We start from the raw sequence: 144,179 nt of genomic DNA on the forward strand, positions 1-144,179 counted from the left end.
CTTCCTTCAGTGGTGAAGAGCAATGTGGAAGTGTAAGCCAAATTAACCCTTTCCTCTCCAACTTGGCCTTTGGTCATGGTGTTTTGTCACAGCAATAGAAACCCTAACTAAGACAGACACTGTCAGGTTGGTCCTTGGTATGCATGGGACTCACCCAGCTTTCCTTCATGGAGTCATGTGGCAGCACCAAGAATCTGTTGTACTTTACAAGTTTCACTGTTACAATCTCACACTGACCCCAGGGCCTTTGCTTGCTGCTCCCTCCTTGAGAGACTTTCACAGCTCTCACCTAGGCTCGTGCCTCCATGTCTCTGCACAGCCGTCCCCTCCTCCCACTTCATTCTGTTACTGTGACAACAACAACAAAAAACCCTAAGAAGCCTTTAGCAGGCAGATCTCTGTGAGTTCAAGTCCAGCCTGGTCAACATAGAAAGTTCCAGGACAGTCAGGGAGACCCTATCTCAAAACAAAAAACCAAAACTTAGCCGGGCGGTGGTGGCGCACGCCTTTAATCCCAGCACTCGGGAGGCAGAGCCAGGCGGATCTCTGTGAGTTCGAGGCCAGTCTGGGCTACCAAGTGAGTCCCAGGAAAGGCGCAAAGCTACACAGAGAAACCCTGTCTCGAAAAACCAAAAAAACAAAAAACCAAAAAAACAAACAAACAAAAAAAAAAAAAAAAAAAAAAACCCAAAACTTAGCCTGAAAAAAGTCAGTCAGAGAGAAGGGGTCTCTTTCAGCTCACAACTCTATTTTTTTTTTTTTTTTTGAGACAGGGTTTCTTTGTGTAGCTTTGCGCCTTTCCTGGAACTCACTCTGTAGCCCAGGCTGGCCTCGAACTCACAGAGATTCGACGGCCTCTGCCTCCCGAGTGCTGGGATTAAAGGCGTGCGCCACCACCCGCCCGGCTAGCTCACAACTCTATTACAGCAGGAAGTCAAGACAAGAGCCTGAAGCTGCCGGTGGCTTCCCATCCACAGTCACAAGCAGAGAGAAGTGAATGCACACACACACGCACACGCGCATGCACGCTCGCACGCTCGCTGCTCATCTTCCTCTACTCATACAGTCCGAGCCCCCATGGGTGGGGAATGCTGCCTCCTACTTCCAAGGTGGCTCTTCCTGCATCGCTTAAGGCCATCAAGGCACACCCCCACCCCACCCCCGCAGGCACAGGCCAGCCTGATCTAGACAATCCCTCACTGAGACTTTCTTCCCAGCTGATTCTAGACTGTGTCAAGTTGACATTTAAAAGCAACTGTCACAGCGACGTTAATCTGACACTGTCACTGAGCACTTCCGTGTGGCTACTTCTGGGGCCCTGTTTCCCAAACTCTGTCATATTAGGGACTCATTTGCCTGCCTGCTTCATGTTGGCCTTCAAGACAGCCACATGGATCTTGAGTGAACTCAAAAGATTCTGAACAGCAAGAGAAGTTTCCAGAACCTCTTCTTTATATATGCCGCCTGTTAGCTGGTGAAGCCAAGAGTCCCCACAATGCTCCTCGGGACTCAACAACGGCCACAGGGTTCACAGCCTGCTCAGCAGCAGTTTCCAGTCGCCCTGCATGCTCAAGCTGGGGAGAATGGAGAGAGACCTTCATGAGGCTGCAGTTGAAACAAAGACACCCAGAGTCCCTGACACAGAGCCAGCATCCATGCCAGCCAACTGTGGTTTCCGCTTATTCCAGCTGAGCCACCCAGGGTCTGATCAGGGTTTCAGTTTTCTCATCTGAGCAATGGGACGTGCCTGTCCTTCCTCCCAGATCTCTGTGGACTAGAGGACAGAGGATGCAATCCACCAGCCCAAGGCTAGGTTCACTGTCTGTACTCAGTAAATGTTATTTCTTCTTCCATCAGGGACTCAACCTGAATCCCTCCCAAGAGCCTTCTTCCCTCTCACCTCAGAAGAAGAGCCCCTGCTCACACACCATGGGTGTGGGTGCAGTGGTTCCAGTGAAAATGGGCCCCATAGGCTCACATATTTGAATGTTTAGTCCTCCGTTGGTGGAACTGTTTGGGAAGGTTTAGGAGGTGTGGCCTTGTTGGAGGAGGTGTGTCACTTGCATAGAGGGGCTTTGAGCTTTAAAAGCTTAATTCCATTCTCAATCTCTCTCTCTCTCTGTCTCTCTGTCTCTCTGTCTGTCTCTCTCTGTCTCTGTCTGTCTCTCTCTCTCTCTCTCTCTGTCTCTCTGTCTCTGTCTCTCTCCCTCCCTCCCTCCCTCCCTCCCTCCCTCCTCTCTCCCCCGCCTCCTGCTCATGAATCACTGAATCCCGTGAAAGCTCTCAGTCACTTCTCCGGTGCCATGCCTGCCTGCTCTCATGTTCCTTACGTGATGGCCATGGACTCTAACCCTCTGGAAACATGAGCCCCCAAAATTAAATGCTTCCTTTTACAGGTTGCCTTGGTCATGGCGTTTTGTCATGACAGTAGAAAAGTAAGGAAGAGAGAGGGTATGTGTTTACTTCTGGCTCCCCTCCCTCGGTGGCACTGTGTGAACTGGGGCCCTGTTTGAGCCTTCCCAGGAAGTACGGGAACCCCTCATTACGGGAGCTTAGTCCAGAGGTTGGATCCTTCTGGGTGCCTGTTGGGGCTTCTGGGAATGAAGTTGTCTTCCATCTTCTCTGCCTCCTCGTCTTTCAGCTCAGCGCAGTAAGCTGCTGCTAGCGAAAAGACACCAGGTCATTCTGTCCACACTGCAGGCATGCATGTCTGAGAAACCTCTCCCTGACAACAGGGAGGGCTCACTGAGGCATGAGAAACCACTCAGGGTGCTCACCCGGGAGAGCTCGGAGCCAGACAGGGTTTCTCTGTGTAGCCCCCGCCTGTCCTGGAACTCACTCTGTAGACCAGGCTGGCCTTGAACTCACAGAGATCCACCTGCCTCTGCCTCCCCAGTGCTGGGATTAAAGGAGTGCGCCACCACCCATCTAGCTGGTTACCTCATTTTTGCCACAGCAGGACTGTGGTGCATCACCTGATGAGAGGGTGTGGAAACTCCTCGGACTCCAGTTGGGGAAACTTGGAAGAGTATCCAGGCATGCACGGTAGCACATGTCTGTAATCCCAGCACTTCAGAGGACAGGGGTTCTGAAGCCATCCTCAGCTACTTTGTGGGTTTGAGGCTAGCCTGAACTACTTAAGAGTCTGTCTCAGGGCTAAAGAGATGACTCATCAGTTAAAGGCCTTCGTTGTTCTTGAAGAAGACCTGGGTTCCATTCCCCACACCCATTACTGCTCACAGTCATCTATAACTCCAGTGCCTGGGGATCCAGTACCCTCTTCTGGCCTCCATTGGCACCAGGAATGCATTGGTACACATGTGTGTGTGCGGGTACAACACCTACCACACGTAAAATAAAGTACATGAGACAAAAGAAAAGAAAATTTTAAAACACTCAGAAAAACAAATTCTCCCTGCCTCTCAAAATTCCTATCCCTCACCCTTACACCCTCAAAACCCACACCCCTACCCCCAAGTCCCTCACCCCACACCCCTCACCCCACACCCCTCACCCCCACACCCCATCTCCTCACCCCACACCCCACACCCTCACCCCACACCCTCACCCCACACCCTCACCCCACACCCCTCATCCCCACACCCCATCACCCCATACCCCATCTCCTCACCCCACACCCCACATCCCTCACCCCACACCCTCACCCCACACCCCTCACCCCTCACCCCATCTCCTCACCCCACACCCCACACCCCCTCACCCCACACCCCTCACCCCCACACCCCTCACCCCACACCCCTCACCCCATCCTCTCACCCCCATCCCCTCACCCCACACCCCTCACCCCATCCCCTCACCCCACACCCCTCACCCCTCACCCCACACCCCTCACCCCATCCCCTCACCCCACACCCCTCACCCCTCACCCCCACACCCCTCACCCCATCCCCTCACCCCACACCCCTCACCCCCATCCCCTCACCCCACCCCACACCCCTCACCCCACACCCCACACCCCTCACCCCACACCCCTCACCCCACACCCCTCACCCCACACCCCTCACCCCTCACCCCACACCCCACACCCCTCACCCCTCACCCCCACACCCCTCACCCCATCCCCTCACCCCACACCCCACACCCATCCCCTCACTCCATCCCCTCACCCCCACACCCCTCACCCCTCACCCCCCACCCCACACCCCTCACCCCACACCCATCCCCTCACCCCACACCCCTCACCCCACACCCCACACCCCACACCCCACACCCATCCCCTCACCCCATCCCCTCACCCCACACCCCACACCCCTCACCCCACACCCTCACCCCACACCCCCTTACCCCACACCCCTCACCCCATCTCCTCACCCCACACCCCTCACCCCTCACCCCACACCCCTCACCCCACACCCCTCACCCCACACCCCTCACCCCACACCCCTCACCCATCCCCTCACCCCATCCTCTCACCCCATCCCCTCACCCCACACCCCCTCACCCCATCCCCTCACCCCATCCCCTCACCCCACACCCCTCACCCCCATCCCCTCACCCCATCCCCTCACCCCACACCCCTCACCCCACACCCCTCACCCCACACCCCTCACCCATCCCCTCACCCCACACCCCACACCCATCCCCTCACCCCATCCCCTCACCCCATCCCCTCACCCCACACCCCTCACCCCATCCCCTCACCCCACACCCCTCACCCCTCACCCCTCACCCCACACCCCTCACCCCACACCCCTCACCCCATCCCGTCACCCCACACCCCTCACCCCTCACCCCTCACCCCACACCCCTCACCCCCACACCCCTCACCCCATCCCGTCACCCCACACCCCTCACCCCACACCCCTCACCCCACACCCCTCACCCCACACCCCTCACCCCACACCCCTCACCCCACACCCCACCCCCTCACCCCACACCCCACACTGACAGCCCTCACTCCCCAGCCTCTTACCCTGCTGAGGATTAGTTAAAAGGAGTCTGCTGAGGACCCGAGGGACGGGCTGGTATTTCCTCAAACAGGAGGAAGAGCGAGATCTGCCCAGAAGGTGACCTCAGGCCTGTGGTATCAGGGTGGCCAGGGTGGAATGTAAGACTCTGAGAGCCAGGTCCAGTGACCCCTGACCTCAGCTGCCCTGACCAGGTGTGTGGCTGGGACTGGGGAACAGAAGGAAATGTCAGCAAAGTTCTAACCCCGGCGTGGGGCAAGTGGGGCTGCAGAACTCACGGTGGAAGGCGAGGACTGGCTCCCACATGTTTCCTGGCGGTGACCAAGGGGTGTGTACCCACAAACACCAACACATGATAAATAAACGAAATACAGTAATTTAAAAAATAAAGCCTGCTGCCCAGCATGGGAGCCTCCCTCTGCAGGCACCCCGTGGTGGTTAACAGTCCCCGCTCTGGAGGAGCCTCTGCATCCAGATGTCCCCTGTCTGCGGCAGGCTGACAGCTGGGCGAACCTCCACTCAGCCTCTGCTCTCCTTCCTGAGGCCACACGGTCAGAGGACAGTGTCAGGACACAGCCTCGGAACAGGGGGCTCTGCCCGGGAACACACAGCCCTGGCTCCTCACTGATCCTGTCTGCTTTGTGTCTGTGGCCAAAAGACTTCAAACTGTCCAGGAAAGGAAACACCATGCATAGCTCTCTTCAACACTGAAAACTGGCCCATCAGAGAAGCCCTGGCTTCAGCTGGTAACTTAGGGCATCTGGATCTTTTTCATAGCTCATTTAATTCCCACTCGGACCCTGTAAAATGGGTACTGTCATTATCCCCAATCTTTAGACGGTGTACTCAAAACTCAGAGAGGGTCAGCAACTTGCCCAAGGCCACACAGCACTTTCCTGTGCTAGGCTGGAGTATGGAAGTGTGTTGTCCTCTTGGAGTGTACATGCCTTTGGCTTTGCTAAGAACACAGAGGCCTCCGACCTGCATCCCTGGTTTGTGCTGTTGGCCGCCTGGATGCCTTCTCTTCCATTTTTTGTGGGTAATGTACACCAGCTGTGGGGCAGGTGTTTGATCAGGCAGAACAGGAAGAGGGTGCCGTGCCCCGAGGACATACTAAGACAGTGTGCTTCCAGCTTCTCACGGCTGCGACCAAAACCCTTGAGCCACTGGCAGGAAGGGTTCTTGCTGCCTCAGAGTTAGCTTTTGTGACGACGGGTCTGTGGCGAGCAGAACACTGTGGTGGGGGCTTATGACAGAAGGGGTCTGCTCACGGCACCCAAGAAGCAGAGGGGTGGGAGGCTAGGGTAGCAGAGGGTAGGGAGGCCCACCTCCTCCCACCAGACCCCGCTTTCCAGTTCCCACCCCTTGCAAGAGGTCCACTGACTGATGAGTCCATCAGTGGATGAATCCATTGATGAGCTCTGTGACCCGGCTCCCTTCCCAAAGCCCACCTCCGAACCCCGCGTGGGGGACCACGCCTTCAGGGCAAAAGCCTTGGCGGCACACTTCACCTCCAAACTAGAATGGAGTGCACTTGAGAGGAAGCCAGAGGAGACTGGGAGAAGGGGGAGAGAGTGGAGAAAGAGGGAAGGAAGGGGAGGGGAGGGGAGGGGAGGGCAGAATGGCAAGGAAGGAGGAGAAGGGTGGGGGGCTGCAGGGAGTTCCAAGAAGCCAGAGGACTCCCTCCTCCCTCACTGAGCACCAGGAAACGTGACTAACACGCAGTGCGAAGAAGAACCATGTCTCTGTGCATAAGGCCCCAACCAGGGAGCCCTGAGAAGCCCTTGGGAGCCGCGCCCGGTGCCCTCTCATCTCCTCTGCGCAAAGGTGGCACCCCCCACTCACAAGGCTAAACAATGAAGAGAAAAAATGGAGACCCCCGACTGCAGATCTCTGCTGTTTCATATTCCTGAAGAGAAATGGGCAGCTCTGTCTCCCAGCAAATGTCGCTAATGAATGTGCAAGTCTGCACGCCAGGGGAGGTACAGGGGAGAGTGGGGACCATGGAAAACTGGATGGTGATGTCCCATCCCAAATGACCCAGCCTCTCAGTTCCAGCCAGTACAGCTGGGTAGAGAGACAGGCCCTCATGGCCAGGGCTCCTGAGCCAGAAATAGAAGTTCAAATTATTTCAAAACACAGGACAGCCAACAACATATATCTGTCTCCTAGTTTGATCCCCGGAGGCTAGCCGTGCCAAGGGCCTGTGCTTTGAAACAATCTGTAGTTGCCTGTGTGAGCACCAGCCCCACGGTTCTATAAGACCAGAGAGAGAGGCAATCAGACCCAGGAAGGCAAGGTGAGACCCACAGGACCTCAGTTAGGGACACTTAGCAACAGCAACCCAGTGACCCGCACAGGACAGAGGAGTGCTGTGGGATGGTCTGTATGGCAAATGTGTTGCTGATTGGTCAATGAATAAATCACTGATTGGTCAGTGGCTAGGCAGGAAGTGTAGGCGGGACTAACAGAGAGGAGAATTGAGAGAACAGGAAGCTGGGTGAGAGAGACACTGCCAGCCGCCACAATGACAAACAGCATGTGAAGATGCTGGTAAGCCACGAGCCATGTGGCAAGGTATAGATTAATAGAAATGGATTAATTTAAGCTGTAAGAACAGTTAGCAAGAAGCCTGCCACGGCCATACAGTTTGTAACCAATATAAGTGTCTGTGTTTACTTGGTCGGGTCTGAGCGGCTGTGGGACTGGCAGGTGAGAGAGATTTGTCCTGACTGTGGGCCAGGCAGGAAAACTCAAGCTACAGGTGAGGACAAAAGAGACTTCATCCCGCTCTCGCTCTCTGCCTCTCTGGCTTTTCCTTGCAATTTGCTGAGAAATTACAAAAGGCAGCAAGGGTCACTCAGGCTCAGTCACAGAGGTCAGGACTCGGGTGGCAATGACCCCAGGATTTAGTCAAGCTTCTGCTTGCTGGTCAGGGGCTTGCTCGGCAGGTTAAAGGCTGTGTGTACCAGCCCGGCAGCCTGAGTTCAAGCCCTGAATCTCATGGTGGAAGGAGAAAACTGACTCTCAAAGTTGTCTTCTGATCCCTACGTGGCCATGTGGGGGGCTCGCGCGCGCACGCGCACACACACGCGCACACACACACACACACACACACACACACACACACACACACACGCTCTCCAAATAAAATAGAAAAGACAAAGTATAATAATTCATAAGTACCCATGTCAGGTACTTAATTCTCTAGCACCGTGCCAGCCTCTCTGTTGGGACTTTTAAAGGAGAAAGTCGAAGCCACCTCACTTCAAGTTTCTGTGCAGTAGATGAAGTGTGTCTGGTTCAGGAGCCAAAGCAAGAAATGGCTCTCCCCCAAAGCCAGGCCTTTCCGTTCCCAGCTGCAGCAGACTCCCCAGGGAGAGCCGGGAATAGGTGGAGAATGTAGTCAGAACAGATTCGGGGCCCAGGGCAGCCTAGATGAACACAGGGCTGGCTGGTGGCCTCTGTTCTTTGCCAGGCTAATCCCACCTGGGCCTCAGCTGGGGCTGGGAGCTGGCATTCACTCTGTCACCTCTCTCTCACACAGGTTGTCTTCCACCTTTGAGTGCCCAGGCCTGGGGTACAGGCAGCTGCGTGGCTCCTGACCAGCCACTTGGGCTATCTGGAGTAGAAACATAAAGCAGTCAGCCCTCAACCTCCTTAACTCCTGCTGTGCTGCCCAAGGGCCAGCCTGGCAGGGAGGACAGAGAAGAGGCGCCATTGCTCCATCACTCTGTTCCCCACACACCCCAGAGCTGGCTCACTCTCCTGCCACTTTGAAGGCCTCCCCGGCCCCAGCCTGGGACCCTGCCTTTCTCTGTGGAAAATGGGGACCAGTCATGGCTGTTCTGCCTGTGTCTAGAGTTGCTAGAGGGACCAAATAAAATGGTGGGGTACAGGGACTGGGCTGCCCAGCAACACTCTCCCTTCTTCTATACCAACGCATCTTGAAGAGTAGAGAAGCAAGCAAACAAAACCAGCAGAGAATGGAGTCCACGGGCCTCAGTGTGCGGGTGACATTTCCCTAAAGCAGCTGAGAGAGGAGGAGTCACATGAGGAGTGGGGAGTCAGCGGTGACACCCTGGGAAGCTTTAGCAAAACATTTGCTAGGGGCAGATGCACGCCTTTATTCCCAGCACTCAGGAGGCAGAGGCAGCTGGGTCTCTGTGAATCTGAGCTCAGCCTGGTCTACACAGCAAGTTCCAGGCCAGCCTGGTCTCCATAGTGACAGCCTGTCTCAAAACAAAATAAAACACTTCCTGGGAAGTTGCATTCCCTACTGCTACAGATGGAGGGGAGTTAAGAATAGTGGTGAGTGCCTATCATTCTGGTACTGGGGAGGCTGAGGCAGGAGGATTGTGAGTATAAGGTCAACTTGTGTTACATGGCAAGCAAGACCATGTCTCAAACAAACAAAACGGAACAGTTTCCAAATCACATTGCCGTGAAATGTGGTGTGTGTGTTGTTGTTGTCGTATGGAAACAGGATATTTCTATGTATTCTAGGTTGGCCTCAACTTTGGAGAAGTAGAGGGGGATCCTCTTGCCTCAGTCTCCCCAGTGCTGGAACCACCATGCCTAGCTAGGAAACAAAATTCAAAGGTTTAAAAACATTTAAGAAGAATCAAATGACAGCTGTGTCTGTGAAGGACCACTATAAAGCAGAAGTTCATGAGCTCGGAAGGAACTTGATAATGGAAAGGTCAAATGGCCACGAGGACGGGAGGGATGGAGGGTGCGCTCGTGGGTCCTGCATTTCAGAGACACACTCCAGATTGAGGAAAGGAGACAGACAGCATGGGTGTAACTGCAGCTCAGCATGTGCTCACTGGCCTGACGGCCCGGAGGGGTTGATATGGCAGAAACTAACTAGATTCAGTGTTTAGGAAGTGCCTGAGAGGCTGGAGAGATGGCTCAGAGGTTCAGAGCCTGGACTGCTCCTGCAGAAGACCCAGGGTCCCTTCCCAGGACCCACATAGGGTGGCTCACAACTACCTGGAACCCCAGCTCCAAGGCATCTGATGCCCTTTTCTGGCATCTTCAGGCATCTGCATGCATGTGGTACATAGACATACACACAGGCACACACATACACATAAAAAAAAAGTTATATCTTTTGTTGTTGTATTTTGAGACAGGATTTCTCCAAGTATCTCTGGTTATCCTGGTCACTCTGTAGACCAGGCCAGCCTCGAGCTATGAAATCCAACTGCCTCTGCATCCCGAGCGTGGCCCGACATTATTTTAAAAAAAAAAAAAAAAAAAAAGTCTGAATCCAGACATCCAGAGAACGGGACAGAGTGCACAGAGATGGTCGAGAGAGGCACAGACAGATGTCACAAGTCTCCGCCACGAGGCTGGTCACGTGACCAGAGAGACAAGCCTGAGCACAGGAATGACTGACCGCCTCTGTCCTTCCTTCCTCCATAGAGCCAGCTGGCTGGAGATGAGACGGGGTGCTGCCTTCTCAGAGGGCTGGCTCTGTGAGTCAGAACGGCTTGAAGACTCAATCCACGCCGCTGCTCATCGGCCTCTGAGTTGACAGGCAGTGAGGGCCCTGGATACAATCACAGGCTGGAAAGGACAGGGCGGGGAACTGGAGAGGAATTAAGACAAACTGGAGTGTGGTGGCTCATGCTGCAAACACAGCAGTCAGGAGTTGATGCAGGAGGATTGCTGTGAGTTTGAGGCTAACCTGAGGTACATGATGAGTTCCTGACCACCCTGGGCTATAGAGTGAGACCTTGTCTCAAACAAACAAAAGACTAACTTGGAAGGAGCATAAATTGATGGAAATAGACATGGGAATGAGAAAAGGAAGTAAGTAGTTAGAGGTAAGAGAGCATTGGCGAGACCAGAAGAATGGCAAGAACCGGAACGCGGCAGATGAGGCAACAGATGCACAGCTGGAGTCCTGAGAGCAAATGTGCAGGGCACAGGGTGAGCACACCTGCAGTCCCAGCACTCTGTCTAAATAAGATGAAGAGCCAACCAAGCTGGGCAGTGGGGCGCATGCCTTTATCCCAGCGGGGGGGGGGGGGGGTGGCAGGCGATGTGGATCTCTGTGAGTTCGAGGCCAGCCTGGTCTACAAAGGAAGTTCCAGTAGCCAGGGCTACACAGAGAAACCCTGACTCAAAAAACCAACCAAACAACCAAACAAAAAGATCAGGGTTTGGGAGAGAGCTGGTGGGTACAAGGTCTGCTGAGCAAACATGAAGACCTACGGTCCCAGCTTCGGTGTAAAAAGCCAGCTGTGGGGGTCCGGTCCAGTAGACCCCTCCCCCCACTCTCCCCCACACCCTCAGGGCAGAGACAGGCCTATCCCAGGGGTTCAGTTAGCACTTAGACTCAGTAAGAGACTCGTCCCCAGACCGGTCCCGAGGGAGATTAGGAAGGCACCTGGCTGGGTGTGGTGGCTCATGCCTTTAATGCAGGGGGATCCCTGTGAGTTTGAGGCCAGTCGGAGCTATATAGTGAGTTCCAGGACAGCCAGGGCTGCACAGAGATAGCTGTCTCAAAAAAGAAAGGAAGACAGAGAGAGAGGAGGGACGAAGGGACGGAAGGATGGAGGGACGGAAGAAAAGGTACCTGCCATGGACATCAAGTCTCCAAGGCAGCTCCCTGTATAGCTGAGTTGGAACATTCCATCTTGGAGGGAGGCTTGCCTGGCTCACAGCCCCTCCCCCAGGGGTGGATGAAGCCCTGAAGGAGATGCTCCCTATGGAGCTGTGAGGCCAGGGTTGTAATTTCTGTGAACTGTCACCTGTGTTGAGATGGGCTTTTCGGCGACGCAGTGGCCTTTGAATTGTCCCCGTAACAGTAACCCCTCATCCACACTCCTGGAAGTAAGCCCAATAAGCTCATTGGTTCAAGTTGGACTTTGGGAGGCAGGTATATCACAGGATGCAACACAACTGCCCCCCCCAAAAAAATTTAGATTAATTCTCTAGGGACAAGAGATGTAACAGACTTGCCTGGAGAGAATTTGACCTGACCCCTGAGGGACACTGGAAGAGATGGAGAGGGTATACATGATCATGGACAGGAAGGCTCATAGTTACACAATGTCCATCACTCCCAGGGTGATTCAGAAGGTCACGTTGCTAACAGTATAGTCCTTTAAATCTAATTTTAAAAGTAATAATGAAAACTTCATGAGCAGAAATATCCAGAAAATTCCCCAGAACGAGGAGAACAAGAGTCCCAGTGAGCTCCATGGGCTCCATCAGGAATTGTAAAGTTGATCATTTAATGCTTTTACACTGGTGAATTAACAGGTCAGTGAAGGAGGGGATATCCTAGGAATAAAACCCAATCCATTCAGAAATTAGTATACAGTAAAAAAATCAATGTGGCAGATGATTGTGTTTGTGTTTTTAAGATTTACTTTATTTTAATTACATGTATATGTTGGAGGGGTAGGTATGTGCAGGTGATGTAATAGAACAGTTAACATCGAAAACCCCTGGTGAAAAGATGTGCTATTCTATAAGTGGTGTTGGGGCAGCTGAGAGATTGTCTAAAACAATTACGCATGTTTCACACTTGTGTTGGAAACACACATTCTCGGAGTCCCACAAAGAAACATAGGAACAAAGCAGAAATAACCCAGCAAGGCAATTTCTTTTTTGCAAAAAGGGTACAACTCCATGACCCAAACCAGGCTAGCAGGCAAGCTGGGGCAGGACAGCTTCTATTCTAGCATGGGTGGCAACTGTCTTTTCCCCATTGGCTGGGTCCAACCCACAGTCCTTCACAATTGATGTGATAGAGTCTGAACAAAGGAGAAGTGGTAAAGCGTGGGAGGGGTCGGCTGATCTGGGAACGCAGCAGGGCCTCTGTGTAAGCAAGTTTCTCCAGGTGAGGAGACTGAAAGAATGGCATAAAGCCAGCGGTGGTGGCGCACACCTTTAATCCCAGCACTCAGGAGGCAGTGGCTGGCAGATCTCTGAGTTCAAGGCCAGCCTGATCTACGGAGTCAGTTCCAGATCAGCCAGGGCTACACAGAGAAACCCTGGCTAGTTTAAAAAAAACTGACATAAGCCGGGCGGTGGTGGCGCACGCCTTTAATCCCAGCACTCGGGAGGCAGAGCCAGGCGGATCTCTGTGAGTTCGAGGCCAGCCTGGTCTACAGAGTGAGATCCAGGAAAGGCGCAAAGCTACACAGAGAAACCCTGTCTCGAAAAACCAAAAAAAAAAAAAAATAAAAAAAAAAAAAAACTGACATAAAAGTTTCCAGGATGGTGAGATTTAGGGACTACTGACTCTTGAGGTCAGGGACTAGGTAAATGGGAACTAGGGCAGCTGGGGTGTGGCCATGCCTATGAGCACAGCCTTTATGAGGTTGAGGCAAGTAGATTGCTACTTACCTTGAGGCTAGCCTGGACTACATAACAAGACCTTATCTCAATAAATAAATTAAATTGGATTATATTAGACTAGATTAATGTCAGAGTAAGAAGAAAAGTGCCAGGCATGGTGGCAGACACCTTTAATCCCAGCACTTGGGAGGCAGAGGCAGGTGGATCTCTGTGGGTTTAGGGCCAGCCTGGTCTACGTAGAGAGTTCTAGGACAGCCAGGGCTACATAATAAAAATCTGTCTCAAAGAAACAAAACAATAAACAATAGCAAATAATAACAAAAGCCTTCCTAGGGCTGGAGAGATGACTCAGTGATTAAGAGCACTGACTGCTTCCAGAGGACCCAGGTTCAATTCCCAGCACCCACATGGCAGCTCACAGCTGTCTGTGTAATTCCAGTTCCAGGGACCCAACACCCATGGCAAAACACCAATGCACATAAAATAAAAATAAATAAAAAAACAAAAGCCTTCGGGGTTGGGGATTTAGCTCAGTGGTAGAGCGCTTGCCTAGCAAGCACAAGGCCCTGGGTTCAGTCCTCAGCTCTGGAAAAAAAAAAAAAAAAGCCTTCCAGAGCCATGTACAATGGCATGCGCCAGTCACCACAGGACCCAGGAGGCAGAGGCAGGAGGCCAGGAGTTCAAGGTCAACTTCAGCTGCTAGCAGGTTTGATGTGGGGCTACATCAGAACCTGCTTCACAAAGATCAAATCAATACAACAGCCGTCCTAACAGAAGGGAGGCCTTCTTCACAACCTTGGAAAGGAGCCCCACAAACCACCACTAATCCTGAGCCAAGCTGTCATACTCCACCTTCCAGCTGAGCAAACTGGGCCAGCGCCTGGGTGACCCTGACATCGTCACCGTCTACACAGCCCAGGCCATTTGACACTCACACCAGCTTTAACCAGACTGTCACCCTGGTGGCAGGACGGCACACGGGCTTGGACAAGCAGCAGACACCAACATTGACTCACTGGAAGGAAAAGCCAACCAGAGAACTTAGAAAACACAGGAACTGCCACTCCAGGGCAGGGAGGAACAGAGCAAGACACCTCCTCACCCCCCGCAACTCCCGCCCTGCTCCCCAAACTCTTCTAGCTCAACTGTTTGCTTTGTTCCCATCGGCTCTCCCGGAGGACTAAGTCTCCCAAGAGAATCTGGTTGACTGATCTTGGATTGTACGACACACCCACCCATTAACCCTGATGGACCGCCAAACAAGGAAGAGGATCAGCAGAGTGCGTGCCCATTTCACAGATGAGGAACACGGAGCCCAGAGAAGCACAGGCCTTGACAAGGTGGCCAGAGAGCTGGGATGTGGGATCTGTGGTGTGAGCAGAGGCGTGGTCGTCCTTCGCGGCAATGGATGGTGGAATAGGACACCTCAGCCTCCCCGCAGGATCCTGTCTGCCCAGAAGAGGCCTCCGGGCAGGGCACAGGAAACTGCCTCAGAGTGGCCTCATCCCAGCTGGGGCCTCAGTAGTAAACTGACTCCCTTAAAGCCCTCAGCCCAGCCCTACAGTTTTCTAAAGAAACTGTGGCCAGGGGCAATGCCTGTATTCCAAAGTGCATTTTTCCAACACGTACGCACAGTGCTAACCAAACTAAATATTCCCAGACCTGGAGGCGGCCCAGGCATTGCTGGTTCATGAGCCCTGGAATGCTTCTTTCTGCACACAAAAATGAAGGCCCTCTTTACACAGTTTTGCTGAGGGGGGCGGGCTTGGGTAGCAGAGTCCCCAAGTTCAGTCAGTCCCGCCACCAAAGACCCCCTGCAGAAACTAGCATAGGAACTGGTCGGAGCCCGAGGACCTGGGTTCACATCTCAGCTCTGGCACTAACTGTGCAACCTCATGTGAGTGACCCGACCTCTCTGGGCCTGGAGGAAGTGGGATGGGAGCAGATGGATGACAGCCTAGTCTAGAGGAAATTTCACAGAAGGTGCTGCTGCCGCTCTGTCCAATCCGGCCCGAACCCTCACCTAGAAGGAGTCACACGCTCTGGCCAAGCTTTCTCCCCCAGGGTCAGCATCACCGGGGTGTTGGGGAGGCAGGCCACTGTTGGCCTCCCTTCTCTTCGGGGATCCGAAATGGTGTCTGCCTGGCCCCACCTTGGTGGCAGGGAAACTGAGCCCCAGGAGGAAGATGAAGGTGAGGACCGGCCCTTGAGCCTCAGGGTACACTGGAAACTCACTGGGGTCGACAGCCATGCTCAAGGCAGGAATCTGACTGCAGAGCTAGACTTTCCCTGTCCTGTGCTCCCATAAGAGGCAGAGGCTTCTGCATGCCTCTTGACACAAGTCACTTGGTCAGTAAAGGCCAAACACTCTCTGCCTCATTGGCCAACAGAACAGTAACTTGTCAGTTCATGCAGGGAAAACCCCGGGGGTGGGGTGGGGTGGTAGAATCTCGGCTTCAGGAATAGCAGATCCAGGGCGCCAAGGACATTGTCCAAATTCATCTCCACTGCTTCCTGTAGACTGACCCCCTGCTGCCCCCGAGACAGCCTCTGCCACTGTTTTCCCCGTGTCTGTGACCTAGTTCTCAGTGAGTTTATTTCCACATGTCTGCCACCGAAGCAAGCCTTCCAGTGACTTCGGCGGGTAGCATGGAAGGCAAGGGCCTCTCCCAGCCCGAACCTCCGTGAAGTGCCTTCTCTTTGTCCATGGGAGAGTTACAGTGACTGTCAAGTGAGGAATCTCATAAGGGCCTTGGAACAAGGACAGTACCTTTGACCCCCGCTGTCGGCAGCAACCTACGTGTATGGGGGTGTCCGTGTGAGTGCGCACCCATAGATGTGCGCATGAGTATAGAGGACAGTCTCTGGCATTGGTCCTCAGGTGCCTCTCACCTTTTGTTTATCATTGTTCTTTTTTAAAAGTGTATTTCTTGATGTATATTATGTATATGGGTGTCTTGTCCGTGTGTACATCTACACATCATAAGAGGGCATTGGATCCCATGGGACTACAGTTATAGATAGTTGTGAGTCACCCTGCGGGTGCTGGGGATTAAACTCAGGACCTGTGGAAGATCAGCCACTGCTCTTAAGCCCTGGGCCATCTCTCCAGAGTTATTATTATTATTTTTTAAGAGGGTGTCTCCTCAGCTTGAAGCTCAGCCGGTAGGCAAGGGCTGGCTGGCTGGTGAGTCTCAGGAATCCTTGGACCACCATGTTGGCTGGGGACTCAATCTCCATCCTCATGCTTTTCCTACAAACACTTCGCCCAGAGCCCTCTCCCCAGCCCTTTGGCGTGTTCACCTGCCTCCTGGCCCCTGCTGTGGGACCTGCACATAGTAGGAACTCAGAACCTCGATGGTGATCGCAAGTGCTATTCTTCTTTGGCATTTCTGTCTCCTCCAGGAAGAGGTGATGGTGGGACCTTCTCTGCTCTCTCTGGAAGGGTGTGGTGAGAGCTCAGGGCTCAGAGCATCACTGAAGTGTTCTGAGTCATGACACTTCCCAGGCAGGGGCTGGATGTCTGACTATTAGGAGGGAGCTGGGTCCAGATAAGGTGCGTGGGGAGGACTGGGAAGCCTCAGCGGCTAAGACACTCACTTGCCGGGAACTTCTCAGCAGGATGGTTAGATTTCAGTGCCTGCCGGGCGGGCGTGCAGCCGCTGACCTAAAGCCAAGCGAGTGACCCAGTTTCAAGGGGAGTGGCCCAGACACCTGACTCAGTCAGGCACCAGCTGCAGTGGCCAGCCCTGCTCCGGGAGCCTGGGGCTAGCCAAATCCTCATGGACCAGGAGGAAAACAGTGGGTTGTGGTGGCACACGACACCCTGATATCCCGAAGAGCCCACACTCAAGGCCAAGGCTGAGCTATGCCTGTGAGGACAGCATGACGGTCTGAGTTTCGTCCCGGGCCCCACATGATGAAAGGAGAGAGCTGACTCCCTCAAGTTGTCCTCTGACCTCTACACACAGGTGCTCATCCGCCCACACTAAAATAAATCAACTGCAAAATAAATAAAAAGATTAAGTTCTTGGTTTAAAAACAAAGTGAGGGAGTGGGGTGTGGGTGGCATGAACCTTTAATCCCCAAACTTGGGAGGCAGAACCAGACAGATCCCTGTGACATGAGGCCAGCCTGGGCTACACAGGGAGTCCCACTCCAGGCAGGACTCAAAAAAAAAAAAATAAAAAAAAAAAAACCAGAAGAAACAGAGGCCGGATTGGAGCAAGGTTATGCCATGCGTCTGCTGTCCACAGCCACAGCCCGATGCTAGCCCCCAGCCTGGCGCCTGCAGGACCAAGGAACACAATGGGGAAGGCCCAAAGGCGTTACACAGAAGGAGGGCAGAGAGCAAACACAAGGGTGATAGAAACCCGGCCCTCTCCACACGAGAGAGATCCAGGCTCTGGCTCATTGGAGAGGGAGGCTTTAGAGAGAGCAATGGGGACCCTGGAGTCTGTTTCCAAGTCTGATCCACACATCACCAGCATCAGGAACCACAGCAGGGCTAGCAGGGCTCATAGTACACATTTCTGGGACCTGCTGTTTGCCCTGCACCCTCTCAAGGGATTCTGAAGCACCCACCAACTTTATCAACTTGGGGGTGCTGCTGACATCCCGGTTAAAAAGTCTGGTCTCCGAGAAGCCTGGCTTCAAGTCTCAGCTCTGCTGCTTTCTTGCTGTGTGACTTTAGGTCAGTTTCTGTACCTCTCTGAGTCTCGTTTTCTCCTCCTTTAAAATGGAGACAATCTTAGTGTTCATCCCATGATCGTGTTCTAAGGAAAGTTGAGAGCGGCATTTGTAAAGCGTTCAGCATCAGTGCCAGACATTGAGTGTGGTGGCTGTAATGGGGGTAACAAGCCAGAGGCAGGGAGGCAGGAGATGAGGAGGCTGCAGAACCCAGAGGCAAAGCCTGTGGCTGGCTGAGGAGCCCTGTGTCCCCTAGCTGTTCTGAGGTGGCAGATCTACCTTAACGTCCACTTCAGCCACCACGACCAGACACTTGACGGCCTGTGTCTTCTGCCTGGTGACTTCTGCCCTTCCACATACCCGGGAGCTGGACAACGCCTAGGGGACTTCTTCCCTCAGCTGAAACAACTGACTGACTATCCCTGACCAAATGTTTCCAGCAGGCGAAGTGGGCCATTGTTCAGACCACTGCTGTGTTCTCAGGACACAGGGGAGCAGCCGGGAGCCCAGAGACCCCCAGCTCTGTGTCCACTATCACCCACCAACACAACTGTAAGATTGGAAAGAAGCCAGATACAGGGTCCTGGATGTTAACCTCAGCTATGACGAGGTCTCTGTGGTGACAGACCCCTGGTCTGTGTGGGAGGTACTGGGGGAACAGTGTCTGGTCCCAAGAGGTGACTGTCAATGCCTGCTAAGCAGGTACGTGATGAGGGACATGGACTCACTGAGGGCAGCTTTGGGTGGTGGAGATCACTGGGAGCCAAACTCACACAATACCATCAGGCCTCCTCCAGGGGCCATCACTCATTGCTCCCCGACTGGTGTGACCAAGAGGATGGGATGCTGATGGAGGCCAGGGGACCAAGGTGGCTCCTTCTGGAGAAGCTGGGTGAAGGTTCTGTGCCAGGACACCCCCTCCCAGGCCCCCAGGAACAGCAAGCTAAATATTTACAGGGGATTCCCCTTTCCTGCCTGTGTGGGCAGCCAGAGGCTTAGAGACAGGAGGCAGAATCCAGGAGGAGGAGAAAGGTCCAAGGACAAAGGTCAAAAGTCAGTAGAAAGAACTCCCAACTCCCAGAACAGTCTGTTCCCTCACTTGGTATCCAGCGCCACAGAGTGGTCCCACTGCCATTTCAGTCAGCTCCTGGCGGGGAGTGGAATCCAAAGTATGTTTTGGTTTCCTTAAAGATACTTGGGAACAAAATTATGTGTTTCTTTCTCCCAGTTTTGATTTTATTTTTCAAGAAGGGGAGTTGGAAGAGAGGGCACAACTAATTCAAAAAATCTTACCCTGAGGAGACTGTTCTCCTAGACCCCAAAACTGTGTTTATACAGATGGCTGGTAAAGGCCTACCGGAGGCCTGAAGAAAGTGGATGTGATGGGGATAGCCACCATCTCCACACCCCCCTCTTTACCGCCCCCCCCATCTCCTCCCGCCTCAGTCCTACCGGAGTCAGCCAGCTCTCTCTCCATGGACAGACGGGCGCCTCCTCTAAGCAGGCGCTGCTCCAGGTGATGGATGCAGAGAATGTACCCTCTGGCTGCCATTTCCTGTCACCTTTGACCTCTAGGCTCTGATGGCACCAGCAGATCTCAGTGGACCGCTAAAGGAAATAGTCTGTCAAGAAAATAAAAGGGGGCTGAGGAGGCTGGGTGAGTGGGTAAAAGTGTTTGCCCTTTGAGCGTGACCCAGAACCCACGCAAAAGCTGGGCGGGGTCAGGTAAAAACCTGGCGCAAGGGAATCTCCCAGGAGTCTAGAGGAGGAGCCCAGCTTAGACTCCTAGCGATAGTGAGTAAGTAGCCCGATCCGGGCGTCTCCTGTGACCAGATGGTGCCTGGCCCATTGTCATGAGAGAGACTTCATCCAGCAACTGAGGGAGACAGGTTCAGATCCACAGCCAAACATTAGGTGGAGTTCGGGGAATCCTGCAGAAGAGGGGGAGAGGGGATTGTGGGAGTCAGGGGTCAAGGACACCACAGGAAAACTCATGGGGTCAACTAGCCTGGGCTCCTGGGGGCTCGCAGACACTGAGGTGACAGCTGGGAGCGCGCATGGAACTGACCGAGGCTCTCTGCATATATGTTACCGTTGTGCGGCTTGGTCCTCTTGTGGGACTCCTAACAGTGAGAACAGGGGCTGTCTCTGACTCTTTTCCAGGCTTTTGGGACCCTACTCCTCATACTGGGTCGCCTTGTCCAGCCTTGATGCATGGGGGCAGGGATGCTTAGTCTTGCTGCGGCTTGATATGTCATGCTTTGTTGATACTCATGGGAGACCTGCCCTTTCCTAAGCAGAAATGGAGGAAGAGTGGATTGGGGAGTGGGAACAGAGCAGGGATGGGGGGGTCTGGGGTGGGGGAAGCTGCGGCAGGGATGTAAAATAATAAAATAATAAAATGAATAAATAAAATTTTTTTAAAAGCTGGGTATGGCACCACACATCTATAACACCGTGAAGGGGAGGAAAGCCCTTCCTGGGGCTCACTGGCCAGCCAGTCTAGCCAATACTGCAAGTCCCTGGATGAGTGACAGACCCTATCTGGCACATATAAGGTGGAGGGTAAGAAAGACATGCGTATCAACCTCTGGACTCTACACATGTACACACAAGTGCACCTACACACACAACCCCTCAACACATACACAACACACTCAAAAATGTCAGTGAAGTTACTAAAAACAGAAACCCAACAACCTTACTTTATAAATAGTGGGGAAACTAGATAAATAAAGTCCCCGGCACAGTGATGTTATCTACCAAATACTGCTACTGATGGAGCCTTTTAAGCCCAGAAATCACGCAGGGTCTCACTATGTAGCCCAGGCTAGCTTGGAACCCACAGTCCCCCTGCATCAGTCTCCCAGCTGCTGGAGTGATAGGTAGGCTCCCCATGGCCAGACTCGATCTTTCTTATAAAGGACTCGGCAGATGTCGGAGAGGCTCGGGCAGGCTAGCTCCATGCTGAGGCTCCCTCTCCTGTTGCTGTGACCTTTCATACCCTAAACCTTCTGCGAAGAGGCAGGCAGTGGCCTTCCTTGGGCTCCCCTGACATCCAAGCACAACCGAAGCTGTGAGTGGCCCAAGACTCGTTTGTCCTGCCAGCAACAGCAATCTTCCTCCCCAGTCAGTTTTCTCCAGACTCAGTTTCTCAGAATTAGGCCCTGACCGTGCATCCATCCATTTCCTTTCTACCATCCATCCATTCAGTCACTGACTCATCCCCTCATCCATCCATCCATCCATCCATCCATCCCCTCATCCATCCATCCATCCATCCATCCATCCATCCATCCATCCATCCATCCATCCATATACCCATCCATATATCCATCCATCCATCCATCCATATACCCACTCATTCATACACCCATCTAGCCACACCGCCATCCCCTCATCCATCCATCCATCCATCCATCCATCCATATATCCATCCATATATCCATCTATCCATCCATCCATCTATCCATCCATCCATCCATCCATCCATCCCTCCATATACCCACTCATTCATACACCCATCTAGCCACACCACCATCCACTCGTCTATCCATCCATCTACTCATCTATCTACCCCTCTCCTTTTTCATCCACTCACACTCATCCATCCATTGTCTCATCTATCCATCCATCCATTCATTTCCCACCTATGTATCTATAATTCACCCACTCACCTATCCACCATATGTCCATCTACTCACCTCTCATCTACCAATCCACCATTTAGTCATTTATAATCCTATCCATCTACATCCATCTATCTGTCCATTTACTCATCCATTCTTCCATCTGCCATCAACCTATCCATCCATCCACCCATCCATCCATTTGCCCATCTGTCTATCCTCACATCCACACATCTACCCACCCACCCAAATGAGTGGGGAGCATCCATCCCTCTGTCTACCTATCCCTCTATCTAGTTATTTTAGCACACTCAGCCAGCCAGCAGACATTTATTACAGGCCTACAATATCCCTACATTGCACAGTCAGGGGACAGAGTGGGGACTGAATGGGCCTTTCTGAGCCCTACTCATTCTGCAACTGGGGTTTCAGGCCAAAGAGTTCCAACATGTCACGTTTGATGACACCCCTCAGTTATAGACATCTCAGAGAAGCAAAAGGAAGGAAATTTAACCAAAATGGACATTCCAGAGTGTCTTAGTTAGGATTTCTATTGCTGTGAAGAGACACTGTGACCATGACAACTCTTATTTAAAAAAAAACAAAACATTTAATTGGGGCTGGCTTACAGTTTCAGAGGTTCAGTCCATTATCATCATGGCAGGACATGGCAGCATGCAGGCAGACATGGTGCTGGAGAAGGAGCTGAGAGTTCTACATCTTGATCCACAGGCAACAGGAAGTGAACTGTTTCACTGGCTGTGGCTTGAGCATAGACCTCAAAGCCCACTCCCATGGTGACATACTTCCTCCAACAGGGCCATACCTACTCCAGCAAAGCCATGTCTCCTAATAGTGCCACTCCCTTTGGCGACCATTTTCTTTCAAACCACCACACCGAGGGTGGAAAGCAGGAGCCTTGCCCATCCCCAGGGCACTGAGGGGGCTTTCCATTTAAACGGAGAGAGAATGGGGTAGAGGGGCACTTGATGAGACAGACTTAATGAAGTGGGTTTGGTTGCTCATTATCACTACCCTGCTTCTGCAAGATCCCCGAGAGATCGCCTGAGGGGACAAGGCTCTCCCCATCAGATTATTGCTCCTGCTTGGAGGGGATCTCATCATGGGGTTATCTGTCTGTCAGCCTTCGCATTCCTGGACTTGACCACAGGTTTAAGACAAGACTGGAGACCCCAAGTGTCCCTCGGGTCTGGAGCAGGACACAAAACCCGACCATAGGGAGCTTTGGAAATGCTTATCTTTGCCTCTTCTTCTCAAAGGGGATGAGATAGGTCAGCTGCCAGTATTTTCTAGACAGACAGTCCACACTGACTCACAGTTCTTCAGCAATGTGCCTGAGCGGAAAGGCGATGGACAGTGGAGAGCCCCGCTTCATCGTGTTCCTAGTTCCCTCGGGGCCCAGCAGCTTCCAGCTCCTCTGGGGGCTGATGCCTCTCCCACCTCTTGGAAGAAAGTCTCCTGGGAGGCAGGGCTGGCTGGGGGAGGGGCAGGGAGACTAGGGCCCATGCTGTTTGGAAAAAGTGAGAACCTGAGGCTGGGACTGAGGTGGGGCCAAGTTGAGGCCAAGCTGGGCTGGGTTGTTTGGAAGTGGTTGTGGCTTCAACTTTCCTCTGGGAGGTTCCTGCCAGTGCTCTGTCTGTCCCGGGGTTGGAGCAGGTGAGGGTGGGGTCAGGAGGTTGGGGGGTTTGCACAGAGCACTTCTGGGAAGACAGATAACACTGTCTGGGTCCTGGCCTGAAGCCTGACTCCCCAGGGCTGGGCTCCAAGCCCTGCCGTCTCCATCCCTCCTCTCACACTCACCAGGTATCCCAGTTTACCACGGTCAGCCAGGGGACAGAGGACTTATCGCCCACCCTGGAGTCTGCCAGAACCTTCTGCTGCCATAAGAAATAGTCACTACTACCAACATGACCACGTGGTCACAGCAGGGGCCACATCAGCTCTGACCTCAACCTGGTGGCTTCCCTGGTTCCAGCCCGCTCTCACCATGTCCTGTCTGCTCCTCGTCAGCCAGCCCAGGTTTCATGCACATTCTGTAAGGGTCACGTGGCTCCGGGAGCCACCACCACAGAGCTTTGTCTATCTTTTTAGGAGCCGTGGTCTGGCCAGAGCCAGTACTCCAGAAATCAGGGTCAAAGAACCATGGGCAGCTTGGGTCAGATGCAGTCCCCACCCTGGCTGTGTGGCCCCAACTACCACATGCTCTCTCTGAGCTTCTGCTTGTCACCTGAGAAGCAACCAGGCCAGGCTTGTCACTTGGTCCCATGTTTACTTAACATTCAAAGGAGCATGGTGGTACACACCTGGATCCCAATATTTGGAAGCCTGAGACAAGAGGATTATTTCGAGTTCAAAGCCAGCCTGGATAACACAGAAAAACCCTACCTCAAAAAAAGGAAGGAATGTGCCAGGTGTAGTGGCGCACGCCTTTGATCCCAGCAGAGGCAGAGGCAGGCAGACCTCTGTGAGTTCGAGGCCAGCCTGTTCTACACAGCAGTTCCAGAATGGCCAGGGTTACATAATGAGACTGTGTCCCAAAAACAAAAGCAATAAAAGTAACAAGATGAAAGAGCTAGAGGGAGAAAGGAAGAAAAAAGAGACAAGATGGCTTGGTGGGTGGGGCCTGGTGACCTGAGTTCAAAAAAAACAGAACCAACTCCCAAGGGCTGTCCTCCGAGTGACAGCCACATGTGGAATGCGCGGTGTGCCCGCACACAGGGGTTGTAGGCCCGGGAAATAAAAGAGGAAGAAACGAACTCAGCTGGAGGGAACCTCCAAGTCCAGAGCTGAAAACTCCGCTCGCAAGAGCCCAGGCAGGAACCAGCAAGGACCACACGAGCTGGGTGGAGACTTGGCAGTGGCTCCCTCAGCCTGGTCACCCACAAGGCCAGATCTTCCCATTGCTCAGGAGAAGCCGGGAGTCTTGAGTTTCCAGATTTCTCCGGTTTTGAGTGTAGACGACTAATTTAGAGCAAACACGTAAACACAGCTATGAGCAGGATGCAGTAGCTATCAACTGTCCATGGAGGCCCCTGATTAACCTAAGCACTCGGGGCAGAGCGGAACCAGAGCCCAAGATGGTGAGCCACCAGCCCCAGGCCATGGAGCACAGGAAGGGAGGAGACACTGGGACCTTTCTTCTTGGGCCACAGACAGCTGCCCAGGCTTGGAATGGCTATCCTCTGACCCTCAAGAAGGCCTCAGCCTCACCCTCCAGGCCTGGCAGCTGGTGCTAAGGGCCATGCTATTCTGATGAGGGTGTTGCTACCTCCTCTTCTCTGGCCTGCTCAGCCTTGTCAGATACCAAGTGTTGTGTGGTATCCATCGGAGAAGACTACTCTGGTTTAAGCCAATACAAAGTCTTTATTAGCCGGCCGGAGACCACACTGGGGGTTTAAAAGGATCCCGGTGGAGCCCCAAGCCTTTCTCAGGGTGAACTTTTAAGACAAACATCATGTTCTGTGTTGACAAAAGGAAAAGTTAGACAAAAGCAGATCTGTAGAAGTCAAAAAGCAAGGTGCATTTAGAGACTTTCCCGTAACCATGGACTTTGGTGGATTGGGCCTTTGTTTTAGTTTTGGCAGGTGTTTTACGTGTTGAGTTTTACAGCCAGGACGGCACTTCCATCACGGAGTCAGATGTTCTAAGGTCTGGGGTCTGTTTCACTGAGATCAAGAGAATGGTTCCGAACCGGAAGCACCCTGGGAGCCACGAACCGGAAGAGGCAGTGAGGAAGGGGCTTGCTCCTTCCGGGTTTCGGTAACCTGGAAACCACTCTGGCAGGCTTGGGCGGAGCTGGGGAGGTGGGGAGTGGGCCGTGAAGGTCCTGAAGCCAGGGAAACGGGACCGTTGGTAAAACATATGCCACCCGAGCATGAGGACCTGAGTTCAACTCCCAGCAGCACGTAAAAGCAGGTAGAGTGGCACGCACCTGTCACCGCGGGACTGAGGTAGTCACGGGAGGCTCCCTGAGGCTTCCTGGCCCGCAGGGTAGTCAGATCAGCAAGCTCCAGACTCAGGAAGAAATTCTACCTCAAAAGTAAAGCAAAGGGAGTATGAAAAGGCTATCTGGCAGCCACCCCTGTCTTACACACACACACACACACACACACACACACACGCACACACGCACACACACACACACGCACACGCACGCACACGCACATGCATGCACACCGCTCCCTGGCTACCTTCACATACCCTTTGCCTTCTCTGCTCAGCCTTCGATGCTGCCTGTACTTAGGAGGCACCAGACACACTCCTACCTCAGGGCCTTGGCACTTACTGCTCACCCAGCCTGATTTACCTCCCACATTAAACACGTAACTTGTGACTCATATTCTCACGTCTTTTATGCCTCTGCTTCCGTGTCACCCTGTCAGCCAGGCCCTGGGGTACCATCCACGGGGTGTTCCTTTCCCCTTGCTTGCACTAACCAATCATCACAGACTCGGTAACAGAAAGTCACGTGGAGTTATTCTCTTACGATTCTGAAGATCAGAAGAGCAATTTGGATCTCCAGAGGCTAAACCCAAGGTGAGGGCAGGGCAGGGTCCCCTCTGGAGCAGACCTTGCCCTTTGCAGCTTCTAGAAGCTGCTGCATGTTGGCCGGCAGTTGGCTGCCTCTACAGTCTTCCAGGCCAGCACCCGTCTACCCAGTCCTGTGTTGTGTCCTTCTCGTCCTGGCTCTGACCCCGGGGCTTCCTGCCTGCACCCCTGTATGACACTGGAATCCCCTGGCTAATGGGGACAATAACCCAGCCTGGGGCCAGCTGCTCAGCCACCTAAGTTCCATCTGTGACTTTTGACTTCTTTCCCTTAACCGAGCACAGTCAGAGGCCCATGGAGAAGACCCTGGGGAGTGTGACGTCATCCTGCGACCATGCAAGAGTGAGCAGCTGGGCGCCAAGTGCCATCTTTAGGAAGGCACGCTGCCACTACTGATGCCTGGCATGGTGGGTGGCTTTGTGGCTGAGCTCGTGGGTGACAGAGAAGAATGTGGTGGCTGAAGGAGGCAAGAAAAATGACTCAGCGGACCAAAGAAGAAACGTGGAGGCTCTCAGGGGCCTCCACGCCGAGGGCCAGGAACCAGAGCTGACAGCTTCTTTCTCGTCGCTCAGGACACACCTTGGAGGGCTGGGAGTCAGTCCCAGGAGCAGGCTGGAGGGGAGGGCCGTCAGCCTTGGTGGGGGTAGGGCTTTGACCAGGCTAGGCCAGGTTGGTGGGTAGCCCTCAGTGCAGCCCCGGGCAGGACTAGGTTAGTTGATGACAGACAGCGTGAGGCTGCTCCCTCCTGCCCTGCATGTCTTCCCAGCTGTGGCGTCACAGCAGACGGGCTCCAGCCCAGGTTTCCTCACGGCTGAAAAATGTTCTGGCTGGAAGGATATGAGCAGGAGGCCTCAGAAAGGAAACAGAACTAAAGGGCTTTCAGCCTCGGGGCAGGCGCTGGCCGCAGAGGTGAGGGAACAGGAGGGCTCCAAACACTCGAGATCATTGTGGCATACAGACAGAGCCAGGGCCTGGGTACCAAGGACGAAGGAGAAAACAAAATGAAATATCAAAAAAACAGGGCCAGCTAGATGGCACTGCAGTAAGGGAGTTTGCTGCCAAGCCTGATGACCTGAGTTCAACTCCTGGGACTCACAGGGTAGAAGGAGAAATCCATTTCCTGTGAGCTGTCCTCTGACCTCTACACACTCATAAACACACACACACACACACACACACACACACACACACACACACACACACACAAAACATAGGTGCACACATATATACACACAGATACACAAAATACAGACACACACAACAAACACAGACAGATACAGAACACATACAATACACACACACACACACACACACACACAGAACACAGAATACACACAACACACATACAAACATGTACAACACAGGCATATGCATACATACACACAGACACATAAAACACAAACACACACTCATACACACACACACTCAGAACACACACACAGCATACACAGCAAGCATATGCATACATATACACAGACACACACTCACACACACACAGAACACAGACACACGGCACACATATACACACAGAGACACAAAGAGCGCACACACACAAACACACACAGCTTCCTGACAAGGGAGATGCTCACGGACAAGGCTCTGCTTCTGAAAAACGTCATTTGGACTTTTTTCTTGTTGCCATGTAGGGGTCAAAGCCAGGTCCTGCACACGCTAGGTGAGTGCTCTATCACTGACCCTCCCCTGCTCCCTCTACCTCCCCTGTTCCTACAGTGTGTCCCCTCTCCTCCAGCCTCTTTGCTCTGCCTTCATTGCCCTCCCAGCCACACAGGTGGGTCTGATCCACCCTTAGCCTGCTCTGAGGCAAGCAGAGATGGAGTGAGAGGGGTACTTGAGGCACTGGTGTCTAAGAGATCCCCTCAGTGAGGCCTCGTTCCTACCAGCACTCTCCCTGGCCCACGGCCTGGGGTTCTGTCCCCTCAGTGGCCACCTTGGCCTTCCAGACATTTCCAGAGCCCAGAGCAGGCCTTGGGACCCCAACTTCACCCAAACCTCAACTCCATCTGCCAAGCCAGTGTCCCCAGGTCACCTCTGCACCTTGCCCAATCTGTTCCCACGGTCCCACTCCTCTGCGCACATCACACTGGCCTCCATCCACTTCCACACTTGGAATTAGCTTTTCCTTCCAACATTCTCCCAGCTCTTGGCTGCCTGGAGCCCAGAGGCTGGATGTCACCTGGGACCAGTCCCTAGCATGGAGCCCACATCCATTGCACCCTCTCTGCTTGCCTCACGCCCAGTACAATGGGCCTAGAACAAGTCCAGTGCTCACAGCAGGCTCTCACACCCTCTCCGGGCAAGAGGCCATTCAGGACAGATGGGTTCTGCAACCCAGATGAAGGTAGTGTTGTGATTTGAAAGCATAATTCCCACCGTGTGCCCATGTATCTGAATGCTTGGTCTCTAGCTGGTGGCACAGTCTTGAGAGGGTGTGGAACTTTGGGAAGCTGTAGCCCGGCTGGTAGCTGCTAAAGGTCAGAGCCCTGCCCTGCTTCCAGTCCTGATCCACCAACATGTGAGCATCCACACCACAGGTGCCACCAGCACAGACCCAGCTGCCCTGCAGCCATGTCTTCCACCAGGATGGGTTGTGGTTCCTATGCAAACAGGCCGGTCCTCCATTAAGTTCCAACCTAATACAGGTGGGGACCTGGGAGCCCCTAGGGCAGGAAAAGCACACGGAGCATGTGCATGCGGCAAGCCGTTGATGGCAGAAGGAGAAAAGCCGAGGTCTGATGGGCATCGAGCCTGAGGCAAAGCTGGGGAGAAGGGCCGTGGAGAGAAATGAAGCAAAATGTAGGGGATGGGGGCTGTGGAAACTTTAGACTTTTCTTTTTGAAGATTTTTAAATTTTATTTTATGTGAATGATTGTTTTGCCAGCACATGTCTCTGTGTACCATGTGTGTGCCTGATGCCACGGATGTTAGGATCCTGCCCTCACTCCAGCACGTGCGCAGCTTGGGGTTTTGCATCTTACATCATCAGTGGGTGCAGGCAACTACGTACCTGCCTTAAAAAGCCAGACACGGACCCCCACTCTCTCTCTGTTCCCTCTCTGCTCTGCTCCAGCCGTCTTTCTTTCTCTCCTCCCTCTTATCCCCTCCTTCTTTCTAATAAAGCTCTTTGTAACTCTGGTAGTCTCAGCCATGGCCGTGGCCCGTGACTTTTCCGCCGGTAACCAGCTCCGCCACTAGCACCGTTTGTCATAACCATCAACGGAGATCAGAAGAGGACATCGGAACCCATGGAACTGGTGCTAAGGACAGCTGTGAGCCACCAAGAGAGTGCTTGGATTAGAACCCAGGTCCTCTGAAAGAGGAGCCAGTGCTCTTAACAACTGAGCCGTCTCTCCAGCCAGTCTTAGACCTTTCTTACTCTCTTTCTCTCTTTCTCTCTCTCTCTCTCTCTCTCTCTCTCTCTCTCTCTCTCTCTCTCTCTCTCTCTTCCTCCTCCTCCTCCTCCTCCTCCTTATTTTTTTGTTTGAGACAGGGTTTCTCTGTGTAGCTCTGGCTGACCTGGAACTTGCTCTGTAAACCAGACTGGCTTCAAACTCAGAGATCCACCTGCTTCTGCCTTTTGACTGCTGGGATTAAAGGTGTGTGTCACGTTGCCCAGCTAGACTTTTCTTTTGTTTTTGTTTTTTGTTTTTCGAGACAGGGTTTCTCTGTAAAACATTTCTGGCTGTTCTGGAACTCTCTGTGTAGACCAGGCTGGCCTAGAACTCACAGAGATCTGCCTGCCTCTGCCTCCCAAGTGTGGGGATTAAAGGCATGCGCCACTGATGCCCACCTAGATTTTTCTTATAACTTAAAATTTTTTTTTATTTCCCGATCCACCAACATGTGAGGTGCCGATAAGCAATTCCTACGTTTTATTTATTTATTTAGTGTGTGAACACACTTACACTCCTGCAGACCACAGCACACTTGTGGAGATCAAAAACAACCTTCAAAGAGTTGAGCCTGGGGATCAAACTTAGGTCCTTTGTCTTGGTGATAAATGCCTTTACCTGCTGAGCCATCCCACCAGCCCTCTTATAACTTTGATTCATTTCCAATTAAAAGTCTTCCAAGGGGCCAGGCATGTGGCTCACAGTAAAGCGCAGGTGGGTGTGGGCCCAAGTTCCAACCCCAACACCACAAAACAGAAGACCCTGCCTCATGATTAAAAAAACACAGTGGTGGACGAGCCCCCGAAAGTTCCCTACCACCAACTCACACAGCATCCTGGATCGGTGTCCAAGTCACTCAGGCAGGAGAGTGTCCCAGCAAGTGTTTCCTCTGCACCACCCTGGCTGTTTACTCAGCCTCTGGGCTCCACAATGATCCCAGGTGTTTGCTCCTCACTGTATCACACTCACAAATATTTGTCAAGTGGGCACAGGGGGTGTGATGGGTTGAGGGGGCAGTAGCAGCTTGCTCCCTCTGGGAGTAATGACCCTCAGTGCCCATGTGTAGCTGGAGTTTTCCTGTCTGGCCCACAGTCAGGACAAATCTCTCTCACCCGCCAGTCCCACAGCTGCTCAGACCCGACCAAGTAAACACAGAGACTTATTTTGCTTACAAACTGTATGGCCGTGGCAGGCTTCTTGCTAACTGTTCTTACAGCTTAAATTAATCCATTTCTATTAATCTATACCTTGCCACTTGGCTCGTGGCTTACCGGCATCTTCACATGCTGTTTGTCATTGTGGAGGCTGGCAGTGTCTCTCTGACTCAGCCTTCCACTTCCCAGCTTTATTCTCCTCCTTGTCCCGCCTACACTTCCTGCCTAGCCAATGGTCAATCAGTGTTTTATTTATTGACCAATCAGCAACACATTTGCCATACAGAACATCCCACAGCACCCATGTCTCCCTTTCTCCTCTGTGTGGGGAATGCTTTTTAAACTCTCTCTTAAAACAAATACTGTCAGCCACATGGTGGTGGTGCATGCCTTTGATCCCAGCACTTGGGAAGCTGAGGCAGGTGGATCTCTGAGTTCGAGGCCAGCCTGGTCTACAGAGTGAGTTTCAGGACAGCCAAAGCTACATGGTGAAACCTTGTCTCAAAAAAACAAAACAAGAAAACCACTGTCCCCTCCTCTGCTGTCCCTTTCCAATTGTACATCCACTGTTGCCCTGGGGTCAAGTCACAATTTTGGGGTGCTATCTCTGGAACATCTGACTGGGGGCCTCTGCAGGATGATTCTGAGTCCAGGTAGTAGAGAGTTGATTGGGTGGGTCATCACCCTTTGAGGCTGCAGACACCGTTCAGGGCCCATATATCCACGTCCTAAACACACTCGGTGGCACAGAAATCATCCCACAGTTTCGGGAAAGTCCTGAGCTGGCCCGGCGCCTTGTCCCAGTGGGAGAGCGTGACAGAATGGCCTGTAATTTCAGCCCTTCCCATGTGACATGGGTTTTCAGCCCTGCCCAGGAAAGAGTTGGTGGTACAGGAAATGGTTTGCTATACAAAAGAAACACAAATAAAGAAAAGAAATCGAGCCTCCTAACAGACACACCAAGCTCTAGAGGCCAGCATCAGCTGAATACTCTGCCCCAAGAGGTCTCTATCTGGGCCAGAGCATCCCTGTAATCCGAGCACCCGGAGGCAAACGGATCTCTGTGAGCTCATGGACAGCCTGGTACATAGTGAGTTCCGGGACAGCCAAGGCTATGTAGAGAGACCCTTTAAAAAAAGAGAGAGAGAGGTCTTTGTCTGGAAGAGAAGTAAGAGCAGAGCTCTAACTAGGATTCCCATCCCACCCTGAGCCTGCACAAGGGTTTAGTGGACACCAGGTCTGGAGGCCTCAGACAAGCCAAGGAGACGATCTGGCCTGTCTCTGGGTCACGCAAGCCAGGGAGTTATCCACTGGGTGCCGTTTCATCCAGACCCTTCGCAGTGACTCTCAGCCTGTACAGGACACAGGACACAGCATTGTACCACTGGGTGGTACCCTGGACTCCCTTCCTCTCATCCTCTGGCAGGGCTCTGTCGTGGGACAGACCAGCAGCTAGAGCCTATAGGAATATTCTTCAACTCCTAGGGCATTCATCTCCTGATTGTGCCGCGAAGCTGGTCACCTAGGCACATGATTAAGCTCTACAACAGCGCCCTCTTTTGGTCGCAGATGGTACTTCTCTTCCTTTGCTGGGCAGGCACACTCACCTTCCCTGCAGGATCCAATACAAATGTTTAAGACAGTCACACGCTTGTCCCGAAGCATGAGACCTGCCTCCACGTCCCTACCAGGAAGTAGTGGGATAATGCTGCCTCTGGCTAGTTACTATCATTGTCCGGCCTTGGTCATCGCCTTTGGCCACGAGGTCATCTCTTTTAGCACACAGTGCCGGCTACAGGGGGAAGTATTTGTGGGGAGCACTCTGTGCAGGGAAGAGGACCACTAGAGCCCCCCAGGTCAGGTGACCCTGGGGTGGGACAAGGAGAGAACTTGGGCCCAGGAGGCAGGAAGTAGGCAGATGCTCGATGGGAGCTGTGGTTCCCTGCAGTCACTGAGGAACCCCTAGGCTTCAGACTCCCCCTGCTGGCCACCATGCAGAATGACAGTCTGGGCCTGGGCCCCTCTGAGAGTTTGGCAGCACATCCTCAACGGGAGCACTTACTGAGCACCTACTGTGTTCATGGGAGGAGCGACCAGGCTGAGCACAGCTCTCCCCTGCAGGGACAGAGAAGGAGCCTGGGCGTGGTGACTGAAGTAAGGTACTGGCCTTATTAAGCACCTATTGTTTGTCCTAGAGTAGTAGGAAATACTGTTCTGGTGCCTGGTGCACTGCACACATTTGCTGAGAACATGTGTTGAGCCTGGGCTTAGCTGGGCGTACACACGGGTTACTATATACTTAGGACCCTCAGAACATGAGAGGGGAACAATTCGTGTGTGTGTGTGTGTGTGTGTGTGTGTGTGTGTGTGTGTGTGTGTGCCACATGCATGAAGGTACCCTTGGAAATAAGAAGAAAGCGTTGGATCCCCTAGAGCTACTGAGCTCAATGTGGGTGCTGGGAATCAAACTCAGGTCCTCTGGAAGAGCAGCAAGTGCTTCCCCCCCACCCCATTTTTTAAGACAGGGTTTCTCTGTGTAGCCCTGGCTGTCCTGGAACTCACTCTGTAGACCAGACTGGCCTCGAACTCACAGACCTCTGCCTGCCTCTATCTGCCAAGCTCTGGGATCAAAGGCGTGCTCCATCACCTCCTGGTTCAGCAAGTGCTCTTTAACCACTGAGACACCTCTCCAGCCACAATGGGGACTATGCTTACAGTTGAGGCTCAGGGAGATTCGAACCTGTAGGTGGTGGTGGGGTGGGACTGGGAACCACAGTGTAAGGGTGGGCTCTGCCCTCTCGCACCCCTGCACTGAACCTGCACATTCATCCACCCATGTGCAGATCAAACATTTGCTGGGCTCCTACCGTGTGGCAGGCACTATTCTGTGTGCTGCCCGAGGAGACATCTGATAACAGGGACAGCAGTGTCCCCAGGAGCTGTTCACAAAGAGGAGATGGTGAGGGAGTGTGTGGCATAGCAGGGTAGAGGCCAGGTGTGGCACGCACCTGGGATCCCAGCACTCAGGAGGCAGAGGCAGGAGGGTCAGGGACTCAAATCCAGCCTTAACTGCACAAGGAGCTGGAGGTGCCCTCGGGTACTAAAGTGCATTGGAGACAGGTGTCCCTGTCTCCAAAGACAGGGGGCTGGGGAGACGGCTCAGTACTGCACCTGGCACATAAGCACAAAGGCCTGAATTCAATTCCCGGCACACGTAAAAATCTGAGCATGGTGGTGCACACCCCAGTACTACAAGAGGCTCCCAGGAGCGCGATGGCCGCACAGGCCAGCCTGACCTGAGTTCCAGGTCCAGGTGAGAAGTTTTTGTCTCAAAACAAGGTTGGGTTGGTGAGATGGCTCAGCAGATCAAAGTGTTCACCGTGCTAGCCTGACAATCTGAGTGTGATCCCAGAACACGTGTAAAAAGGTAGGATGCAGCGACTCGGCTGTGAATCCCGGAGCGTCTGTAGTGGTGAGGTGGGAGGCAGACAGAAGGACACCCAGAAGCCTGTGAGCCAGCTAGCATGGAGTTAAGAAGCATGCTGCAGGCCTGAACTAAGAGGCCAAGGCTGCCCTAAAATCCTGCCATGAATGGCAGAGCCCCTCATGAACCCTCAGACACTGACAATTGCCCAGGCTAGGCTGTGGCCAGTCCTGCAGTTGTGGCTGGCGCCACCTGGTGTCTTCAGGAGACATTGCTGCACCTGGAGGGCCCTCCTGGGCCCGCGGGTCCCATTCCACTAGCTTCTTCTGGTACTATGTGTGTCACCAGGATCCCAGCAGAAGTGGCCATGGTCACCCGATGGCCCTGACCCAAGGTGTCAAGGACCGTACAAACATTCCCTCGGTGGACGGGCCTGTGAGGCCTGGCTGCCAGGTCTAGAATATAGCTCTGTGCACCACAGGTCTGTGCTCCGGGGAGAGCTAAGCTCACCCTGTCCTGACTGGGTTTTGTCAACCTGGCATGAGCTAGAGTCATCTGAGAAGAGGAAACCTCACTTGAGAAATCGCTCCGATCAGATTGGCCTGTGGGCAAACCTGTGGTACATTTTCTTGACTGATGACTGACACAGGAAGCCCAGCCCACTGTGGTGCCAACCCTGGTCTGGAGTTCCTGGGTTCTCGAAGAAAGCAGGCTGAGAACTGGGCAGTGGTAGTGCACACCTTTAATCCCAGCACTCGGGAGGCAGAGCCAGGCTTATCTCTGTGAGTTCGAGGCTAGCCTGGTCTACAGAGCGAGATCCAGGACAGGCACCAAAACTACACAGAGAAACCCTGTCTCAAAAAAACCAAAAAAAAAAAAAAAAAAAAAAAATTAAAAGAAAATAAAAAAGAAGAAAAGGAAAGAAAGAAAGCAGGCTGAGCAAGCCAGTAAGCAGCACCCCTCCACGGTTTCTGCTTCAGTTCCTGCCTTGAGTTCCTGCCCTGACTTCCTTTCATGTGGACTATAAACTATCAGCTGAAATAAACCCTTTCCTCTCCAAGTTGCTTTTTGTCATAGTGTTAATCACAGAAACAGAAAGTAAACTAAGACACACCTCTGTGTGTGTGTGTGTGTGTGTGTGTGTGTGTGTGTGTGCATGTTCATGTGTGGTGCGGGTGCCTGTGCATGTGGAGGCCAGAGATCTCCCTCAGGTATGGTTCCTCACAAGTTATCGGCTTTTTTTTATCATTAAAAAATATTTTAAGCGATAGAGGAGCTGGAGAGATGACTCAGTGGTCAGGAGCACTGGGTGCTCCGGCAGAGGACCAGGTTCAATTCCCAGCACATACCTGGTGACTCACAGCTGCCTGTAACTCCTGTCCTAGGGGCTCTGACACCTTCTTCTGAGCTCCACAGGTACCAGGCACACACATGATGCGACATACATTCAGGCAAACACCCATAAACATAAAATAAGATAAACACATCTTTAAAAGGATCATGACTGTGTGTGTGTGAGTGTGGGCACTGTGTGCCATGGAGCATGTCTAGAGGTCAGAGGACAACTTTGGGAGTATTCTTACTTTACCACCCTTGCTGTGATCCTGGCGACACACACAGTACTTGAACTAGAAGCTAGAGTAACTCAGGCCCAGGAGGGGCCTCCAGGTGCAGCAATATCTCCTCCAGCCACCAGGTGGCGCCAGCCCCAACTGTAGGACTGGCCTCAGTTCAGCCTGGGCAACTGTCAAGAGTTGGAGAGTTCATGGGTGGGGGCTCTGCCATTAATGGCAGGATGTTAGGGCAGCCTTGGTCTGTTAATTCGGGCCTGTGGCATGCCTCTTTTCTCACACAGAGCCCATCATAACTGTCTTCTGACTTTGTTAAGAGAAAATGATGCCCCCAAAGGATCAAGTGTGGTACACACTTTGGCAGGGCAGAGAGCAGGTGGATCTCTGAGTTCAAGGCCAGCCTGGTCTACACAGCAAGTTCCAGGCCAAACAGAGCTACATATAGAGATCTTATTTAAAAAAAAAAAAAAAAAAAGATGTTCCCAGAGAGGTGAGTCGCTGCCAGGCACGTGCCCCACTTCATTTATTCACTCAGCATCCGTTATTGGACCTGGGCTGGGGTCTACCGAAGTGGGCAGGAGGGGTGCATCACGAGCCCCATGGGGCTCACATGCAGAACACCCACCAACTGCAGGAATCTCAGCCAGACAAGCAGGCCCCGGGTGCCTGCAGCAGCCACTCAGCAAGGCGTGGCACAGAGAATCAAGTCAGCACATGGCAGCTTCCATTTTACCCTACACTGGGCACACTCTGGGATCTCTGCACCCCTGTAGGAGTTCCATCCCATCTCCTAGGCCGCCACCCCTCCCCTGGCCCTGAGCCAGATGCTCCAATCTCCTTGCAGCCCCTCATGTGTGCTGGCACAGAACCTGCCTCAGGACCTTTGCTGCTTTTGTTAGGAACTTTCCTGCTAGGCAAGATTCCTCTCCTCAGGTGACTCTCTCCAGCCCCGATGGGTTTTTGTTTGTCTGTTTGTATTTGTTTGTTTGTTTATTTGTTTTTCAAGACAGGGTTTCTCTTGTAGCCCTGACTGTCCTGGAGCTCGCTCTGTAGACCAGGCTGGACTCGAACTCACAGAGATCCACCTGCCTCTGCCTCCCAAGTGCTGGGATTAAAGGCATGAGCCACTGCCACCTGACATTTTTTTTTTTTTCTGGCAGCACCGATGGGTTTCTCAGCATGTCGTGGTGAGCAGCCCTCACCTGTGTTATGAATCCTTCTTACCCCTGTGTCTCTGTCAGCTCCCCAGAGATTCAGCTGCTCAAGAGGTTATGAGGGAAACTGAGGACAGGTTTTTCCTGGCAGAGGGAATGGTAAATGCAAGGGTCCCACTAGTTGGCCTGCTTTGGGAGACTGGCTCCCACACCACACACGGCTGCTGGTCAAGAACCTGAGTAGTCAGCAAGCTGAGCAGTTTGAATACAGAGGCCCATTACAGGCTGCATTCCCCTGCCTCAGCCAGCAGGACAGTTGGTGGGAAAGAGAAAATGGTGAGGATTCTCAGAGCATCAAGTTTCCTCAGATTGGGGAGGACAGGCAGGGACCTGGTCACCTGGACAAGGGCAGCTGTGAGGGCCACGTCACATTGGCTACACGACCGAGCCATGCCATGGTCTCTGGAGCCTCAGTGCCCTCCCCTAACATGGTGTGAGAATAGACCAGCTATCCTGGGAGGAATGGGGCCCTGGCCTGGTGGTCATATGTAGAGGTCAGGTGTTGTGGAATGATCTTTTTGTACACTGTGAAGATGTGTCACTCAGGTTGGTTTAATAAAAAGCTGAGCAGCAAACAGCTAGGCAGGACTTCCGGGGCAGAGAGGACACTGGGAAGAAGAAGGGCAGAGTCCCATAGAGACACAGAGGAAGCAGGATGGACAGTACATAGATGAATAGAAATGCATTCATTTAAGTTATAAGAGCTAGCTAAAAACAAGCCTAAGCTATTGACTGAGCTTTCATAATTAATAATAAGTCTCTGTGTTGTGATTTGGGAGCTGGCAGGCTGGAGAGAACAAAAAAATCCACTTAGAAATGGCGTCCAACATGGGGGCACTTATTTCCACATAAGACCTGAGTAAGCTTAAAAAAAGGTTCCAAGCACACAAAAATGGAGCCAAACATGGCTTCCTAATCCTGCAGTCTCTCATGCAGGTCACAGTAAAGAGAGGCATCTCCTGGCTGCTGCCTGAGGGCTTGCATGAGCCAAGCTGCTTGGCAGTTAAAGGTTTCACTCATGCAGTCAGAAAAGGTTACAGATACACAGCAAAGCAGGTTCAGATGGAAAAAACCCTCTGAACAGGTTACAGTGTGTTTTAAAATGTGCGTAGGCTAGAGAGATGGCTCAGAGGTTAAGAGCCCTGGCTGCTCTTCCAGAGAACAAGGGTTCAATTCCCAGCAACCACATGATGGCTTACAACCATCTCTAATGAGATCTGGTGCTCTCTTCTGACATGCAGGCATGCATGCAGGTATACATGCAGGCAGAATACTATAAACATAATAAATAAATACATCTTAAGAAAAGAATAAAAAATAAAAATGTGCATAGGCTTAAGAAAGAAAAGAAAATGGGTATAGATAGTCATAGACAAAGTAAATCATTTATAAATAATTTAAAAAATAATAAGCTACATAGAGATGCGAAATACACAGGGAGACTGGATCTTGTATGGTGTTGTATTGACTTTAAAGGTTTTGATTGCTAGCCGGGCGGTGGTGGCGCACGCCTTTAATCCCAGCACTCGGGAGGCAGAGCCAGGCGGATCTCTGTGAGTTCGAGGCCAGCCTGGGCTACCAAGTGAGTTCCAGGAAAGGCACAAAGCTACACAGAGAAACCCTGTCTCAAAAAACCAAAAAAAAAAAAAAAAAAAAAAAAAAAGGTTTTGATTGCTGATGAGCAAACAACAGTTGCTGAGAGACATGGATAATAAAAACTACTAAATTAAACCAACCTACATGTTTTTAAAATGCCTTAACTTGGAAATTAAAAAAATATGTTACATTGGGGAAGAAGTTATGTTTTTGTTTCCACAGAAAATGAAAGGCTGTGGATTCATTCAAGGTTGATAGAAATCAGATTTGATCGGGGGAGACCCCTGAAAATCCTGGCTACATACATAAAGAAATAAACCTAAAAAAACTACAAGACAGGTGATGCATATTTTACCTGCTCAAGCATAAAAAATCATCTTTAAGGGCTGGAGAGATGGCTCAGTGGTTAAGAGTACTGTCTGCTCTTCCAGAGGACCCAAGTTCAATTCCTAGCACCCACGTGGCAGCTCACGGCTGTCTGTAACTCTAGTTCTGGGAGACCCAGCGCCCTCATATGGACATACATGCAAGCAAAACACCAATACACATAAAATAAAAATAAATAAATCATTAAAAAAATCATCTTTAACTGACTTGTGCACACTGCACATCCCATACTTGTGTTAATGTGGATTATATGTTACCTTTAAAAGTTTGTGTGTTTTCAGACAAAAAGGGACCACATACCAATAAAGACAAGTAGCCCAGGTGATCTGGCCTCTCAGAATGCCTATGTTGTAATTTTCTCAGAGTTCTGCATCCAGAACAGCTTCAAGGCTGATAGCTGAGATGGTCCAGCCTCACAGACTATACCAGTCAGGACTTCAGATAAGCCCTGCATTATCCCATCACACTGAGACTGGACAACAGCTAGTTCCTCTAGGACTTGACCATTATCTTAATTTTCTCAGGGTCCCCTAAAGATTCCAGTACCACCAGACAACATGAAGCAGTCTACAGAACACAATGCCAACATTCCCAAGAGATGGGATGGGTGATTTTTGGTCATTTGGTGGTTTATGGATGTTTGTCATTGTTTAGGGGTGTTAGTTAACAAATTTTTATTGAACATGGTCAGAAAAAAAAGGTTGAACAAAGGAGATTAGATTCAGGGATCTCTTTCTGAAGGGAAAAAGGGGGGAATATAGTATAGAAATTATAGGATAAAAAAGTAGATTGTTAGCCGGGCGGTGGTGGCGCACGCCTTTAATCCCAGCACTCGGGAGGCAGAGCCAGGCGGATCTCTGTGAGTTCAAGGCCAGCCTGGTCTCCAAAGCGAGTTCCAGGAAAGGAAAGGCGCAAAGCTACACAGAGAAACCCTGTCTTGAAAAACCAAAAAAAAAAAAAAAAAAAAAAAAAGTAGATTGTTGAGTCTACTTTTGAATAACCACTAGTCTCAAATATGTTACATTGGTATGGATTTTGATATATTGATACAAATTGAAAGTTATTTTTGTTATACTGAATGTATGTTTCTACTCGTTTGGGGTATTGTGCTTCTGCAGCTCATTTAAAAAAATGTATGATTTTGGCCAGGCGGTGGTGGCGCATGCCTTTAATCCCAGCACTTGGGAGACAGAACCAGGTGGATCTCTGTGAGTTCAAGGCCAGCCTGGTCTACAGAGTGAGATCCAGGACAGGCACCAAAACTACACAGAGAAACCCTGTCTCAAAAAACAAACAACAACAAAAAAAAAAAAAAAACCCCAAAGAAACAAAAAGTATGATTAAGAATGCAGGTTAATAGTCATTTATAATAATCAAACTTTTTAGTCATATTAGGTATGTTTTCAAGGTTAAACAGATATAATTTAGAAAGGTAGATCTTCAAACACTTCAAAGACCTATAGAATATGGCATTTAAGATGTTTAATAACCTAAGACTTTTCATGACAGTGAGACACATCTGCTCCTGGCAGCACCAATCTACTTCAGAGAAGATGATGGGCATCAAAGAAACTCCATATGGAGTTTGCTTTCTTTGTGGCAAAAGCTAGCCACTGGGCAAAGAAACTGCCCTTGCTTCAACTGCTGACAGTATGCTGTCCAAGTTGGACAAACAGGATACAAAGGAAAGTGACTGCTGAACTTTGCCAAGACAAGGCAGGACAGTCCTTCAAAATTTCTGCTTCACAAAAAAGTCTGTCAGATATTTTAGGCTCATATGCTGAAGATGGATGCCCCAATGTTAGGGAGGAACCTTGGGGTGACTGTCCAGGCAGCCAGATGTCTCTGTCATCTCTTACTTTTGAAAGTGGCTTTCTCTGTACTTCCTATTTACTCAAGTAAATTTTATCCTTCTTAGGTCTCTGATGGAGATTGAAAACTAGATAGGTATAGTTTTACAGTTTTCCTTATTATCAAATTCAGGAAAGAAACTTACAGAAGAGATGTAACATTTATAAGGTTAAAAACATAAAAGCTTAAGTTATTTATCTAAAATGATATTTTTAGGATGGTAATACAAGTTATAATAAAAAATGGTAGCTGGGCGGTGGTGGCACACACCTTTAATCCCAGCACTCAGGAGGCAGAGGCAGGTGGATCTCTGTGAGTTCGAGGCCAGCCTGGTCTCCAAAGCAAGTTCCAGGAAAGGCACAAAGCTACACAGAGAAACCCTGTCTCAAAAAACCAAAAACCAAAAACAAAAAAAAAAAATGGGGGCTGGAGAGATGGCTCAGAGGTTAAGAGCATTGGCTGCTCTTCCAGAGGTCCTGAGTTCAATTCCCAGCACCCACATGGTGGCTCACAACCATCTATAATGAGACTGGTGCCCTCTTCTGGTGAGCAGGCATGCATGCAGACAGAATACTGTATACATAATAAATAAATAAATCTTTAAAAAAAATGATTTAGGCATGAAACTTTGAATTCATCAAGATAGGATAGATAATGGAGTATTTTCTCCAAATTTGCCAAATGCAAATGGACTGGACATTGTGAATGTAATTCTTACTTGATAATTGTTCTTTTTTTTTTTTTTAGATTATTTATTTATGTACACAGAAGAGGGCACCAGATCTCATTACAGATGGTTGTGAGCCACCATGTGGGTGCTGGGAATTGAACTCAGGACCTCTGGAAGAGCAGTCATTGCTCTTAACCTCTGAGCCATCTCTCTAGCCCTGATAATTGTTCTTATTGTATGTAGTTTTACTATGTTAGAGTTAAAAACCTTTCCTTTTTTATTTAAACAAAAAGGGGGAAATGTTGTGGAACAATATTTTTGTGCACTATAAAGATGTGTCACTTGGATTGGTTTAATAAAAAGCTGAACAGCCAATAGCTAGGCAGGATTTTCAAGGGCAGAGAGGACTCTAGGAAGAAGAAGGGCAGAGTTCCATAGAGATACAGAGGAAATAGGAAAGCAGAATGGACAGTATGTAGATGAGGTAAATGAGCCTCAGGGTAGCACATAGATTAATAGAAATGGGTTAATTTAAGTTATAAAAGCTAGCTAAAAACAAGCCTAAGCTAAGGGTGAGATTTCATAATTAATAATAAGTCTCCATGTCATGATTTAGGAGGTGACTGGCGGGATAGAGAAAAACCCACTTACAGTCAGGTGAGGTATTCACAGTGATGGTCACTGTAATAGTCAGCCCTAATGGACTCCTGCAGTGAGGTGGTGACTACTGTGATCAGCTATAATGGTCAGCTGTAGCAGACACTATGAAGGTCAGTTGTAATGATCATTACAACTGTGATGGCCAGCCAAAGGTGTTCAATGTGATGGTCAGTGGTGGACAGACATAGTGACATTGTCCTGGTCAGCTATGGTGGTCACTATTACAGTCGTCAGCTGTAGTAGTCACTTAGATTGTCAGCTGTAGCGGTCATCATGGTGGTCAGCTGTCATTGTTAGTATTGTGGCCAGATGCAGCAGTCATTTTGGAGGTCATTGTTGGGGTCACTTTGGTGGCCAGTTATAGTATTCATTGCAATGGTCAGCTGTGGGCATCAGTTGTAGTGGTCAATTGTAGTGGTCATTTTGATAGTCAAATGTGGTAGGCAGTTGTGCTGGGCAGTTGTAGCAGCCACTCTGGAGGTCGGTTTTCTTGGTCTCTGTGGTGGTCAGCCATAGTGGACATGTGTAATCAGTTGTAATGATCAGCTATAGTGGGTACTTCGGTGGTAAGCTCAACGGTCACTACTGTGGTCTGTTGTAACAGTCAGCTGTGGTAGTCACCTGAAGTGGCCACTGTTGTGATCAGTGGTCAGTTGTAGTGGTTGGTCACTATGGATGTCAGTTGCATTGGTCAATGTGATGGTCAGTCACAGTGGTCACTATGATGGCCACTGTAATGATTACTATGATAGTGAGCAATAGTGTTTACTACTGTTGTCTGTATTGAACACTACAACTAGTGACATCAGTGACCACAGTGACCACTGCAATTGACTACCACAGTGGCCATTATGACCGATCATCACAGTGACCACTATGGCTGATCATCACAGTGGGCACTAAATCTCACCTCCATAGTGACCATTATAGCTTACCAATGTAACTGAACATAATAGTGACAACCTGGACTGACTAGTGCAGTTGACCATTACAATGGACCACCACAGTGACCACGATGGCTGCCCAACAGAGTGAAAACCACAACTGCCATATCAATGACCACCAAAGTGACCACTATTACTGTCCATCACAGTGACCACTACAACTGACTACATCAGTGACCACCATATGGTCACTGGGATTGTCAGCCATAGTGGCCAGTTGTAATGGTCAGCTACAGTGTGTGGTGGTTTGAATGAGAATGGCCTCCATAGGCTCAGATATATGAATGCTTGGTCCCCAGCTGGTGGAACTGTTTAGGAAGGATTAGGAGGTGTGGCCTTGTCAGGGAAGCTATGTCATTGGAGGTCAGCTTTGAGTTTCCAAAAGCCCAGGCCAGGTCCAGTGTCTCACTTTCTGCCTCATGCTTGTGGGTCAGATGTGAGCTCCCAGCTACTGCCCCAGCACCATGCCTGCCTGCTTCCTCCACGCTCTCTGCCATGGATTCATTCTCTGAAACTAAGCAAGGCCCCAGTTAAATGCTTTCCTTCCTTCCTTCCTTCCTTCCTTCCTTCCTTCCTTCCTTCCTTTCTTTTCTTTCTTTCTTGCTTTTGTTTTTCTCCTGTAAGGGACAGCTGCTTTTGTTATTGCTCTGTTGGTTTTTGTTTTCTTTTGTTTGCTTTTGTTACCAGGGTGGAACCCAGGGCGTCACGCAGCCTAGGCAAGGGCTCTGCTGTAGTCACACCCTTAGCTCTCTCTCCCTGTGCTTACACAGCCGCTGCTATCCAGGCTGACCTTGAACTTTCGGTTCTCCCTATTTCCACCTCTGGAGTAGCTGGGATGACAGGACCACACCATCCACCAACACCATCAGGTCACAACCTCCTGAGCCACGCCAGCTTAGGGTGCCCTGCCTATGGTCAGCCACAAAGGACATGGCTGACTCCTCAACCCCACCACCTCCTCCAACCTCCTGGAAAGAGCATTGGGTCCTGAGGGTGGACTCTCCCACAGCCCAGCTCCCTCCAAGCTTTAAAGAGCTGTTAATATGCTTTGCTTGCTGGGCGATAATGCAAGATCCTGTCTCAAAAACAAACAAGAAAAAAAAAACTGCAACAAGTCCTGCCCCAGGACCTTTGCACTCACCATTTTTTATGTTTATGACTCTTAAAGCTCCCATCACAGTCTCTCTGTATAAACCCCAACTCCATCACTGCCTCTTCAGTCATTTCCCTGACCACCTCTGCAGCCCCACCCCACCCCTCCACCCCCCTGGCTACTGTAAACTCCATCACTTCACTTCTTCATAACTTTAGCCCTGTCTGGTACTCACTTCCTTGTTGGCCTGTGTCTTGTCTCTCCACCCTCCTCCCCAGAACACTGGGCCCACAGTAGGGATTTATGTCAGCTTTGTTCACTGCTGGAGATTGAAGCCAGGCATACAGCAGAGAGCCTGGATAAAGTAGATGCTCAATAAAGCATCTGGACAAATGGACATGTGAGCCTCGGTTACAGCTTTAATAATCCAACTCAACTCACTCCCTCAAGAACCTTCTTTGGCTCCCACTGATCTACAGAATAGACAGCAAACTCCTTTTGGGGGCATTCAAAGCTTTCTGTTTTAAATGAACCCGACTGTTCCCAAGCTGGATGCTCACTGTACTCCCAGAAGATAAGCAAGTAATTTCTACAGAAGTATTAGGAAAGGGGCCACAGGCGGTGAGATGGCCGCGTGGGCGTCTTGGTTTGCTTTGTATTATTCATCAAGCACTGTGGCCAAAAGCAGATAGGAGGAAAGGGTTTATTTCACTTTGCAGGTCAGTCCATCATCACAGGAAGTCAGGGCAGGAACTCAAGCAGAAAGCTGGAGGCAGGAGCTGAGGCAGAGCCATCGAGCATGCTGATTCCTGGCTTGTTACTCAAGGCTCACTCAGTCAGCTTACACACCTCAGGACCACCTGCCCAAGGGTGGCACTGTCCACAGTGGGCTATTAGTCATTAATCAAGAAAATGCCCCCAGGCTTCCCCACAGGCCAATCTGATGGAGGCATTTTACCAAGTAAGGTTCCTCCTCACAAGTGACTCTAGCTTGTGTCAAGTTGACATAAAAATTAACCAACACAGTGGGTCAAGGCACCAAGCTCAAAGACCTGAGTTCAATGTCTCAGAACACCACGATGGAAGGAAGGAACCAACTCAGGTAAAGAAAGGGGCCAGGCCGCCATCTGCCTCCCAGCGGGACGGTGAGCATCTTCGTCTGACTCAGCATTTGACCCTTACTCAGTCACATCAGTGATGACTGATGGAGAGAGAGAGAGAGAGAGAGAGAGAGAGAGAGAGAGAGAGAGAGAGGGAGAGAGAGAGAGACAGAGACAGAGAGAGAGTACTGAGTGTGGGTGGATAAATTCAGGTCTGTGAGTTGAGCGACAGACACAACTCTGATGAAGAGTGGAAAAGCACGGCAGGGGCAGGGGTAGGAGGCAGGGGCAGGGGCAGGGGGAGGAGGCAGAGGCAGGGGCAGGGGTAGGGGCAGGGGCAGGGGTAGGAGGCAGAGGCAGAGGTGCGGGTCGTAATAAAGACCGGAAGCTGAGCTTTTATCCGCTGAGGAGTTGGTGAGAACATGGAGATTAAGACTTGGAGCAGGGAGGCCTTTAATCCCAGCACTTGGGGAAGGAGCCGTCTCCGTGGGACACGACCAGAACGGACCTGAACATTCTGCCATTCTGCCTGAGGCCAACCCAGGGCCCAGCTGCCGATCCTGCAAAACCCAACAGCTTGGAGGTGCTGGTGAGACTGCCCTACTGAACAACCTGCTCAGCTGAGATCCACTCAGGAGAGGTTCAGAAGCCTACAGCCTACAGTCTGAGGAAACAAGATCAGCTGAGGAGTTGACAAGCGAGCAAAACGCGACTTGAGAACTCCCAGCCACCAAACCAGATTACCAGAATCATAAGCCCACCCTACACCGACTGGGAACAGGTAAGGCCCCATCTCCGGTCCGGCAGACCAGGTCTCTAGCCCCTAGGCCCTAGCCATCGGAGTCTCAGGGACCAGACAGATACCTTTCCCTGCTCCCTCACCAATAAAACAACAACAACAACAAAACCAGGCCCTGTGAATCCAACAACCACCGGAGTCATAAGCCCACCCTGCACCAACTGGGAACAACTGCTCCCTGAGACAGAACCCACTAACACTGATAGGGCTAAGATGCTCCTGGAGAACACAGCCCAACAGCACCGATTGACCAAGAACTCCTAGTGGATCAAGACTATCAATTAGAACAAGAGAGGCACCTCCAGACACAGACACTGCCTGCACCGAGCAGAGGAAGAGATGAGTAGACGCCAGTGCAAAAATACAGGCAACAACATAAAGACCTGTATGACACCATCAGAACCTAGTGATTCAATGCCTGCAAGACCTGAACATACCAACGCAGAAGAAATCAATCCTAAAAATGACTTTAAGAAGATGATGGAGACCCTTAAAGAGGAAATAAAAAATTCCCTTAAAGAAATAGAAGAAAAAACAAACAAAAAATCAGAAGAAATCAAAGAAAGCCAAGAAAAAGTAATTAAACAGACGAAGGAAACGGTTCAAGATTTGAAAATTGAAATTGAGACAATAAAGAAGATACAAACTGAGGGAATGCTGGAAATAGAAATTCTGACTAAACGATCAGGAACTACAGACGCAAGCATAACCAACCGAATGCAAGAGATTGAAGAGAGAATCTCTGACGTTGAAGACACAATAGAGAAAATAGATTCGTCAGTCAAAGGAAACACTAAAGCCGGAAAAAGTGGAAAAGCACATCAGGGGTAGCACGGCACCCCGTGAATGGCATTTCTGCCACTGTTACTGCACAGGTAGGGGAGCTGTGGTGACAGCGAGGTCCGACGTCCCCAGTGACCAGTGGAGCATGTCTACAGGAGGATGGTCTGAGTGAACCCCAGGGCCACACCAGGGCTCAGTTTGCGGAAGTTTTGGACCTTTGTCCCAATGCCCTGCCACAGAGTTGCCCTTGGCCCTTCTATGGCTGGAGATCTTTGTGAGCAGTGAGTTATGGCTGGGGACACAGGGTCACCAAAGCTGTCATCAGTGTGGCTCTGCTACCCTTCGGCATCTGGGTACACCAGGGGACACAAGACATGCAGGGGCCCCTGGCAAATGTGAAGAGCAGAAAACCAAAACACAGTGAGTGTGCAAGGGCATTGAGTGGCCCTCTGAGCCGTCCCATGCAGAAGGGGATGTCCTCTAGAGACCTCAAGTCAGAGGTGGAGTGACTGCCCCGGTCTCAGACAGGGCCATATTCTCAGGCTGACAGCAGCTTCCCTCCCTGGCAGCTCCAGGAGTCTCTGTCCCGAAGAAATGCCCACAGAGCACTGGGGTTCCTCTATGTGGCTGCCCTTCACCCCCGGAAGCCTCCATCACCCATCATCTCTCATCCAGACAGGGCTACGGGTTTCCAGGGTCCAGGTCCACACTGGCTCCTTTCCCACGGCCCCATTAGCGCCTCAGGGGCTGTTCTAGGGCTCGAGCTGTGTGTTACTCATTCCTCTCCACTGCTCATTGCCTCCCCAGACAAGACATGCATCAAGGTCCAACTTCTCACATGGCTGGTGTGGCCTGCAGGACCCCCTTCCTCTAAGTGCTGTCTCCTTCTCTCTCTTTCCCTCCCTCTCTGCAGTTGATCTCCCTCTGTTCCTCAGCAGTGCTTTGCTGTCCTTACCATCCATTTCTTGCAGACCTTGTTTTATTTTATTTACGGATGTGCATTGAACCTAGTGCCTCACACTTGCCTGGCAAAATCTTGACCACTGAGCTAAATCCCCAGACTTCTTTTGAACTCATTCAGTGATATATTCAAGGCTTGAACTATCAATCCTCCAGCCTCAGTCTCCCAAGTGTCTGGGAGATGGGCCTGTGCATATTGGGAACTTCCCACAGCTGCTTCTGCCCCCTTCAAGCCTCCCACAGCGGGTGACCTCCTCGGAGGCATCGGCCGGTCTGACCACACGACTTTTCTATCCCACCACCCAGCACTTGGAAACCACGTCCCACTTCGTCTTCTCCTTGGAGAAGGAACCCAGGAGGGCAGGCATCCTGGCATTTGTTCCTGCTCCTTACAGCCCTTAAACAAGCGCTCACTGTGGGTTTCGTGCATCCAGAGAAGGGCCTGGGACTGCCTCTTCACTCACCCCAGTCCTGCTCCTCCTGGCTTTTGCCTTAACCAGGGTTGTTGAGATTTCTCTCATATCCTTCCTCCCTTCTTCCTTGTCTTCAGTGCTCGATGGAACTTTATGCAAATGAGGCAAAGGCTCAAACTCTGGGTTTCCCCCGTCCAGTTCCTTCCCCTCCCCTCCCCTCCCTCCTCCCCTCCTTCTCTCCTTCTCTCCTTCTCGCTCATTTTGTTTTTTGAGACAGGGGCTCACAAAGCCCAAGCTGACCTTGAATTTGCTACATAGCTGAGGATGATCTGAACTTCTCTCCAGTTTGTTTCTTTGTTTGGGTTTTTGCTTTTGGAGAGAGGGTTTCTCTTTGTACCCTGGGTGTCTAGGAACTCTCTCTGTAGACCTGGCTGGCCTTGCACTCAGAGATCTGTCTGCCTCTGCCTCCCGGATGCTGGGTGCTTTGGTTGTTGTTGCTTTTTTTTTTTTTTTTTTTTTTTTTTATCAAGACAGGGTTTCTCTGTGTAGCTCTGGCTATACTGGAACTCACTCTGTAGACCAGGCTGGCCTCAAAGCCTCAAACTCACAGAGATCTGCCTGCCTCTGCCTCTGCGATTAAAGACATGAGCCACCGACCAGCTAAATAAGCATTTTATAAGTCACTACTTGCCTCGTTGCTTGGACAAAGTGCCTAATACAATCAGTTTAAGGATTTGTTTTTGCCCAGTCTGAGGGTGCCGTCGGTCAAGGAGGGCATGGCAGCACGGGCTTGAGGTGGCTGGTCACACTGTCTCCACAGTCAGGAAGAAAGATAGGAACGCTGGTGCTCAGCTCACGTTCTCCTTTTTATTCTGTCCTGGGCCGCAGCCTATGATAGTGCAGCTCACACACAGGGTGAGGCTTCCTTCCTCAATTAACCTAATCTACAAGCTTGCTCACGAACCATGTTTCCATGGCGATGCTCCAGCCTGTCAAGTGGACGGCTGGTAGTAATCCTCACATGAGGAACTTGGAGTCCTTCTAGCTATATAAGTGCGACTGGCTTGGTGAACCTGTGGTTGTCATTTTCCCACTAAGCCACACTGTTCCTTTGCCTCTCAGAATCTGTTTCCTGTCAGTAAGGCAGGCTGAGAGAAGAGTGAGTCTCCAGAAGGAGGGTCTTGGGTCATTTGATCAAAGGTAGGGAACACAGGTTTGTCTAGAGGCCACCCAAAAACATACTGTCTTTCTGCAGCAGTATGTTTACCCAGGGTGGCTGGGGAGTTATTAAAGTTATAGCAAGCAAGGGGACCAAAGGCCCCTCCTCTAGCCTGTCAAGACGTCACTGCCATAAGCCAGGCCTGAGACTGCTGGCTCCTGCACACCCTGGCCCCTCAACACTGCAGTACAGCACAAAGATGTTCTGCTTCATACGTTTTCTGCCCCCCCCCCTTAATAAGTTTCTCCGCCAACACAGGGAGCCAGATCGAGCCAAATTGAAAAAGTTTAACAGCAGGTTTATTGAGCACAAAGCAACTCCCAGGTGGGTTCACTGGTCTCAGAGGAGGAGGCCAGAGAAGTCATACACCGAAGCTAAGGCAGGGAGGTTTCCACCACAAGCTGAGTTTGTGCCCAAGTATGATCAAAAGCTGAGTGCTAAGCAGGGCGGTGGTGGTGCACGCCTTTAATCCCACCACTCAAGAGGCAGAGGCAGGCAGAGCTCTGTGAGTTCGAGGCCAGCCTGGTCTACAGAATGAGATCCAGGACAGGCTCCAAAGTTACACAGAGAAACCCTGTCTCAAAAAACAAAAACAAACAAAAAAAAAAACCACACACACAAAAAAGCTGAGTGCTTAGGCGGGGACTTGACTGCTGGCCACATTGGGGAGGAAGCTGCAGCAGCCGCCAAGGATGGGGACTGGGCTTTTGGTGCTTTTCCTTTGTTCTGAGACTCTGAGCAGGCAGAGTTTGGAGAAAGAGAGAGACAGGAGTGGGGCTTTCCAGACTGCACAGGGGTGAGCCTGAGGCTCCAACTGAACACTACTGACCCCTGAAACTGTAAGCAAGACAATTAAACACTTTCTTTCATAAGAGTTGCCATGGTCATGGTGTCTTCACATCAATAGACAGCGACAGAAAGCTAGTAGGAACATTTCATTCATTCATTTCCCTGTAAACTGATGTCTTCTGTCCCAACTGCCTGTTCCCAAATACCCCGCAGCCACTTCCCAAATTACCACACAGAGGTTTACATTAATTATAAATGCTCGGCCAATACCTCAGGCTTGTTACTAACTAGCTCTTACAATTTAACCCATTTCTATTAATCCATGTACTGCTCCAAGGGTCATGGCCTTTACCTCTAGCAAATTTTGTGTGTCTGACTCTGGCTGGCAACTCCTTGACTCTACCCTCCTTCTTCCCATCATTCTCAGTTTGGCTTTCCCACCTAACTTCCTGCCCAGCTACTGGACTGTCAGCTTTTTATTAACCAATGAGAGTAATACATATTCATAGTGTAGAAAAGGATTGTTCCACAGCATTTGCCACATCATTCAGTAGCATCTCCCATCAGACCCTGCTCTAGACAACAGTGAGAACCAATGACCCTTCCCCCATGAGTTATCACTAGTGGAAGAAGACAGATCAATAAGCCAGAAAACAAACAAAACATCAACTATCATTTGGGGGTCGTTGGCAGGAAGACTTTTTTCCCTCTGAGATAGGGTCTCACTATGTAGCTCCAACTGGCCTGGAATTGAAAATGTAGACCATGCTAGCTGCAAACTCAGCAATCCTCCTGCCTCTGCCTGACCACTATGCCACCACCACACCCAGGAGGAGTTATTGACTGGCCATCCAGCAGGGAAAAAGGGCTCCTCCCTTCGGGTGACACATTTCAGTTGCAATGCTCCCCATCCCACTGAAAGCAATACAAATGTTGTGTGTGGATGAAAAAAATAAATAAATAAAAGGAGGACATGACTGCTCCTAGGTATGGTGGAGGAGAAGGTTTAATGTAGATATACTGGAGAGCATAGCCAGAGGCAGAGACATCTGGAAGAAGAGTCCAGAGTGAACATGACCTGGCTCAGGGTCATGTGAGGAGAAGGGGTAGGGAGGGCCAGGAGACCCAAGAGGAAAAGGGTCTGTAACCAAGATGGCTGGGTTACATAGGAATCAGAGAAGCTGGGGGCTGGAAAGCCAGCCCAGTCCCTGGATGGAGAAGTTGAGGGTAGGGGCTGGCATGCCAGCCATGAGGACCCTGTATCAAGTAGGGACTGAGGGATGCTGGGAGAATCTGGCAGCCAGAGTCCACTTTGATATGTTAATAGGCATTTCAACAGTTTGTCCCAGGTTTGAGACCTAACAGTGTGATGAAGAGGGGAGTCTGGAAGAGGCCAGAGAAGCAGAATGGAAGAGAGTGGGAGGGAATAGTGCCTTAGCCTGGGTGTTCACACAGAGCTCTCGGGGGAGGTGACACTTGTGAAACTATAAGGTAATGGATCAATCACAGGGCCTTTTACAAATCATGTCCTTATCCCCCACACATGTAAATATGCAGGCAAACTATTAAAGAGGGGACTCAACACTCCCCCACCCCCAAACATAAACTCATTTATTGCTTTTAAAATAAATTACGTGTAGGCTATGCCTGGAAAAGCTTTTAAAAGCCCATAACGAAAAGCAGCAGTGTGATGCTAGGGCCTCAGGGCTTTCCCTAGGGCGATGCTCTGCAGCTCACTTTCTGACCTCAAGTGTTCTTGGCTTCCATTTCCCTAAAGCAATCGCCTCCTGAGTCATTTGAAGTCTGGTGACTTTTTTTTTTTTTTTGGTTGGCACTTAGTGGCAGAGGCTGCTGGATACCCTATAATGAAGCACAGCCCACTGCCCCACCCTCAGACCCACAGGAGAGTCAGGTGAAGGTCAAGTGTGAAATTGAGACGGGATGCATTTCTCCAGAGGAAGGGGATGTGGACATCTTCACAGCATGTTCTGCACAAACAGGGACCTCAGGACACGTTCCTCATGGCAGGACACTGGCAGGTAGAGGCCATTCTGCCAGGAGTGGTGGGAATGCATTCCGACAAATTCAGTTCTGCTCACTGGATGGAGCCTGTCCCATGATGTCGTATCTGCCAGTAAAATGGCTCCCTCCTGCTGGTGTTGAGACCTTCCCTGCAGCATTCAGCCAGCTCCTCGGGGCCAGCACCCCTGGGTCTTCCTGCCACCTTCCCTGGAGCACAGTACCCGGCTTCCCCACCACCAATTTGCAGTTTTCTATCCTTCCTCCTTTGTCCCTTTTGGACTGAGTTCAATGCTTCTTGAAATGCCTGATTTTCTCCATGCTTCCCGTTGACAGCCCCACAACCTCCCAGACCCAGATCCACGCTTCTTGTTCTCTGTGACACCCGACCCCATGAATCCGGTTCTCCAGCCCCTCTGCCCCAACTCTCCATTCCTGTACCCTCACTCCTCTGAGGGACTGACCCACTGGGCCTGAATGGTCTCTCCCCTGATGCCCTCCCCAGAGCACACAGCTGCCCACTTGCTGGTTTGACTTTGTGGTCTCCAACCCCTTAAACGTAATACCGAAAATGGTGCCGTGCAAGCGAGAAGCTGGCAGCTCCCAAGGGCTCCTCCCTTCTCCAGCCCTGGCCAGTCCCGGGGTCCCACCCCAGCCTCTTCCCGCCATCACACCTGCACCAGCCCTCCGTCTCTGCTTCTCTCTGGCCCTCAGCTGCTAACATCCTAGATCCTGCTGTGGAATCCTACCACATACAGCCCTACCTGCTGAATACTCCAACTCCATTCCCCCAGGATGTGCCAATCCTCCTTCCCGGACCCACAGACCCTGCCCGGCTTCAATGCTTTCTGTTGTTGTGGGCATGTAGATGACCTCACCCAGCTCCACCTCACTAGGCTTCCTCCCAGGCCTTATTCCCAGCACATACTGTGGACTGGGCCGCCTCAGACAGCTTGCTTATTTTACCTATCTTGTTCCCAGTGTCTAGGTGCACGGCTGTGCCCTCTATTATAAAGAAAAGAAATACTGGGGGGTAGAGGGCTGGACAGATGGCTCAACGGTTAAGAGCACACACTACTCTTGCAGAGGACCTGAGTTCAATTCCCACCACCTACATGGTGGCTCATAACCATCTATAACTCCAGTTCCAGGTGAGCCAATGTCCACTTCTGGCTTCTGTAGGCACCAAACACACACACTGGGCACAGACATTCAGGCAAACATCTACGCTCATAAAATAAAACAGTAAGAAAGACTGGACTGGTGCTCCACTGGTGGAGAGCTGGGCGACCATGCATCAAGTCTGAGTTCTATCCCCCAGAACCACACACACTTGGTGGTGCACACCTATCAGAAGCTCAAGGTCATCTTCAAGTACAAATATATAACAGGTTTGTGGTCAGCCTGGGCTACAGGAGACTGGAAAACAAGGCAAAACCACACACACACACACACACACACACACACACACACAATGGTAAACTCCCAATTCATAAAAATCTGTGATTACAATCTGTGAGTAGAATCAGGTAGAAAGCAACCCAGGACTGGCCATAGATAATGTTCTAGAACCAAACTGTCACCTATGTGTGGTGTTCTACAGAGGAGGAGGAACCTCCCTGAAAGGCAATTAGACAGAGACAACCACCAAAGTTTGGTTCTTGAATATGTATTTTTTACTGAAAAAATCATTCATAAATTAACATACAAAAATGTACAAACACATGAGTGAATAATGTAATGACAAAGGACTTTTTCTGTGAAAAGTGTTTTTAAAACATCTTTAGATTTCAGTGCAAAAATGTACCCCTGGCACCTTTTAAAACAGAGAGCAAGCTCAAAACAAACAGGAGTAATGATGGAATAAGCGAGCTGCGTTCACTGCCTCACCAGTGGTGTGTGGTACAGCAGAACACGTGCCGCTGCTCTGCCACTGTCCTCTGAGGAAGGGAAGCGTTGACAGGAGTCCCTGTTTTAGCAAAATCAAAGTTCTACAAAACCCCTCTCCCCCCAAACGCAGCCCTGTGTGAAGAGGAACCTTCCAGACACAAGGCAGTCCAGGGCAAGGCCGGTTTAAGGGTCACTCATCTGTAGCATTGAATAATCTCAGCTGCCAGACTACACCAAGGTCACACTCGCTTCTCGCTGTCATTATCTTTAAGCATCCTGTGGCCTAGCGTGTGGCCTGGCGGTATGGTTCTGACTGTGACATTTCCCACTCAGCATGTGACTTGGTGGACAATGATCGACAGTGCCCACTGAGAGTCCACACTAAAAACAAACTTGGACATGATTGCAAAAGAACAGAAGTGACCCCACTTTGAGCAGTAAAAAGACCTTTTCTTTTGTCCCCAAATCGGCGTTTTCTTTCTTAAATCAAGTATCAGCCTTTGGCCCAAAGCAGTACCCTGTGGCAAGTGTGAGGATGCAGAGCTTCAACCGGGACACATGCTGCGTGCGCCTCTGTCCCTCCCTGGAAGCCCCCCCAAAGGACCATGGCTCTGCCACACTGAAAGCAGCTCCTGGCCCTCAGTGCACAAACAGGGGAATGAGGGAGTGAGGGCTGGGCCCACGGCTCGGTGGCAGAGCTCTTGCCTGGCACGCTGAGGCCATGAGTTTCATGCCCAGCACTGCAGAACTGATGAGAGAAGGGCAGAGGGTCGGGATGGGGACCAACACAGTCTGTATTGCTGTGTGTACCGTAAGACAAAGGCAAGTCAACGCAGCCGTGCAGCTCCTTGCCAGTGCAAACAGATGACGCAGCTCACCAGCGCTCTCAAGGGCAGGCACCTGCTCTCTCATACGAGCGGGAAGCATTCTGCAATGCCATCTGTTCCCTAGATACCACTCTAGTCTACAAAAAGAACAAAAACAAGGAAAAAAAAACAAGGCCTGGCCAATCACTCCCACAGTCTGGGGGGATCATATGTCCACAGAACCAACTTGTGCAGTGCAAAAACCCCAACCCCACATATTTACACACCCCACACCCACCTATGTAAACCATGAACATCAAGGGCTGAAGGCAAAAAGGCAAAGAACAGAAGCTGGAGGCCTCAAGAAAGCACTCCTCACCACACAGAGCCCTGCTGTAGGGAGAGGGCTGCAGCAGAGGCAGACACAGGAAAGGGCTTTGGCTCAGGAAGGAGGAACCCTTCTGAGTGCAGCTTAGGAACGGCCATCAGGAAGCAGGGGGCCCTCTGCTGGCTGCCTGGCAAAGCTCTGGTGAGACCTCACCTGGACCTTGGCTGACACACAGCACCCCAGTGCCACCTGCTCCTTGGCCCTAGCCCATCCCAATCGACTGCTTGTTAGCACAACACAGCATCTTCCCAGAAACCAAAAAGGGAAACAGAAACCACTGAAGCCAGCTGGTCACGCAGGCACACTCTGAGAAACAAGGCCAGTTCCAAAGAAAGGGGAACGTCACCCAACAGCGACTCTGGGATGTTGAAGGACAAAACAAGGTCCGGAGAGCTGGGGTATGCACAGTGTCACCCCTCCTGGGGGAGGGGGACCCTGCTACACAGCACAGGTTGGCCTGGAACTTGCTATGTAGCCCACACTGGCCTCAAACTTCCTGTTCTCCAGCCCCTGCCCCCCCACACCCCCCACACACCCCGGCACTGAGGGATCTGTAAGAGGGGAGAGCACTGTGGCACTAAGAGCAGTCCCTGCTTAGCTGTTAGGTCTCTGAGGAAGACCCTACAGGAGGGGGAGGGGAGGGGAGGAGCTGCAGTGACAGGTTCTTTGCTCTGCCCTGTGTCCACTCCCTTCTGAAATGACAGGAATTTGGGAGATGATGTTCTTCAACTGTGTGGTAACTCAGTTATGTTTGCCCCCCAAGGTCATCTAATATATGAAGCCCTCACTTTCAAGTGGAGCCAACTATAAAATTAAACTTTAAAAAGGCATTTTACATGGCTTATTTACAATTACACTTCTTCAAGAAGTGACTGTTAATGTGTCTACCATCCCAGGTCCCTCCCCTCCACCCTTAGTCCCCACCAAAGCAGGTAATTTTCTTAAAAAAAAAAGAAAAGAAAGGAAAGAAAAAAGAAAGAAAGGAAGGAAGGAAGAAAGGAAGAAGGAAAGAAAGAAAAGAAGAAAAAGACCCAAAACTAAAGAAAATGAAAACCAAAGAAGACACCGGAGATGCGGAGAACGAACGGTGTGGTGGTCCTCCTACTTCAAGCCAGGGGTGGCTGGCCATGGTGGCCTCTGGGCTCGGCCATCCATCTATCTGAGGGGCACCTAGCCTGGCCCTGGGGTGGGGACAGAAGAGAGCAGCAGGGCAGACGTCTGTCTTGTAGAATGAAGCCAGTGCTGATGAGAGGTGTCCCCAAGCCGCCTGTCCCTGTTTGAGCCTACAGCGAAGGCCTTTGTGCGTGTACTCTGTGACAGTTTTCTGGAACCCTATGGTCCAGCACTCCACTCTCTTTCTGTCCTTGTCCTGTGTTGACCCCCAGGATGGCGCATCACAGCGCTTCTGAGGGGGTGGTGGGTAGGCGGATGCGGCTTCTCTCCACATCTCAGTACTCAGTCACCTGAGCCAGCTCGGGTGTCAAGTTGACAGTTATGTTTTTATACAAGGCGTCGTACGTGACGTTTGCAAAGTAGTTCAGGTTGTTGAGGCCGTCTAGCCCTTGCCGCTCCTTTGACTTCCTCAGCAGAGCGTACCTGGGAAGCCGAGGACAGAGAGGGACTCAGAGCCAGCTTCCCAGCATCTCATCTAACGCCCCTCGGGCCACAGGAAATGGAGGCTCAGGAGACAGGCCCAAGGTCAGAGTGGAGAAGCCCCGAAAGATTAGAGGAGGGGACAAAAAGCAGCCAAGCTTAGAGCCCTGCCACTCCCTTGGAGACACCTTCATAGTGCAGGGGCTGGCAGAAGGTGATCCCAACTGTCTCAGGCTGCATAGAAGACCCAGGCATCTAAATCTCACCAATGGTCACCCAAAATGTCTACCTTGGTTAATCAGAACAGACACCCGTGACACCTGGCCACATCACAGGGGCAGATGGGCGATACAGCCAGATAAATGATACCAACCTTCCAAGAAACTGGACTTCTCCTCGATGGTGGTGAGGAATGGACTTGTATTTTCCCGTGTCCCCTTCTGGCCGGCTCACAGAATAGCCTGCATTTTGTACCCTGTCCAAAACCAAAGGGACATCAGTGAGATGCTGAAGACCCAGAGACTAGTAAACCCTAAGACACCTTACAGTCTCTCCAACAATGTCCAAGCATCTTCTCACTCATCTAACTGATTTGATGTTTAACTAGCTAACATTTCCTCTGTGTGTGTGTGTGTGTGTGTGTGTGTGTGTGTACAGCATGCATGTGCTTAGAGAGATGGTCAGATGACAATCTTGCATGTCATTCCACAGGCACTATGAAACTTGTCTTTTTGGAAACAAGGTCCCCCATTGGCCTGGCGCTTACCACAAAAGCTAGGCTGTGGCTGGCTAGCCCAGGGGATCTGCCGGCTCCACTTTCCCACTGCTGGGGGGTATAGACATGTGCTATTGAGACCAATGACTTTTTTTGAGACAAGGTCTCACTGTGTGGTTCTGACTAGCCTAAAACTCCCTATATAGACCTGCTTGACCTGGAACTCACAGAGATCCTCCTGCCTCTACCTCCCCAGGGCTGGGATGAAAGGCATATGCTTGTATGGTGGTCTGAATGAGAAATGTCCCCCATAGGCTTCAGTATTTGAACACCTGGTCCCCAGTTGGTAGTGCTGTTTGGGGAAGCTTAGGAGATGTGGCCTTTCTGGAAGAAGTCAGTCACTGGAAGCCAGCTTTGAGTTTAAACCCATTTTCAGTTTGCTCTCTCTGCTTCATGCTTGAGGTTGAGATGTGTGCTCTCAGCAGCCTGCTCCAGCCATCATGCCTGCTTCCATGATGGACACTCACCCTCTGGAACCATAAGCCCAAATAAACCCTTCCTTCTAGATGTTGCCTTGGTCATGGTGTTTTATCACAGCATTTTAATAGAGCCACCAGTCCTAGCTTTTAAAAAAACAAAAATCATAGTTTCAGAGATCAAACTTAGCACTTTCACAACTGAGCCATCTCCCCGCTGGGTGTGTGTGTGTGTGTGTGTGTGTGTGTGTGTGTGTGTGTGGTCAGCTAGTGCACGTTAGGAAAGTCCTCCATCCCTGAGCCACACCCCAGGAGCTGTCACAATGTGCTTCTTGACTATGTAGTCACACTAGGCATTTAATTAACTGGAGAGACGCCTGCATATGTGAACAAAGGATGGCACACTCCCATCGAATGCCCACCAGCAGATTAACTAGCATTTCTGTCTGTGGCAAGACCATGGAACCGCTATTGAAAACGGTGGCTATGGGAAGACAGCTCAATGGATGAGTGCCAACCTGCAAGCATGAGGACTTCAGCTGGGGTCTTCGAGAACCCACGTAAAAGCTGAGCACAGTGTTGTTTGTCTAGAACCCCAGCACTGGGCAGGGGAGAGGGATGGACAGCTGACCCTGGAGTTCAGTGCTAGCCAGCCTAGCTGAATCGATGAGCTCCAGCTTCAGTGACAGACCCTGTCAGAAAAAACAAAGTGGAGAGCCACTGAGAACAAGCCCAACACCCACCTCAGGTCTCCACCTGCAGGCAGCTACAGACGGCAAGGACAGATCTGTGAGCAGGCTACCAGGTGCTCCACCCCTCAGCTTGGGGAGGTTCCATTGCCGTGGGGCATAGTACACAGAGAGCCACAGGGAACATGTTATAACATGGCTCAAGCCAGGGGTGGGGGGGGTCAGGCCTTTAATCCCAGCACTTGGGAGACAGAGGCAGGTGGTCTCTGTGAGTTGGAGGCCAGCCTGATCTACAGAGTAAGTTCCAGGACAGCCAGGACTGTTACACAGAGAACTTTGTCTCGAAAACAAACAAACAATAAATAAATAAAACACTATGGCTCCAGAACCCTAACACATCACATTCTGACCAAATTTATTTCTAAGACCTTCTCCTAAGTACCAGTGGGAATGAGGCGATCTACTAAGTAACTACCGGTGTGCACGGGAACACTGAAGGCTAGACGTGCCAGCAGGAAGCTGGGTAAGTTTCAGACAGCATCCCACACACGACACCATGTGTTTCTAACACTGACATCACTCAGCCCCAAGCAGGGACACTTACCCTGGGACTGAGGCAAGTGCCACGTATGGTCTGATAAACCCACACAGGTCTGACGTGGTTCACTCCTCTGCTTTAAGACACTGAAATGTAACCATCTTGTTTTGGGCTGTGTAGACTGAGGCAACTTATTTTTATTCTCATATGAATTTTACAGTGAGCATACTTCTTCCCTCCCCTGGTCTATGAAGGAAGAGTCTTACTAGGTAGCTTAGGCTGGCTTTGAATTCCAAGAACTCTTCTCCACAGCTTCCCAAACTGAAATCATAGGTCTGAGGAGATACCACACCAGCTACTATTTTCTTTCTTTCTAACATTTAAGTATTGAAAAAAATTTTTTAACTTTATGCATATGTATAAGCATCTTGTGCAAGTCTGGTGGTGTCCTTGGAGGTCAGAAGAGGGCATCAGATCCCTTGGAATTGGAGTTATAATAGACAATTGTGAGCTGCCATGTGGGTGCTGGGAATTGAACCCAGGTCCTCAGCAAGAGCACCAAGTATTCTAAACCAGCAAGCCATCTCTCCAGCCCCAAATTAATCTTTACATTTTTAATTATGTGTGTATGTTTGTATGTACACATGAGTACAGGTGCCTACAGAGGGCACTGGATCCTCTGGAGCTAGAGTTACAGACATCTGTGAGCTGCCCAATGTGTGTGCTGGGAACCAAACTCAGGTCCTCTGGAAGAGCAATAGGTGCTCTTAACTGCTATCTCTCCAGCCCCCATACTTGTGATTTATAAAAAAATTGTTAAGCTGTCATGTAAGTTTATTTTTATATGTCAAAGGAGAAAATGAGAATAGTTGCCTTAGTAGGAAGTAGAAATTCTTTTCAGTTTAGTTAGAAGGTTTTTTGTTGTTATTTAATGTTGTAACTGTATAATTTTAAAAACAAACTCCAAATAGTCATGACTCCCAATATTCATCTCCATCATGAAAGAAAATAAGGCAGCTGCTCCCAGATTCAGTCAGAAAGGATGGGTGGAGCTGCTGTGCAATGTGGATGCTCACAAGGGACAAAAGCTGGGCACAAGTGTGCAAAAGTGGAGGAGTGGGGTGGCGGTGCACGGGAAACACCCTACCAGGCTCCCACTGACAGCTGCAAGGGTACTGGGTGACACGTGCAGCTCCTGGTCTCTGAGACATGGTGATGGGGTTGGGGGGCAGGGTGGGGGTGTGTACCTGTTCCACAGATCGTCATCTTCTCCACCCCAGCCCCAGAAGGCGTTAGGAAAGCCATTGATTTTCCGAAACTGTTCTACAGTCAAGCCGCTTACTCCACCAAAAAACTCTGCGTAGGGAAGCCTAAAGGAAAGACAGCAGCCGAGTTAGAAGATGGAGAGTTGAATTTCCTGGTGAATTTGTCTTTGTTTTCCGGCACTGCATGGATGGAACCTAGAGGCTCACAGGCAGGCAAGGGAACTGAGCAGCCCTCCAGGCACCTAACTGGTTCACACAACTACTGTGCAGTGAGTGACAGAGCACAGAACTACGGAGTGTGTACTGACTGAGTTGTGCAACCATGGTCACAATCAGTGCTCAGTTACTCCTCCACCACCACCGGCCGTCATCACTCCAACATTTCACCCCCACCCAGTCCCACTACTGACCCACTTTCTAGCCCCAGGGCCCCGCCTACTTTGGACACTCTCCATAGCGAACAAGATGGGGACACTTGGCCCCTGCCAGCTCACTGCTGAACTCCTGTACACAGTCCTACACGCTGCAAGCCACCCACCAGCTGACACAGCGGGTCACAGCCAGCTACACCTCACTTCTGCAACTGGCCTTCTGGGAGGAAGAGACACTCACAGGTACATGTATTTGTCCAGTTTGGTCGCAAAGTGCCTGGGCATCTGTCCACAGCCATAGTAATTCCGGTCGCTCTCGGGTATATGATCCACATCATGAAAGATCAGGCAGTCCCAATCCAAGTCCTTCATGGCTTCTTGAAAGCCAACATTGAAAAGCATGGCTCGGTTAAAGGGCTGGGTGCCAACCTGAAAGAACAAAGGATCTTGAAACAAAGACTTTAATGCCATCTCTGTACACCAAAAGAGATCCTAGGAGCCAAAGGGACAGACCACTGGGCCCACAGGGTCTGCAGCACTGCTCAGCCCACAGTCACCCAGGGAGTCCACTGCATTCTGTCTTGTTTCTTCAGAGAGCACCTCACCGACACATGCCGCAGCTGAAGACAGAGGCCCACAGCCACAGGACACCCAGGGAACAGGCCGGACTCTACCAAGTCTCAAGTCTGTGCTACACACACATCTATTTCACACATCTAGTCCAAGAGTGTGCTCATCTCAGCTTGTTTACTCTAAAGGTCCCACTACAACAGACACTGAGCTCTCTAAAGACTAATGTCTGAGGATTACAAACTCTGTGGCAGGTAGAGACCAGTTCACACTAGTTATGGCCTACTTGAACTACATGTGAACCTTCACTGACCCCAGCCAGTACCAAACATACACTCAGGACAGGCGCAAGGAAAGTGCTGATTGGTTTTGAAATTTGTCAATTTGACACAAACCTAGACATATCTAAGAAGAAAGACTTTTTTGATTTTGTTTTTCGAGACAGGGTAGGATTTCTCTGTGTAACAGCCCAGGCTATCCTGGAACTCGCTCTGTAGACCAGGCTGGCCTCTAACTCAGAGATCCACCTGCCTCTGCCTCCCGAGTGCTGGGATTTAAGGCGTGCACCACCATGGCAGGAGGAAAAGGGACTCTTAATTGAGAAAATACCTCCTTAAGAATGGCCTGTAGACAAGTCTATGGAGCATTTTCTTAATTAATGATTTATGTGGGAGGGCCAAGCTCATGGGGACAGTGCCATCCTGGGCTCTTTACACCGAAGACAATTGTCACTTACAGCGTTCCAGATTGTGGGCTTAGAAGGGAGAGAAGGAAACTAAAGGTCACTCACTTGCTCGACCACATAGAAGGCGAATTGCAGGCGCTGGCGCTGAAGCATGGGGAGCAGGTGTCGCAGGAGGACTGGGAGGTGCTCATGGCGGTTCCTGAAGGGGATGAGGATGGCCACCTGCAGTGATCACAGGACAGGAATCCACCAGTGAGCTGCTGGCCCTAGCTGCCCAGTTCGTTCTCTGTGTTGCTACACAGTTGGGTACCCTGGGTGAGCAACCCTTAGAGAGAGCTGAGGCCCCCTGACATCCTCTAATGCTGACCTGTGCGAGCAAGGACACCATGGAACCAAAGGGATCCTGTCTAGACTGCAGCTCTAGGAGGCACACATACCCAAGGTGACTCCGCACAAAGGTCCTTCTAGAGGTGTGCAAACACAAAGGGAGCTAAGCACCTCAATGCTGCACACAGCTCATTCCACACTGGACATCTGTGGACACCTGCTACTGTGCACTAAGCTTATCCTGGGGCTCATGTTGTGGCCCACCTCTCCAGGGCCAGCAGCACCCAAGCACTTTATTTGACACTTGGTCAAAGAACGGCCTTAAGTTTCTGTCTCCTCTCCTGACTACAGTCTTCCTACAAAGGCCTGAAGGTCCAGCTGGATCTTTATACTGCAGTCTACTTATCTATCTTCCAGGAACTTGGGAGACCAGACAGGAAGCACGGCTCTGCAGAGACACAGTCCACAAATATGTCAGCTGATCTACCGATCCTTTCTCCTGCAAATAATCCTGCCTGGGAACAAAAGGGTTCGATGTCGCCACACACCAACAAGGTGCTGCCAATCTCTATGGCTACAGGAGAGTCCTTGGGGAAACCCATTTCTCGAAAATGAGAGGCAGAGTGCAAGTTCCTGGATGTTACAGCTCTTGAATCCCAGCAATCCCAGATGTGTTTCTAACACCTGGGGTCTGACTCATAGCCCACCTTCCATCGAGGCACACAGTCTGAAGGCTTCCAGTGGCCTCCGAGCTTGATGGCTGGGTCTCTGGAGAAGAGCTCGTGAATATCGTCCATTCTGATTTCACTCATGTTTATGTCTATTGGGCCCTCTGGACAGAGAGGGAGGAAAAACAATGAAGAGTTTCCCAGGCTGAGCCCTGGCCCTATTGCTTTCCATCTCTGCCCTTTAGTGTGCCACTGCCATCTGACAAAGAAGTGTACCAAAGGGACAAGACCTTAGAGGCCAGCTCCTGCCAAAGTGGGCAAAGAAAAGAAGACCTTGAAACTGAGGCGAGGCAGCTCTTTTTCAAGACCCCTCCCTGCTACAGGGAGCTCCTGTTTCTCAATAAACTGCTTGCCCTTCAAAAAAGCCTCTGAGGGGCAGCTGGATTCATCGGAGGAGGGGCAGGAGAGTGGTGCACTTTGGCCTGGCATCATTCAGAAGCAAGGCCAGCTGCCTGTCTCACCCCAGCCACCAGTGAGGAGGGGCTCTGACTAGTGGTGCCCAAACACAGAGCACTCATCTTTGACAAAGCCCCCAAACTGAAACCATGACAATCACTAAGTGCTAGGGAAGCCAGCATGGGCACGCCTTTGATTCCAGCACTCAGGAGGCAGAGGCAGGAGGATCTATCTCTGTGAGTTTCAGAGCAGCCTAGTCTACAGATCGAGTTCCAGGACAGCTAGAGTACTAGTGTTGGGATTAAAGGCATGGCCACAATGCATGGCTTGAATTTTCTTTAAACCAGCATTTTGTTAAGAAAATAACTTTTGCTGGGTCGTGGTGGTGCACGCCTTTAATCCCAGCACTCAGGAGGCAGAGGCAGGCAGATCTCTGTGAGTTTGAAACCAGCCTAGTCTACAAAGGGAGTTCCAGGACACTATCTCAAAAAACAAAAATAAAAACAACAACAAAAAGAAAATAACCTCTAGCAACTAGCCAGAATGGGATGGGAAAGAAATGTGGGGTGAAGTGGGGGTACAAATGAGAACCAAGTATGACACAGAAGAAGGAAGGTGGGTAGAGAGGTCTATTAAATATGTCAAACCAGTTAGAACCAGTGGGCAATTTATACTAAAATGACAAAGCCATGGCCAGATCTTCCTGCAGGACACCTTAAGAAGGTCATCACAAAGAGCAGAACACAGCACCATTGAGAATGTGGGTCACCAGCAGCAGGTTTGGCTGAAGAGGAGCTGGGGCACAAGGAGTCACACTCTCCCTTCCATGTTAACCAAAGACTGCCCTGAAGCACGAGGCAAGCTGATCTACTCACTCATGGAAGGGAGCCTCTCTGGGCAAGGGTGATTGGCGAAGTAGGTGAAATCTTCAGGAAGAAATGTCGTGGTTGGGGGGAAGGCTTCACTGTGGTTCAAGTCCAGAGGATAATCTAGGAAGGGAAGAGAAAGACAGCTCAGCCAGGCACTAGCATGCTGATTCCTTCAGCTCCTCACAAGTGTTTATAGCTTAGTGGGAGCAGGTGGTTCAGTGCTGGAGCTAAAACTATAAAGCCATCACAGGAAGAAAAGAGGGCCTGCTGCAATGGCTCCCTTCCCATCTGCACTGGCACCGTGGGCTTCTGGTACTCAGTTTACAGGCAGTGGGAATCAGAACGAAGTCTAAACAGCACAGACACCCCCCCCACACACACACCTCTTATTTTACCAGCACTTCTGACCTCTGACCTGGGCATCTGCACTTGTTCACAGCCAAGCGGCACATCCCAGTACCCCGTTTCTGGTTACCTCTTCTATGAAGTCCCTTAGATGAGGAAGGCCAGAGCACTTCCTTTCCACTGCCTCCAAGCCTTACCCTTCCGGTCCTACAGTCTCCCAATTACTTGCCATAACTGGACTTAGGGCAATGTTTGGTGCTGATATGGAGATGCCATAAACATCGGTCAGAGCTGAGGAGTGGGGAAGGTGATGCTGTTTTTTAGAGCCGTCCTCATCTTCCGGACCTCAATTTTATATGGAATTGTTCCTGGTTCTGCACTGTGCCCTCCCTTTGCGCTGCCTCTCAGAGAAGGGAAGGCACCTTCTTACTGTGACAGCGCCACCCCCCAGACCCTTCACCAGAGCCGCTAGATGACCTTCACCCTGTATGCAGGCCTGAACCTCACTTTTGAAAGCTCTAATTTCCTTGTCTCACTCACTATCCAGCAGGTTCTCCAATGGCTTCCTTAAAGGGGGGGGGGGGGGCAGAGAGATGGCTCAGTGGTTAGAGCACTGGCTGCTCTTGCAGGGGACTCAAATTCAGTTTCCAGACCCACAGCTCATAACAATCTGTAACTCCAGTCTCATAGACCCAATGTCCTCTTCTAGCCTCTGTGGACACCAGGCACATATGTGGCACACAGACACACACACAAGCAAAACACTCAAATATACAAAATAAACATTAAAAATACTTTAAAAAAGATGTGGTGGAGCTGGGCAGTGGTGGCGCACACCTTTAACACCAGCACTTGGGAGGCAGAGGCAGGAGGATCTCTGTGAGTTCGAGGCTAGCAAGTTCCAGGACAGCCAGGGCTACACAGAGAAAGCCTGTCTGGAAAAGCAACAGCAACAGAGGCAAGTATATGATTTTGAAACCTAGTGTATTTGATGGTTTTTCTCTCACTTCGTTCACAGTGGCTGAGCTACAGCAGTGTAGGCAACTTCCCATTTAGAGCTCTCCACTGCCTTCTAGACTGTGGTGCTGAGGTGGCTGGAGCCATTCACACACCTAGGCTTTGTGGGTGGCCAGTAACTTCTTTTTGAAAGTAGAAGAGCTTGCTCTTTGTTCAGGAATTGCAAACGGCTTTGCCTTGCTGGGGATCTACTTCCAACCCTGTGTCGGCTGTTCAGTGGGCCTTTCAAGCCTGTAAACTCATCTTCTCTGGTCCTGGACACTCAGGGTGAGGTGTCACCTGGTGACAAGTCCTCCCTTCTCCCTTGGCTGTCTGCTTCCCCTTGTTTCCGTATCTATTTCAGTAGTAGTGTTGCTAAGCACTGCAGTGGGAAGTCAGGCAGCTGTTAGGGCGTGGACACCAAGTCCCACGGCAGGCACCTGGCTGAGCACTGTGGTTCGGAGCCCCACTGTCCTTACCTTCAGGTGACTCCCCAGAGAACTCTGTCCTAGTCCTCAGCCGTCACAGTAGTCCTGAACTAAGCACCCTGGCACAGAGGACAGAAGTACACACACCCCACCAAGGGAATTGCTTTACATGTGTGAGTTTCTCAGGGCTCCAGTTCCTTGTCAGGCTGGGGACAAGGCTCTGGGCATCAGGCTGCGGAGCCGCTTTTGGCCTTCCTGTGTAGTGGGTAGCTGCTCTATGACCTTGAAGCACCACCGCTAGAGATGCAGCAGGTAACTAACTGGTCCACCTGCCTAGGGCCTTGAAGTACGTGTCCCTGGGATGTGGCCTCACGAACCCTTAAGACCTGGGATGCACTTAGGCAGTAATCTCTCTCTCTCTGTTTTGGATGCTGAGACAGACCAGGCGGAAGAACAGTGTGGACCATAGCTCAGCTTTCCAGGACCGTACAGTAAATCTCTCTCGCTGTAGTGAGTTTTTATCCCCTAATAAATTCCCTCCTCTTTAAGCAGACTCTGTGGATTTCTCACTGTATTTCTGAATCTTGGTCCCCGCCTTTACTCCTTTTTGATTTTTTGAGACAAGAGTCTCAAGTATACCAGGCTGGTCCTCAAACTCACTGTGTGACCAAGGATGACTTTGAACTCCTGATCCCCAGCTCACCTTTATTCTGATTCCCAAAGGTTTGGGACATTGACCATTACAGCTCTGAGAAACTCTGGGGACACTGGGCGGTAAGGATCCCCTGTTGTAGCATTATCAGTTACTGGTTGGCTTCCATGGTCTGTGAAGTCCTTGTCCTTTATCTTTGCTTCCCAACTGAATTTCCCCCCACTGTGGTCTTATTGTTAAGGTTTTGTACCATTAAATACACAAAATACACACCATACACACACACCACCACCACATACACACACATACCACATAAACATGCGTGCACATACCATTACATACCACACACACACACACACACACACACACACTCTTTCCCACCATTTGAGTGGGATCTAAGAGTGTGAAAGCAGATGCCTCTTTTCCCGGGTACTGTTACCACCACACAGGGCAAAGGTCGTGACATCATTCCCCCATAAGGTTCAACAGAAGCACCATGCAGAGAACCCCCTCCAGGAAAGGGCCAGCAGGGCTGTGGTGGCTGCCCCACAGTTCTGCACCGACTGTCTCTTCTCCCAGCCCTTTAGAGTCACACAGTGTGACAAACACTAAAGCTGGCTCGCACCCACTCCTGGGGCTGGAGCTGCAGACTTTTCAACTCAGGCTGGTTTTCGTTGTTGCTGTTTTTTCCTTAAAGAACACCGAGAGGGCATCCAAGAGCCAAATGGCCACCACATCCAGGCCTTTATCCAGGGACGGCTTGAAGAGTGCTGGTCCTGTCTTGGGAGGAGCAGGTAGGAAACAGAATGCTGTCCTTTGTTTGGAGAGTTTTTAAACGGCATGATTATACTTTTTAAAAAGCTTTTTAAATTTTAGATTTATTTTACGTGTATAAGTGCTTTGCCTGCATGTGTTTCTGTGCACTACTTATGTGCCTGGTGTCTGCAGAAGTTGGTTGTAAACTGGAGTTACAGGGGGTGGTGAACTGCCATGTGGGTGCTATGAACTGAATCCTGGTTCTACAAGAGCAGCCAGTGGTTTTATCCACTGGGCCAGCTCTGAGGCATATCCAGCCGGAGATTCTATCTTTGCATCCCAATCTTCACACTCAACAGGAGAGCAGCATTTCTCCCCTGGAGCTGGGAATGGACTCAGGGCTTTGCACACATGAGACAAGCATTCTCCATTCATTCAGCCACAGATTAGCCCTGATTTTATTTATTTATCTGTTTATTTATTTATTTTGACAAGGCCTCATTGTATAGCCTATGCTTCTAAGTGTTAGAATTTCAGGTTAGTACTTCAGTAACAGGTATTATTTTAGATGATTCTGAGAGCTATATTATTTCTCTTTAAGAAAAAAAAATGAGGGGCTAGAGAGAGATAGCTCAGTGGTTAAGTTAAGACCACTTCCAGGGGGCTCAGGTTCAATTCCCAGTACCCACATGGCAACTCACAACTGTCTGTAACTCCAGTTCCAGGAGATCTGACACCGTCACACCAATGCACATAAAATAAAGTTAAATACATTTAAAAAAGAAAAGAAAAAGGGAAAAAATGAAGCAGGAGAGATGGCTCAGCAGTTAAGAATGCTTGATACTCTTGCAGAAGACCCAAGTTCAGTTCCCAGCACTGCTGTGGGATGTTCTGTATGGCAAATGTGTTGCTGATTAGTCAATAAATAAAACACTGATTGGCCATTGGCTAGGCAGGAAGTGTAGGCGGGACAAGGAGGAGAATAAAGCTGGGAAGTGGAAGGCTGAGTCAGAGAGACACTGCCAGCCGCCACGATGACAAACAGCATGTGAAGATGCCAGTAAGCCACGAGCCATGTGGCAAGGTATAGATTAATGGAAATGATTAATTTAAGCTGTCAGAACAGTTAGCAAGAAGCCTGCCACGGCCATACAGTTTGTAACCAATATAAGTCTCTGTGTTTACTTGGTCGGGTCTGAGCGGCTGTGGGACTGGCAGGTGAGAGAAATATGCCCTGACCCTGGGCCAGGCAAGAAAACTCTAGCTACACAGCACCCCTACTGGCTGGCTCACACACACTTGTAACTTCAGTTTAAAGGGATCCAACACTCTCTTCTGGCCTTTGTGGGCACCTACACACATGTACTCAAGTGCTCTCTCTCTCTCTGTGTCACACACACACACACACACACACACACACACACACACACACACTTAAATAAATCTTGAAAAAAGGTAAGAAATTGAGATAAGTGAGATTGTTTAGTGGGTAAATGCAGTTGCCACCAAGCCTGATGATCTGAGTTCAACTCCTGGGACCCACTTGGTGGAAGGAGAGAACTAACTTCCATACTCACTCCATGGTATATTCATGCTCCAACACAAATAAATTAAAAAAAGAAATTAAGGCGGGGTGTAATGATGTACACCTTTAATCCCAGCACTTGAGAAGCAGAGGCAGGTGGATCTCTGAATTTGAGGCCAACTACGGTTACATAGGGAGACACTGTCTCAAAAGCAAAACAAAAAGCCATGTTCTGAACAACAAGCTTGAGTTCAGAATGAGACTGCAGCCTTCTTGTTGCCTTAACACCCCCTGAGCAGGAGGGACGACTCCCGACCAGCCCTTCTCTCAACACTCTCTTTTGGAGATAATTACTCAGCCTCCCTGCCTCTCCTGGGAGCAGAAATTCCATTGGGCCCTCTTCACTAGAGCTTACCTGAATCGTTCAGGCTGCTGTTCCTCTTGGCATAGGCGCTGCGGACTACCTGCTCATACACCTGGGCACCGATGGTCCTCACATTGTCCCGAAGCAGGATGCCTTGAGCCTGCACCATGAAGAGGTAGGTATTCACTGTGGAAAAGAGGGCGGAGGAGAGCTGAGTAAGAAGCAGGGGTCAAAGTATCCATCACACAACTTGGGGCGCTTTTGATCCTTTAAAACCTCCTTCAGCTCTAAAGGCTTCCACAGTCTTACCTCTATTTTCCACCCTGGACTCAGGACACTCATAGTTCTTGGGTGGCTAGTAGTGCTCAAGGGAATTTCAGCCAATCCCAACTCGGTGTAGAAAAGCATAACCTTCAGTTACAACCCACCTGATGTGCAAGCCTTCACAGTGTCCTCTAGCACAGTGACAATCAGAAAGACCTTCACAGACCAATGGTAACACTTGGTGAAGATCTCTGCTCTTAGCACATCCACTTTACACTTGATGTCACTAAGAATGAAGCTACAGGCCACTCTGCTCCCCAGGCACTGAAAGCTCTGTGTCCCAACACCTTCGCATAACGATGGACTAAGCTGCCCGCCCAGTCTGCCAACACCCAAGGCAGTAAGGCAAGCACAGCTGAGTGCTCTTCAGGTAATGTGAGTAAACTAAAATGTACCGGTGAGCAAGCGAGTAGTGGATGGGCTAGCCACTGTCACCTGAAGCTGGTGTGGCTGCTCCAGAGGGAGTCACACCCCACAAGTCATAATACCCTCCTTCCTGGCCAGTCTCTCCATGCCTCACTCCCTTTCACAGGGAAAGGACTGCCTTACAAGGGTGGCTTAGTTACAAGAGGTGGAATCTTTAATGTATGGCTGGCTTCCAACATGGCCTCAGGCTGCAATTCTGGCTCAACAAGCTGTGGTGACATGCACTGTTATTATCACTGGGTCCCATACATAATGAGCAGTAACAACTGCAGGGATAATGCCAATTCACTCCACTCCAGCCTCGGAGTCTGATGCTACACTAGAGTGGGGACAAAGCGGCTGGACAGCTCAGTGTGGAGCGTGGAGACCCGTCCATATTGAGAACACCTTCAGAATGGAGTCCACGGTAGCCAACAGAGCTCTGTGCTGGAAGACACATGCACTCACCGCACCCTCCAAGAACAGAACAGACGTAGGGCTCGTTCTCCAGGAGAACTTCAGAATCTTTTTTTTTTTTTTTTTAAAGTTTTAGTTTTTCAAGACTGGGTCTCCCTGTGTAGCCCTGACTGTCCTGGACTTGCTCTGTGGACTGGCCTCCTGGGCTGGCCTCGAATTTACAGAGTTCCACCTGCCTCTGCCTCTCAAGTGCTAGGATTAAAGGTGAGCGGCACCAGCACCGGCTTGAACTTCAGAATCTTTAGATGTAGCCTCTGAGAAGTTTGTGCACAAGACATTTTCTATTTCCAACCTGCAGTGCAGTGCAGGGTCACAGCGGGAGGGCAGCCCACAGTTCATCTATTAAAAATGAGACGTTCAGCCGGGCGGTGGTGGCGCACGCCTTTAATCCCAGCACTCGGGAGGCAGAGCCAGGCGGATCTCTGTGAGTTCGAGGCCAGCCTGGGCTACCAAGTGAGTTCCAGGACAGGCGCAAAGCTACACAGAGAAACCCTGTCTTGAAAAACCAAAAAAAAAAAAAAAAAAGAAAGAAAAAAAAAATGAGACGTTCCCATAACCTGGTCTTCCTTCATTTCCACAGCTGTCAGAAATCACCTTAAAAACAAGCTGCTCTTTCAGTGGGCTAGTGGTGTATGGTACATGTGTGTGAAGGCTAGAGGGCAACCTTGGGTGTTATCCTCAGGAATGCCACCCGCCTCCTTTGAAACAGGCCTTCTTTGTGGCCTGAAAAGCTTACCAACTAAGCGAGACTGGCTGGCCAGTGAGTACCAGGGACTTCAAGTCTCCACTGCCCTGATGCTGGGATCACAGCACAAGGCACAGGCCTGGCATTTTCACGAGGGTACCTTCCATGTGGGTGCTATGGATGGAACTCAGGCCCTTTGGAAACACTTTACCAACTGAGCCATTTGTCCCCAGACAAATGTTTATGGAAGCATTCAGAGTACTAGGGTACTACAGCCAAATACTCTCCCCCACCCCCACCAGTTTCCTGCATCTGCCCCCAGGCACTGGAACTAGGACAGCCAGGGTTGAGCCTGTAATTGTAACAAATTCACAGGTGACACCAGTGCTGCTAGCCCAAGGGTACACTTGGAGACAGCTACAAGGAACTGCAGCCGTACATTTACAGTGTGTGCATTAATTCTTTATCTCTCTTAATTCCCCTAAAGAACCAAAAAGGAGAGAAATCCATCAACACTGCGGTGACCTCTGAGCACCTGCAACAGTCATCGGTGAGGCAGGATGAAAAGTAATCTGTGGAGCCCAGAGATCAGCATCACGTGTTCATCTACCATGTCTCTCCACCTTATTTTTAAAGATAGGGTCTCTCACTGAACCTGGTGCTCATCAATTGTGGAGGCTGTCCAGCCTGTGAGCTCTGGGGAATTGATCCCTGTCTCTGCTTGCTCAGTGCTGGGATTGCAGGTGCACACCGACCACACCCAGCCTTTTGTTTTGTTTTTTCAAGATAGGGTTTCTCTGTGTAGCCCTGGCTGTCCTCGAACTCACAGATCCACCTACTTCTGCCTCCCCCTGGGATTAGGGTGTGTGCCACCACAGCCATCATCACACCCAGCCTTGATGTGGGTGCTGAACTCAAGGTTCTCATGCTTACACACAGAGTACTTCACCCAGGGAGACATCTCCCCAACCCTGCTTTGGTTCTTTTAAGACAGGGTCTCCCTATAAAATCCAGGCCGACCATAAACTGGCTGTGTAGTTCAGGCTGGCCTTGAACTCACAACCCTCCTGTCCTCAGCCCAAGTGCTGGGATTATAGGTATGTGCCACCCTCCCCGCTACAATTATTTATTTTTCTCTTACAACTAAGTTTTTAGCATCCTGCTCCATTGTGCTGTCACAAAGGAGCCATGTGCTTAAATAAAACGGTTACTAGGATGGAGCTAGACTAGACCGTCGGTGTTCTCTTGCACAAAACTGTCAGATAGATCTTGCTAGACTTAATCACACACATCTCCTGCTTTGCTGGGGCTGCTACTGCTACACAGATTTTGACATACAATCCCAAGAAACCTTCAAACCTGGGTCAACAGAGTTCTGGAGGGACTGTCCCTTTCTATCCCAGTTGTTTCTGATGACCTGATAAAAACACTCTGACAAAAAAACAAGCCAAGGCAGAAGGATTTTGCTCGGCTTACAATTCCATCTTGTAGTCCATCACTTGGAGGAAGTCCAAGTGTGAAGAAGCATCTAGAACAGAGACGTAACAGTGTACATACTTGTTAGTACTCAGCTTGCTTTTGACTTTTTTTTTTAAAGATTTATTTATTTATTATGTACAGTGTTCTGTCTGCATATACACCTGCAGGCCAGAAGAGGGCACCAGATCTCATTACGGATGGTTGTGAGCCACCATGTGGTTGCTGGGAATTGAACTCAGGACCTCTGGAAGATCAGTCAGTGCTCGTGCTTTTGACTCTTCTGCATGCAGTTCAGGGTCCACTTTTAAGCTTGGCTTTGGGATCAAGATGACTCACTGGATGAGTCCAAACTGTCCCCCAGTGATGTTCAACACTCTTTCTTATTTCACTTTCCCCCAAACCCCCAATTCCATGTGCGTCCCTCCTACGGTGTCTCAGCCTCCACCTGGGTGTGCTACAGACAGACAGCTGTTCACAGGGATAGCACTGGTACTCACTCACAGAGAGGCCTGGGTGCAGTTGCTCATCTGCTCCCCCAAAACTGCCAACTTGAGCCCCCTTCAGAGGGCTTCACAACAGATAGCTCAAGGCCCCTGCTACTCTCCAAACCAGCACCTGGCCCTGACAGGTCACCAGCAATATCAACAGGTTCTCTGCAGAACTGGTCATGGGAAATTCTGTTTGAGGGTATTTCTGGTAATAAAACTACTATCACTTGGGTAGAGTCACTGGATATCTGCTGAATGTTGGTAAATAGCAACCACAGCGTGTTATTAACTCTTACTAAGCTTGCTGGAGGCAAAATACTCTTAATCTTATGTTGTGGATATCATTCTGCATAAATGAAACACTGATTGGCCAGTGGCCAGGCAGGAAGTATAGGCAGGACAAGGAGAGAGAAGTCTGGGAAGTAGAAGGCTGGGTAGGGGAGACACTGATAGCCACCGCCATGACAAGCAACATGTGAAGATGCCGGTAAGCCACGAGCCATGTGGCAAGGTATAGATTTATAGAAATGGATTAATTTAAGATATAAGAACAGTTAGCAAGAAGCCTGCCATGGCCATACAGTCTGTAAGCAATATAAGTCTCTGTGTTTACTTGGTTGGGTCTGAGTGGCTGTGGGACTGGCGGGTGACAGAGATTTGTCCTGACTGTGGGCCAGGCAGGAAAACTCTAGCTACAATCTTATTGTAAGTGCCCTTCTACTCCAAGCACAAGTGACCAACAGTGCAGACTCTACAGGACCTTACAACTGTCCCTCCCACCCTTTGGTCACAGAGATGAAGTGCACACAGGAACTTAGGAACATCCCTAGAAAGTTATTACTAAACTCAGCCGCACATGACACATGAGCTAGTGTCTGAGCAGACACAGGACTTCCAGTCTAAATACTCACTCTGAACTGCATCTTATGAGGTAGATGCCACCTTGACCCTTTTTCCATGTGAGTGTCAACACTTTTTGTTTCCAATTGCCACTGGCCCACGGTCATGTGGTTAATGAAGTAAAAAAAAATCCCTTACATACAAAGCCCAGGTGTTGTGGAACACTGTAATGAGCCTTACTTTGACAAGCAGTACTTTCCAGCACCATGGTCCTGATGAACACTGGTTGAACTGCAGTGAAAAGTCCATTTTAGCTTAACATCCAGCTGAGAAGTGCTCCATGGTGTCAGTAAGTGCCTCTGCAGACTTTAGACTTAACTTTAGACTTAGCCCCTGGGTGAGGGGTGAGGGAGGCTAAGACAATATAGAACAGGCACCAGCTCAGAAATGCTACCACAATGTACCCGCTGCTAAAGTGACACTTAGCACAAATCAGCCTTGCTGATAACACTGTAATTATTACCCAGCCCCATGTCTAGATTGAGGAATCTCTTATAACCATGACACAGATAAGATAAATAAGCTTTTCCTTGCAGCCATGGCTTCCCCAGAGGGCTTCCAGGCACAGAGCTGGAATCTCTTCTCTGGGTTCTAATCAACCTGCAGTTTTCTCTTGAATATACACTAGTAAAACTAAGAGACAGACAAACCCCTCAAAAAACTACCAGACTGGAAGTAGAATACTGTGATGTAATGAGCCCACAAGGAAAAAAAAGAGAGTTGAAGTATCTGTTGTAGACCTGCACGCTTGTCAGTGTGCCTAGCAAGCCAGTGTCTGGGAAGCAGAGCACAGCAGAGTAAGGAGCTGGAGAAGGAGCCCAATCATAGGAGCTTCTCTGCCACGCTGAGGCTGTGAGCGACACTTTGAAAGTCAAGGTATTGAGGAAAGGGTCCAGGACTAGACTTCAAGAGAGCCAGCTAATGGGAAATGCTCAAAACAAGTAAACCCCTCACCCAAACACCAAGGTTCCAGAGCCAAGCCTGGGGACTTGTTCCTGTAAAGCTTTACTTGGAAGGCTGAGGCAGGAAGAAGCCAGCCTGGTCTACACAGTGAGTTTTGGGCCACCCTTGGCAATAAAGTGAGATTCTGTCTCTAAATAAAGTACATTAACTGCAGAAGCACAGGCCTGTAATGTCTGCATGTGGGAGGCAGAAGCAGGAAGACGGTCCCCAGTTCAAGGCCAGCCTGGTCTGCACAGCAGTAAGACTCAGTCTTGGTCTGTGAGTTGGGGAAATGGGTAAAAGCCAAATCTGACAACTTGAATTTGATCTCCAAGACCTACACTGTGGAAGGCACCAGAGGTGCTGTCTCTGCCATAGGGGTGAACAGGGAGATTCAAAGCACATGTGTCAGAAGAAGAGTAGTGTTCTGGTCCCAGCTCTCATAAAGGTTCTCAGTGCAGAATGACCCACTGATTCTACGTCTGCATGGCTTCCTATGGAGTCAGTGTACTCCTGCATCCTCCTGCACAGTGTGTTTCCTAAAGCCTGTGTGTGTGTGACCCCGAGGTCACTGACATGCAGGTTGTTGCCTGAGTCACAGAGCAGGAACAGAGGTCTGTCTAAGTCATCTAACCCCGTGAAGTCAGATTTCACAACAGGGCTTGTTCTCTGGAGTCCAGGTCTCGCAAGTGCCTGAAGCCATCCTCATTTCTTCCTTTGATGTGATCTTTTACTGTCAGGGTCATATGCACAACCGATTCCCAGTATTTTCAGTGCTAGGCACCAACACAACATGCCAGGAGGCATCCTGAACACCTTCAGAGATTTATAAAGTTTTAAAAATTTGATGCAGAAATGAGAGTCACCAGCTTACTGCATTTCAAATCTACTCACTGCACATGCTGGGAGACAGTCAAGAGAGAGGTTATGGCACACAGCGACACACCAATTTTCTTTAAAAAAAAAAAAAAAAAAAAAAAGGAAAAAACGCTAGAAAGATGGCTCAGCAGTTAGGAACACTTACTGAGGGGGCTGGAGAGATAGTTCAGCAGTTAAGAGCACTGGCTGCTCTTCCAGAGGACCGGGGTTCAATTCCCAGCAACCACATGACAGCTCACAACTGTCTGTAACTCCAAGATCTGACACACTCACACAGACACACATACAGGCAAAACACCAAAGCACATAAAAATAAAAATAAATAAATTATTTTAAAAATGCTGACTGAACAATCAAGAGAACCAGAATTCGGATCCCAGTGCCCATGTAATGAACCTGGCATTCCAGCTCCAAGGTGGAGGGGCAGAGACAGAGACAGGGATCTCTGGGGCCTGCTGGCTTCGAGTCTAACAGAGGAAACTCAGGTCCCTGGGGGGGAAAAAAAACTTGCTTCAAAGGCATAGGGAGAAAGTGATAGATGGGGACACTTGGTGCCATCTGACACACATGCACATATGTCTGCATACACATGGGCACATGCATTCAATCCTAGCACTCAGGAGGCAGGGGCAGGAGGATCTACAGAGCGAGTTCCAGGACAGCCAGGGTATGTAGTGAGACCCTGTCTCGTGGGGGAAGGGTTGTTCTCAAACACACACAGATATTTACACACAAATAAATCTTTAAAAAAATTCTTTTCTCTAAAATGCAGGAAGAATTTTTTTGACTGCAAAATTTGCATGCATGCATTGTCACATCCTTTTAAATGCTTTGAGCAGCAGAAACTAAGGAAACTGGAAGTGGAATCACACAGGACAAAGGGCAAAGGTTTCATTTCAGGCTGACTCCGGGAAGAAACTGCCGTGCTCTCAAGGGCCGTCCCAACCTTGTACAAAAGCCATTCAGTCCACCACAGGTTGTTTCCAGTCAACTTATTTCCAAGTATTTTTTTAAACAAAGTGGTAAAATCAACAGTCATGCAGTGTCTGAAAAACAATCCTACAAACCTGCCAGTCTTTTTAAAGTCTGGATTATTAAATGGCACACCATAAGATATAAGTACATATCTAAACGAAGCTCGCTGGGCAGCTCGTGACAGGCAGGTAAGCACACCTTCCACTCTGTCTGTTTATGAGAATGGAGTTCTTTACGTATTTATACAGGCAGGAATATAAATTCTCACTGCAACTAAGAAATTTTAATTCTGAATAGTATGACACTGACCAACCCTTACAAGTGCCTACACCGGGCACATGTCCCACAGAGAGCTCAGCCAAGATGTCCAAATCTTATACCGTATGCCCAAAGGGAACCCTGGACCAGAAGAAACTACACACAAGCCTTCAAACACTGTCAGCATCACACATATGTTGGCCAGCACCCCCTGTGCACTGGACTGGGTGATGTGGAAGAAAAGATACTGTGAGAGGTGTAGCCACCTGCAAGGCTCTGTCTGTCTGGCCCCTTGTCACGGCCTCCCTCTCTCCAATTGCAGCCTTGGTCTGTCCTGTGGTATCAGGTTGCTTGTTGCTGCTGGCACCTACTTATGAGTTCTTACCTTTCCTGATGCCCCTCTATCCCACGACTGGAACTGCTCACTCCTATCTACCCTGGCCATGCCTGCTTCATGAAGAGGCAGGCACCTTACCCTTGAGTGAGGTGCAGGCTGGAACACTGCTATGGCCACTTGCGGCTGCCGTATTTGAATGACCTCTGCTTTACAAAGGCCAACAAGGGACAACACATTCTCAAACTTTCCTTGTCTTGAAGCTGAGAAGCGCTTCCCAGAACCTGAACTATCTATAGAAACTAAGAACTTTGGTACTGACAAAGGCTCCAGCATTCCTCTCCTGAGAGTTACATTTATACCACACAAATGGCAGACATGATAGGGGTAAGAAGCTTCCTTTGGCTTCATGTGGTGGCTTGAGCATACCTATAACCTTGGCACTTGGGACATACAGACAGGAGGACCAGAAAGTCAAGGCTACATACCAATCTGAGGCTAGCCTGGACTACATGAGACCCTGTCTCAAAAGACAACTAAACAAAACTTTATTTTCTCTTCTTTGTTTCAATAAACCATTTCCCCAACCCTATGGAAAAGCTGTTGTATAATAAAGGGGTGCTGTGTCAAACTGTACTAATTTTCTCTTCTCTTGCACACAGTCCAGATCAAATATCTTCTTTTTCTTAGGTGATAATCTCACTGCAACCCAGGCTGGCCTTGAGCTTGCATCCTTTTGCCTCTGTCTCCCACCAAGGTTCCAGACATCATCTTCGATGCAACCTCTTCACTAACCCTCTTTGGAAAGGCCGCCTCTCTTGTGTCTAGTGAGGATGACACTGTAATCGAATTACTGTTAGCCTGGAAGATCCTAGCAGATCACTGGAGGTTATCCATTCTTTGCAAATTTCCATTTCTAAGAAGGCATCATTCCAATTCATATTAACACCCACCTTGCCAAACATTTGAGGTAAGAGCCAAGCTTTCATCAAAATAGTCAGAGATCCAGAGAACTAGAAACTGCCCAGCCTGAGGCATACACAGCAAGTAAGCAAGGCTTCCCAGAGCAGCCTGAGGGCAGAGGCCTCCCGCCAGTCCCAACACCAGGCTGCAGTTATGGCCTGCCAGTAGCCCCAGACAGCAGTGCATGCAGAAGATGGAGGCCACAGAAGGCAGACAGAGGCTACAGAAGATGGCTCGCACTCTTTCTCCTCAGCTGTGTTGTTCTTCTTTACTTGACCCAGAATGTTCAGCCATTAACTTCCCCTTTGGCCTTGTGATGTATGAGTAGTAAAGCCAGTTAGTTCTGATGAACCAACTCCACAGAAGCAGAGGAGCCAATTACTCTATGACAGAAGAATGACTAACGAAGCTGAGAGTAGCTGGGTATAGTGGTACACGCTTTTAATCCCATCACTCGGAGGCAGAGCCAGGTGGATCTCTGTGAGTTCGAGGCCAGCCAGGGCTGCGTAGTAAGACCATGTGTCAAAACAAAGTTGCAGAAGTTTGATTTTAGATATATCTAAATTGCCAACTAAACCTAAGTCAAAATATATTAAAAAGCTAAGAATTCTGTAAACGAATCAAGGATCATAACTCAAGAATAGAGACCCCAGTTGACTGTGTATGAAGTTAAATTACTCAGTGGCTATCCTGTGTCCACCAAGCCATTATTTGGTTTACAGGATCAAGAATACCATTTATTAGGCTGGAGAGATGGTTCAGGGGTTCAGAGTGTGTATTACTCTTCCAGAAGAACCTGAGCTCAATTCCCAGCACTCACTTCAGGCGGCTCTCAAATGCCTGTAACTCTAGCTCCAGAGAATCCCACACCACTGGCCTCAGGAGTACCCATATACACATGGCATACACACACATATACACAACATGATTAAAAGTAGAATTAATCTTAGGTCCAAATTTTTCGTGTTTGGCATGACTTAGAAGAGAGCCCATGAAGCCTGTAGGTACTATGGTGGTGCCTGTGAGTCTGGAGTTCAGCAAGTGAAGGCAGGAAGACTGAGGGCTCAAGACCATCCGTGGCTTTGCAGCAAGATCTTTAAGCCCTTGAGACCTTGTCTCAAAACACAGACACCACACACACACCTGGCAGGGTGGGGTGGAGGTGGGGAGTGGGCTTGGTCATTTTCATTCTTACCACTCTAACACCTGTCAAAACAGACTATGAGTAGCTCTGTAGGGCCAGACATGAACCCAGACAATGCCCCTGCTACTATCTTAGACTCAAAGACCCCAAACCAAGATTTCAGAAATCAACACTTCAGCACAGAAAAGCATGTACTCTGGAAGAAAAGACAGGGAGCAGGAAGAGGGACATCCAAAGTCACATTCGTAGGTGCACCTGAACACAAGTCACTCATTCTCAAGTTACTGCTCTGTTACTGTTACTCTCACTCAAGGCATAACATACAACAATTAAAAATAAATAAATAAGTAAATAGGTTAGCAGTTAAAACTCAGTTCACACTGATACCATGCTGGCAACCATAGAGCTCTGAAATGCAGCAAAAATTCAATTACAGTGGCTGTAATAGATTTGGCGTTTTATTTTTAAATATTAACAGGACTGCCAGGGAGAGGACATTTATCAAGGGATGGAGCTCAGCAGCAGCCGTGCTCACTTGGAGGCCAATTAGCTTCCCCATCTTGCCTAACAACAGCCTTTCTGGGTGCTCAGAGCCTCTTGGGATTCTGGATTTTCAGCTCGGCCTCTCCCAGAGCCTCTATGGATCAGCGCACCAGGGGCTCGGCATGCAGGCTAACCCAGCAATCCTATCTTGCTTTGTTTAGTTTCTTTTGCTGTTTGAAGATTAAGGAGTTCGTGGTGAGCCTCAAGGCCAGCCTGGGCTACATGAAACTCTTTATCAAAACACCAAAGAGGCTGGCAAGATGACTCAGCAGGTAAAGTAACTTGCTACCAAGCCTAATAACCTGAGTTTGAGTCCCAGAATCTGTACAGTAGGAGAGAATCAATTCCTGTAAGTTGTTCTCTGACCTCCACAAGTACATCATGGTGCACACACACACACACACACACACACACACACACACACACACACACACCACACACTCACATAAATAAATTAAGTAATGTAAAAACTCCCCAGAAATTAAAACAATAGAAGACAAGGGGCCAAGGAAACACAAAAACTGACTTCAGTGCCCAGTACCCACATTAAAAAGCTGGGTGTATTGGGGTACACCTGTAATCTAGAGCTGGGGAGGCAGAGACAGCAGATCCCTGGCTTAATAGGCAGCCGACTTAGCCTATATGGGAAGCTCCAGGCCAATGAGAGACCCGGTCTCGAAAAATAAAACAAGGTGTGTGGTAACTGAGGAACCAAAGCTGACCTCTGACATCCATATATATTTGAGCACATGTATACATGCATACATACATACATACATACATGCACACACACGCACAGATTACTTGATGTTTAGTTTCTCCTTTTGCCTTGTCCTTCCCTCCTGACTCATCTTTAAAGTTAGCCAAAGAAAGATCTGGAGAGATGGGTCAGCAGTTAAGAGCATCTGCTACTCTTCATAGGTCTGGGTTTGGTTACTAGCACCACAAGGAGGCTCACAACTGTCTGTAACTCCAGTTCAAGGGGATCCAACATCCTCTTCTGGTGTTTGGGTACCAGATGCCCATGTGTACAGACATGTACATGCATACAAAATACCCATACAGAAGGAAGAAAGAAGGAAGGAGGCAGGTGTGGGGGGGGGGGCGCAGAACAGCTTGACCAAAGGGGTGCTTGGAGGCCCAGACACAGCTTCTGTAGCAGGCTTGCTGGCAGGCAGCACCGGGATCCAGGAGGGTCCACGGACTGACCCCACACAGGGAGGACCTGTGTCTTGGGGGGGGGGGGGGGGTACTTGACATTCCAAACATTCCCTGTACTCCTGGACAAATGTCAGCTAAACAGCGTCCTGGGCCCTGGAGGTCCCCTGACCCCAACCTCTGCTATGATAAAAACTCCACCCTGCCTGGGCTCGGGGCTCTCTGCTCTCACCACTGCATCGAATGAAGAGTCTAAGCACCGAGCTTGAAATAAAGGCTCTTTGCTTTTACATATGGGATTCAGTCTCCATTGGGGTCTTTTGGGGGTCCCCATGACCTGGGCATAACAGCAGGCAGACAATACAGGAAGGCCAGCTGAACCCCAACATTCAGAATCCCTAGGGCAACTGAGCATCTTAGTTCATGGTCAGGAGTTTGCAGCCTTGGGCTTCACTCTATGGTCTGGAAGATAATTGAAGACTGGGTAACCTCATTTTTTAGAGAGGGGGGGGCTGTGTTCTGGGGCTACCCCGGGAGTCATTCCTGAATTCAAACACCTACGGGCCCTACCAGAGAGTCTTTAAGAGTCAATGTTTACTATGCTCTAGCTTCTGGAGCCCTCCCATAAAATGGCTCTGTCTACTAAATAAAGGGCAAAAGACAAGTCCCTTAGAGACTATAAAACAACCCGGTGTGACAGTACATGCCTTAATCCCAGCACTCAAGGGCTGATGCACAAGGATTGCAAGCTAAAGATCAGCCCAGGCTACACAGTAGAACCTCCATCTCAACAAAAACAACAGTAATTTGTGCTTGTGTTTCAACTCAACATCCTACCCCAACACACCCCTCTAATCAGGCTTTCCGGAAATGTCTTGCTAATTTGCAGTTAGAACAAACACACTCAAGAAAAAGATGTTCCCAGCAGGACACCAATGCTCCATGTGGGGATGAGAATGTGCCTGCATTTTGGCCCAATAACCGATGCTGGAAGCAGCAATACAAGCAGAGATGAAGTCAGGTTATTGACTGAGGACTGTGCTAACCCTGCCCCCAAACACAGGACAAATGGTCCAGCTCCAGACAGTCTTGTCAATCCATTTCACCCTTCCTAGCATACCCAGCAGTTACAGAGCAGGATCATGGCTAACTTAAAGCCAGAGCTGGGAGTGTAGCTCAGTGGCAAAGTGCCTGTTTCTCATGTCTAAAGCCCTGTGTTTAATTCCAGCACCACAAAAAGGAAGAGATGAAGGTCAGCTTAGTGATGACTGTCCAGGGCCAGCATAGGACAAGCCAAGAAGCAGACAGAGAAAACGAGCCCTGGGCTCAGAGCAGAGATGCAATGTCTCAGATCAGAGAACATAAGAACAGTCTGGGTGGCGAAAAGTGGAGGCCCATCCCTTTGTTCCTCTACTGTCCTAGATGCACAGGAACCAACCAACTGTAGCTGCAAAACAAGTGCTCACCACGGCTTAAGTGAAGACCTGTCTGAAGGACAAGCCTTGTAACGAGCTAAGAGATTTAAGAAGCGACCAGGCCTGTGCTCATTGACATCCAGCATCACTGGGCCCAGGAGCCAGCTAGGGGCGCAGCAGGGCCCTGGGAGCACCAGATGACATGGTCTTCCCAGACTTCCCTCCTACACACACCTTAGTAAAGAAGAAACTTGAGTAAGACTTCAGAATCTTTGATAAAAGAGGCTTTACTATAATCCCTGTTTTACAGAAAGTGGCCAAGAGCCAGCTTTTTATCTGGCCAAGAGGCACTATTACAGGGGTTGCTAAGACTTGGAAAGCCCTGACTACCTACCTGTCCACCTTACTGTGAGCACTGTTAATGCTGTGACGCTGGTGGCCAAAGGAGTTCTGGAAACCCAAAACAGAGTCCCTACAACCTCCTGGACAGACTAATCTCATTCCACACCTACTATGCAAAGAACAAGCTAAAGGTAGAGACAACAGTAGAACAAAGGACACCTCATCTTCCTTGCCCCTTCCTATAGCTGCCTGCTCAGAAACTGCTGGGATGACTAAATGGATTATGGGAAATGATCAGAATGGTCTCTTGGACAGTAGCCTAAACTCAGCTCCATGGGGGGGGGGGCAGTGACAGTGAGACAGGGTCTCTCTATGTAGTCTCAGTTGTCCTAGAACTATGTAGCCTCAAATTCAGAGATCTGCCTGCCTCTGCCTCCCCACTGCTGGAATTAAAGGCATATGGCTTAATCCAGCTTCATTTTAAAAATACCCATCTTGCCTCTTTCTTTTCCACCTTTAAAAAACTAAACAGAACTTTTCTGAAACTGGTAGTCCTGACATAAAACTAAATTAACCTTTATCTGTCCTTCTATTAACACTGCTAGGTCTTGATGACAAGCTGAATATTGGCTAAATACACAAGTATCCTGTTTCTGGTCAACCAAGCATTTCTTCAGTAGACTGGACTCCTGAAGCCCAGAGTCAGGTTTCCCATGGCACATATCATAGCCAGAATGCTGCTGCCAGCAGGCAGGGCAAACAGGAGACTAAGGAGATGTGGCAGAACACTCCAGGCTGAGAGGGAGCACAGCAGAGAGCTTACCAGCACCTAGGAGGTCCTGGGTTCAAACCCAAGCACAATCACCAAAACCCAAACAAATAAGAAACCCTGTGAACTAAATAAATAAATGGGGTTGGAGAGATGGCTCAGTGGTTAGGAGCACTGACTGCTCTTCCAGAGGACCTGAGTTTAATTCTCAGAACTCATGTGGCAATCCATCTGCTTGAGTACTCACTGGGTTACAGGTATGAGCCACCACACTTGGTTTGGGCTGGCTATCCTAATGATTTTGTTTACCCTACAACGGTTTGGCATTAGTGCCAGGATAAGCAGTTGGGCAAATGGCAGTAATGTCAAACTGGACCCCCACATACAATTTCACAAATACTAAGTCCATGCTCAGCTCAGAAGTTGCAAACTGCACACCATCGCTGTATCTGTCTACCAGCAGTCTCTGGGGTTCATTATCTCTTGAAACTGAATTAATTAACCTCAAGGTAAATAGCCCAGTGGTTCAAACTGTCAGCTTTGGAAGAGAATCCTGTTAAGTCCTAAACTGTCAAGTGATTCTGAGCAAAGTAACCTTCTGAATTTGTTTCCTCAGCCATAAAATGGGGATAAGGACACGTTTCTCTCACTGAAAATTAAATGAGTTAAATTTATATTTACATAGAAACTGGAGCTGGAGGGATGACTCAGTAGGGAAGAGTGCTTGCTGCACAAGCAGAGGCCTTGACTTTGGATTCCAGCACCCACTTTAAAAACTGAGGTCGGCTGAATGTGGTGGGGCACACCTTTAACCCCAGTACTCGGGAGGCAGGGGCAGGGGGATCTCTGAATTTGAGGTCAGCCTGGTCTACAGGGCGAGTTTCAGAACAGCCAGGGCTACACAAAGAAACCATGTCTTGAAAAACAAAAGAAGAAAGAAGGGGGGGGGGGGGCAAGAGAAAGAGAGAGACAGAGACAGAGAGAGACGGGGGGGGGGGGGGGGGGGGGGATTTCTTTAAACAGAGTGACTCCCAGGCAGCCTCCTTTCCAGGAGGAATCTTAAGCAGCTCCTGCTGTGGCTCTGAACTCTATCTTGTGGGGGGCTCTCCCCAGGTCCTCCTCATTGGGTCTAAAGACTTGTAGAAAGCAGCTTCTGCTTTATTGATGACTGCTAACCTGTGACAGATCAGAGACCCTCAGAGAGCAAGAAAAAACAGGAAAAAAAAAACAAAAACAAAAAAAACTGCAAGACTTTGGAGAGCTGCCAAGGCCAACAAAGCTCCAGGAGATGAAATTCCGAAGGAGAATCCCAGGGGTGAGACATCACACTGCAGCTGCTCTGCCCCTTGGGGCTTTGGCCAATTCCAGGTGCCAGGAAGAAGGCTTAAGAAGTGCCACACAGCCTGGCACAGGACCGGAACCACTAATGACAACAGAGAGCCGTGTAGACCTTGTGATAGCATCTCAGATCTGAAGAAACAAAGAGACAAAAGGGGACAGGAGGCTCAGCAGACGAAAGGGGCACAGCCTGAGTACCAGGGGAAACGCCAAGAAAGCACCCAGGACCTCTGCTGGCACTTGTAGGGCCACCTAGAAGGGTGCCAGCAAAGTGGCACAGAAGAAACTCGACAAAACCTCACCCTGGGTCAGCTCGGCTGCTGTCAGTCAGCTTCCCTCCTCCTCCTCCTCCTCCTCCTCCTCCTCCTCCTCCTCCTCCTCCTCCTCCTTCTTCTTTTTATAATTTATTTAACTTTATTTTACGTGCATTGGTGTGAAGGTGGTCAGATCCCCTGGAACTGGAGTTACAGATAGTTGTGAGCTGCCATGTGGGTGCTGGGAATTGAGTGGGTTCTCTGAAAGAGCAGTCAGTGCTCTTAACCACTGAGCCATCTCTCCAGTCCCCCGCCCTGCCCCCCCGCAGCTTTCCATTCTTGTAACAAAATACTTTAGATGATTAGTTGATAGAAAAGAAAAATGGTTAACCTATAGGAGAGCTGAATGTTCTAGACCAGCCTGGCTGTATGTAAGACCTTACCTCAAACAAACAAACAATGCCAGTGAGATGAATGGGCTGGTAAAGAAAAGACCCTTGCTACCAAGGCATCATAATGACCTGAGTTCAATCCCTGGGACTCATACAATGGAAACGTCCTCTGACCTCTTCACTTGTGGCACGGCATGTCTGTGCCTGTACACACAAACTAATTAAAAATTAATGTTAGGGCAGCGTGACACTAGGGATATACCTTAGCTGGCAGAGTGCCTGACTAGCATGCTTATGAGGCCCTGGATTCTATCTACAGAACTGAAGAAACCGGGCTTGGTGGCGACACAGGGGAGGTGGAGGCAGGACTAGGAGTTAAAGGTCCTCCTGGAGTAATGGCTCAGTACTCAGGAGCAACTGCTGCTCTTACAGAGGACCTGAGTTTGGTTCCCAGCACCTACATCAGGAGACTCAAAACCACCTGTAACTTCAGCTCCAAAGAACACCCTCTTCTGACCTCTGTGGGTACCCATGCACACATGACACTCACTTGGCTACACATACATAATCAAATAAAAGGCTATCCTTGGCTACATAGTGAGATTTAGGCCAGTCTGGGATATATGAGATCCTCTCTCTCTCTCTCTCTCTCTCTCTCTCTCTCTCTCACACACACACACACACACACACACACACACACACACACACACACACACACACACATTGAAAATAATCTAGACTTCAAACTGAAATTAGAAGTAGATAGATTTACTTTAATATTAGATTATATGGGGAAAGATGAATTATGGAACTAGAAGACAAATTCACAGAAAATATGCAGACTGAATTTTGGAGGAAAACAGAAAACTGACCTTAGCAAGCTAGTGTCTTAGTAAACAGCTTTTCCTCACCTCTTGATACACAGAGATGAACATAAGTACTTTACAGTCCCAAAGACTTGTGCTCCTTGGTCATCAGCACAGCATATCAGAGAAATGAGCCTTGTGACTCAGTCCTGTGAGATGAACAGAGTCCTTACTTACTTCCCCTCTGTGCCCCAAAGCTGACATGGCAATGGCCTTGACCAGGTCCACCCACCTTCCCCCTCCCCATGAAGACTACAGTCTTGAAGGCACCAATCGCTAACACTGGAACCAACACTCAGCAAGGTTGAAAGAATCTAGTTTTCTCTAAATGGCCAATGGAACCCTTGGGTGGAGAACATGGAACACTATCTCTGCTGTGCCCGTCACTGCAGTCAGTTCATTTAACATAAATCTGCAGACTGGGCCTGTGGACTTTGACTCTTACGTAATAGACAGCAGATGAGAGCTGGAAAAGATCTGTATGATTTGCTGTCCTGGCAGGAATTCCTTGAAGATTGGGTAATTTATTCTGATTTTCTCTCTTGAGACAATCTATACGTAGGAAACATGAGTCATTCCGATAAAAACAATGGTCACAGAGAGGAGATATTACCATGCTGTCACATGTATGTGTATGTATGTATGTATGTGTATATATATATATATATATATATATATATATATATATATGTTGACCTCTATGGGATCCTCTAAATGTGAAATGGAAATGGAGAGCTGGACAGGACAGCTGACAAGCCAGAGGGGAAAATAACTTTGTAGCAGTACAGTCAACATGGGACAAAAGCTTAATTACAGCTCTAGAAAATTATACACATACATTGTGTAGTAACTATGTATGCAACAATGGCAGACAACAGTTAATTATCTCAAAATACAGATGATTTTTAATGTTTCCAACATAAATTCATAGATGATAGAGGCAACAGACCAATTATATGCCAGCCATAGACTGTACACATGCATTGAGGAGCCATCCTGGTGCCAGGCTTGTGATGCACACCTGTAATCCCATCAACCAAGGAGCAGACAGGATGATCATCAGTTTGAGGCTAATCTGGGCTGCATAATGAATTCTGGACCAGCCTAAGTTACAAAGTGGAATCCTATTATAAAACAAAACAGTAACTATAGGGGCTGGAGGGATGGCTCAGTGGTTAAGAACACTTACTGTTCTTGCAATGAGCCAAAGTTCGATTGCCAGCACCAACACTGAGCATCTATCTCATAACCACCTGAACTCCAGCTCCATGGAAACCAGACACCTCTGGCCTCCATGAGCACCAGCACACACACAGATACATACACATACTTAGAAAACAAAATACATCTTATAACCAAAGACTAAAAAGAGCTGGGCAGTGGTGGTGCATGCCTTTAATCCCACCACTCAGGAAGCAGAGGCAGGAGGATATCTGAGTTGAGGCCAGCCTGGTCTACAGAGGAGTTCCAGGACAGCCAGGACTACATAGAGAAATCCTGTCTCAAAAAACAAAACAAGCCAGGTGGTGGTGGTACACACCTTTAATCCCAGCACTTGTGAGGCAGAGGCAGGTGGATCTTAGTGAATTCGAGGCCAGCCTGGTCTACAAAGCAAGTTCCAAAATGGCCAGGACTGTTATGTAGCTTGAGTTTTCCTGCCTGGCCCACAGTCAGGACAAATCTCTCTCACCTGCCAGCCCCACAGCTGCTCAGACCCGACCAAGTAAACACAGAGACTTATATTGGTTACAAACTGTATGGCCGTGGCAGGCTTCTTGCTAACTGTTCTTACAGCTTAAATTAATCCATTTCTATTAATCTACACCTTGCCACATGGCTCGTGGCTTACCGGCATCTTCACATTCTGTTTGTCATCACGGCGGCTGGCAGTGTCTCTCTGACTCAGCCTTCCACTTCCCAGCTTTATTCTCCTCCTTGTCCCGCCTACACTTCCTGCCTAGCCAATGGCCAATCAGTGTTTTATTTATTGACTAATCAGCAACACATTTGCCATACAGAACATCCCACAGCACTTCCCCCTTTTTTTTCAAAAAGGAAGGTTTTAACCTTAACAAAGTAAAATTACATATAATTTGGGCGTAGCTTCTCTTACTACTTCCTGCTGGAGGGGGGCGCTGTATCTTATGGGGACACAAATAAAATTTAAGGATCATGGAGTAGTCCGTGAGGCTGTATCATCTGAGCCAGTTGCCTTGAAAGGATTCTGGATGTTGGATCATCTGGGCCATGGTGTCATCAGAGACCTTTCAGGGGGTCTTGGCTGGTCAAATCTGATGTATCTTAATCTGGAACAAATCCATAGCCTCTGGCTTTCTATGGGAACAAAAGAGACTCTTTTCCAAAGCAACATATCCTTATATCCAAATTTTGAAGTCAAGGTATCTTCAAAGTATACATATTGGTTTAACTCAGCTTCCTTTACAATCAAATATCTCTCTGCAGTTAAGAATCCCAAAGACAACACAATCCAGATTCTCTGTGTAATATTCATCTTTACATGGCTTATTTTTTATATTAACTTTACTGTCTCTTTAAAGACTTTATTTTTTTTAAACTATGTATTTGTTTATATAACTGTATATATCACCTTTTTTGTCTCTTTCAAGCCTACGTATATTTTACACACATTTTAAACTATTACATCTGAATCTGTCTTATTGTGAATCTATTGCTTTAAGCTGCAGCAGCTGTGGCTGCTGGCTCCGCCCACCTCAGCTTCCCAACATGGCTACATTTACCACGAGTTCTGGGAGCTATCATGGGTCTATACTTTTATCCAAGCAGTGTGTAGCCCAGAAACCTCTTTTTTTGTTTTGTACTAGCAAAGGCTAAATCCACCACGCAGCTTAATGTGCTACTTGTAGAGGCCTCATTCCCGCCACAGGGCATATGCTAGGAACCCACAAGTAGCTCAAACCAGTAGCTGCCGCTCATTTGAGAGAGACAATTAGGAACTGTTTTTAGCTCCGCTTTAGAATCTTTTTTCTCAGTTTTTAGGTGGAAACTCTTGCCCCACGTTGGGCGCCATTTGTAGCTTGAGTTTTCCTGCCTGGCCCACAGTCAGGACAAATCTCTCTCACCTGCCTGTAGATGTAACCATTGCCACATGGCTCGTGGCTTACCGGCATCTTCACATGCTGTTTGTCATCATGGCGGCTGGCAGTGTCTCTCTGACTCAGCCTTCCACTTCCCAGCTTTATTCTCCTCCTTGTCCCGCCTACACTTCCTGCCTAGCCAATGGTCAATCAGTGTTTTATTTATTGACTAATCAGCAACACATTTGCCATACAGAACATCCCACAGCACTGTTACACAGAGAAACCCTATCTCAAAAAACAAAACAAAACAAACAAACAAAAACCCTAAAAAGAAATGCTGTCACTCCTGTAGCAGGCTTTCTTGGACTGCCAGTCCCCAAATCATGACATGGAGACTTATTATTAATTATGAATGCTCAACTTTAGCTTAGACTTGTTTCTTAAATTAACCCATTTCTATTAATCTATGTGCTGCCCCAAAGCTCGTTTACCTCATCTATGTACTGTCCATCCTGTTTTCCTGCTTCCTCTGTGTCTATCTGGCTGTCTACTACCTGGCTGGACCCTGGCCACTCACTGGTTGTCTGGCTGTCTGGCTAGCTAGCTGGCTCCCCTTTTCTCTCTGCCAACCAGCCCCACCTATCTTTCTGCCTAGCTATTGGCAATTCAGCCTTTTATTAGACCAATCAGGTGTCTTAGGCAGGCAAGATGAAACAGTAACACATCTTTACATAGTTAAACAAATGCAGCATAAACAAAAGCAACACATTTTTATATAGTTAAACAAATGCAGCATAAACAAATGCCACACATTTTTATATAGTTAAACAAATATTCTATTCCACAACACAGAGCTGCTCTTCATGGTTTAGAGCACAGCCAGTCTGGCAATCTCTGCCCCCAACTACACTTTGACTCTCCACTCAGTACACAGAACTGTGTATATAATGTAACAACTATGGTTTGGAAGAAATCTGCATAAGGGGCTAAAGAGACGGTTAAGAGGAGTACTGCTCTTGCAGAGAACTGGAGCACCCACAAGCAGCTCACAAACACCTCCAAATGCTCCAGGAGACCTGATGCCCTCTCTGGCCTCCTTAGGCACCACACACACATATACAACCTTCCCCCAACACACAATTTTAAGCAAAAATAAACCTTTTTTTAAAATTTGCACACCCAAATAAAAGGCCAAAAAGAGTATCAAAATGTTAATGTGTGTTATCTCAGGGTCAGAATTTAGGCTGAGTTTTATTTAAGCTTTGCTTTGTACCAAAATTTTACAGCAGATATATTGTTTCTTATTTAGAAATTATCTTTATTTGTTGTACATATTGGGGGACACATGTGTATCACAGTCAGCGTATGAAGGTCAAAGGACAATTTGGGGAGTCATTTTTCTATGTACTACATGCTTGGGTCCCAGGACCAAACGCAGATTGTCAAGATTGATGGCAAGTACCTTTGAGCCATCATGCTAGTCTTGACTATATTGTTTTTTAATCCAAAATAACTAACAGCTACTGAAGGGGAGGGGGAAGTTGTAGTCACAGTTGACCTGAAATAAGTCCTATGTGAATGGTCTTAGTACCCTTATCTTACAGGCACATTCATGTCCTTCCTGCCCAATTTATCTTCGTACAACCAGGCTCTCCCAGCAACGAACTCCTAGACGCTGCACCTGATCCATGAGCTGGACCCTACAGTTTCACTTTCTGTCTTCAGTGTTCTCACCTGCCAAGCTTTCTTATACTTATTTACTAAAGTCTGAATTCTATAATTAACAGCTATGTCCAGTGTGCTGTCTCTATTCTATGACTGCAAGGTTACAGAAAGTACTGCTTTTATGTAGCACTGTTTGGGAAGATAGGTAAATCTATGACTATCTCTAACATTGCACTTCCCTGTTTTCCCAAAAATATACAAGGTGGCCCAGTACTCTTGAATGAGCTATCCACTTCAGACCATCATGACTTCAGATCCACTGGCTTACTTTCTGTATGAAACCCACCAGAGACTGCGTCTAAAGTCATAACTGCCCACCAGGCAGAATCTAGGTGGCAGTGGCAGCTAGCACTTACTGGAAACACTCACCATTGAGGACCTCACTAAGCACTGCACTGTTGGTAAGAGTGGATACCTCTTCTCATAAGGCAACAGGAGAGATTCAATTTGCCCAAAACCACAAAGCCAGTCAATCACATGGCTACGACAGGAACACAGAGGGTGGCTGGCTCTCGGGTCAGGGCAGAGATGAGTAGGTTTCTCTTTGTCTGTCCCATGGCACAACACAGTTGTAGAGCTTACTAAGTATCCTACGGCCTGGAAGCTGTAGGGATAGAACGCTTTTGGTAACTCGGCCATTAGGAACCTGGGAACTGAATGAGAATGTGCTTAGATTAAACATTAGATGATGGCTTCCTTTCCTCACCTGAAAGCCTGGTGGTAGTGGTGCACGCCTTTAATCCCAGAACTTGGGAGGCAGAAGCATGTGCCCTAAATTCAAGGCTAGCCTGGTACAGAGTATACAGAGTGAGTTCCAGGACAGCCAGGGCTACACAGAGAAACCCTGTCTCAAAAAACTTAAAATAAATAAATTAATTAATTAATTTAAAAAAAAAAAAAAGCCCGGTTTGGGGTATAGCTCTGAGGGGAGCTACCTAGTGTTTGCCAGGCCCAGCACACACGTAAGCAAATGCCTGGGTGGCTGGTGGTGGTGCCATGCTTAAGCTCCTGCGCCATGAGTAGGCACTTACAGTTAGAGGGTACTGTGAATAGGGTAGCAGGGCCAGGGTGAAGCAGTGCAGGCAGCAGCTTTACAAGCAGACATCACTCTACTTAAGAGGAGCCCCAACCTCTGGACAGTCACCTCCCATGGACTGCCAAAAGGGGGATCCCTGAAAGGGACGAAGGTACAAAAGTAATCAATCCTTGCCCTGGAGAATACCTCACTACCACTCAGTGGTTCTAAGGCAGTGACAGAGTGGAGCTGGAGACAGCATGTGGGCCCTCCAGCTACCAGGGCTCTTAAAGAGCAAGCCAGGGAAGTACGCTGTAAGACTCACTTTCAGCCGTTTCCAGCGAAGCTAGGAAGTTCTGCTCCTCACTTCAAAGCCCCTTTCTGTGCACAGGAAATGGGCTTGGACAGCACGGGGTCTAGATGGGCCCCTAATGCAACTAGGGCTTATTAGAGGGCACAGCAGGCCAGTGCCAGAGCTCCCACACACTGCAGCATCTGCTTTTGTTTCTCCAACTACAACTTTCTAATTCAAAAAGCTCAAACCCAGTGACGAAAGCACTACACTGGGTTAACATCCAGCTCAGTCTCATCCAGGGAGACTTCAGCAGGGGACCGACCTATAGGGTTCTGTGGAGCTCTACTCAACGTAAAACTGTGATAGGGAAAATTCTCTAACCTCTGGGAGCCTGGACCACTAGGTTTGAGGCCCCTGCATCTCCCAGGCTGACAGAAGCAAATACTCAGGGAAGGCCCTTATACCAAGCAGGCACTGGGAGGCAGACTAACAAGGAACAGAGAGAGGCTACAATGCAGCCTATGGACAAACAAGAAGGGCTTCTCACACCACAGGAGACTCAGTGAAATGACATGGACTAAATGGTTGACTCTGCTACCTCGGGGTAACTAAAAATGTGCAGTCCACAAGTCAGTGAGAGACACAGAAAAGAGAATACCAGAATCTTGAGTATGGTCACAGTGGCATGTACCTCTCACACTCACAGAGGAGGCTGAGACAGAAGCATTTGGGCTCAGGAACTGAAGAGGTCTTGGGGAAATACAGAGGCCCTGTCACCAAAACAGAATGCCAATTTCAAGCAAGACCATTTATGGTGACACACACCTGTAATCCCAGCTGTCAGGAGGTGGACACAGATATACTGCATTGAGTTTGAGGCCAGCTTGAGCTACACAGCCAACCTGTACTACCATACATACTAAGAAATGGTCTCAAAAAATAAAAACAAAGGGGGAAAAAAGCACTCTAGAAGCAGAGACAGGTGAACCTCTGTGAATTCAAGGTCAGCCTGGTCTACAGCGTGAATTCCAGGACAGCCAGGGCTACACAGTGAAACCCTGTCTTGAAAGTCAAAAACAAAGATAGATATATAGACACACACACACACACACACACACACACACACACATCTGTTGGTGAAGTGCCTGCTTGGCACGCACCTCCACACTGAGAAGAGAAATGAATGTGGACAGGTGAAAAGGGCACCCAAGAAGGCAGCCAGCTTCCTGGGGTGCTGGAGCATGAACAGGGTGAAGAGACCAGCAGGGAAATGAATATACTTGGGGGAAGGGTGTCTAAAGAGGGGGCAGGGTACAACAGCCTGGACACACTCAAGAGAGTGACCCCAACAGTGTCAGGGAAGAGAGAGTTAGCTAGGTTGCTCCTTGGTAGACAAGCGAGCCACAAAAAGGGAGAAAGAAGCCTGAGTGCTACATTAAAAACCAGGGGTGCTAGTGTGAATGGGAGACAGGGCAATGTGCATGTGCCATGGTTAATTACATCCCAACCTGTACACTGAAAAAGCCTAGGAACCAGCTCCCCCAGAGCAATGTGCACACCAACAAGAAATTCTTTCCTCAAACCCACCCCCTACTAGGAAGATTCAGTTCTGTAGAGAAATAGCTGGCTTCTGTCTAGGGCAGGGAAACACAAAATATGTGTGAAACATCTTGTCATAAGAAAGAAAAGTGTTCAGGAAGGACGGGGACAGATGGATGTCAAGGTGAAAAGGGGTGCCATTAGCCCAATAAACACAATGGAGCATGCAAACAACTAAATAACAGATTAAAATTGGCAGGGTTATGCTGATACACACACACACACACACACACACACAGAGGCATGCACACAAGTTACATCCACCAAGATGGCTCATCAGCTCAAGCCTGATTTCTGGAACTCACATGGAAGAAAGAATTGCCTCTCACAAGCTGTCTTCTGACCTCTACATGCAAGCCCACACACAATAAATAAATAAATGTAATATAAAAAATAATGAGGGCTGGGGATACAGCTCAGTGGTAGGCCACTTGCCTAGCAGGCACAGGGCCCTGGGTTCCATCTGCTGCACCTTGGACGAATAGGCAGACAGCCGTAAGACAGAACCCTAAGTCCACACTGGCATGAAGGTAAACAGACGACAGACAGCACCGCATCTTTAACTCCACAGAGTCTTGACTCAGCTGAAACAGGGAAAGGATCACGGGGCAGGCTGTGACCTCTTGAACCTCCTTAACAAAGGGACAGGCCAGAGTTCTACATCACCACACAGGATGCATCGAGACAGGCCATCACACATGGAATCTCGCTGCCAAAGACACAGACCGAATCTAACTATGAGGAACATCAGACAAACTCAATGTGAGAGACCTATACGGAGCACATGGCCTTTCATCAAAGATCAACAATGTCATGGTCATGAAAATTGAGAACTGGGGAACTTTTCCAGGGGGCCAAAGAAACAGGACAAGTAAACATAATGACTGTGACCTAGATCCTGTGATAGCAAAGGGACATTGTTCAGGTAACTGTTAAACTTTAATAGAGTGGTCTAGGGGTACAAGTCAGTGGTAGAGCATTTGCCTAGCAAGCATGAAAGCACTGGGTTTGATCCCAAGAACTCTCCCCCACACCCTTACGGATCTGAGGACTAGATGTCAGTCAAGATTACTACCTTCTTAATGATAATGGTTAAGTCTCCTTTTGGGTATCTGCTTGTTTATTTGTTTGTTTGAAAAACATACTATGGAAGAATCTGCAGGAAGAGAGAGCCTGTGTCACTAGATAGAAAGAACTGCTGGGTGCTGCAGCAGTAGCTCAGCGCTTAGGAGCACTTACTTACTAACCCACAACTCACAGACATCTGTAACTCCAGCCTAGAGGTCTGACAGCCTCTTCTGGTCTCTGCATGCACACAGTGCACATAAACTCACACAGGCACATACACATACGCATACAATAAATAGTTTAAATTATTTTCACATACTATTCAGATAGATCACATTTTGTCTTACGGTCCACCTAGAATGTTGGTTTTGAAAATGCAAGTTTATTCTAAAACAACTGAAATTTCTGGGAATAATGTAAGCAGAACTCCGTCCATCCGAACAGACTGACATGCACACACTCACACAACCATGATGCCAGTCCAAGTGTACCCACTTGCTGCTTCTGAGAACTCTCGCCACAGTACAACCAGGCACATCCCTTTGCATGCTACTTCCATGAGCAAACTTCAAGATGTTTTCATGAGCCATGTTCATTGTGTTTCCTAACCATTTCACATTTCAAACTTTTTTGGGTTCGTGTGAGTCCTGGTGATTGAACTGCAGTCACCAGGCTTGGTGGCAGGTACTTTTACCCCATAAGTCACCTCACTCAGCATTAGGGTTCTCTTTTTAACTTATGTCATTAGTGAAACTTGTGTCTACCCCTCGCTCCCCTGGTAAATGCTATGGTTTTTTTTTTATTATTATTAAACAACTTTACATGATATCATGAATTCTAAAACACTTTACTGTAGCAGGAATCTTAAAAGTTCTTATTAATAAAATCAAACCTGAGGCCAGTTATTGGGGTGAACGCTGGAAGATCAGAGAAGCAGAACAAGCCACAGCTTCCTCACCTTGCCAGTTCCTCAGCTGATCCTGTTTCCTCAGACTGGAAGTTTCTGAGTCTTCATCCAGAATGGGTCTCAGCTGAACTGTTGCTCAAAAGCCTAAAAGCTTAACCAGTCAAAAGCTTCTAGTTTCTGGTCTTCACACCTTGTATATTTTCCTGTTTTTGCCATCACTCCCTGGGATTAAAGGCTCACTTCTTGGGATTAAAGGCGTGTGTCACCATGCCTGGCTGTTTCCAATGTGGCCTTGAACTCACAGAGATCCAGAGGGATTTCTACCTCTGAAATACTAGGATTAAAGGTGTGAGTGCCACCATTTTCTAGCCTTTGTATCTAGTGGCTGTTTTGTCTCTGACTCCAGATAAGTTTATTAGGGTGAACAATATTTTGGGGAACAAAATACCCCCTTATTTCCCCTTATTTTGTCTAAAATTAAAAAAAGCTTATAACTAATACAAAAAAACTATCCAATAAGTATATACAATATATACAGTCAAAAATTACATTAACAATGTCTAGTCCATTAACATTTGACAGATTCAGACAAAAAACTCCATTATATATATTAACAATGTCCAGTCCAGTAACATTTGATAAACTCAGACAAAAAATTTTCATTACTTATTTAAAACAAGTAGTTCCTTTTTAAAAGTATTTTTTCTTTTCATAATAGATTCAGTAATCTACCGTTTGTCATTTTTATATCTTCCCCTTTTTCTTTTTAGTGTAGATTCAGTGATCTACCCATTTATCCTATTATTTATCTTTTTTCTCAGAATAGATTCAGTGATCTACCTCATATCTATATTCTCTTTTCTCTTTTTTCTTTCTTTTTTAAACAAAACCTCTGAATCTAATCTCCATGTTCAGCTTTTTTCCTGGCCATTAACAACTTGTAACCAACTGTCATAAACAATGACAGTATCCAAAACTCAAACGACCAAAAACCTCCCATCCCACCTCTTGGGAATGTGGGTGTCGTTTTCTTAAAATTACTTCCTCTTTCTAGGGTGAAGGCATCTTTAGGGGATTCTGAAAAGAAAATTTTGGGGTTAATTGTCAAGTCCTGTATCATTTGTTCAGTCGCTGCATAATGAGAAAGTGCAGAGCTTGTTTCAGGTCCTTGTTTAAGTAGTCTGCCAGGCTGGATCATCTCAGCTAGCCATCTCAAATTGTCCTGAGTAGTTTGTAGTCCAGAGTTGATCTTTCCGTGGTGTTGATTAGCTTAATGGCTTTATCATAGTCCATGTGGAATCATCTTTGTGGGGTCCCTTCATCCTTTTGAAGATTTCAAAGTCGCTGTTAGGTGTGGTCATGGTTCCCTGCATATATATATATATATATATATATATATGTGTGTGTGTGTGTGTGTGTGTGTGTGTGTGTGTGTGTGTGTGTGTATGTATATATATACATACATACATACATACATACATATATATATATAGTGCCTCCTCTGTGGTTTGGAGCAATCACAGTCTGATAAATGTCTGTCTCTCGGAACCATGAATGTTCTTCCCTAGAAGAGAAAATCTTCACAGCAATTTCTCCCCACCATTTGTCTTGCCAAACTTTTCCAAACTGACCTTTGCTGATGCTTTCTTGTAACACGATGGTCCTGGCAATTCTTCTCTGAACCAGCAGCAGTAAACCCTTCGTCCCAGGTAGCAGCATCACTGCAGTCACCAACACGATGAGAAGGAGCCAGCAACTCGGAGCAGCAGCCGCTGCCTCCATGGTCCCCACTGCAAATGTTTGTGGCTAAGCCCTGGCCGAAGCTTCTCCTTAGGAAGCCTCCTAGACCGGCCTCAAACTCAGGATCCTCCTGCCTCTGCCTCCTTCAGTAAATCCAACCAGTGTGCCACCACAACCGACCGAGTGTAGCTCGGGTCTGAGGCTGCGGCCTGCAAGGCCACAAGCAAGTAGCTTTTTTGAGAATTCATACCACGAACGTTGGGCGCCAGATGTAGCACAAACGAATCTTAAAAGTTCTTATTAATAAAATCAAACCTGAGGCCAGTTATTGGGGTAAATGCTGGAAGATCAGAGAAGCAGAACAAGGCACAGCTACCTCAATTTACATCATGCTGTGGCAAAATTAACTACACAATAAATTAATATAATCACCTTTATGGACAAGAAAGTGCACTCCATCAATGGCATTCTTACGGTACACACAGATATTCTTAAAAGGGGTGGGAAAAGAAAGCAACTCATCTGACCTCAAGCCAATCATCTCCAACAACTCAGAAGTGTGGCGATATCCTGAGTAATTGCAAGAATGGGAAAGCCAACACCCTGGAAGGTCTACCCCAACTGAGCTTTATTCCTGTAGCCACAGACCCAGGGACAAGCCAGGCCACCACGCCCACAGCAGTGTAGGACGAGAGAAAGGAAACACAGGCAGCAGAACACTGGCCCTTTGGTTCCAGCTCAAAACAACAGAAACCAAGCAACAGCGTGACTCATCCCCAGACAGCTTCCTAATCCCGAAAAGGGCCCCTGCTCAGACCGACCAAAGAACACAACAATCGCCAGGCCCACACAGGATCTATGCTTTGTTGGACCAACCAAAGGAGGAGATAAACTGTTAAACGTCCACATTAAATTAACCCCAGAGTGTCACACCATTCATTGGAATCTGAGATTCTCCTTAACTTTTTCAATAGTATTTAGGAATGAAATTAAGTAGAATTGTGACCAAAGGGTCACGTGTTTTATATACCAATAAAGACAACACACTTTATGTTTTCCATATCAAAAAGTCCCTTACCAGAAATAATCTTATATCCAGACACTATATTTATAGTTATAACAGAGAAACAACTATTCTGGAAAAGACTACAGCAAAGAGGCCGTTTGGAGGGCAGAGGCTGGAGATCCAGAGCTCAAATCTTGGCTATATAAAACCAACTCAAACTAAAAAGAAGGAACGAGAAAGAGAGACAGAAAGAAAAGCGAGCAAGCCTGTAAGAGCATTCTACAGAAGTCCAGCACTGACTCAGTTGTTGCCCTTCTTCACCTCAGCCTTCACGTATCTGTGTTCATAGAAGAAAACAAAGAAATGAATGTGGTGACAGAGATGGGTATGAATAAGTCAGTGTCATTTCCCTTTACCACTCTTAAAGTTGACTTAATGATTTAAAAAGATTGTTCCAAGTGAACAAGAATGGCAACATGTATTAAAACCTAATCAAACATGATTCACTCCAGAACGGTCCATGTCTGATGACACAGCTCACACCAACAGTCTGCTGTCAAGTGGCACAATTCAACGAAGAGTCTGTTTTCCAACATACAATGCATACCTGAAGCATCAGCTCTGACCATGCCATCTGGTTTACTGTTCTAATTTGCACTAATAAGTTAGCAGGCCTAATAACACTAAAATTAGATCTGTGGTGTTTAACTGGGGGCTATTGGGCAATGATCTTGAACAAAAACCACAAGAGCAAGAGCCCAGCTGGCAGGTGCTTCTGCAGGCCTTTTCCCTTGCAAGTACAGACTTGGCTCTGCTCAAGCTCGTGTAAATTAAGCACAGCAGAAATTAGCAACAGCTTCTCAAAGGAAGGGCCAAGGGCATGCCAGTACACAGGTGCTGTACTCGAAAGCAGAGCCTCCAGGACACAGGTTCCTTCACCCTCCAGGTTTACCACAGCCCAGGAAGACATGGCCCCTGCAGAAGTTCTGAATTACAAGGGTTCAAGTGAAGGCTTGGAGTGACAGGAATTTCACTGAGACCAAGAGCTTCAGGCCCTATGTGCACGATTCACTATAGATTCTAATCTATAGACAGGAAGCTTCCCACTCACCTACCCAGATCTCTTCCTCTGAGTATGGTAGTTAGGGCACAGGGACAGTAAGGGGGACATTTGTCTGAACTGGTACTGGACTTCAAGCATCCCATACGATCTTTCAATCTTCCTGCTGTCCCTGCAGGCTTACCCACTGTCTGTCATTCTTTTTCATAGATGGCACCTGAGATCACAGGCCATCTGAAGGAATGAAGCCAGTCACTCAAAGCTTCAAAAATCCAGGTTACAGAAGAGCGGATCCCTGGCTTGCATTCTGCTTTATGTTGGGGGCAGGGAGGGGCTCTTCTGGCCCTTCCACTTCATTTCATGGTAAGTCCCTAGTCACACCATAGAGGTCCACTATACTATTCATTTTACTGTAGCTTTGAAGTATTCTATAATAAAGTCATTACTAAGGAAACAAATTAGCTTGAGCCCAAAGCCAACCTCTAAAGTAGCTGTTAACCTTGAGTTAATCTTCCCTGGTGCCAAATGAAATTCCAGCAAATCCAAATATTCTAATTCCTATAAATCTTAAGACTCCTAATATTTTAAACCAGAATGAAAAGAAGCCAGACTCCCAAGTCAACAGCAAAACAAAATCAAACAAATGCCAAACCAACTTTTGACTTCCTCCCCTTTCCTGATTCTCACTTACTCAGACTGTTAGTGCAGGCCAGAACCTCACAGTGGGGCACCCAGCTGCCCTGCAGTAACTCCAGGGATGGGCCCTGGCCTTACTGCAATGGAAGGGAGCTCTTCCTACCTTGCACTCATTCGTACAGAGCATGGGAGAGTAGCTCCCATGAGGACACGCTTCTCACATGGACTTGGAGTTTCATAAAGGGTTTGGTTCCTCACTCTCCCTCAGAGAACTAACTCCAGAGCCTACGCAAAAACTGCCTCTTGAAGCACACTTTGGGCTGGGCATGGTAAGGTACATGTGTAATTACAGCACTCTAGAAGCTGAGGCAGGAGGACTGTCATGAGTTCCAGGCCAGCCTGAACCACTGTGAACCTTGACTAAAAACAAACTCAGAGGGATGACAGGCAGTGAGTCCCAAAGACAAAGCCTGGAAACATGGGAACCTTTGACCTAAGTATTCCTCTAATTAAAACTAGAAACGATGCCCACAGCAGCTTGTACTCTAAGTCAGGCATTCACTTGTGGTGGACAGCATCATAGCCTTCACACACTGTATATATTCTGTGCTTTATTGTGATTTGAAAGCATGGTTAAACCCATCTTGAGTCCTAAACTGGGGGTTCAGGGAGAACCTCCCACTTGCCAACAGCCCACGACCTGTCCTTCATATAGCCAGCAAGCATCTGACTTCAGTGGGCATGATAAATCTGAAACTGTACTATGATTCATACTTTTGATCGCAATCAGCATTTTTACAAATCCATAATGTTCTTAATTGAGTTCCTTGCCTTGAAAGTTTACTAGCAGTGCAAGCGTCAACGTACTCCAGCAACAAGGAACACTCAGAACCTTAAATCTGTTCACCTTCACTGCCCAATACTTACCAACAAGTACTTCCTCAGCATCTGACAGTATGGGAAGCAGGGCTACAGGAGTGACCAAGGGCATCAAGGCCATGACCTTCATGTTGAATGAGAGGCCTGGGCCAGTAGCACAGAGCTGCTGCAGTGAAAACAGTCCTAAGCTGGTCTGTTGGAAAAGTGCTGGAGGGACAGGCAGCAGGTTCAAGATGCAAGACAACGCTTTCTGAGTACCTACTAAGTGTCACACTGACAAGGTCTCACTATGTAGTTCTAGAAAGGCCTTGAACCCTCAGTCCTCCTGTCCCTCCTGTCTCTGCTTCCCAAGTACTGCGATTACAGTGGTGTGCTGTCATTACCCTCTATTTACAGACTTGAAGAGCTGGAGGATGTCTTAGTGGGTTAGGAGTGTGCACTGCTTCTCCAGAGGACCTGAGTTCAGTTCCCAGCACTCCTGTGGGGTGGCTTCACAACTGTTGGTAACTCCAGCTCCAGGGGATCTGACTTCCTCTTCTGACCTCTACATACATACTCAGACACACATACGCATAAATAAAAAAGCAAATCTTAGGGCTAGAGAGGTGGCTCAGGGTTAAAGAACTTGCTATTTAGAAAATACAGGTGGACACAGATAATGGACTGCATTTTTCTTTTCTTTTTTTTTTTATTTATTTATTATGTATACAGTGTTCTGCCTGCACGTATGCCTGCAGGCCAGAAGAGGGCACCAGATCTCATTACAGATGGTTGTGAGCCACCATGTGGTTGCTGGGAATTGAACTCAGGACCTTTGGAAGAGCAAGCAGTGCTCTTAACTGCTGAGCCATCTCTCCAGCCCGGACTGCATTTTTCAAATCTCGCTATTTGTTTAACCCAGAAACTGTAATGTCTCTCACGTAAAAATGTAATAGCCTTGTCTTGCACGAATTGTTAGAGAATAACATTCAGAAGCAGAAAATGTTAATGTGCTGAGTTATATTTTGGTCCTACTGAACAAAATAATCAGTAAAGAGAAAACATGGACAATATGGCTTGGTCCTGTTCGTCATAAGCGGTCACAGGATGCTTCCAACACTTAAAAAAACACTGGATGGAATATTTCAGGTTTGGCAAACAGATGAACCTTTTGAAAACAGCCTGAAATCAGCCATCACAGAGGGCATGCCTGCAATCCTGGCACTGAAAGAGACTTGAGGCAGGAGGACTGACACCAGTTTGAGACAAGTCTGGGCTACATAAAACCATGTCTTAAAACAACTAAGAATATGCCAGGTGGTGGAGGTATATGCCTTTAACCCCAGCACTTGGGAGGCAGAGTCAGGCGGATCTTTGTGAGTTCGAGGCCGGCTTGGTCTACAGACAGTTTCAGAACAGCCAGGGCTACACAGAAAGAAATCATGTAGCCAAAAAAAAAAAAAGACATGTAGATCATGAGAAAGAAACCTTCACTCTAGCCCTTTCAAAAACTCATTAGCAATCTCAGACCTTAGTCAAGAAGCAAAAGTGTCAACATTGACAGGGCAATAACAGCAGATGGAGGCTTCCACTCTCTTAGCGCTTGTTTTGAAACAGGGTCTTACTCTGTAGCCCAGTTTTTTACTCTGGTCTTGAACTGAAGCAATTCTGCCTCGGCTTCACCAATGCAAGCCACCATTCACAGGTAGGCTCTAGACTTAGGGCCTAGAACTGAAAATAAAACTAAATTATTTTACCTTTTGTGCCTCAAAACACACTATTAGGAAAATGACAATGACAAGCCACAGAGTAAAAGTAAATATATAGGCCGGGCGGTGGTGGCGCACGCCTTTAATCCCAGCACTCGGGAGGCAGAGCCAGGTGGATCTCTGTGAGTTCGAGGCCAGCCTGGTCTCCAAAGCGAGTACCAGGAATGGAGCAAAGCTACACAGAGAAACCCTGTCTCGAAAAACCAAAAAAAAAAAAAAAAAAAAAAGTAAATATATAAAAATCTTACATCTGAGAAGGGTTTAATATCATTCCAAGTATTACACAAGTGGCCAACCAGCACAGAAGATGCTGAGTACCAATGAGGAAATGAAAACTGAAAGCAGAATGAGATTACATTTCACTCCTACCACATGCCTTTTCTTTTGAAGACAGGTTTCTTTCTTTCTTTCTTTCTTTCTTTCTTTCTTTCTTTCTTTTTTTTTCTTTTCTTGGGGGGGGGGTTTCGAGACAGGGTTTCTCTGTGTAATAGCCCTGACTGTCCTGACTTCACTCTGTAGACCAGGCTGGCCTTGAACTCACAGAGATTTGCCTGCCTCTGCCTCCTGAGTGCTGGGATTAAAGGTGTGCGCTATCACTGCCTGGCAGCAAACAGTTTTAATTCCAGCACATAGGAGGCAGAAGCAGGTGGATCTCTATGAATTCCAGGTCACCTTGGCTACATAGTTCCAGGCCAGCCAGGGATACATAGAGGGACTCTGCCTTTAAAAAAGAAAACAAAACAAAAAAACTGGGGTTGGGTATGTAGCCAGTTGGTAAGTACTTGTCCACTAAGCACAGAGTCCTGTGTTCAATCCCCAGCACTGCATGAAACCAGACATGGTAGCCCAAGCCATACAGCACTTGGGAGGAAAGAGCAAGAGAAAACAGGATCACCATTAGCCACCTGGGGCCTCACTGACAGCCCTGGCTGACCTAGAACTCACTATGTAGACCAAGCTGACCTCAAACTCACAGAGATCCGCCTGCCTCTTGTGTAGGGAGTGCTTGAATTATAGGCGTACACCACCACACTGGGACTTAATGTGTTTCTTCCCTCATCAAGCAGGGAAGTGCTTGCTACCAATCCAGATGCAGGAAAATTACAACTCAGAAAATGCCCCTATCATTACTGTGAGGATACAGAGAAAAATAATGAGTGTTTATTTTAAAGACCAAATGCTTTTACATACAATTCATAGAGGGCAGATATGGTGGCTCCTCCCAGCATTAAGGAGGTAGAGACAAGAGGATAAGGAGTTCAAATACAGTCTCCACTACCCAAACTTGGAGGTCAGTCTTGAACCAAAAAGAAACAAACATATAAGCAGTACACTGTAAATTATTCAGTCATCCCGTGGCTACATGCCGCGTGGCTCAGTACTGGTCTACCCACTGAGGCCCTGGATTTGATGGAGGAGGGAGTTAGCCTGTCATTTCTGGTCTATCTGGTTTGACTTCCTCAGATAGAAAGTTTTATAAGCCAAGTAAAAAAAGGTGTAGAACTCTTCTAAGGTAAAACAGAAAACCCAAATCCTGATCCAGGAACTGAAGAGATGACTCAGTGGTTAAGAGCACTCACTGCTCTATCAGAAGACTGGAGTTAGGTTCCCAGCACCCACACCAGGTGACTCATGCCTGACCTGACCTCCCTGGGCACTCTCTCACACACAACATACACACATATAAATAAATCTTTAAACAATTTTCCATCCAAATATTTTATTTCAGAATTTTCCAAGGACTATGGTCATAATGGGATAGTGGAACCCTACCTATGTGCAAAATCAGAGACCCCCCCCCAGAATTGCAAAACAAGTCAGTCTTCCTAAAATCGACAATTGTGTCATTCTTCTGAATGACAATCAAGGTTTGGCTAACACAAATACGGCAGCAGTGTTATGTAGGAAAATACTATTTTCTGACCACCACAAATGACCCACTGATCCAAAACATAAACTGAGCATGAGCACTTTAGGTTTCGTGTATAAAGGCATAAAGGTAGAATTCCTTAGCTTGATGTGGCTGTTTTTGTGAGATGGAGTCTTTCCCTTGGTGGGCTGAACTCGGGAAGCTAAAATGCAGCATCCAAGTTTGCTGTCTCACATCCAAGAATGAGGAAACCGGAAGCATAGAGTGAGCAGAATGAATGGCAGTTTTATTAAGGAAAGGTGAGAAAGAATTCCCAAGTGTGGGAAGGGCTCCAAGGGAGGAGTACTGTCCGGCTGCCCTTCCCACTGGGCTTTTATAGCTTTTATGGTGGTAATCAGGTGGAGACTAAGGTCATCTTTACTGAGATTGGTCATTTTTGAGCTGCAGATCAGGTGCCAAAACAGGGAAGAGACCACAGGTCCTGAGTAATGTCCACTCAAGGGAGGGGTGACCAGAGCTCCACGACGAGTTCACATCTGCATAGGCTCTGTCCTACTGCCTAAGAGAAGTCAGCTCCTATATGGAGCGGGATACAGTGGCTCACAGCTGTGATCCCTGCAGACAGGAGGACCTTGAGTTCAAGGCTAGCCTGATCAACACAGGGAGACCCCATCTAAAAACCAGACCAAAGGGAGCTTATTGGTACACTGCTTGTGTAGCACACACAAAGCTCTGGGCCAGACATGGTGGCACATACCTGCCAGAGAGGAAGAGGCAAGAGGATGGGAGGCCAAGGTCATACTCAACACAACAAACCTGAGCCAACTTGAGCTACATCAAACTGTCAAAAAAAAAAAAGTTTTTTTAAGCAAAACTTCTAAGCTCGTCATGGTAACACCTTTAATCCCAGCGTTCAGGAAGCAGACACAAAGTGGATCTCTAAGTTCAAGGCCAGCCTGGTCTACATAATGCTTTTTCAAAAAAAATAAAAAATAAAAATAAAAAGCAGAACCTTCACAATCAGCAGTTCTATGAGAGGAAAATACATTTCTCTTTTCTCATCTTTCCAAGCTCCTACTTTACTAAACACAGAATTAAACAACAGGTTTAAATGCCTATAAATTATAGTGCTCAGAACACCTGGAGGATGAAAACAGTTCTGCTTACTGGTATTTATTACAATGTCTTTGACGTTTTATTAAAAACAACAAAGAATTGTGCCCACCAGCACAGAGATTAATTTACAGGCCATTCTGTGCTTGCTTTTTGACCACTCCACACCCACAGCTCATCTCCGTAATTAGGCCACTCCCTCCCTCAAAGAGCTACTCCTCCCCTGCTGCAGGTAACTGAAGCACCTGGGAACAACGGTCAGGTTCCTTCCACAGGCAGTGTCAGAGTCACCAGAAGAGGAACAATACCCCAGGGCAACCAACTGCCTACCCAAGCTAACAAAGGGAAGCGGGGAAAGAGGGGAATTCGAGAAGGGCCAACTCTCTGAATTATTTAAGGTACCGCCATTTGCTTGAGGAAATTGAATTCATGGGAAGATCCCATTTGAATGCTCTTCACACAAATGTACCATAGAAAAAGCCGTGGGTCCAAAGGCAATACTCTTCAGTTCACATCCACTATGCTGGGACTGGAGGAAAAGTGCAAAGGGCCCTGTTTGCTGCTGAGACGTTGGATGAGGGGCTGTGAGAAAGCAAGACTCCTCTCTGCATATTAAAATGTAAAGATGACCCCAGGGCAAAAGATGAGAACAAGACAGACTGCATCCCAGGGATACCCAAACCATCCTTCATAGTTCTTTTCTATCTGACACAGGACAGACTCTGTCACAGTGATTTCCAAGACAGACTGCAGTGTAGATTCCAAGTCTTATATGCCAGGCCAATGTCCTCAAGCAACAGCACCTCGAAAAGCATGGGAACCACACACAAACCCTTGCCCAAACTTGCAGCAGCAGAGTTTTCCCAGGGAATAGGAGTTCTTGGGGCTATGGTGGAGCTCTCTGGTAGTGAGCTTGCCTCGGATATGTGAGACCCCAGGCTCTCTCCCCAGCACCACAGAAAAGGGCCAGGGGCTCGTGCAACCTTGGGTCAGAAAATGACTCTATTCTATAGTCCAGTTTTTTCAGTCCACAGGAGAGAAGACCCAGCAAATTTTGCATCTAAGTGTGAATGGTGCTCAATCCCAATGAAGTTTAGAGCAGTGGCCATCTGTGTCAGGAGCAGTAACAAACGTGAGGGGCTTTGGGCCCAGCTCTATGTCAAGCCCTTTTACGCCCACGTTCCAATTTAATTCTGACAAGCACATAGAGAGGCAGTAGGGGATAGGAGAATGAAGTGTCCTTGAAATCATGGCTGACTGGAACAGAGGTATAGCTACCACCACAACTAAGACTCAGTCCTCCACAGCTGGGCCTGCAGGTCCAACTCATCTCCTACTAGTCCCTTACTTTTTCCTGTTCCAGGCCCCCTACATGTCCTGGTCCTCCAGCACCAAAACCCCCATCCACAGACTGATGAGTGACAGTATTATTCAGCTTTCAAACAGATCCGGTTGATACCAAGATCTTAAAATTCTCTTCCACATATCCATCCCCATCAGAATAGAAACACAAAACCTTCCCCATAAAGGGACCACAGGGATAGAAATACTTTGCCCTCCCCACTTCCAAACTATCCCACATTTGAAAGTACACAAGAGGGATGTCACAAAACAACCTGGTGACGAGATGAATGACGCCTCTCTACCTACCTAGGTCTCTCTAGGCCTGCTGGTGACGGACTTACTTGGCCCTTCAGGACATACTGTCTTCCATTTCTATGTGTTTCTTGCAACCGATCTTGCCATCATTTGTATGGCATGTGTGCCCCAGGACATCACAATTCTTAAGTCTGGGCAAGTGTAGCTCAGTCTGGCTGAAATGAAAGCTGTAGTCAGAACTGACCACATCTGGGAACAAGACAGACATGCAAATGCCAACTTATTGAGCCACTTTCTTAACTCCTTTTGTCTCAGAGATCTAAAAATAATAATAATAATAATAAGGTCAAAGGCAGGTCCTGGGACCTGAGGAATGACTGTGACTTCCCTGATAGCTCTCGAGGGATGACTGGAGGCCGCCTCTCTGCCCACACCCACCCTGCTGGCTTTGGATTAGCCCTTATCTACTTGGCTTCACTTCTACTCCAGCTACTCCTGACAGATCTCAGCAGCTCTCCATTCCTCACTAGTTTCCTTTGAATGGTTATATGTCCCTCCACTTTAACAGTCACAAAAGCCCAATAAAGGGGACCAGGTGAGTCAGTAGCATCTTGGCAACTGTGGCTTTGGATAGTCACTCTCCCAAAGAACTCTAGAAAGACATGGCAAGAGAGCCCCCTCCCTCCTGGCTGTCATGATCCTGACCAGGCAGGTATATATAAGAAGCAGACCCACCTTTCTGACTGCCAAAGCCCAGCTCACTCTAAATCTAAGACCTTCTTTCTTAGACGGCAAGAACTCTGCAGAAAGGACTGAAAACATGGACGCCCTGAGAGCAGGGGAACTGTTCCTTCTGTAATCCAGCCTGCCCTCCACATACAGACTCCTCCTAAGAAGGGATGCAGGGCACTGTATTCAAAGACATCTGTCCAGAAAACTTGGGAGGTGGAGGAAAAAGGCTCAGAAGTGCAGTTCATCCTTGGCCACATGGCGAGTCTGAGGCCAGCCTGGGCTACATGAGACCATGTCCCAAAAATCACAATCTTGTGAGTCTGAGTTGGAAAAGGAACACTGAGGGGGAAAGAAGTGTCTTAATAGGAGAAGGTGCTTAATTTTCTAAAGCAAAATAGTCCATATACCCCACTGTATCGCCTTCAGAAACCCATGTGTGAAGCGGAGACCTTCAGAAGGCATTTTGAAGACAGTGACAACAAAAGGCTTCTCTGTCATAACAGAGTGAAGGAAATCTGAACATTTCCAATGTTTATTAGAAAAAAAACTTCTATTGGATTATGTAAAACATGTACTTTTTCTATAATCCTTATTTTTTTTTTAGAATCCAGTATTTTTTTAGAATGTCAACAAACTACTAGCATTCCATATACTAAATCATTCATTAGCTTGATTGAGATATAATTTTTGTTTGCTTTGGTTTTGGAGACAGAGTTTTTCTGTGTAGCCCTGGCTATTCTGGAACTCACTTTGTACACCAGGCTGGACTCGAACTCACAGAGATCCACCTGCCTCTGCCTCCTGAGTGCTGGCATGTGCCACCACCACCCAGCAAAGTATAATTTTTTTTTTTTAACATAAAGGCCTGTAATCCCAGATACTCAAGGGGCATAGGCAGAAGAATTGAAAGTTCAAGGCTTGCCTAAGCTACAGTGAGTAAAACCCTGTCCTGTCTTGATCCCCCTAATTTTTATTACATTTATTTACTTATTTATTTATTTATTGTATGCCATGGGGAGATTATAAAAGCCAGAGCTCCTTCTACAACATGGGATCAAACTCAGGTCATGATTTACTCACTGAGCCCTCAATTCTCTCTCTCTCTCTCACACACACACACACACACACACACACACACACACCAAATGAGAAAAACCAAAACCAAATGACTTCCTCAAAGTTATTTGGTCAAATCAGGAGGGATCTGAACAACTGGTTCTTTCTTTTCAAACACTAGCCACAATCAAACTATCCTCGGGAATGAGCAGACCAAAACGGGAAAACCATTCCCCACTTCCTTTCTTCAGCTGTCAAAGCAGAGAAAAATTGGTTGAAATGGCAAAACAGAACTTCAAATAGTAAAATTTCAGTAGAGTGCTCAGTTAGCCTTAACTGCATGCAGCATTTCTCTCAAGGGTTCCTGTTGTAATGATTGGCAGAGGTCAGTGGCTCTACCATGCTGTCAAATGAAGGGACCATAAAGTTATTAAGATGTTTTCAGACCAGCACTTTATATCTATCTGCTTCTATTAGCAGCTCAAGTCCATTCTCCTTTAAAGGACCTGTCGGGCTGGAAGTACTCTGAGCTCTGAAATTCCTCTAGTCAGAGGGTCATAAATAAGATCAAAGTTTTCTCCAGAAAAGAGGGTATGTCAACACTGCAGGTAAAAGTGATAAGAAAGAAGCATTCCTCAAGCTGTGAAGAAGGACTTCAAGGAAGGGGAGCTCACATCTTGAATACCTCTCCCTTTCTCTTCTTTTTTAACTCTCAGCCGCCCAAAGGGGATTGAAGCCAAGGCCTCACACATGCTAAGTGAGAACTCTCTAATACTGAATTATAGCCCCAGGCTTTTAAAAAATGTATTGATCCTTTTTATTTATGTGCAGATGTGTATCTGTGTGTGTTCATGCATGCATGTGCTATACATGTGAAGGTACTTTAGGCCAGAGGACTTGGGGTCCCCTAAAAAATGTTACAAGCAGTTGTGAGCCTCCCTATGTGGGTGCTGGGAGTCAAAATCAGGTCCTCTGGAAGGGCAGCAAATGCTCTTACTGCTGAGCCATTTCTCCAGTTTCTAGTTTGTTTTGGGATATAGAGTCTCACTAAGTTGTGATATACTCTGGGAGTAGTGATGTCTCCTAGCCCTGGAGCACACAGTCATAAGGACTACAAAGTGAGTCAAAAGCAATGACTGGGAGGGTGCAGGGTGAGAGGGATATCTGGGAGGAAGTTCAGGTCTGCCACTTTCCATGTACCAGAAAAACAGACCTGTCACTATTTGGAAATGTACTAGATTGAACAATGGTCGATACCCTGCCTACAAGATAAAATTTCATATGGTTCAACTTTATGTTCTTTAGGTGGCTTGATATAGTGGCACACACTTTTAATCATAGCACTCAGGAGGTAGAGACAGGCAGATGTCTGTTGGGTTCTGGGACAGTCTGGCCTATACAGAGACTCTGTCTCAAAATAAAAAATAAAAATAATCTTTTGTATGTGTATGGGTGTTTTGCCTACACCCATGTCTGTGCACTATGCATGTGCATACCTGGTGCCTGCAGAGGCCAGAAGAGGGTGATAGATCTCCTAGAATCAGAGTTACAATAGTTGTGAGCTGTCATGTATCTACTGGGAATTGAACTCAGGTCCTCTAGAACAACCAGTGCTTGTAATCACTAAGCTATCTCTCCAACCCTCTAAGCTCTTTTTTTTTAAAGTTTTTGAGACAGGGTCTATGTAGTCCCGGCTGTCCTGGAACTCACTATTGTCTCACTGTGTAGACAAGGCTGACCTCAAACTCACTGAGATCCTCCTGCTTCAGCCTCCTAAGTGCTGGAATTAAAGGCATGTACCACAATACACAACTTAAGATCATTTTTATAACCATCGCAATAAGGTTTTTATATCCAAAGGCACATAAACCCTTGAATTCTCTAGACTGCCTCCTCACCCTCTGGGAAAACTCACCACGGCACAGTTAAGCTAGACATTTGAAAAATGAAGTTCATTAACAAGGAGGGCATGGAAGGGGCTGGTGAGATGGCTCGGCAACGAACAGCACTTGCTGCTCTTGGGGAGGAACCAGGTTTGGTTCCTAGCATCAACATGGTGGCTGTAACTGCAACCATCTGTAACTTCAGTTCCGGGAATCCGATGCCCTCTTCTGGTCTTCAGACGCATTGCATGCATGTGGTGCACAGCCATACATGCAAGCAAGACATCCATACACATAAAACATAAATCTCTTCCTAAAAAGCAAGATAAATAAAACAGCCAAATAGCTAAATGTAACTGTGGCTATGTGACTCCTAAGATTCCTCCTTTTTACTGATTCTCCCCATCTCTTCTTCTTGTTTACAGTGCTAGGTAACAAACCCCGGACCTTGCACAATGCTAGGTGGTACTCTATCACCCAGCCACATCCCAGCCCAGCTGTTCCTATTCTCTACCAACACACTTTGAATCCACAAGAGATCTGCTCTTATACTTCTAAGAAGCTACTAATGAAATCCCAAGTGTTTCGTCTTGCAGTGACACAGGATTTGGGATCCTAAGCATGGTGGTAATACAGGGGATTCACTGACCTAAAATCTACTATTGAGGAATATGAAGTCTGTAAGTTTAATTTCTGTTGGAGAGTCTGGCTTCTACCCTTATCAAAAGGTGATCACCATGGAGATACGGGGGATATACAGACACAGACCAGAGACACCTGTCACTTTCACAAAAGGTAAAAAAACGAAGATCTGGCTGGGAGATGCCTCTAGGTTTAAACCCATCAATTTACACCCATTTTATGAGAATCTAATGTCCTATTCGCTAATGAGCTCTCTTCTCAATTAATTCCACTAATTAGTTATCTATTCTTGTGCAGCCAGAATTCCTGTCCTTTTACTTAGCAAGCTTAACAAGCCACAATAATTATACATCCCTAGTGGGGTGGCTGCTCACCAAGTCAGTCAGGACAATCTCATGTTGGCTCTTCCAGCTTCCCAGATGAGGCTGACAGTATGAAACACCAACATTTAACCATCAAGTGAAACAAGCTTTAAAAGAATAATCAGAGGAGAACCTCCCACTCTCTCTCTGGATATTTCTCTGCCAGTTCAGAGTTGCCAGGTCACCAGGGAATAGCAGCAGCATTTACTACTACGATCTCAAAGGCACTTCCCCACGGCGGCACCCATCTCAACCACCCAGAATTCTCGCAATCGGCCCCACCCCCAACAGCATCTTCTCATTTTTCACCATGGGCTGAAGTTTTCTCCAGAACTCCAAGACCACACTAAGGCAGACAGGTCGCATTCCTTAAACCTTTTCCCTTCTGTCCCCCAAACTACCTGTAACAGCAGGTTTTTATTTATTTATTTCGAAGACTCTGGGCGTCCGCTATGGAGATAAAAGCTTCAAAGGGCATTTATGGGCCTCCAGTCTTTAAAACCTGATGAGGCTGGGATTCGCAGCCCCATTTTACGGAGGAGAGAAGCTAAGGGCCCAAGGTCATACAGGACATCTGACCTCAGTGTCCTCTGCCCTTAACCCTCCCGCTGCCGCTGCCTTCTCATCAGCTTCCCTCCTGTTCCGGGAAGGGCTCGTTTTCCTCCCCAGGCCATCTCCCCCTCCACAGGGCGGGCCTTGGAGGAGAATCGCTACCCATTCCGTTTCTTCTCTGCGCGCCCCCCTCCCTCCCACCTGGCACCGTTCCCCCAAGGCCCCTGTCACAGCACCTCCTCCAGGGCCAATTCAAACTTCCCATCGGTCCCCAGAGCAGGTCCGGTCCGCTACGAGGAGCCGTGGGCGAGCAGCGGGCGAGCAGCGGGCAAGCAGCGGGCAAGCAGCGGGCTCGGGGAAGGCGGAGGGGGAGGGGAAAGGGGCGCGCAGCCCGCAGCCCCGCCGGGTCTGGGCAGCGGCAACGCGCGGCCGCGGGGGGCGCGGGCGGCTGCGTCAGGGAGGAGGCCGCGCGTGCGGGCAAGCTGCGGGGCGGCGCGGCAGGAAACGGCGAGTCACGGAGCGCGGGGCCGGCCGGGGCGGCGGCGCGGGCCGCGGCGGGAAGGGGCGTGGGGTGGCCGCGGGGTCGCCTTCCTACCTATGCCGGGCGCCACATAGACGAAGTAGAGCAGCGAAGACGACAGCGAGAAGAAGAAGAGCGCGGCGAGCAGCGAGCGGCGCGGCAGCCGCAGCAGCCCCCGGCGGGCGCGCATGCTGAGCCGGCGGCCGCTCGAGGGCCGGCCCGGGCCCCGCTCCCGCCGCTCCGGTCCGCCGCCTGGGCCTCGGCCGCCGCCTTCCGGGCTTCGCGCGCCGCCGCCTCGCCGCTTTCAGCCGCCGGCCGCCGCGGGCCGGGCCACATGAGGCGGGAGGGGGCCGGCGGCCAGAGGAGCGCAGCGGCGGGGGCGGGGCAGGAGGGGCGGGGCCTGGTGGGAGGGGCGGGGTCTGATGCCGGGGGTGGGCGGGGGCAAGGCCCGCTGCCTGAGGAGCCGATGGGGGAACCAGGCCTGAGGCAGGCCTGACGGGGACCGGAGTAGGGCGTGGCCTACGGTGGGGGCGGGACGAGGGCGGGGCCTGATGCTAAGGGCGCCGCCGCGAGCCTGAGGAGCACACCGGCAGAGACCCGGCCTGAGGTCTGATGGGGAGGGGGATAAGGGCGGGGTCTGAGGAAGAAGGACGTAGCCGCGAGCCTAAGAAGCATTTCGGCGGAGACTGGGCCTGAGGCCTGACGGGGCGGGGGAGAGAAGGGCGCGGCCTGGTGCAAGGGGCGGGGCTGGGCGGGGCCGGCAGTCGTGGGGTGGGGCTGGAGGCGGGGCCTGGATGTGGGGGCGGGGCGGGCGGGGGACCGCGCGCTTGCACTCTAGCCGCAAGACCCTCGCGCGGCCGCCGCCCATGCTGGCAGGAAGCGTTTTGCTAGTACGAGTTGGTTCCGGGCGCAAGCACCCAGCGCGAGGGCCGAGGGGTAGTGGACAGAGTCTGAATGACCAGGTAGCCCGCTGCCGCAGGAGAGCAAGGATGCAGAGGCCGGGGCACTGGTGTTCGCCCTCCTTCATTCATTCATTCCAGTCACCATTTATGATAAAGTGCCAGTTATGGTTCCTGGGGCTGGGGATGCTCCACGGGGCAAAAAAGATAAAAATCTGTCTTCTAGGAACCTGCATTCATGTGGAGGAGAAAAAAGAAATCGATAATAGCAGGTGATGATAAGAGATATGAAGACAACTGAACATGAGAATGTTTTGGATGCGGTCTGCACTAGTCCAAAAAGGCCTCCCTCTGTAGGTAGCATGGACACAAAAGAGAAAGAGAAGGCCCACCAAGGAGAACAACAGATGCAAAAGCCCGAAAGGAAGAAGAGGCTTAATCTGCCGGCAGAGTGAATCCAACGCCAGCATGGATAAAATGCCAGGAAGGAAGGAGAGATCCAAACAAGGTCACATCCTACAGGACAGAACAATGGTAACAACTGCCAGTGTAGACGCTGAGAGGCAGGGCTTCTTACCCATTAACCTGCTCTAAGTCCTAAGGTAGTGCCTTTTTTTTGTCCCGATTGCACTAATGAGAAAACGGAAGTTTCTGCAAAGAGAAGCAAGTCATCCAAGCTATGCAGTAAGGACGCCAATCAAAAGTGGCCTGTCACCCCGACTGCTCGTTCTGCACTGCCACGTGTTCCTCTGCACCCTGGCTCTCCTATCATTTGTGTATTCCTTTTGGTTTCCCAGGTCAGAGCTCCACAAGGACAGGGATTTTGTTCCATTTTCTGCTGTGTCTGTGCACATAACTCAGAGTCCGGTACCCAAACGAGCAGCAGATGTAGTCAGAGCACCTGCCAGGACCAGAGGAAACAGATGGCTAGTTCTTGAAGTCTCAGAGCAGGCTCCACCTGAAGTACGTGAGCTCAGGCAGAATTCCTCAGAACCCTCAGTGAGAGGGAACCAGTCACGGTGACACGTTAGGCTGACTTCCACACCTGAACACCAGTACACGTACACACAAATAAGTAAGTAAATGTTATAAAATTAAACTGGAACACACTGAGTGGGTCTGCAAGGGGTGAGAAGGGTTGTTTCTGGATGAAGCATCTGGTCCTGGTAAAGGCCCTAGCTCTGGCTCAACAGGATCCTAAAGACATCTAGTCCAGACTCTTCCTTTTTTTTCCTCTTTCATCCTGAGGAGTTGCTACGCCTCTGACCTCTGTTTGTAAAGCGGCACCTTCCCCGTTCCTCCATGCTGATGTTCCGCCATGAGAATTCATGACAGGGACTCTGTAAAGTGTTCAGCCTGTAATAGATACTTAAGCAATTTGAACCATTCCTATCCTTTTTTTAAAAAAATGATTTGTTTAAATTTATTTTATGTACATTGGCGTGAGGGTGTCAGATCCCCTGGAACTGGAGTTATAGACAGTTGTGAGCTGCCATGTGGGTGCTGGGAATTGAACCCAGGTCCTCTGGAAGAGCAGCCAGTGCTCTTAACTGCTGAACCATCTCTCCAGCCCCTGCTAGTCTTAATATAGAGAATGCAAGAGCAACATGGGCTACATGAGACCCCATATCAAAGAAAAAAATCACAAGTAGCAATGTGCCCTGTTCTTCCCTCAAACTCCTGGGAAGATTCCATATGCCTCCCCTGAGGAGGCCATTGCACAATACATAAACATTGAGGAGTGAGATAGCATCTCTGGGCGGGACTACTCAATTCCAACTTCTGAAGGCAGAGAAAACCAATGCCTCTAAGGACACACCAGGTCCAGCCATTGAGTGTTTCCTCCAGCCTATGTAAACTGAATTTAGTTGGCTGGGAAGTTCCCTGTGGTCAGTCACCCCTTTCAACAGAAACGAAACTCAAAAGTGAAAAGGAAGGTTAGCACTTGGGCCAGCAGCTTTGAGAACTGGTAAATCCTCAGGGTGGCACCAGCCTATAATCCCAGCACTTCAGAAATGGAGGCCAGTCCTGGGGCTATCAACCTCAACACAGCCTAGTCTATCCTAACTGATCAGGATTATGCTACACTTCTTCATTCCCGTTTTAAAAGATTTGTTTAATTCTAATTATGTGTATGTGGAGGGGGATGGTATGTGCTCAGGAGTGCAGGTGCCTGCTGAGGCCAGAAGAGGAAATCAGATCCTTCTGAAGCTGGAGTTACAGGCAGTCCAGAGGCAAGGGGGTTAGCCCAAGTCCAAGGCCAGCCAGGGCCACACAACAAAGCAGTTTCCAAAATGAGCAACCAGGTTAGGAAGGGCAGTCCTGTGCTCGCCTTCCCAGAACCCACATCAAAGCTGGATGCATAGCCCAAGTGTCTGTCTGTAATGCCAGTGCTCCTGTGGGAAGATGGGAGGCAAAGACAGAAGAATCCTTAGAATCACAAGCCAGCTAGCTCACACACACAAAGAGGGATGAACGAATACATGCACACATACATGCATGGACACACACATACCCACACACATACATACAGGAATGAATACACACATAATGCACATAACCACACACATACATATATACACACACGCCATTCGAGCACACACAAATACAAAAAAAAAATCAATAACAAAACCCTCTTATTTGTTTAGGGTGTAGGGGGAGCACTGCTGAAATGGTCTCATGTAGCCCCAGCTGGCCTGAAACTCTCTCTGTAGTAGTGGGTGACCTTGAACTTCTGGTCCTTGGGCCAGAGACACAGCACAGCTGGTAAGGACATTCAGGTCCTGCATGGTGGATGAATAGAACTGATTCCTAAGCCGGGCTGTGGTGGCACACACCTTTAATCCCAGCACTTGGGAGTTCGAGGCCAGCCTGGGCTACAGAGTGAGTTCCAGGAAAGGTTCCAGAGCTACACAGAGAAACTCTGTCTCAAAAAAAAAGAAAAGAAAGGGAAAAGGATTCCTGCAAGTTGTCCTCAGATCTGCACTGTTTTATCATGGCACATGTGCGCACACACACAATAAAAATAAATGTAACTTTTCAAATATTTAAGAAATTTTATTTCAATTTTATTTCATGTGTATGGGTGTTTTGCCTGCATGTCTGTACGTCACATCTGTGCAGTGTCCATGGAGGTCAGGAGAAGATGTTGAATCCTCTGGGAACTGGAGTTACAGGTAGCTGTGAGCCACCGTGTGGGTGCTGGGAACTGAACCTGGGTCTTCTGCAAAGGCAGCATGTGCTCTTAACTGCTGAGCCATCTCCCAAGGCCCAAAGACAGAGCTGTTTCTGTGAAGTGTCACGCCTCTCTTCCTGAACCAATCACTCACTAACGAAGCAGTGTGTGCTGCTTGGCCAGACCTTGTCAGATGCCCAGGCTGGAGGGCCCTGTCAACTTCACAGGAAGCACATGGCTGATAAACAGGAAGTGTGGCTCTCCAAAGAGGGAGATACAATTGCTCTGGCAGAAGTAGCAGGTGACAGCAGACACCTGGGAAGCAGTCCTTCACCGTCTTTAATACTCCTCTTATGGTGCTTGGAAACACTATGTCCTCTTTCCCCGCCTCATCCACTAAGACCCAGTTCAAATACCTTTCCCACCAGGCAATGTCTCAGAATTGAAGTGCTGGATTCTAGTTATGTTGTAAAACTTTCTCTCTCTCTCTCTCTCTCTCTCTCTCTCTCTCTCTCTCTCTCTCTCTCTGTGCGCGTGCGCGCAGGTGCCTTTATCCCCCCTCAGCCATCCCTTGGGCCCAGGAGTTCTTGAATGAATGCTCTCAGGCTCCATTCTTTTCTCCTCCACTAGAGGAGACTCAAAAGTTTCCCATGGTGTACCCGACTCCCCTGCAGCTAGAATGTGAATGAAATCCTTTTGTTATTCTAGATTTCTGATACACGGTCTCACTTTGTAGCCCAGGCTTTCCTGGAACTCACTATGTAGCTCAGATTGGTCATGAACTCAGCAATCCTTCTGCCTCAGCATCTGAGTGCAGGCTGTCATGCAAATGAGGTCCTGTCAGTGAGATCTTTAGAGGCCTCTTCCTGTGGCTGTAGCAGCTGACTAGCCAATCCTGGTAGAGGGAGAGGCACGAGACTGACTGTCCACTCTCTGGTTCCCAGTTTGGAGGGTGTTGGGTGACAGGGCCTCAGCCGTGGTGATAGCAGAGACAACGGTGGTTTGGCCATGACCCACTTCGTATCTTCCTGATGGTTCTGTAAGTATCTGTGTCCCACTGTTAAACCCCTTTTTGACTAATGTTAGTGGAGTGGCTTTCACCAACTGAACGAAGCCCTGAGCAAATCCTCCTGTGTAGGGGCTGGGATGTGGCTTATTGAAAAGCCATTGCCTGACAGAGCACTTCAAACACTTCAAAAATGAACAGAAACCCCTAGGTAGGGTAACTCCAGGCACCTCGGAGTGCCACACAGGTAGGATGTACTCTCTGAGACAGTAGTGTCTGAGTCATAAATGAGAACTCACAGTAGGTTGCAGCAGCGCATGCTGTATATAATCCCAGCATTAGGGAGGTGGATGAAAGAGGATCAGAAATTCGAGGTCATCCTCAGCTACATAATGAATTCAATACCAGGAAGGACAACATGAAACCCTGAGGCCAGGCAGCACTGCAACGCCTTTAATCCCAACACTCGGGAGGCAGAGCCAGGCGGATCTCTGTGAGTTCGAGGCCAGCCTGGGCTACAGAGCAAGATCCAGGACAGGCACCGAAACTACACAGAGAAACCCTGTCTCAAAAAAAAAGAAAAGAAAAGAAAAAAGAAAGAAAGAAAGAAAAATAAGCAGCGCATGGTAGAACACACCTTTAATCCCAGCACTTGGGAGAAAGAGCCAGAGGAGGAGCTATGTGGGTTCCAGGCCAGGTCTACATAGCAAACACACCAAGTTCCGGGACAGCCAGGGCTATATGGAGAAACCTTAGCTAAAAAAAAAAAAGATGAGCAGGAAACAATCCGATGAATAATGAGCTCCCTGCTTAATCTATCTAACAATGGCTTGAGGAAAGCACTTTTTCCCCCTTGTTTACAGAGGAGGAGCTGAAGTGCAGAGGGGTTACGGAACCTGCATGAGCTCACACTGCCAATTTTCCATGAACTGGGTTAATCTGTGGTTCCGCTCCATGAGTCTGTTTCATCCTTGCCCCCTAGTGCCTAGGCAAGCACTTTGCACACCCTAAATGCTTGTTAAATATTGGTTGAATGAATGAGTGAATGGTCTGAGTTCAACAGAGTCTGCTGTGATAACAGGAAATAAAAACAACAAAATCCAATCGGTAGAACTACATTTTCAGGTGATATCCACCCCCAGCCCCACAAACCAGAGCATGTGGAACAAACTTTGTAGAGAAGAGAATAAACGCTTTGGTTTTACAAGCCATATAATCTCTGTCCCAACCACTCAACTGCCACGGAGTGTATAGGTAACAAATGTGCATGAGTGTATGCCAATACAACTTTATTTACAACCTTTGGTTCCTGTACTCAGAATGAGTCTTATTTCATAGAGCTGTTTCCTCTAGAGATTGTACTTAGTTAAATCAAAAGCCCATGCCAGGCCCAAGTCCTCTCTTCCCACTGCCTGCTGGTCTGGATGTAGAACTCTCAGCTCCTTCTCCAGCACTATGTCCACCTTCATGCCAACATGCTCCCCACCATGACGATAATGGACTAACCTGAAACTGTAACCAAGACCCCAATTAAATGCTTTCTTTGATATGAGTTGCCTTGCTTAAGGTGTCTCTCAGAGCTATAGAACAGTGCCTGTGACACTTCAAATATCCCAAGGTTTGAATGCAGGCAGGAACTTAGCCCACATTCCAGCATTCTACACAGATGAAGGGATCCAGCAAACATTCCTTGATTCTGCCAAGCGGAGAAGGAATCCCTGCAAACATCCATTAGTGCCACCCAAAGATGGCTCCTGAAGGCTCCTGCAGCTGCCCAGAAAAGAGAGGAACTAGCCCTCGGGGTTTTGTGGGCTCTGGCCAGTTGGGCAGATCTTGCCCAATGATGAAAAGCCAGTGGCCAGGCAGTCTCACCAACAGATGCACTGGGTAAAACACAGTTTAAAGCCGGGCGGCGGTGGTGCATGCCTTTAATCCCAGCACTTGGGAGGCAGAGGCAGGCGGATCTTTGTGAGTTCGAGGCCAGCCTGGTCTACAGAGCGAGATCCAGGAAAGGCGCAAAGCTACACAGAGAAACCCTGTCTCGAAAAACCAAAATAAATAAATAAAAATAAAAAATAAAAACACAGTTTAGAGGGCCAGTAAGATGGCCCACCAGGTGACGCTGCTTGCTGGCAGGCCTTACTACCTGAGTTTGACTCCCAAGAACCTCATGATGGAAGGAGAAAACCAACTTCTTTTTTTAAGGTAATATTTATTTATTCATTTAATGTTATGTGTGTTGGTACTTGGCCTGAGTGTATGTCTGTGTGAGGGAGTCAGATCCACTAAAACTTGAGTTACAGACATTTGTGAGATGCCATGTGGGTGCTGGGAATTGAACCCAGGTCCTTTGGAAGAGCAGTCAGTGCTCTTAACTAACGAGCCATGTCTTCAACCCCCAAAACCAACTTCTTATAGTTGTCCTCTGACCTCTACACACATGCTGTGGCATGTGCACACTGTATACCCTGCACACATAGACACAGACACACACACACATGAGTTTAAGAAAACAAACAAACCATAGTTTATAAAAATGCCAATTATAACTGAAAAGGTGGTCACCCATACCTATAATTTCTAGCACTTGGTAGGTGGAGGCAGGAGGCCCAAGTTCAAGATCATTCTCTGACACACAGTGAGTTCAAGGTCAGAGTAGGATACAAGAGAGCCATTTCAAAAAAAAGAAAAGATGCTTGAGACCTGGTTTCGATGTACTAAAGAAGCAGAGCCCTTGCCTAGCATGAACGAGGCCTTCATCTTAATCCAGTGCCATAAAAAGAAGAAATAAAAGCAGATGCTTATTCAAAGCATAGTGGCACATACCTTTTGTCCTAGCACTCAGGAGGTAGGGAGGTAGAGGCAGGTGGATCTCTGTGAGTTTGAAGCTGGACTGGTCTATATAGCAAGTTCCAGGCCAGCCGGGGTTACGTAGTGAAACCCTGCATCAAATAAACAAATAACAACACAAACAAAACAAACCCACAGATGCTTGAGATCCAAACAACAATATTGATTCCAAAGGAGAAAACACAAAATTGAAATTAGCCAGTGACCAATTAAAATGTCTAGGGGGGAAATGTATTAGATCAACTAGCCATGTGCCACTGACCTCAGACGGTCCCATGTATCAAGGGGGCCCTATGGAGGGAAGTGATTTTCCTAGGCTTTATAGGATATGGAAGGGGCTTGAAAGCCGTTCGAGGACCCTGGGCAGCTCCTGAAATGGCTCCAAGTCGGGGAATTGCTAGAAACTCGTATGGGAAAACTCTGCCAGCTGCCGGCTGCAGCTGCTGTGGTATCCCCTCCTCAGCAGAGGGTACAGCTATCCCGGACCCCCTCCTGAGCAGGGTTCGGCTATACTCACCCTGACTCTCAAGAGATGGACAGAATTCAGATGTCACTGTCTGAGGAAAGGCCACAAGTAGAAGCCACAGGCATTGTGCTGTGACAGGTGTCATGGAAACAGTGTCACTGGCTCAGGAAGGGGTAACAGCTGTGTCAGCTTCCTTCCAGAACTGCAGGCTCCCCAAGAGTCTCTGGGGAGAGCCTTGAGCCAGTCACACCCCAGAACTGGGACAAGAGAAGGAGCCATGGTTGCCACTAAGCCCCAGGTAGGAAGAGAGACAGTGCGTAAGGACCGGGGAGGGGTGGGGATCTAGGCTCTTCCTTTCTCCTTCTCTACATTTATTTACTTATTTTATGGACAGGGGGAGGTTGAGATATGCCTCATCACACTTATGAAGGTCAGAGGACAATTTGTGGGTGACTGTTCTCTCCTTCCATCATATGGGTCCCAGCTTTTAAAACAGGATTGAACTCAAGTTCGCAGCAAGCATCTTAACCCACTGAACAGCCTTTCCAGTTCTGAGTTCAGGATATTTTTGTTTTGTTTGAGACCGGGATTCTCTATATAGGCCTCACTGGCCTGGATCTCGCTCTGTAGAGCAGGCTGACCTGAACTCACAGAGATCTATCTGCCTGCCTCTGCTTCCCGAGTGCTGGGATTAAAGGCGTGTGCCACACTCAGGGAGTTCAGGGTCTTAACATCCCTGTCAACACAAAAACACAGTGCTCACCTCAAAGAGGAATGAGTTGCCCATGGCCCAGGAACATGGACAATGGGTCCCTTTGAATACCACGATCCAGCCAGCCGTGTTTGAAGCCAACTTCTTGAGCTGTGCAGTGAGACTGTCTCCAAAAAACAGTTCCATTGAGGTTTATAGTTGTTAGGAAAAAGTCATAAATCAAGGTAGACAGGCTACAGGCTATATGCAGAAATCTCTGTTGTAGGTCTCAGATGCTATCTCATGACATTCTTAGCCATTCTTAGTCAAAGAATGACAGTGGTCTGCTAAGGTACATTGTACATTCCCACAAGTTTCACAGGACAGTCACAAGGATGTTAGGTCAGACACGGGTGGGCAGTGAATGCCTATTGAAAGCACTAAAGATAACTTGACTACAGACTGGCCACATTGTGACTCTCTCCATCTAAGACATGCTAATCAGCGAAACCAGCTGTTCAGTCTTTAACGCAGGCGTGGCTTGGAGGCTTCCTTTCTAGGAACTTCACAGTCCCAGAGCCCAGCCCTGATTAGTCAATGTGGGGGTGGAGGCTGTGTATAGGAGAGATGGGGGATGCAGGAGAGGGAGGCGGGGCTTGGGGGTGGGGGGTTGAAGTGAGGGTGTCTCCTGTACCCATCCTGTGTTCTTTAGCGAGGGCCCTAAAAACTAGAGTGCTCAAAGGGGATCAGCTGAGGCAACGTGCAGTTCATGGACATGTGCATCCAGCACACACGTGGAGTTGTATATGAAGAGAGTGAGCAGAGGGACAGTCAGCAAGACCTGCGGAAGGCTGGCTAGCAGAGCGAGCAACTTCCTGCGTGGATGGAAACTTCTTTTATAGAAAGAAAACAATCCAGGGCTTGTGAGTGTGGTGGCTCCTGCATGGGACCCACAAAAAAAAAAAAAAAAAAAAAAAGGAAGTGGAGAGAAAAAGCTGGAGGGAGTGGTCAGGGAGGGAATATGATCAAAATACCCTGAACATAGCCAGGCGGTGGCGGCGCACGCCTTTAATCCCAGCACTTGGGAGGCAGAGGTAGGTGAATTTTTGTGATTTCGAGGCCAGCCTGGTCTACAGAGAGAGAGTTCCAGGACAGCCAGAGCTACACAGAGAGACCCTGTGGGGGGCAGGGGGACACACACTGAACACATGCATGAAATTCCCAAAAGAAATACATTATACCAATTTTTATCTTTTACTTTTCTTTTTGTTTTGTTTTGTTTTCACTTGCTTGTTTGTTTTTTGAGACAAGGTTTCTCTGTGTCACTGTGTAGCCCTGGCTGTCCTGGAACTTGCCATGTAAACCATTTTAGCCTTGAACTCAAAGATCCATCTGCCTGTGCTTCCCGAGTGCTGGGATCATAGGTATATGACACCATGCCCAACTTTTGTCTTTGAATTAATTAACAAAGTTTCCTATCACAAGGCTAGCCTTAAACTCCTGATCCACCTGCTGACTGATAAGATTACAGACTTATTGTAATCATCACACCCACGTATTCCACCCATGGCTATTCTCTATTAAACCAGTTCCCATCACCAGGCACCCCCCCCCACACACACACACACACTGAGACATACCATCCATGCACATAAACATACACACACAGAGCTTCACCACTATCATTAACTTCTTGTGTATTTTTCTAGCATTTTCATTCTTACAAAAAGCAAATAGGCTGAAGGGTAGTAGTGGTGGCGCATGCCCTTTATCCCAGCGCCCTGTAGACAGAGGCATGGGGATCTCTAAGTTTGAGGCCAGCCTGGTCTACAGAGCAAGTTCCAGGACAGCCAGAGCTACACAGAGAAACCCTGTCTCAGAAAACAAAAGAGTAGAAGAAGGAGAGGAGGGGACGGGGGTGGAGGAGCAGGAGGTTCTTACTTCACAGACAGTGTTACCAGGGAGAACACACACCCATCCCGCAGCTGCTTCCTCAGCTCCTCTATGGACAGCTGGGAGATTATTGGCCTGATTGTTTATACAAACAACCTTGGTCACCTTGCACCTCACCCCACCCCTCCAGCAGTGTGTCACTGCCCTGCTGCGCCAGGATCTCCAGTTCCAGACACCTGATCTCCTCCCTGTAGATCCAGAAGTCCTCAAAGCCTGCCTGCATGGCTGTCTGGGGAGGCTTGGTCCTGTGCAAATAACTGTCTGTTCTGCTTAATCCGTCTATTGTCAGTTGGTTCCAGCAAAACCTCAGAGGACAGAGAGAAAGCACCCTTCCACTTCCACAGTCAAAACACAAACTTGTCACCACCCCTCCAGGTTCTGTCCTCTCAAAACCAACCATGCCATCTCAATAGCCTCAAAGGTCTTAACAGTGAACTCCCGAGGCAAAGTCCAAAGTCTCTCATCTGAATGTCATGCCATGTCAGGTAGGCATGGGTAAGACTCTGGGCATGCTTCATCAGCAGACAATGTGTCCTCCAGGAGGGAGCCTGTGAGGTCAAACCTGACAGGTGCCATGGCACAATGAGCACAGGCTAGACCCTCAAATTCAGGAAGGGAGAAAAGTCCCCAGCAAGCCTCAAAACTTACAGTTGGAAAGCGCTCAGCCACGGGCCTCTGCTGTCCAGGCCACAGGGCCAGCTCTGCCTCTGTAGTCTTTCTTTCCGGGTAACAGTTTCACACCTGAGTCCTGGCAGCCCATCCCCTGGTCTTGCTCATCACAGCTTGTACATAACTCTGAGGAGCCACAGTCCTGAGCCTGTGAGTCCCAGACTGGAGTGACACTTTGGGGGCTGGCTACCAGAGGCTGGCTGGGTGGATTCAGGGAAACCCACCTTCCACACCTCTGCCCACACGGGGGCTTTGCCTCTGCAGCAGCTTCTTTCCAAGGGTGCTACACAGCTTTGGGGACATTCTTTAAACTCCGGTAGAGGCCATCATAGAGCTTTTCTGGGCACAGCAGGAGCCGCATCAAGGCATGCCCTGAATGGCTTTGGGGGAGCAGCCTAGGGAGCAACAACACCAGCAGCCAAAGCTCCTTTACCCACAACCCTGGCATTTTGGGCCTGTGATGGGACGTGCACCCCAAGACCTGAAAACGCCTTTCGGTTGTTCCTTCCTTATTCTCTTGGAAAATGAAGCCGGAGCCTGGCATCCATGGAGATGGGAGAGGGTTTTGTACTGTCTCCTTATTCAATGGCTGTCCCATCACCCTTTAGTCCTCCTCTGAAATAAGCTTCTCCCCTCCTTCCATCCTTCCCTCCATCTTCCCGCCTCCCTCCCTCCTTCTTTTCTTCATCCTTCTTCTGTCTGCTTTTCTCTGTCTCTCTGACAGGGTGTCACTCTAGTCCAAGCTGGTCTCAAACTCATTGCAGTCCTCCTGCCTCAGCCTCCCAAAGTGTGAGGAACACAGGCATGAGTCACCATACCTGGCTCGGCTTCTCACTTTTCCCCAGTGAAGACAGCCGCTGAATCTCCTGAGTGTGGGAATTCTGCTTCCTCTGACCCACAGCTCTCTGGTCAAATCACCCCCCAACCCCCCACCCCAGCCCCTGCAGCCTTTGCTAATGTACTCAAAAAACAGAAAGCCACAACTTCCATGCCCTCTTGAAAAACAACCTCAGGGAAAGACTCCAACTCACAAGCCTTGCCTTTAATCCCAGCACTCCACAGGGGAGGCAGAGGCAGGTGGATCTCTGAGTTCAACGACAGGCTGGGCTACAGAAATTTACCCTGTCTTAAAAACCAAAACCAAAACAAAATGAGTGAGACTTGCACAGAGCTTTGATGTGAACACAACCCAACCAAGTTGATGACGAAGATGTGCAGCGTCAGGCCCGGCTCACATCACCACTCATTCTGTTCTCCATCACACAGCCTTCTCTAAGAAGTTGGGGGTTGGGGATAGTGCTCTCTATAGCTCATGGGGCACATCAGCACTGTCCACAGCTCACCTCAAGAATCACCTTTGTGGCTGGCTGTGACTGTGTGGACTTGCAACTTGAACTTCAGAACTCTTTCAACCTGTACTCTGACCTGTTACAAAGTGGCTTCTGTGTTTCATTTCACATTATTTTAGTGTTGTTTTGATGGAGACAGGGTCGCACATAGTCCAGGCCAACCTCAAACGTGCTACAAAGCTAAGACTAAACCCTGAATTTCTGTGGTGGTATTTTGCTTATGCTCTAACAAATAAAGCTTGCCTGGAGATCACAGTGCCGTGCATGCCACTAGAGGCCAGGCAGTGGTGGCACACACCTTTAATCCCAGCACTTGGGAGGAGGAAGCAGGAAGATCAGGAGTTCAAGGCTACCCTGGGCTACACAAGATTGATCCAGTCTAAAAGAGAAACAGCCAGGCAGTGGTGGCACATACCTTTGATCTCAACACTAGGGAGGTGGAGACAGGAAGTGATATGGCTGGGCGGACAGAGGAACATAGGGCAGGAGGAGACAGGAGCTCAGCTCCCTTTTAGGCTGAGGATTATGTAGAGGTAAGAACCAGTGGCTGGCTGCTCTGCTTCTCTGATCTTTCAGCATTTACCACCTATATCTGACTCTGGGTTTTTATTATTAAGACCAATTAGTATTCATGCTACAAATTTCTTTTATTATCGTATTTTTATTCTATTTGTGTATGGGGGGGGGGATGTGCATACCATGGCATGTGTGTGGTCGTCAGAGGACAGCTTGTGGGGCCTGGTTCTCTCCTTCCTCCATGTGGGAGAGCAAACTCAGGTCCTCAGCCTTGGTGGCAATCACTTTACTCAGTAAGCCATCTCACCATCTCTGACCTTGAATTTCTGAGCCTCCTTCCTCTACTTCTGGGATTACAGCCCTGTATCACATGCCCAGCTCTGAACTTCACATCTGTTAGGGCAGCCGCTCTCCCGTCTCTTGGAAACAACTTCTAGCCTTGGTCTTTCTGGCTGTGAGGGTGGCTTACAGACAACGAGAACTTACCCTCCATCCTCTGACCTCTGACAGTTGTTCATCTGGATTTTTAAAGATTTGTTGCTGGGCAGTGGTGGCACACACCTTTAATCCCAGAACTGTGAGTTCAAGGCCAGCCTGGTCTACAGAGCGAGTTCCAGGGCAGTTAGGGCTACACAGAAAAATCATGTCTTAAGAATTAAAAAAAAGCCGGGCGGTGGTGGCGCACACCTTTAATCCCAGCACTCGGGAGGCAGAGCCAGGCGGATCTCTGTGAGTTCGAGGCCAGCCTGGACTACCAAGTGAGTTCCAGGAAAGGTGCAAAGCTACACAGAGAAACCCTGCCTCGAAAAACCAAAAAAAAAAAAAAAAAAAAAAAAAAAGAATTAAAAAAAAAAAAAAAAGATTTGTCTGTTTTTATTTCCCAGGTCCTCTGCAAGAGCAGCAATGCTCTTAACTGCCGAGCCATCTCTCCAGCTCTCTTGTTTGGATTTGAGACAGGTCCTTCCTCTCTGGTCTAGACTGGCCTGAACCTCACCATGTAGTTCAGGCTGACTCACCATGTAGCTAAGGCTGGCCTTGGGTTCACTATAATATTCCTACCTCCGCTTCCTGAGCGCCAGGATGACCCTAGCCACCATACCCAACTTTACCCTGTGCTTTACCAACTCTGCTCTATTCTGCAGTGGAGACTGAGCCTCTAGACTTATTTATGAAACAACAGGGTCAGGGTGGGTAGAGCTGTGGTTGAACAAGTACTTAGGGTGTGCAAGGTTCTGGGTTTGAGTCCCAGCACCAGAAGAAGAAGAACCAAAGGGGAAGAAGCTGGGGAAGAACAGCACAACAGCAATGTTAACATCTAATATTTTTATCTAATATCTGTTGTTCCAGACACACCAGCAAGCTTGTAACACACTAACTACCTCAATCCATGCAACAACCCTAGCTATCACATGCACAGTCCGTTTTACTGTGTGTGGAGGAGTTGTGGGCAGGTGCTGTTCCCCAGAAGCTGTCATCCTTGTTTTTTGAGGCAGGGTCTCTCACTGGGACCTGGGGCTCACTGATTAGGCTGGTGAGCCCCAAGGAGCTTTCTCTCTCTGCCTCCACAGTGCTAGCATTACCAAGCATTTAGCCAAGCCTGGTCTCACTTCCAGACCTATTGTTAAAATCCATTCCCAGGGGAGAGAGGCAACATCTACCTCTTCTTCTTAGGTCCCAGCAGCAAACTGAGGCACAATTTCACCAAGCTCACTCTGGGAACCAATGAGTTTATTGGGCTTCCTTAGAGAGCATAAGTGAGGCGGTGCTTACAGAGATATGGGTGCTCTTCCCACAATAGGCTACACCCAAAAAGCCTTTACCCAGCAGAGCTGAGGGGTTCTCTGTAGTCAAAAAGGTGGAGCCTGAGCTCTGTTCTTCCCTGGCTATCTATTCTAGCTCATCTCTCTGAGGCCATATGCAATCAGGGCAGAGTTGCCAATGGCAGGTGCAGGGAGTGGCTGGATCTTTAGTGAGGGGCTCAAGACCCTCCCCAACCTTCCATGAGGGGGCATAACCAGCTAACTAGCCCAAACAGGATGATCTTTTGCAAGCAGGCACAGCTGGACTCTTTAAGATGGCAGTTGCTTATATGGGAAGACAGTCACTCGCCAGGCCTCGGGTCCATCTGTCCATCCTGAGTACTAGAATTACAGATGTCTGCTGCCACACTTGGCTACTCTTCTGCTTTATTCAAAATAAAATCCAAATACTGGGACTAGGTATGTGGCTCAACCAGGAGAGTGCTTGCCTAGTATGTACAAATCCTTGGGTTCAATTCCCAGATCCCCAGCACAGCACAAACTGGACATAGTGGTACACACTGCAATCCCAGTACTCGGACAAGGGCAGGAGAATCAGGAGTTCAAAGGCATCCTTGTCTACAGAGCAGAGTTCCAGGTCATCTTGGAACAACTGAGATATTTGCTGTTTTGTTGTTATTTTAGATTTATTTTATGTGTATGAATGAGAGTACCTGGGAGTTGTGGATGGTTGTGACCCACATTGTGGGCACTAGGAATTGATCTTTGGTCCTCTGCAAGAGCAACATGTACTCTTTTTGTTTGTTTGTTTTTCAGAGACAGGGTTTCTCTGTGTAACCACCGTGGCTTTCCTGGAACTTGCTTTGTAGACAAGATTGGCCTCATACTCACAGAGATCTGCCTGCCTCTGCTTCCTGAGTGCTAGGATTAAAGGCGTGGGCCACTACCACCTGACTTCAACAGGTACTCTTAACTGCTGAGCCATCTCTCCTGCCCTTGATTACTTGCTGTCCTAAAATAAGTAAATACATCTAGAGTCATTGAGATGGCTCAGTGGGTATCTTGGTTAGTGTTTCTGTTGCTGCAATAAAACACCATGACCAAAAAGCAAGTTGGGGAGGAAAGTAAGTCAGGACAGGAATTCAAGCAAGACAGGAACCTGGAGGTAGGAGCTGATGCAGAGGCCATGGAGGGGTGCTGCTTACTGGCTTGCTCCACATGGCTTGTTCAGCCTGCTTTCTTATAGAAACCACCCCACTGATTACTAATTGAGAAAATGCCTTACAGCTGGATCTCATGTAGGCATTTCCTCAACTGAGGCTCCTTCCTCTCCTATGACTCTAGCTTTCATCAAGTTCACAAAAAACCAGCAGGTAAAGATAAGCTCTTGCCGCTAAGTCAGTCTGATGGCCTGAGTTTGATCCTTGGGACCCACACGGCAGAAGACAAGAACCAACTTCAAACTGTCTTCATGTGCCATGGCATATGCCACGAAAAAAATTAAAATATAAAATAAATGTAAAAAGAAACATTCAAATGCCTCCTCCCTGTAACCTCCAGGCCCTTCCTCTTTGTCAGCCAGCTCAAATCACTACAGCTCTACTGGCCTGGCTGCTGGTAACCACATCACAACTTCTACCCTTGGACCTTTGCACACACTGTTCTGGCCTCTAATGCTCTTCTAGATTAAACTGGCCTTATTCCTTCTCATCTTCTAGGTAATATCACCTCCTCAGAGAGGCTTCACGGGCCCTCTGACTGATGTGAGTCATCTCTCTCTTGACTCTCTTTATCTACCCCTTGTGGATTCCTTCTAGCCATTTCCATAGTGTGTCCTTTTTTTTTTTTTTCCCGAGACAGGGTTTCTCTGTGTAGCTTTGCGCCTTTCCTGGAACTCGCTCTGTAGACCAGGCTGGCCTCGAACTCGCAGAAATCCGCCTGCCTCTGCCTCCCGAGTGCTGGGATTAAAGGCGTTCGCCACCACAACCCAGCTCTCCATGGTGTGTCTTAAGAAGAGGTTGGTGAATTGTCACAGACAGAGTCAACATACACCTTGCCTCTAGCTTTCATGGTTGCGTCTTCCAGTGAGCCAACTGTCCCCTTTATCCATACTGAATATTCATCCATATTGAGTGAGCTGATGAGGGAGGCAAGGCTTGTCCCCTAGACAAATGGGATGATGAGCCATCACCTGCAGAAAGCGCCCTCTGGAAAGATCAGTGGGGTCAGTGTGCTGGTCAGTTGTCAAGGTGACACACACTGGGCCACCTAGGGAGAAGGAGCCCCAATTGAGGGAGCAAGTCTTTCAGATTGGCCGCGGGGCATTTTCCTGATTAGTTGTTGATGTGGGCAGTGCCACCCCTGGGCAGGTGGTCCTGGCTTGTGTGAGAAAGCAGGCTGGACAGGCCACAGGAAGCAAGCCAGTAAGCAGCGCTCCTCCACGTTTCCCATCTCTGCTCCTGCTCGAGTTCCTGCCCTGACTTCCCCCAGTGACTGTGATCTGGAAATCTAAGTCAAATAAATCCTTTCTTCTCAAGTTTCTTTGGTCATGGTGTTTATAAAAGCAGTGATAAGTTGGCAGCTAACGGTGGCATGTGTTTGTTTGTTTTGTTTTGTTCTTGAGACAGGGTTTCCCTGGTTGGTGGCACACACCTTTAATCCCAGCACTCAAGAGGCAGAGGCCGGCAGATTTCTCAGGTCCAGGCCAGCCTGGTCTGCAGAGTGAGTCCAGGACAGTCAGGGCTACCTAGAGAAACCCTGTCTCAAAAAACCAAAAATAAATAAGTAAATAAAAAGTAATGGTAGGCAAAGGAGGATGAAAGTGAATTCAAATGTGCTCTTCCTTTGCTCCAAACTCTCCCATAGCTCCCATTGCCTTCAAGAGAAAACCCGAACAAACATCCTGCTGGGCTCTGTATGAACCAGGGCTTGCCACTTAGTCCCCTAAGGTTTCCCGCTGGGTTTCTTATCTCAGAAACACCACACACTGGTTTCCTTTAAGTCACTGAAGGCAGCAGCTTACTCACGCTGTGTGTGAAATATTTCTTCTGGAAACTTCCTTTCCCCTTCCTGCTCTCACCCACGCACTCACCCTGCAGGTGCATTGGCAGTACTCTGCCCAAAGGGGTGGGGGGTGACCAGTGTATGGGGTGGGTATGGGGGATGGACACAGGACCAAGGCTAAGAGCAGAACAGCAGTGTGAGGCAGAGTGAGGGAGTGGGTGGGAAAGTCACGGTCTTCTCTGAGGTGCGAGCAGGGTAACGTGGTCTGATTGAAATCTCACACTTGCCAGGAGGCTGGTAGAGGCAGAAGCAAGCGGCCTCACAGTCACTGTCTACCCCCTCGCTCTGTGCGCGGACAGCTTGTATAAAGCAGGTGCTCAAGCATGGCGGCTAAGACCCAGGACTTAATGGAGCTTGTTGGAAACTTGGTGTTTTGACCTGCAGAGGTGGTAACTGTTCTGACCCCTATGAGAGGTGACGAGGATTCAAATGGGAAACGTGAGGAAAGGGGCTCCCGGTAATGTGAGTCCTCACTAAACGCCAAGGGTTAGCCCAAAATGTCTGAAGTGTAACTTCCTCCAGAGCTCCGGATTGCTTTACCCTAGGCCACGCGCTGCGCATGGGGTCTCTGCTAGCTGGCTATAGAAGCTTCTCGATCCTAGTCCTTCTTGGCCTCTTAAGCAGCTGCCTGTAGAATCCTTCCTTTAACAGTTGGGAGGAAGCGCTCTGGGTTTCCAGGACAAGGGGAGAGATCCACAGGAACATCCAATCCCCCAGAGGGCAGGGCCCCTGGGCTGCTGAGCCTCCGAGCCAATGAGAAGTGAAGAAATGGGGGCCCGGAAGTGGCACACACAGCGAGGCAGTGTAAGATGCAGGCAGGAACCCAGGCTTCCTCTCTGGGTACTTCGGCTTCCTTTATCAAGAAGTAGAGTGCTTGCCCAGGACTCATGAAGCTCTGGACTTGGTCCTAGCACCACATAATGGGCATGGTGGTGCATGCCTGTGATCCCAGCACTCAGGAGGTGTAAGCTAGAGAATCATAATTTAAGGACGGCCTGGACAACACAGTAAGCCACTGTCTCAAATAAAATAATAATAATAATAAAATAGCTGGGCAGTGGTGGCACACGCCTTTAAAGCCAGCACTCAGGAGGCAGAGGCAGGTGGATCTCTGTGAGTTCGAGGCCAGCCTGGTCTACAGAGTGAGTTCCAGGACAGCCAGGACTACACAGTGAAACCTTGTCTCAACAATAATAATAATAGCAGTAGTAGTAGTAGTAGAAGTAAAGGGCTGAGGCACAATTGACTTGTTCAGCTAGGTGTGGCAGCACACATCTGTAGTCCCATTACTCAGGAGCTGGAAGGAGGGTCAGAAGTTCTTTTTACCTTTGAGATAGAACCTTGCTCTGTAGCCCTGGCTGGCCTGGTATGGTGTAGCCCAGGCTAGCCCTGAACTTGCAGCCATCTTCCTGCCACAGACTCCTGAGAGCTGGGATTCTGGGCATGCCCAGCACCCTTTGGCTTTCCTACCTTGCTCTGACAGTGTCATCACAAAACACAACTCCGGTTGGGGAGGGACCTCATGTCCCTGTCCCCGTCCCATCCCCAGCCCCAACCCCGTCTGACTTGAACCTGTGCTGGCCTTGTGCATGCCGCCACAGTCTGGTGAGTTCACCTGTGCGTCAGTCCTGCCGAGTCTGGAAGATATGTTTCCGAGGAGTTGTCCATCACCTCCCGCTCTTACAAGCCTTCCACCTCCAAACAAGAGGCTGTTTGCAGTTGGTGCCCAGGAAAAGGGAGAACCTGTTCTTTCCGATGCATGTCACTGGGCATATCATCCACTCTCCAGGGCAGGCCTCACGTCCAGAAGTAGCTGGCCAACACAAAACGACCCCATGTTGCTGCTGCTGCTGTTGTTGTTGTGTACGGATACCTTTTGTTTGTTTGTTTTGATTTTCAGTTTTGTGTTTCTGTGTGTGTGTGTGTGTGTGTGTGTGTGTGTGTGTGTGTGTGTGTGTGTGTGTTTTAAAGAAAGAAAGAAGGCTGGAGAGCTGGTTCAGCGGTTAAGAGCACTGGCTGCTCTTCCAGAAGACCCGGGTTCAATTCCCAGCACCCGTGTGGCAGTTCACAACTGTCTGTAACTTTAGTGGCAGGGATCCAACACCCTCACAGGGACACACATACAGGCAAAACATCAATGAACATAAGATAAAATAAAAGAATAAAAAAGGAGAAAGAAACATAGAGTTGGGGAGGTAGGGAGGTGAGAAGGATCTGGGAGGAGTTGGGGTAGGGGGAATGTTCAAAATATATGGTATGAAAATCTTTTTTTTTTTTTTTCGGAGCTGAGGACCGAACCCAGGGCCTTGCGCTTACTAGGCAAGTGCTCTACCACTGAGCTAAATCCCCAAACCTGAAAATCTTTTAATAATAAAAAAAGGAAAGCTATGTAGTGCATACCTTTTATCTCAGCACTTGGGAGGCAGAAACAGGTGGATCTCTGAATTTGAAGCCAGTCTGGTCTACAGAGCGAGTTCCAGGACAGCCAAAGTTATATAATAGAGAAATTCTGCCTCAAACACACACACACACACACACACACACACACACACACACACACACACACTCACACACTCACACACCCCTCACCTCAAAAGGAAAAAAAGAAGACAGAGTTTATTCTGGAGACAAACATGAGTGGCATGGCCAGGAACACAGAGTTAGATTACCCCAAATTCTGTTACATGGTAATTGTTTGATAAAGTTTCTATAGTAACAGAGCACTAAAAACATAAATCAAGACACTTTGAAGTGAGTGGAAGCAGAGAAGCCGCAGCGAAGGGCCTCAGAGGCTGCCTGTTGACGCTCTTCTGTCTTTAGTTGGTAGAGACTAGAATTCTGTTAACACATTCCAAAGGTTTTTTATCTGTTAGTCACAGTTGGGTCTGACACAGAAGAGGGCAGGGAATGGTTACTTAGGAGACTAAAGATAGCCCAAGATAGTTGGATATAGTGGCGCACACCTTTAATCCTAGCTCTTAAGACACAGAGGCAGCCGATCTCTGAGTTTGAGGTCAGCCTGATCTACATAGAGTTTCAGGATAGTCAGGGCTGCACAGACAGACCCTGTATTAGGAGGGGGGGGGGAGGGAGGGAAGGAGGGAGGGAGGGTGGGAGGGAGGGAGGGAGAAAGAGAGCAAGAGAGCAAGAGAGAAAAAAGATAGCCCAAGATAAATTGTAATTGTGCTCTGGACCTGCAACATTCCAACCTCTACATCATTGAAGCTCTAATCTGTCAGTCAGCCTTGCAGAAGGTGCATTTTTTTCTAGGCACTGTTGCTACAATGACAACCATCTCCTACTGCCATGTAGGAGCTGAATGTTACGTCTTATTTAATTTTAATCAATTTGCATTTAAATGTAAACAGTGACATGTGGCTAGTGGCAGCACGTGACTGAGCTGTCCTTGGCTTTTTCCTGTGTATTTCCCGGTGTGTGGGTGACCAGTGGCCACTTTGCATTCATTTCCATACCTCATTTTATTTTTCTGATGCTTGATTTTTTTCCCCTGCTGAACATTGTATTTGGGAGTCTTTCCAGACTGGGCACTGGGGAGTCATTAGGTTTGGTGACAGGAACCTCTGCCCACTGATCCATCTCCATCACTGAGCCCACGCCTCAGCCTTTTAAATTACTACTCAGAATTCAATAGTACAGATGAACCATAATGTGTTCAGCCATCCCCGACTAAGAGACACATAGATGCCTTTCAGTTTACCCCCGACAGAAATAAAGCTACAGCCAGGAACAATCCTAGGCTCCAGGAGTGGAGGCAGAAGGATTGCCGCAAGTTGTAGGCTAGCCAGGGCTAAGTGGCAAGAACCTGTGTCAAAGGAGAAAAAAAGAGTGTAGCCTGTGATCTCAGCATTAGAAGTGGAAGCAGGAGGAGCAGACATTCAAGGTCATCCTTGGCTATGTAGCAAGTTTGAGGCTAGCCTGGACTATTTAAAAACCTGTCTCAAAAATAAATCAATAAATAATAGAGAGCTAGAAGGAATGCTGCCTCCCTGGGGACATGTATGGTCCCTCCTCTCTGATGAACACAGGTTTCAGTATCCCTTATCCAAAATGCTTGAGACCAGCAGTATTTCTAATTTTAGATTTGGGGACTTTGGAGTATTCAGACTCAGCCAGGTGAATATTCTCATTTGGAAGTCTGAATGTGTGTGGGTCTTCAGATATTGGTTGGGATTGGGAAATTCAAACTGTGCTACTTTTTTTTTGTGTAGTGGGATTGAGGTAGGGTTACACTCTGTAGTGTGACCTCACACTTGGACAATTCTCCTGTCTCTGTTTCTCACATGTTTGGATTACAGTTGTGTGCCATCACACTGTACAAAAGCTACCTTTAGTTTTGTTTTGTTTGTTCTTGTGTGAGGAGGGGGAGGTGTCATGTAGCCTACGCTAGCCTCCAAGTCTATACGTAGCCAAGGATGACTATTGGATATCTGATTCTCCTGCCTCTGCCTCTTGGGTGCTGGGATTATAGTCATGGGCCAATACACTTCACTTTATATGCTGCTGGAGATGGGACTCAGGACTTCAAGCATGCTAGGCAGGCATGCTACCAGCTGAGCTCACCCCTCATAGTCGCTATTTTTGTTTTTGTTTTTGCTTTTGTTTTTCGAGACAGGGTTTCTCTGTGTAGCTTTGCGCCTTTTCCTGGAACTCACTTGGTAACCCAGGTCGCTATTTTATGTAAGAACTCCTGGGGAGAGCTTTACTGTGTGCTGAGCATTGCTCTAAACACTTTACTTATATTGGTGTCTTGTTTTGTTTTTCTCCAGTACTGGACTAGAACCCAAGGCCTCTCATGGTCAGCAATTGCTCTACCACTGAGCTACAGCCCCAGCCATGATCCCTTCTGCTTGTGACCCAACAGAGTGGGGTTTTGTTGTTGTTTTGTCTCTCTAGCACAGATGTGGGAAGTGAGGGGCCCCTTCACAAATTAGCCCCAAATCACACAGCCTGTATGTAAGAGAGGCATTTGAATCTAGAACCTTCAGAGTCTGTCATGTCTGCTGCCTGCTCTGTTCTCACTGCACCTGCACACACAGGGACTCCTGCCACACAGGCCAGGGTCTGCGTGCCCCCAGCTACCACTACAAGGCTCTTTCTCCAGGGTGGTGAGGTCCATCTTCGCCAAGCTCCTGGGCCACACCCCTTCTCCTCAGTCCCCTAGCTCCAGGCCAAGGATGTGCTCAGAGCACTCCAGAGCTTGCAGCAAGAGAAAGAGCGAGCATGTGAACTCCGTTATGTAAGCGGTGGAAAGTGAGACCCACCCTGCTAACTGGAAGCAAGCAGGAGTTACACAGGGCTTCCTGGAATCCAGGCCCCAAGCTGCCAAGACACGGGCCTCCTTGCTTAGGAACAATTGAATGTCACTGGGGTAACTCAGCACTGCTGGTCAGAGAGGCCTCCTGCCCACGGGCTCACAGCAAAGCCCCTGTGAGCCAGGCCAGGCTCCAAATAAAAGAAAGGGCCTGGCATGGTGCCCTCTGAGGCCATCTGGGGAGACACTCTACAGGCCTAGGCTCTATGTAGGCTGCCACCTAATAGGCACAGACTGTAGACTGAGGGCGTTCCTAGATGGGTCTCAGATACAGAGACAACGACAAGGAGAGCGCCAGCCTGGAAGACAAGCCTGAACTCCTAAGCCAGGATCCCTAGATTTTCCTGCTCTGTGCCCTTAGGCATGGCATAACTCCTTGAAGACTTATGGTTTCTTGGTAGAAAGTTCAGTTAAAGCTGTGCACGGGTGTGGAGCCATCCACGAGAGCATGTGCAGCCTACCAGGTGAGAGAACCATGTTCTAGGAGAGTCCCCATTTATCTAAACTACTCATGTGCTTGTGGGGACTTTTGTTGTTTTGGAATTGGGTCTCATGTACCTCAGCATGGCACTGAACAGTCTATGATCTTTCACTTACTTTCCCTCATCTCTCTTTCTTTTCTCTGTTTTTTGGGGGGAGTTTCGATTTGGGGTTTTTGTGGGGAGGGGTTGGTGTGAGCTTTTTGTGGGGAGCATGGTCTCATTCTAGCCCAGGTGGCCTGAAACTCAATGGCCACCTGCCTCCCTCGGCCTCCCTTGCTTGTGTGGGATTTTGACTGTGAGTCTGGAGCCACGTGGTCAGGTTTCATGTGATGTTTCTGTTTTAACTCAGCCTCTGGAAGAACCTTCACTTAACACAAAAGGAAAGTGAAATTAAGTCACAGAGGGGGCTGGCGAGAGGGCTCAGCAGTTAGGAGCACTTGTGGCTCTTGCAGAGGACTCGAGTTGATTCCCAGCACCCATGTTGGGTGGGTCACAGCTGCCAATAAATCCAGGGGATTCAAAGCCTTCTGGCCTCCAAAGGTACCTGCACTTGTACACACACACACACACACACACACACACACACACACACACACACACACACACGGGTGGGGGGGATATATGAAGTAAAAATAAGTTTTTAAATTTAAAAAGAACCTTCAAAAAAGAGGTCAAGGCTTATTTTGCTCTCATAACTGGGGGGTGGAGGGGGTGGAGTCAGCATCTGAATGCAGATAACATCACTTTGGCCCTTGGTCGTCACCTCCCAAGCTTTTCCTAGTACTACGTGTCATGAGAGATTTGATGCAGTTTCCCAGGTTTTCACATTACCGGTGATCTCCATCAATTGCTCTTTCAAATAAACAGCTATGCCTGGAAAGAGGCCAAGGTGCAGCAGGTGGAGACCTCAGACCTTGTGTCAGCAAATGGTTGGGCCTGGGAACACTCTGGATGCTGGCTGGGTCAGGCGGTGAATGAAGGTCAGGCTTTGAAGTCTACAGTCAGGTTCAAATCCTGCTCAGGGTCTGAGGGCTGCCCTGCCAGCCTGGGTGTCTATGTCCTCACCTACCAAGTCTGTCAGCCTGTGCCTGCTCCTCTTTGCCAACTTGAACCAATGGTGATGAGGCTGTTACAGGACCTTCCTCACAGGACAGAAGTGGTGACTGACCTCCCTGGACCAGTGGGAATTCTCACTTCTCTTCTTTAAAAGAGAAGAGCCAGAAAGGAAACAGAGCACCCAGTCCAGACCCACAGGACTCCTGGGAATGGAGTGAACCTGGTCACTGAGTGTTCGCTTGGGATCTAAGCAGCTAGGACGAGAAGTGGGTTTGCTGAAGAGCAGATGTCTCAGCCAAGAGTGACTCCGTGATGACAGGACTCTGCATAAAGTCCTTTTAATCAAAAGGCTGATCACTGGATCACTACACTGAAATCGCTGGACGTGGGTTGAGGTGGAGCTCAGGGGCAGATTGCTTGCCTGGCATTCGTGAAGCTCTGGGTTAGACCCCGGGCACAGCACACACACAAAAACAAAGTAACAGAAACTGGGAGTAATAGCACACACCTGTAATCTGTAATCCCTGGACCCAGGAGCCTGAGGCAGGGGGATTGCCCTGATTTGAGATCAGCCTCCGCTACATAGTAGTAAAGCAAATTGTTCTGTTATCTGTAATTTTACTACGTTAAAGTTAAAAGCTTCCTTTTTGAAAAAAAAAGAAAGGGGGAAGTGCTGAGGATGTCTTTCTGTATGCTGTGAATGTGTTGCTCTCATTGATTGATAAATACAATGCTGATTGGCCAGTAGCCAGGCAGGAAGTATAGTGTAGGTGGGATAAGCAGAGAGAAGAATTCTGGGAAGTGGAAGGCTGAGTCAGGAGATGCTGCCAGCTGCTGCCGCCATGAGAAGTAAGATGTAAAGATACTGGTAAGTTACAAGCCACATGGCAACTTAAGATTAATAGAAATGGGTTAAATTAAGATATAAGAACTAGACAGCAAGAAGCCTGCCACAGCCATACAGTTTGTAAGTAATATAAGTCTCTGTGTATTTACTTGGGTCTGAGCGGCTGCAGGCCCGAGCAGGACTGGAGAAAACTCCCGCTACAACAAAAAACAAGGACTGGCAAGATGGCTCAGTGAGTAAAGGAGCTTGCAGCCAAGCAAGCCTGACAACCCTGAGTTCAATTCCTAAGACCCACGTGGTAGAAGGAGAGAGCCAACTCCCATAAGCTGTCTTCTGACTCCACAGAGCAAAACCCACCACGGTGGTAGACATCTGTATTTTTAGCACTCAAGTGGTGGCAGGAGAATCAGAAGTTCAAGGTCATCCTCAGCTACATAGTGAGTTCTAGTGAGTTTGAGGCCAGCCTAGGCTACATGAGACCTTGTCTCAAAAAGGCGGGGGCAGAGGCTGGCAAGATGGCACAGTAAGTAAAGGCCTTTGGAGTACAAACCCTGAGTTTGGTCCTGAGAACTGACTCCCAAAAGTCCTGATTTCCATGTGCACACAGTGGGGTGCCCTCTCTCTCTCTCATACACACACACACACACATACACACACACACACACACACATACACACACACACACACACACACACACACACACACACACCATCAACACATATCTTTTTTTAAAAAAGACCCCAGGATCAGCACTAGCACAGCTACACCTAAGGGTTCGAATGCCTCCCTAGGGTTAGTCCCTCTGTCCTTCCCTCCCCAGCTCTGCTTTCTAGTCCTCCTCATGTGAATCCCACATTCAGGAGGTAACATGGCTGCTAGCAGCCTCCCAGCAACCACAGGCCAAGAGATTCTATCTCATTGGTTTCAACAGCTAAGCCCAGAATAGAGTGCTGTGGGGTTCTATTGGGTCAAGTGCCCAGCTCTGGTCCAATCACTGTGACCTTGGCGGATAAACGGCTATGATTGGCTAGCTTTGAGGCAGGGCAAGAGGAGCTAACAAGTACCTCTGGTTGTGTGCTCAGAATTTAAAACAAAAATAAATCTTAAAAAAAAAAAAAGAAATCAAAGCCTGCTCCCTCCTTGCAGGGCCGAGCTCTGCTTATGCCACACAGAGAATAAAGCCACTAAGTTCTACACTGCCTGGCTAATTGTGGACATGCCATGCACAGCCTTCAGATAACTTTCAGGTTTTGTCTTCCTTGGCAGAGTAATGCAAAATTAAAGTGGGGAAAATATTTAATATCAAGCATTAAAAAGAAGCCTGCTAACATTTCAGTGGCTCTCAATACAAAGACTAGAAAGACAGTAAGAGAGAGTCCAGGGCCAACAAAAAGGCTCAGCAGGTAAGAGAGCTTGCTGCCAGGCCCGACGACCTGAGTTCGATCCCCAGCACCCACGTGGTAGTAGAAGGAGAGCACCCGCTCCTGAAAGTTGTCCTCTGACCTCCATGTGCGTGGCCTGACACATGTTCCCCCACAAGCAATCAGTGTAAAGACAAAACTAAAGTAAAAAGAGAGAGTTTTGTTTTGATTAAGTCCAAACGCACCTGCATTGACAGTCAAAGAGAAAGAACGTGGGTGGCAGTGCCCCACATCTGCCATGCCGGCACGCAAGACAGAGGTGAGAGGATCACTGCAACTGGGTAGCCAACGTCATCTACAAAGTGTTCCAGGCTAGCCTGCTCTACATGAGACTCTTTCAAAAACACAAAAGCTAAACCAGGTCATGGGGGTGTACACCTTTAATTTCAACACTCAGAGGCAGAGGCAAGTGGATCTCTGTGAATTTGAGGCTAGCCTGGTCTACAAAGCGAGTTCCAGGACAGCCAGGGCTACACAGAGAAACCCTGTCTCAAAAACAAATAAACAAACAGAAAAAAGATACAAATGTACCATGTACTTATCCACAGGAGTGCAGTTGATTTTTCTATTTGTTTTTGATGTTGTTTGAAAAAAGTGTCTCTCTATGTAGCCCTGGTTGACCTGGAATTCACTATGTAGACAAGGGTGACCTTGAATTCATGAGGATCTGCCTGCCTCAGCCTCCCGAGTGCTGCTGGGTTTAAAGGTCTGTGTCGCCATGTCTGGCCCTGAGATAGAGATTTATTAAAGTGCCTGTGATCCCTCCTGTGATCCATCCTGCACAGCAGGGCAAGCATTTCAAATTCTGTAATTCCCCTGGTCTACAGGAGTCCCAAGACAGCCAAGGCTGCTCAGAGAAACCCTTTCTCAAAAACAAACAAATCAACAACAACAACAAAACAACCCTGTAATTCCTCAGACCTGGGAAAGGGCTCAGTAAGAAGAGAAGCTTGATGCCCAACTGACAGCGCAGGGGTGGGGGGATGTGGGCTGACTTGCATGTCCAAGCATCACTTATACTCGAGTATCATCAGGAAGCTCACATTTAACAAGGTCAAAACCAAGCTGTTGCCGGGCGGTGGTGGCGCACGCCTTTAATCCCAGCACTTGGGAGGCAGAGCCAGGCGGATCTCTGTGAGTTCGAGGCCAGCCTGGGCTACCAAGTGAGTCCCAGGAAAGGCGCAAAGCTACACAGAGAAACCCTGTCTCGAAAAACCAAAAAAAAAAAAAAAAAAAAAAAAAACCAAGCTGTTGCTTCCTGATTGCCCCAAACCCATTTCTCTGCCTGGATGCTTTCTTCCAATCACTCTTCACTTCTGGGGGCCCTGCTTGCAGGTCCAGCCAGGTGATTCACATGTCTGCAGCCCAAGCATTAGGGAGGTAGGAACAAAAGATGAGGTTCAGGAGTTCGAGGTCATCCTTGACTACAGGACATGTGAGACTGGCCTACAGACTCATGACCCTGTCTCAAACCAAAACAAAAAAAGGCTCCCTGGTAAGGATAGCAGAGGGAGTCCTTGATATTCTCATGTTCCCAAGGGAACCTACATCTAGACACATCCTGAGGACATGGGACACTGGATATACAGCCCAAATCATTCTAGAAATACCTATACGGATGCTCAGACAGGAGGAAGGGAAGAAGAATTCTGGGTGCTTCTGAGGACTGGGCCTCCAGGGGGCTGAGGGACAGACTTCCTCATCCTGTGGACACACAGACACACACACACACACACACACACACACACACATTTATTGATGCTGTTGAAGATAGGATTTCCCTTTGTAACACCATCGCTGGCTTCAAACCCACAGCAATCGTCCTGCCTCAGACTTCCAAGTGCTGGGATTCCAGGCATGCGCTGCCACACCCAATCATTCTGGATTTAAAAAAATAAAAAACAGCGTCTCACTATGTAGTCTTGGCTGCCCTAGAACAAACTGTGTACTCCAGGCTGGCCTTGGACTCCCAGAGCTCTGCTGGCCCCGCCTCCTGAGAGCTGGGATGAAAGAATTATACCACTATGTCTAGCACTGGATTATATTTTATTTTTACATACATATATACATATACCTTCTGTAGCCTGGGTTGCTTCAAACTCCCAATACAGTTGAAAATGACTTTGGCCTCCTTGCCCACCTCATTCTCCTGCCTCCACCTCCCAAGTGCTGAGATTACAGTGTGTGCCACATGCCCAGGTGTGTGGTGCTGAGGATCAAACCCAGGGCTTCATGCATTCTAGGTAAGTGCTCTATTAGCTAAGCCACACTCCCAGATCCTGTTGTTGTTGTTGTGTGTGTGTGTGTGTGTATGAAAACGTACATGCACGCATCTCTCTCTCTCTCTCTCTCTCTCTCTCTCTCTCTCTCTCTCTCTCTCTCTCTCTCTCTCTCTCTCGCACGCACGAGCTGGTATGCATGATCTGGTGCATTGGAAGCAGAGAACAAACTTTGGTGCCATGCCTCAGGAGCTGTCAAACTTGCTTGAGAAAAGACTCTCAGTGGGACTTGGGGCTCACTAGTTCAGCTAGGCAGCTAGCCAGGGAACCCCCGTGATCCACCCCCCTGTCTTCACAGCTCTCCCGGGAGCCCATTTTTTTAATATGGCTCCTGGGGATTGAAACTCTAGTTTGCAAGCAGTTTCCCAGCCCCCACCTCCATTCCTGGATATTTTTACTCTGCT

General features: G+C 48.8%; 1 protein-coding gene and 1 long non-coding RNA gene across 3 annotated transcripts; one reads left to right on the forward strand and one right to left on the reverse strand.

The window, feature by feature from the left end:
• Nucleotides 1–56,221: 56,221 nt before the first annotated feature.
• Nucleotides 56,222–114,200, reverse strand: B4galt5 (beta-1,4-galactosyltransferase 5). Of its 2 annotated transcripts, none has more exons than XM_052723968.1 (9): nucleotides 114,037–114,200; nucleotides 69,617–69,751; nucleotides 64,506–64,619; nucleotides 63,214–63,338; nucleotides 62,285–62,401; nucleotides 61,166–61,353; nucleotides 60,536–60,658; nucleotides 57,244–57,345; nucleotides 56,222–56,873 (listed from the first exon to the last, which is right to left on the reverse strand). In XM_052723968.1, exons 1-9 carry the CDS (start codon nucleotides 114,149–114,151, stop codon nucleotides 56,726–56,728), a joined length of 1,167 nt encoding a protein of 388 aa, XP_052579928.1. In that variant the 5' UTR covers nucleotides 114,152–114,200; the 3' UTR covers nucleotides 56,222–56,725. The 2 variants fall into 2 exon arrangements, with proteins under 2 accessions (XP_052579928.1, XP_052579929.1); XM_052723969.1 differs by lacking the exon at nucleotides 114,037–114,200 and adding an exon at nucleotides 113,678–113,808.
• A 304-nt stretch (nucleotides 114,201–114,504) lies between these two features.
• On the forward strand, nucleotides 114,505–117,906 carry LOC128100819 (uncharacterized). The gene is made up of 2 exons (XR_008214956.1): nucleotides 114,505–114,568; nucleotides 115,087–117,906. It is a non-coding gene; the product is annotated as an uncharacterized LOC128100819 (long non-coding RNA).
• Nucleotides 117,907–144,179: the final 26,273 nt, after the last annotated feature.

The sequence above is a fragment of the Peromyscus californicus genome, unplaced genomic scaffold, assembly GCF_007827085.1.
Source record: "Peromyscus californicus insignis strain IS unplaced genomic scaffold, ASM782708v3 Scaffold_7__1_contigs__length_154581171, whole genome shotgun sequence".
In the NCBI taxonomy this organism is placed as follows: Eukaryota; Metazoa; Chordata; class Mammalia; order Rodentia; family Cricetidae; genus Peromyscus; species Peromyscus californicus.

Excerpts from the sequence above, each read along its gene's own strand:
- B4galt5 (XM_052723968.1), bottom strand. The coding sequence starts at position 114,151 with ATGCGCGCCCGCCGGGGGCTGCTGCGGCTGCCGCGCCGCTCGCTGCTC. Across the intron at positions 57,346-60,535 it reads GATGACGATCTGTGGAACAG|GGTACAAAATGCAGGCTATT; the intron begins GTACACACCCCC and ends GGTTTTGGACAG. Across the intron at positions 56,874-57,243 it reads GAAGTCCAGTTTCTTGGAAG|GTACGCTCTGCTGAGGAAGT; the intron begins GTTGGTATCATT and ends TCGGCTTCCCAG.